This window comes from Zea mays, chromosome 6 (genome assembly GCF_902167145.1).
Source record: "Zea mays cultivar B73 chromosome 6, Zm-B73-REFERENCE-NAM-5.0, whole genome shotgun sequence".
NCBI classification, from domain to species: Eukaryota; Viridiplantae; Streptophyta; class Magnoliopsida; order Poales; family Poaceae; genus Zea; species Zea mays.
Genome location: NC_050101.1, coordinates 152,786,905 through 152,930,183, shown reverse-complemented (window position 1 = coordinate 152,930,183; position 143,279 = coordinate 152,786,905). Strand labels below are relative to the sequence as shown.

General features: G+C 44.8%; 5 protein-coding genes and 1 long non-coding RNA gene across 34 annotated transcripts; 3 read left to right on the top strand and 3 right to left on the bottom strand.

The window, feature by feature from the left end:
- The first annotated feature begins 26,477 nt into the window (after positions 1-26,477).
- On the top strand, positions 26,478-29,430 carry LOC100275873 (uncharacterized). The gene is made up of 3 exons (NM_001371521.1): positions 26,478-26,849; positions 28,827-29,039; positions 29,186-29,430. The coding sequence occupies exons 1-3, from the start codon at positions 26,631-26,633 to the stop codon at positions 29,309-29,311; spliced, it is 558 nt and encodes a 185-aa protein (NP_001358450.1). The 5' UTR covers positions 26,478-26,630; the 3' UTR covers positions 29,312-29,430.
- A 43,817-nt stretch (positions 29,431-73,247) lies between these two features.
- LOC103630286 (translation initiation factor IF-2, chloroplastic) lies at positions 73,248-79,719 on the bottom strand. 4 transcript variants are annotated; one of them, XM_008651346.3, is made up of 14 exons: positions 79,523-79,719; positions 77,596-79,034; positions 77,482-77,514; positions 77,271-77,384; positions 77,013-77,162; positions 76,825-76,923; positions 76,676-76,738; positions 76,441-76,596; positions 76,243-76,308; positions 74,847-75,083; positions 74,474-74,749; positions 74,037-74,225; positions 73,620-73,816; positions 73,248-73,555 (listed from the first exon to the last, which is right to left on the bottom strand). In XM_008651346.3, exons 2-13 carry the CDS (start codon positions 78,958-78,960, stop codon positions 73,655-73,657), a joined length of 2,910 nt encoding a protein of 969 aa, XP_008649568.1. In that variant the 5' UTR covers positions 78,961-79,034; positions 79,523-79,719; the 3' UTR covers positions 73,248-73,555; positions 73,620-73,654. The 4 variants fall into 4 exon arrangements, with proteins under 4 accessions (XP_008649568.1, XP_035816086.1, XP_035816085.1 ...); XM_035960193.1 differs by lacking the exon at positions 79,523-79,719 and adding an exon at positions 79,215-79,479; XM_035960192.1 differs by having other exon boundaries at positions 73,248-73,816; positions 79,564-79,700.
- Positions 78,929-95,826, top strand: LOC103630288 (uncharacterized). The gene is made up of 2 exons (XR_554969.2): positions 78,929-79,014; positions 95,787-95,826. It is a non-coding gene; the product is annotated as an uncharacterized lncRNA (long non-coding RNA).
- On the bottom strand, positions 81,270-103,635 carry LOC103630287 (ribonuclease P protein subunit p29). Of its 24 annotated transcripts, XR_002262892.2 has the most exons (12): positions 89,186-89,704; positions 88,457-88,691; positions 88,317-88,367; positions 88,173-88,235; positions 87,448-88,066; positions 86,738-87,319; positions 85,418-86,644; positions 85,199-85,317; positions 83,901-85,117; positions 82,366-82,424; positions 82,218-82,290; positions 81,293-81,689 (listed from the first exon to the last, which is right to left on the bottom strand). XR_002262892.2 is itself a non-coding variant. In XM_035960194.1 (10 exons), the coding sequence occupies exons 5-10, from the start codon at positions 101,810-101,812 to the stop codon at positions 81,554-81,556; spliced, it is 552 nt and encodes a 183-aa protein (XP_035816087.1). In that variant the 5' UTR covers positions 101,813-102,023; positions 102,130-102,192; positions 102,274-102,324; positions 102,411-102,647; positions 103,397-103,635; the 3' UTR covers positions 81,270-81,553. The 24 variants fall into 24 exon arrangements, 6 of the variants coding, with proteins under 6 accessions (XP_035816087.1, XP_023156148.1, XP_023156149.1 ...); XR_004850357.1 differs by having other exon boundaries at positions 85,412-86,644; positions 87,804-88,066; positions 88,457-89,704; XR_002262891.2 differs by having other exon boundaries at positions 88,317-88,417; positions 88,506-89,704.
- Positions 89,832-96,520, bottom strand: LOC100384303 (uncharacterized). 3 transcript variants are annotated; one of them, XM_020539121.3, is made up of 13 exons: positions 96,325-96,481; positions 94,368-95,814; positions 94,254-94,286; positions 94,043-94,156; positions 93,785-93,934; positions 93,597-93,695; positions 93,448-93,510; positions 93,213-93,368; positions 93,015-93,080; positions 91,619-91,855; positions 91,246-91,521; positions 90,818-91,006; positions 89,832-90,598 (listed from the first exon to the last, which is right to left on the bottom strand). In XM_020539121.3, exons 2-13 carry the CDS (start codon positions 95,730-95,732, stop codon positions 90,437-90,439), a joined length of 2,910 nt encoding a protein of 969 aa, XP_020394710.1. In that variant the 5' UTR covers positions 95,733-95,814; positions 96,325-96,481; the 3' UTR covers positions 89,832-90,436. The 3 variants fall into 3 exon arrangements, with proteins under 3 accessions (XP_020394710.1, XP_035815688.1, NP_001349275.1); NM_001362346.1 differs by having other exon boundaries at positions 90,002-90,598; positions 96,284-96,474; XM_035959795.1 differs by having other exon boundaries at positions 94,368-96,520.
- A 5-nt stretch (positions 103,636-103,640) lies between the features above and the next one.
- On the top strand, positions 103,641-134,109 carry LOC100382658 (uncharacterized). The gene is made up of 12 exons (NM_001175382.1): positions 103,641-103,772; positions 103,908-104,362; positions 105,296-105,371; positions 107,061-107,316; positions 107,400-107,513; positions 131,543-131,796; positions 131,881-131,960; positions 132,549-132,722; positions 132,826-133,021; positions 133,130-133,193; positions 133,271-133,387; positions 133,809-134,109. Exons 9-12 carry the CDS (start codon positions 133,015-133,017, stop codon positions 133,948-133,950), a joined length of 330 nt encoding a protein of 109 aa, NP_001168853.1. The 5' UTR covers positions 103,641-103,772; positions 103,908-104,362; positions 105,296-105,371; positions 107,061-107,316; positions 107,400-107,513; positions 131,543-131,796; positions 131,881-131,960; positions 132,549-132,722; positions 132,826-133,014; the 3' UTR covers positions 133,951-134,109.
- The last annotated feature ends 9,170 nt before the right edge of the window (positions 134,110-143,279 follow it).

Sequence of the window (143,279 nt, the reverse complement as noted above, 5' to 3'; positions counted from 1 at the left end):
CTTTTTGAGCATGTCTTGTGTGTACTTGGTTTGGCACAGAAAGGTTCCTTCCTTGAGTTGTTTAACTTGAAAACCCAGGAAGTACTTGAGCTCACCCATCATGGACATCTCAAACCTATTTGTCATAACCCTACTAAATTCCTCACAAAAAGTTTCATCAGTACTGCCAAATATAATGTCGTCGACATATATTTGACAAACAAATAATTGATTGTCAACTTTGCGAGTGAATAAAGTAGAGTCTACTTTTCCTATTTCAAAACCATTTTTTAAGCAAGAAATCTTTAAGGCAATCATACCAAGCTCTAGGGGCTTGTTTAAGCCCGTAGAGTGCCTTGTGAAGTAGGTAAACATGGTTTTGGCTTCTTTGGATCTTCAAAGCCCGGTGGTTGCTCCACATAGACCCTCTCTTGTAGTGGACCATTTAGAAATGCGCTCTTGACATCCATTTGATATAACTTGAAATCATGGTTAGTAGCATAGGCAATTAATATTCTAATTGACTCTAACCTTGCTACCGGCGCATATGTTTCACCAAAATCAAGTCCTTCCACTTGAGTGTAGCCTTGGGCAACCAACAGTGCTTTGTTTCTTGTAACCACGCCATGTTCATCTTGTTTGTTCCTAAAGACCCATTTTGTCCCAATCACATTTTGTTTGGGTCTTTGGACTAAGGACCAAACTTCATTCCGGGTGAAGTTGTTCAACTCCTCTTGCATGGCAATTATCCAATCCGGATCACCCAATGCTTCTTCAACCTTAAGTGGCTCAAGAGAGGAAACAAACGAGTAAAATTCACAAAAATTAGCTAAACGAGATCGAGTTGTTACCCCTCTCCTGATGCTACCCAGGATGTTGTCCACCAGATGGTCCCTTTGAATGGTATGATGGACTCTAGGATGAGGCACTGATGGTTGCCTTTGTATTTGCTCCTCCTCATCATTCACTTGATCAAGAGGCACTTCACCATTAACACTTTCGTGTTCATCTTCTACCACAGTTGGCATCCTTTGGGATTGATGATTTTCTTCAAGACTTGGATGACTTGAGGTTGATGGGTTTGCTTGGGTGGAGGATTTGTCACCCACCACCTTTGCACCCACATCAACAACCTCATTGGTCATCCACAAAGTTCCTTCCTCATCATCTTTTTCTTGAGGTCTCACTTCACCTATTGCAAGTTTCTTTATGACCTCACAAGGTAGGTCTTCATTTCTTGCAGTGCCATTAGAAACATGCCCTTGCGAGCCATTAGACTCATCAAATGTCACGTCTATCGCTATTTCAACAAGACCGGTGGTATTGTTGAAAACACGATATTCATGCGCATTTGATGCATAACCTAGCAAGAAACCCTCGTCCACTCTAGGAGCAAACTTTGAGCTCTTGACTTTCTTGTTAAGAATAAAGCACTTACAACCAAATACTCTAAAATAATCAACTTTAGGTTTGTTACCAGTGAGAAGCTCATAAGCAGTCTTCTTGTAGATCTTGTGGAGATAGAGACGGTTGATTGCATGACAGGCGGTGTTGACCGCCTCTGCCCAAAAGTTGTCAGGTGTCTTGTACTCATCCAACATAGTTCTAGCTGCTTCAATTAAAGTTCAGTTCTTTCTTTCCACAACACCATTTTGTTGTGGAGTGTAAGGAACCGAGAACTCATGTTTGATTCCTTCTTCGCCTAAGAATTCTTCGACACCTGTGTTCTTGAATTCCGTCCCATTATCACTTCTCACTTTCTTGATTTTGAGCTCAAACTCATTTTGAGCTCTTCTCATGAATTTCTTCAATATTTCTTGAGTTTCACCTTTATCACTCAAAAAGAAAACCCAGGTGAAGCGAGAAAAATCATCAACAATGACTAAACCATACATACTACCACCAATGCTGATGTAAGCCACAGGTCAGAAGAGGTCCATGTGAAGAAGCTCCAATGGCCTCTTTGTTGTGACCACATTCTTTGATTGATGTGGGACTCCATGTTGCTTTCCTGCTTGGCATGCGCCACAAACCCTATCTTTCTCAAATACAACATTTGTTAGTCCAATGATGTGATTATCCTTTTGAAGTTTGGCCAAATTCCTCATACTGACATGAGCTAGCCGGCGATGCCATAGCCAACCCTTGTTGGACTTTGCCACTAAACAAGTCTCAGGCGTCACTTTACTTGTTGTGAAATCAACAAGATAAAGCTTGCCCTTCAAACGACCCGTAAAGGCAACTGAGGAGTCCTCCCTTCTAAGGATCTTCACATCCACATCAGAAAATAAGCAATTATAACCCATTCCACAAAGTTGTGAAACGGACATCAAATTGTAGCTTAAAGAATCTACCAATAAAACATTTGAAAGTGATTGTTGGTCAGAGATAGGAATTTTACCAATACCAATCACTTTACTCTTGCCACTATCTCCAAACACAATTTCTTGTGCTTCTTGATTTAGTTGCAAGGAATGAAACATGTCTTCCTCCCCGGTCATGTGATTTGTACATCCACTGTCAAGCACCCAACTTGACCCACCAGAGGAGTAGACCTGTAAAACAAATTTAGGCTATGCTTTTAGGTACCCAAATTGAATTGGGTCCTACAATGTTAGTTATAGCCTTGGTACCCACACACTTCTTTTCATGACTTTTCTTTTAGTGCAGGCACCCACATATTTGACAACCAATTTTCATAAATCCCAAGTCAACATATAATCACAAAGATAAGAGTGAGAAATGGGAGCATTAAATTTTTGTCCACTTGAGGATCCCACTTCCTTCATCTTACTCTTTGTGGAACTCAAGTTTACCTTTACTTGAGGTGACTTGTCATTTGAGGAGTGAATCCTCCCCAAAGCATCATATAGGGTGGTTCCCTCTATGAACTTGGGGTATCTCCACCCCTTATGCACTGTGCTAGGGTTTTCCTTGGATGAGTTGAACCCAAGCCCCCTTCTTCCATTGTTGGGATTTAGGGACTTGTACTTGGGTTCAACTTTCTTTAACCCATCATTGCTAGAGCATCTTTTCAATATTCCTTTGACCTTCACCTGTGGGCTATTCTTCCTTGCATGGTTAGTTAGACAACAAGAATCATGATATTTGGCACAATGTTTGCAAAAAGTATTATTTGAGGAGCTAGACTTAGATTCAATCACTAAAGATGAGGCATTGATGTTCTTGCAATTTTCAAGTTGCACTTGAAGTTCTTGATTTTGAACATTCAAGCTTAACATGCTTGATTCAAGTGCATTCTTTTCATTTGCAAGATTAGCTATAGAGGTTTTCATATTAATTACTTCTTTTTCTTTATCCTCTATAGTTATCTTGACTAAATATACTTTCTTAGTCAAGACATCTAGCATTTCATCTTTATTGTGTAGCAATTCTTGAAGCTCTAGGTTTCTTTCCTTTTCAAGGATAAGCAAGTCTTCTTGAGCATCAAGAGTTGGTTTTCTTTTATCTAGCTTCTCCATTAATTTGGTGATAACATTGCATCCATTCAAGCCAAATTCTTTAATCATTTCTATTTTTCATGACAATTTGTTCATCATGATCATCATTTGGAAAATCATTACTAAATAAGGTTACCTTATCTCCTTTTGCCATGAGGCAAGTTGGAGTGTAGGAGTCGTCTTGTAGGTTGGTGAAGAGTTGCGAGCTTAAAGTAGATTGGATGGCAACGTTTGCCATCACTTCCTCTTCCTCGGAGCTAGAACTTTCTTCATTGGAGTTCCATTCTTCATGTTGGGGACTCGTTCTCAAATGCTATGAATTAAGAACAAGGCAACATAAAATGTTAAATGTTAATGCTCTTCGTCCGCTGAAGCATTATTCCTTTAAGGATTTAATGAACTTCGGACGAAGGTTAAGGATGATACAATTACGAAGGTTGAATCTTCGTAATTGAACTCTAATAGATTATGTGAAATAATACCAAATATGAAGCATCAAAGACAAATAAATTATAAATGAACAACATTACTTTCATATTATATTAACTTAATGCATTCAAATATTAGATACATTTATACCTCTGCCTTGGCAAAGATTAATTCCCGAGTGATGCGATTGCAATTACAGGAATGCGTGAACAGTAAAGGAATACTGTTCACTATTTATAGGCACAGGACACAGCCTGTGAGGAATTACAATCATGCCCCTCATAAAAGTTTACAACAACGACTCAAACACTTATGGACTAAAAGGTCATTCTACTTTTAAGTCGGTTTGTAATTCCGAAGCTTCATGAACAGCAACCTTCGGCATCACGTGCAGACAGCTTCAGCTGAAGCTGTTTCTTCCTGCAGGACCTTCGGCGACGAAGCATGGTCCCAACAGTAGCCCCTTCGCGGTGCTAGATCGTTTTTCGTAACGAGCTTGATCCGTGAAAAAAGTCTCTTAGGCTTCAGGAAGCCGAAGGTCCGAAAAACACCTTCCCTGAGCTCGTTGTCGAGAAACGATTCAGTTTCCGAACGCGTAGCGGTCCCACCCTGCAGGGTTACTATTTGGCCTCTGTGGTCCACCGCGCAGCGGGTGTAAGCAGCTGTTTGCCTGGTGTAAAAATCCTGACGATTCACCTTCTTACCTGCAACACTATATAAATAGACGGGTAGGTGTGAAGTTACCACAGCATTCATTGCTATTGCACTGTTTTGCTGCCAAAATTTTTAACCATAGCCGAAGCTTGACTCTCGCAATCAAACGAAGCTCCAGTTTAAAGCCTACTTCGTCAGAAGAAAAAGCTTCGGAAGAAAAAGTTTTTAGTTCCCAAGAAATTCAGAATTAAATGGCCAGGGTGCGCTCTACCGCTAGGGTTGAGCGTGAGGGAAGCGAAGCTGAAGGAACGGAGACTGTTCCTATCTCCGAAGCGATGCAACGATCTGGACTGGTGACCTCGGAAGCAATCCGTACTGCCGAGACAGAGCAGACTGTTGCCAAGACAGAACAAGTTGCTGCCGAAGCGGAAGAAGGAAATATTGAGGAAGCTGATCCCGATGATGATTACCATATTGCCGTGCCAAGCAAGCCCAGCCACTTGGACTTCGGAAAGTCGTCTGTCTCCAAGGCTGATCTCTCCAAGATGGTGAAGTCGGGTTATTTTAGTGAGAATGAGAAGAAGCTACTTCGCTTCGGGGGGGAAGAAACTACCCCGAAGCCAGAAAAGGATGAAATAGTCATTTTCAAGAGCTTCCTAAAGGCTAGGTTGAGATTCCCCTTAAATAGGATGATCTCTGATGTGCTGCAAAGATTTGGCATCTATTTTCACCAACTTACCCCCAACGCGATTGTGAGGCTCAGCGTCTATATCTGGGCTCTCCGAAGCCAGGCGGTGGAGCCATTTGCCGACAGCTTCTGTCGAGTTCATGAGCTGTATTACCAAACTAAGGCCAGAAAAGATGGATTGCATGAAAATTTTGGTTGCTATAATTTTGCTTATCGGAAAACCACGAAGTTTCCCGTGATCAGCTATCGAAGCAAATGGCCAGCAGGCTGGAAATCAGAGTGGTTTTATGTCAAAGTTGACGAAGACAAAGAGAAGCTAGTTCAGAGCCCTCTTGAGCTAACCTTCGGAGAAACAAGACCCCGATGCAGAATGGAAGTAGAAGGTCCAACTTGGGCTGCACTGGGCGAATTCAAAATTATTGCAGAACATATTGGCACTAGAGATTTAGTGCAGGAATTCCTGGCCTTTAGGGTTTTTCCAACTATGAAAGAGTGGACAATGCCGAAGCTTAAAGGGGAAAAGAAAAAGGGGAACTCGTCTGACTGCCCTACCATTATAAGTTCAAGAAATACTTTAAAGTACCCTGCCAAGAATGGCTTGATACAATTGAAATAATGAGTAATGAAATTCTTGGGAATTACTACAAAAAAGAGGACCAACTGATGACAGCGGCCTTCGGCACTCGGCCGAAACGAAGGCTGAACAGGGTACTTGATGCCATAGGATTTGAATACGCTGACTATGGTCGATTGGGCGGAGATGCTGGGGGCCCGAAGCGAAAAAGGATTGCCAGCGCTACTGACGAAGAGGTCGTCAAGGTAGCCAAAAAGAAAAAGAAAGATTCTGAAGATCTTAGCGCTGAAGAGTTAAATCCTGAGCCGAAGGTGGCCACTACAAAAAAGAGGAAAAATGCATCCCCAGAGCCGGAAACGCCGGTCCGAGAAGAAGATACTCCTGCTTCTCCTTCTGCTGTTGAAGTAGAGGAAATTATGAAGATAATGACTGAACCTTTGCCTTTCAGGCTAAGTCCGCTGGCACTGGAACTAACGAAGTTTTTTCAGAAGGACAAGGCTGCTCCGGCAGTAGAAAGTCCTGCGAAGCCGAAAAAGCGGAGAATTATTCAAGTAACAGATGTGATCCATCAGACGCCGCCACCGGCAACTGTGTCAAAAATTGTTTTTGCTGAAACTGCCGAAGCCGAAGCTACTGGAATGAAAACTACTGAAGCTGAAACCGGTGAAGCCGAAGCTACCGGGACCGAAGCCAGGGCCACCGAAGAGTTGAACCTGGGAACCACGCTAGAGGTTATTGACAATATACTCCTAAAAATGGCTGAAGAGGAAGCTACTGTGGCTGTAGTGGATACAGCAACTGAGAAGGGGAAAGAGCAAATTGATGAAATTTCAGAAGAAGAAGATTTTAACTTTCAAGATTTGCTCGGACAAGAATTAATAGACGCCGAAAAAGAGGAGTTGAAAAAATATGCCATATCTTGCGGATACAAATCAGGGGCTATGCTATTTGGTGGGGTCAACGAAGGGAAACTAAGATGCCTTCGGAACCGCACCGAGGCCAAAATTGTTAGGACCCTTTCCAAAAGCATTGGCTTGCCGAAGCTGGAAGCAGACTTGTGCCGCTATCAACGACAACACATCGCCGGAAGCTTGCTGTATGCTAACTTCAAGGTAACGAATATTTTTGTTATTTTATTACCATTATTATTATCTTTTAAGTCGTGTTCTAACGAAGATCATTTCGACAGAGCATATTATTAGGCAAGGTTTTAAAAATACAACAAGATCTGGAGGAGGAGAAAAACAAAGCCGTTATTCAAGATTTGGCTGAGAAAGTTGAAAATCACGAAGCCAATCTAAAAAAAGAAAAAATTCGCAATCCAAAACCTTGAAGTCATGGTCAAAGAGCATGAAGGTGCATTAGAAAAGAAGGATTTTGTTATTCAAACCATGGAGGGCTCTTTGGCTGAAGTCCAAACTGAAAATGACAAATTAAAAAATGAATTGCTCCGACAATCAGAAAAATTCGAGGAAGAAAAGAAATATTTTGAAGCAAGCCTGAAAGCTGAAGTGGATAAATACTCAAATTTGCAGAAATCCTTCAAAGAACTTCAGGAGAAATGCTTAAGCTTCGGCAGCCGATGTGTGCAGCGGCTGAAGGATGTATTTCACTCTGTCGGAGCTAGCTCTTCGAAATTTACACCTTTAGCTGAGAATCTGCCAAGAACATTAGAATATATTGAAGGCGAAGTTGACGCCCTTGACGAAGTCATTGGTGGGCACGCCGACTTCTGCGCCCTGGTAGCTTCTCGGGGCACAGCTACGACATTTTTGAAGGCTGGCTGCACACATGGGAACATTGTAAACAGACCAAACTTCAGCTTGTCAGCTTCAGATTTGATGGATATTCCAAGCTTAGCCAGAAGTATCAGAAATAGATTCATGACCCAGATCTGGGTAAGTGGCGGGCGGAAAATGGCAGGCGACGAAGCTCGAAGCCATCTTAAACCAGTAAGAAACTTATGTTTATTACTTTTACCTTCTCCTTTGAAATTTGTACCTTTCTTACTCTGGTATTTGGTATATACAGGATGACGAAGCTGAAGATTGACCATGCTGAAGCTTGGCAAAACTGAAGACGAAGCCTTAGCTAAAGCTTAAAGTTGTTTATAATGAGCTTTCCTTCAAAAATTCTTGGAGAAACTCTTGTAATATAGATATGGAATATCTTTATGTAAATTTGTACATACCTTGTAATATATCCTGTCTCCCTTATCCGTATTCAATCTTCTTTGCTGTGGACAAAACTTCTCTTTTGAGCCGAAGGCAAAAAACACCTTCCCTTCTTTTCGTACGCAACGAAGCATAGAAAACTTTTCCTTCGAATCTTTTCCTTATTTTCTGAGGCACATGTCTCTTTTTGTGTAGCATGATGATGATTCTATATATGTCTAAATGGATGTTTATGAATGCAAATGACATGATGATATATTATGTGCAAATGAATATTAGGACACATATTCAAAAAAACCATAAGCACGGCCCTTCGTCCCCTCAAAAATGATAAAAATCTTTTTGCCGTTTACTTTTCGGCTTCACCGTTTACTTTCCGGTGTATCAGCGTTGACTTTTCGCTGTAAGCCTCCCTTAGGAGCTTCTTCGCCTTTTACTTTCGGCGGAATCAGCGTTTATTTTTCGTTGTAAGCCTCCCTTAGGAGCTTCTTCGCCTTTTACTTTCGGCGGAATCAGCGTTTATTTTTCGTTGTAAGCTCTGCATTCCCTTAGGAACGACTTTTGAGCTTCTCCCTGTTCTCTTTTCTTTCTCTTTGCACTCGAAGGTGCTGAAAGTTCCCTTTGACCCGGGAACAGGATCTGGATGTCGCCTAGAGGGGGGGGTGAATAGGCGAATAAAACTTATTACTTTAGAACTTAAATTCTTACTCTACTCGAAGACTTAGTACGCAGTGGAGTGAGAAGACTCTTCGAGTAGGTTGTAGCGGAATCAGAGATCCTGTCTCAAAAATGTCCTGCACTTCAAATAAAGCTTATACCACAGATAAGTATTGAAGTGCAGATATAAAGACGAGTAAGACAGAGAGTCAGGATACAATACACAGACGCAAGGATTTATCCCGAGGTTCGGCCAAGCCTGAAATGCTTGCCTAGTCCTCGTTGGAGTTAGCCACACCTGGGCTTGGAGTCTATCTCAACTCCTTCCTCCGTTTGCTCAGATCTGTCAGTATGACAGATAGAGCCTTTCACTATTGAGTGGGGTTACAACAGAACCGTGGCTGCTTACAAACTTCTTGGCAGCACTCCGGCAGAGTAACGATACGCTCAAGACCTTGCTCTAGCTCTTAGCAGCACTACTCCTCTCTCTAAAGGCTTATAGCTGTGCCTTCTACACAAACTATAGAGTTACACACAAGAGGGAGAGCGAGAATTGATTCCAGTGAAGTCTACACTTGTTGGCTGCGCTTGTATATTGCTGGAGGCGCCTAGGGGTCCCTTTTATAGGCATAAGGGGCCTAGGAGCCGTTGGAAGCAATCCAGGAAGGCAAATCTTGCCTTCTGTCGGGTGGCGCACCGGACAGTCCGGTGCACACCGGACACTGTCCGGTGCCCGATTTCTTTCCTTCTATGGCGAAGCCGACCGTTGGCAGTCTTGGAGCCGTTGGCGCACCGGACATGTCCGGTGCACACCGGACAGTCCGGTGCCTCCATCTAGCCGTTGGCTCGGCCACGTGTCCCGCGCAGATCGCGCGGCCGACCGTTGGCCCGGCCGACCGTTGGCTCACCGGACAGTCCGGTGCACACCGGACAGTCCGGTGCACACCGGACAGTCCAGTGAATTTTAGCCGTATGTCGCCGGTGAATTCCCGAGAGCGACCAGATCGCTAAAGTTCAGCCTGGCGCACCGGACACTGTCCGGTGCACCACCGGACACTGTCCGGTGCACCACCGGACACTGTCCGGTGCACCACCGGACAGTCCGGTGTGCCAGACTGAGCTGCCTTGACTGTACATAGCCAAGCCCTTTGCACCTCTCTTCTTTTCTTCTTCTTTCTGTTTCTAACACTTAGACAAGTATATTAGTCCACAAAACCAATGTACTAAGTATAGAAACATACCTTCTCTTAAACATTAAATCTATAGCATTCCACATGCTTGAGCTTTGATGTTGGACTTATAAATCATCAAGTCGGCTTGTCTTGATCTAGATTGACATTACTTGGCTCCAACATCCTGTAAAGGTCACATAGAACATCTCCAAACATAGGAACAACCCAAACTAAAGATCAAGGTGAACTTAGCTCTTTTGGGCTGCTTCCAGTTCTGGTTTTGACACTTGTTCACCTTCTAGTGACCTTGATCTCCTCCTTAGAGCTTGATCTTGAGCCTTATGACTTACACCACATAACTGCGGCTGTTACCTCATTGGCTGTAAGTCACGTCCTTATGTAGTGATCCTTGATGTGCCATAGCTGTTCTCAACTCGATCACCCTTGACTTTGCAAGCCTTCTTCTTCACCCTTGGCTTTGGGTTCCTCAGCCTCCTTGACCTTCTCCCGTGCACTTGGTACCTCGAAGCTCTTCTTGCCTCCGTCCTTGACTTGATCAGTTGTCTCTGAGCTACGCACCCGAGTCTCACTTTATGCAATGTCCATCTTGCTTGTGATGTCCATTATGTATCCATAATCCAGTTCTTGGACCATCACACTTGTTCACTCGTGTTGAATCCTGTAGACTTTACCTTAAGTACCTGTTCAACACTTAGTACACTTGTTAGTCCTTTAATTGAGTTGTCATCCAAACACCAAAACTCACAAGAGAGCTTTCAATCTCCCCCTTTTTGGTGATTGATGGCAACACAATTAAAGCTTACATAAGAATAAGATTTGAAGCACAAAATTTTGAATTCTAAGTTTATAGAATGCTCCCCCTAAATATGTGCTTACTTCAAGAACCTAATTTTGGCCTCAGACGCCAAATTGCACATAATCAGAGTTAAACACCATTCAAAATAGTGGATATATCACAGGAATATCAACCTACCACTATTCATCATTAAGATACCAATTCAAACTAAGACACTAATTTAAGACAATCTTAAAGCACCATTTACCACATGACTATCTATTACACTGTAGAAGCCAAATAATTCATCGCAGCGGAAACACTAGTCCATATGAGCAACATTGCAAGAAACAGCAACATTGCAAGAAACATATGAACATCACACTTGGCAAAGCTCAAACTAACACATCACCCATTAGGATAATCTTTCCTCTCAGGTTGAGATAAGCTTTAATACACAAATTCTCCCCCTTTGACATCAAACACCAAAAACCATACTCAAGCAAGAACATATGATGATGTCAAGGGACAGCAGGGTGTTAAGGAGGTAAACGACTATCAAAACTCCCCCTTACTTATTGAGCATATGCACTATCAACATTAAGGAGAGATACATATATGCAAAAAGATTAATACTTCCTTTTGTACCTTTACCATGTTGTAGTGTACTTCTCATCTTGAAAGTATTTAATCTCTTGAGAGCTTTTCCACACTTGTGCCTGATTCATTTTCCTAACTTTTTCTTGTTGCTAAGACACCAAACTTAGAACAAGTTATAGTATTGGGCACAAGAAGAAACTTCTATTCTCATGATTATCAAAAGATATCAACTGAAGCGAATTATTACGGCTATCAATTGAAAGATACCAATTGCAAAGTTCATTTATTATCATGGCTCCATGATATTTAAGAATAAGCATCTATTATCACCAGATATTATAGAGCATGAGCAATCTAAAAATATGCACTTACTCGCAACTTGAGATACCAATTTCTTGACTTACAGAGGTACCCAAGTCCTGATTGCTCCATTTCTTGCTTATCTTCTCTTTTCCACCTAGAGACTATACAAGATTGCTCAAGAAACAGTTAGTCTCAAAAGACACAAGTTATGTGTGCTCCCCCTCAAGTTGTGCATCAAGTATTTGAATGACTTGCACTTTGCACATTCTAGCTTCCTTAGAACTAGAGGGGATCACAACATACCTTGGTCAAGGCATACTCTACCACTTTCATCACCCAAAGATGCCAATTTGAATATCAAATGAAACGCCACTTAACACCCATTGAAGGCTAAATGAAAGGTTGACTAAATACAGCAATGCACGCCTCAGTGGCACCTAAGCCAATTGAATACTCACGGAAGTCTAACATTTACTCAACCTGTACATGCTTCATATTTAACTATCATTGCATATACCAATTGAAGATCAACACAATCATGTATATAAAGCGAAATATCTAAGCATGTCATGATTAAGAAGGTTTCTTAGGTGCACAAAAGAAACAACATTTTAAAGGCATAAATTACCTAAACCAAGATATTACCAATTGAAAGACAAGAACATAGCTATGATCACAATGAATGTAATTTCAAGAATATTTAATGAAATTGCATAGCTTCATTTTCCATACCTTTGCCTTTATGAGAGCACTTGTTATCACCAATTCAGGACTCCTTTTGCTCACACACCTCATAGCTCAAAAGGGCACGACATGGATTTGAAATTCACACAGTACCAAACTAGGGTAATCATGTGAACATGGACTAAACAAAATGTCATATTTGCACATAGCATTACTTACAAAAAGTTACAGGTTTATCCATATACACCAAGAGAATTAATCGTTGTGGATATAACAAGAGCTGCCAATGAATGATTCAAAAGATATATCCTATAGAGCACCAGCCATGATTAAGCAAACATCATTATGATCCATTTAACACAGGCAATCATAAAGCATCACTACTCTAAGGACAGGTAGCACAACAAGCCAACTTAAGAGCAATACTCAATTGCAATTATGTACTTAAAATACGCAGGTACCGTCCTTTGGAGAGCAGGTTGTAGATTCTCATCAAGGTCCTTTATTTGATTCACCAATAATGATTAAGGACCTATACACCTTATTTCACTCGAGATGAACATGGGATTAGTGTTTCACAATAATTCAACCTTGGGTCAATAAACACCAAACAATTAATAGCTTAAGCATAGAGTTTTAGATAACCGTCTTAAGCTCTCCCATGGTCTCCAGTCCATCTCAAGGCACCTGCATGGTCTAGTTAGCACAGTTTGGTACCCATCTCGGGATGGGTCCATAATGATCATCTAAATGTGCCTTTGGTACCCAAATTGCCTTTGTGCTAGTTTTAGGTGATCTCGTTATAGATCTAGCACAAGTGTATGATTTGGGTCTCCTATGCGAAAAAGATTGACACAAATTCACTTGCTTAGGAATCTTACCTTTATAACATACCTTTGATATATGACCCTGCTCACCACACTTGTAGCAGAAGCGTCGCTCAACCTGACATGACACTTGCTGTTTGTCATTTTCCTTGGAGAGAGTCATCTTGGAGGATGCATATCCTTGATTCTTCATGACCGGACATGAAGTGATCGTGTGGTCCTTTTTGTTGCATCCAAAACAACTCCTTGTCCCTTCATTCTTGTCTTTGTACGGACAAGACGCGATGAGGTGGCCTAACTTCTTGCACTTGAAACACCTCCTTTTTCCTTTTCCCTTTTTGTACTTGAATGACATGGAGAGAAGGTCAGTGCAAACAACATGATTAATTGAATCTTTACCTTTTTCCTTTTTCATGTTGATTTCTTCATTTATAGCTTTGGGAACATTCTTCTTGTTGAGCTTAACACTTGCTGCAGTTTTTCCTTTCTCAAGCTTCTTCACCACGCGCCCGTGGATATCTTGAGAGAGTTGAGCAATGTGTCTTCTCCTTAGCTGTCTTTGCTTCTTGTTCCCACACAATTTTCTTTTTGATCCTACAACTTGTTTCTCAAACAAGGATTGGCCTTTCTTGGGGCGGTGGAGGTCAGCACATGATAATATTTTGACCAATTGATTACTAGTGCAAGAATGAGGTTCATATGAGTTTAAACTAGTAATTACTACCTCATGAGCAATATCGAGCATGATATGATCATCAACTAGTTTACTATGAGAGTATGACAACATATCATACTTTTCACTAAGAGCAAGCTTTTCTAAATTCATTGTTTCCACTTGACTTCTAAGCATAGAATTTTCAGTTTTAAGTTGAGCAACATTAGATAGAGCGTCATAATTATTACTTTGCTTAATTAGCATTGAATCATACCGTTGGACCAAGACATCATGAGAGCACCTCAGCTCCTCATGTTCTTTGGTCATCTTCTCCAGGCTGTTGTTTGTTTTGATGAGAGTCTCCTCCAGCCTGAGAAGCGTCTCGCCTTGTTCCTTGTTCCTTCTCAACAACTTAACCAAGAGAGCTTTGTCCGCTTTGTTGAGATGGTTGTAGAAACGGCAAATCTCCTCTTCTTCCACATCATCGGTCTCATTTTCCCTGTCATTAATGTCAGTGGAAGCAATATAGGAAAATGTACCTTGTGATGATGAAGATTCATCCTCGCTATCATCCTCATACTCCTCCTCATCATGGTTTTTGTCTCCACCGTCATTGTTAGCAATAAGACATTTATAACTAGTAGAAGACAAACCTGTCGACGAGGTGGATTCATCGTTGGGTGCCCATTGTTCTTGATCTTCTCCCTTTGAAAGATTAGTATCACAAGCAATATAGGGAGTAGAAGCAGTACAATTTGCCACACAATATTTTACTTTAATTCTATTCCATAAATCATGAGCATCAACAATTAAATCATTACCACTACTCATGATGGCAAAATAAGCACCTCTAGAAAGAGAATCAACTAAGATGCTGCAAGCACGGTGATTGAGAGAAAAACATCTTAGTTCATCATTAGAGGGATTTTTACTAATATCAGATGGAAAAATACTTCTCCTAAAGATCTGTCTCAAATCAGGATCAACACTCATGAAAGCATTATAAATAGAGACAGACCAAGATTTGTAATTAGAGCCATCGCCTAAAAGAAGTTCAACAGTTACCTCTTGTGACGACATCGTTATCTCCGGACGGCTAAGCCCACACTGGAGAGGCCTAGCTCCGATACCAATTGAAAGTTCCCTTTGACCCGGGAACAGGATCTGGATGTCGCCTAGAGGGGGGGGTGAATAGGCGAATAAAACTTATTACTTTAGAACTTAAATTCTTACTCTACTCGAAGACTTAGTACGCAGTGGAGTGAGAAGACTCTTCGAGTAGGTTGTAGCGGAATCAGAGATCCTGTCTCAAAAATGTCCTGCACTTCAAATAAAGCTTATACCACAGATAAGTATTGAAGTGCAGATATAAAGACGAGTAAGACAGAGAGTCAGGATACAATACACAGACGCAAGGATTTATCCCGAGGTTCGGCCAAGCCTGAAATGCTTGCCTAGTCCTCGTTGGAGTTAGCCACACCTGGGCTTGGAGTCTATCTCAACTCCTTCCTCCGTTTGCTCAGATCTGTCAGTATGACAGATAGAGCCTTTCACTATTGAGTGGGGTTACAACAGAACCGTGGCTGCTTACAAACTTCTTGGCAGCACTCCGGCAGAGTAACGATACGCTCAAGACCTTGCTCTAGCTCTTAGCAGCACTACTCCTCTCTCTAAAGGCTTATAGCTGTGCCTTCTACACAAACTATAGAGTTACACACAAGAGGGAGAGCGAGAATTGATTCCAGTGAAGTCTACACTTGTTGGCTGCGCTTGTATATTGCTGGAGGCGCCTAGGGGTCCCTTTTATAGGCATAAGGGGCCTAGGAGCCGTTGGAAGCAATCCAGGAAGGCAAATCTTGCCTTCTGTCGGGTGGCGCACCGGACAGTCCGGTGCACACCGGACACTGTCCGGTGCCCGATTTCTTTCCTTCTATGGCGAAGCCAACCGTTGGCAGTCTTGGAGCCGTTGGCGCACCGGACATGTCCGGTGCACACCGGACAGTCCGGTGCCTCCATCTAGCCGTTGGCTCGGCCACGTGTCCCGCGCAGATCGCGCGGCCGACCGTTGGCCCGGCCGACCGTTGGCTCACCGGACAGTCCGGTGCACACCGGACAGTCCAGTGAATTTTAGCCGTATGTCGCCGGTGAATTCCCGAGAGCGACCAGATCGCTAAAGTTCAGCCTGGCGCACCGGACACTGTCCGGTGCACCACCGGACACTGTCCGGTGCACCACCGGACAGTCCGGTGTGCCAGACTGAGCTGCCTTGACTGTACATAGCCAAGCCCTTTGCACCTCTCTTCTTTTCTTCTTCTTTCTGTTTCTAACACTTAGACAAGTATATTAGTCCACAAAACCAATGTACTAAGTATAGAAACATACCTTCTCTTAAACATTAAATCTATAGCATTCCACATGCTTGAGCTTTGATGTTGGACTTATAAATCATCAAGTCGGCTTGTCTTGATCTAGATTGACATTACTTGGCTCCAACATCCTGTAAAGGTCACATAGAACATCTCCAAACATAGGAACAACCCAAACTAAAGATCAAGGTGAACTTAGCTCTTTTGGGCTGCTTCCAGTTCTGGTTTTGACACTTGTTCACCTTCTAGTGACCTTGATCTCCTCCTTAGAGCTTGATCTTGAGCCTTATGACTTACACCACATAACTGCGGCTGTTACCTCATTGGCTGTAAGTCACGTCCTTATGTAGTGATCCTTGATGTGCCATAGCTGTTCTCAACTCGATCACCCTTGACTTTGCAAGCCTTCTTCTTCACCCTTGGCTTTGGGTTCCTCAGCCTCCTTGACCTTCTCCCGTGCACTTGGTACCTCGAAGCTCTTCTTGCCTCCGTCCTTGACTTGATCAGTTGTCTCTGAGCTACGCACCCGAGTCTCACTTTATGCAATGTCCATCTTGCTTGTGATGTCCATTATGTATCCATAATCCAGTTCTTGGACCATCACACTTGTTCACTCGTGTTGAATCCTGTAGACTTTACCTTAAGTACCTGTTCAACACTTAGTACACTTGTTAGTCCTTTAATTGAGTTGTCATCCAAACACCAAAACTCACAAGAGAGCTTTCAGGTGCGTTCTCAGCTTTTACATTTACATTTTTTGGGGGATATCACTCTTATAGAATTGAAATAAGGAAAAAAATTACATGTTGTGGCCCCATTTAAAACCTTTCTCCCCCTTTGGAAAGGAAAAGGGTGCCACAAAAAAGAATATAAAAAATTACATCGAACTAAACATAATATCGCCGAAGCTCATCCGCATTCCACGATCTAGGAATGTCATTGTCGTCCATATCCTTCAATCTGTAGGAACCAGGTCTTGACGAAGATATTACCAAAAAAGGGCCTTCCCACTTCAGCTGTAATTTGCCTACCGTTTCAGGGTTAGCTACTCTTCGAAGTACCAAGTGTCCTGGTTCAATATTCTTCAGCTTGACCTTTCTATCACGCCATTTTATTGTTTCAGCTTGATATTTACTGATGTTTTCCACAGCTTGAAGTCTGATCCCTTCAATATGGCATCTTTTTCTACAGAGCAATTAGCTTCGTTTTCGCCCTCTGCCGAAGCTACTGTCCTTATTGATCCTGTTTTGGCCTCTTCTGGGGTTATTGCTTCATCACCAAACAATAGTTTAAAGGGTGTAAAGCCTGTTGATCTTGACATGGTTGTGTTATGACTCCACACCACTTTAATTAACTCGTCTGGCCACTTTCCCCTGGGCTGATTGAAGATTGACTTCATTATTCCTGTCATTATGATCCCATTGGCTCTTTCGACAAGTCCATTTGACTCTAGGTGTCAGACTGATGCAAAATGGATCTTCGTGCCAATTTGATTACAAAATTCTCTGAAGGCTTCAGAATCAAACTGTGTCCCATTATCCACAGTGATAGCCTTCGGCACTCCGAAGCGACAAACAATGTTTTGCCAGAAAAACTTTGGAATAGTAAATGGAGTTATTGTGGCTAAGGGCTTCGCCTCAATCCATTTGGAAAAATATTCCACTGCCACCACCACATATCTTAAGTTCCCCTGTGCTGGTGGTAATGGACCTAGCAAATCCAGACCCCATCTTTGCAACGGCCAAGTGGGTTGTATTAATTGAGTTAAAGACGAAGGTTGTTTTTGATCTCTTGCACATTTCTGACAACCTTCGCACTTTTGAACTAAATCCGCTGCATCCGAAGCTGCCTTTGGCCAGTAAAATCCTTGGCGAAAAACTTTCCCAAGCAAGGGCCTAGATCCAATGTGAGATCCACACAGACCTGCATGTATGTCCTTCATTAATTCTATACCTTCGGATCTGGATAAGCACTTGAGTAATGGGGAATAGACCCCGCGCTTGTATAACTCCCCTTCTATCATGACATATGGTCGAGCTCTTGCTTCTATTCTCCTGTTATAAGCTTCGTCGTCTGAAAGAAAATTACCCTGAAGGAAAGAGATGATCTTAGTTCTCCAATCTTCACTATAAACAGGGGATATATTAAGGATTGCTCTTTCAAGAAGCTCGACCGAAGGTGCTTTTATTGTTTCAAAAAATACTTCCGAAGGTATAGGTAGCCCCTGGGCTGCTGACTTAGCCAATAGATCGGCGTATTCATTTTCTCCACGAGGAATATTTTTGACAGAGAAACCTTCGAAGGAAGCCTCAATCCTTCGGACTGTATCTAGATACTTTTCAAGCTTCGGGTCTCTTGCTTTGTAACTTTTGTCAATGTGACCAGAAATAACTTGGGAATCAGTTTTAAGGATGGCTCTTCTGATTCCCATTGCCTTTAATTTCCGAAGACCCAAAAGCAGAGCTTCATACTCGGCAATGTTATTTGTGCAACTAAAATCAAGTTTTGCCGCATAACAAGTTTTAACTTTGGAAGGTGAAACCAACACAGCAGCCGCTCCCGCTCTGAAGGTTCTCCAAGACCCATCGCAAAACACTGTCCATGCTTCGGCGTCTTTATTTGTTTCCTCCTCCTGAGCCCCTGGCGTCCAGTCAGCAATGAAGTCTGCTAACGCCTGAGACTGAATCGAAGATCTATGAACATATTCAATGCAAAATTCATTGAGCTCTGCAGCCCATTTTCCAATCCTTCCAGTAGCTTCTCGGTTCCTTATAATATCCTTCAGAGGTTGTGAAGAAGGAACAACTATGTTGTAAGCTTGAAAATAGTGTCGAAGCTTCCTGGAGGCCATCAAGACAGCATACAGTACCTTCTCCAACTCTGTATAATTTTTCTTTGATAAACTAAGAACCTCGGATACAAAATATATTGGGGCCTGCCTCTTAACTTGGCCTTCAAGCTTCTCCTGAACAAGTGCTGCACTTACCGCTGAGTGCGAAGCTGCCACATATAATAACAAAGGAGCCCCTAGCGTAGGTGGAGTTAGTGTTGTTAGATCTATCAAATACTGTTTCAGCTCTTCAAAGGCCTTCTGCTGGATTGGTCCCCATTGAAAGACTTCGGCTGACTTCAGCACTTCGAAGAATGGTAAGTTTCTCTCTGCTGATCTGGATATAAACCTATTGAGAGATGCCAGCCTTCCTGTTAATCTTTGAGCCCCCTTTTTTGTACTTGGTGGCTCCATTCGAAGTATAGCTTCGATTTTACTTGGGTTGGCCTCAATTCCCTTTGTTGAAACTAGGCAACCAAGAAATTTCCCCTTCTTTACTCCGAAGACACATTTTTCTGGATTCAGCTTTAGACCAGCCTGTCTAAAATTAGCGAAGGTCTCCTGTAAATCAGCAATGTGGTTATCCTGCTTCGTGCTCTTTACAATGATATCATCAACATAAGTTAGTACATTTCTGCCTATCTGAGAATGGAGAACATTCGCTGTCATTCTACTGAAACTTCCTCCAGCATTCTTAAGCCCTTCAGGCATCCGAAGGTAACACTATGTCCCACTAGGGGTTATGAAACTGGTTTTTGGTGCATCCTCCTTCTTCATCCAGATTTGATGATAGCCTGAATAGCAATCCAGCAAACTCATAAGTTCTGATGAAGCTGCTGCATCGACTAAAGAATCTATCCTTGGCAATGGAAACTCATCCTTCGGACAGGCCTTATTAAGATCAGTAAAATCGATGCACATTCTCCATTTACCATTAGCCTTCTTCACCATAACAGTGTTAGCCAACCATTCTAGGTACTTTACCTCTCTAATAACTCCGGCACTGAGGAGTCGTTTCACTTCATTCCGAGCACCTTCGGCCTTGTCATCAGACATCTTCCGAAGCCTCTGTTTCCTGGGTCTAAAGGATGGATCAACATTGAGCGAATGCTCAATAACATCCCTGTTAACTCCGCAAAGATCATTAGCTGACCAAGCAAAAACATCTTTATTGTTGAACAAAAACCTTATCAAGGTTTTCTCCTGCTCTTCGGACAATTGAGATCCCAATAACACCTTCTGCTCTGCTATATCCTCACATAAGAGCATGGGTTTCGGCTGGTCAGCCGAAGCAGCTTTTTCCCTTCTGAACTTGTATTGCTCACAAGCTTCAGTTCCATCTATATTATGGATTGCTTTTGAGTCTGTCCAATTTCCTTCGGCCCTTCTGGCAGCTTCTTGACTTCCATGAATAGCAATGGGCCCTTGGTTCGAAGGTATCTTCATGCAAAGATAAGCTGGATGCAGAATTGCTTCGAAGGCATTAAGAGTACCACGACCAATGATTGCATTGTAAGGGTACTCCATGTCAACAATATCAAACATAACTTGCTCAGTTCTTGTGTTGTTGATGAATCCGAAAGCCACTGACATTGAGATTTTGTCGAGTGCTACAATCTGCCTTCCTCCGAAGCCGTAGAGGGGATGTGTAGCATCAAGAATTTATCTTCGGGCTCTTGCATCTGTCTGAAGGCCTTAGCAAATATGATATCAGCTGCACTGCCTGTATCAACCAAAACATTGTGGACCAGAAATCCTTTGATAACACAAGAGATAACCATAGCATCGGTGTGTGGGTAATCCTTGAGTTGAAGGTCCTCTTGGGAGAAGGTAATGGGAATGTGAGACCATCTTGACTTGATGAAGGGTCCTTGCACCCCGACATGTTGTACCCTTCTATGTGCTTCCTTCTTCTGTTTCTTGTTGGCTGGTTCTGAACATGAACCGCCCGTTATTGGGAGTACCAGCTTCAGAACCGAAGCAGCTCCAACTTGAATATTGAACGAAGCCATCAGCTCAGAAAAGTGGAAGTGAGTTCACCGGAGGTGGGCGCCAATGTTGGGGACTCGTTCTCAAATGCTATGAATTAAGAACAAGGCAACATAAAATGTTAAATGTTAATGCTCTTCGTCCGCTGAAGCATTATTCCTTTAAGGATTTAATGAACTTCGGACGAAGGTTAAGGATGATACAATTACGAAGGTTGAATCTTCGTAATTGAACTCTAATAGATTATGTGAAATAATACCAAATATGAAGCATCAAAGACAAATAAATTATAAATGAACAACATTACTTTCATATTATATTAACTTAATGCATTCAAATATTAGATACATTTATACCTCTGCCTTGGCAAAGATTAATTCCCGAGTGATGCGATTGCAATTACAGGAATGCGTGAACAGTAAAGGAATACTGTTCACTATTTATAGGCACAGGACACAGCCTGTGAGGAATTACAATCATGCCCCTCATAAAAGTTTACAACAACGACTCAAACACTTATGGACTAAAAGGTCATTCTACTTTTAAGTCGGTTTGTAATTCCGAAGCTTCATGAACAGCAACCTTCGGCATCACGTGCAGACAGCTTCAGCCGAAGCTGTTTCTTCCTGCAGGACCTTCGGCGACGAAGCATGGTCCCAACACTTCACCAATATGGGCTTGACCATATTTCTTCTTCTTGAAGTATCCCTTGGTCTTGCCTCCCTTTTTGAACTTGTCCTTCTTGTATTCCTTCTTGGCTTCTTGTTCCTTCTTGTTAGGACAATCCGCTATGAAATGATCGGTTTGGCCACATTCATAGCATGCCCTCTTCTTTCCTTTCCTTTGGAACTTGTCATTTTTCCTTACAAATTTCTTGAATGTTTTGATGAACATAGTTGTGTCTTCATCACTTGAGCTATCTTCATCACTTGATGTTTCTTTGCTTTGTGGTCTTTGTTCTTCTTGGGGGTGTCTTGTTCATTAGTGATCAAGGCATGAGAGTCTCTTGTCTTGATAGGGGCTTCTTCGACACGTGTTGTTGAATCTTTGCAAATAATTGATGAGGCGTCATATCCTCATAGTCATCACGATCCCTTATCATCCTTGCTAGACTCTTATCCTTTTCTTTATATGCTCTCATGAATAATCTTGTGACCTTGGAGTCACTCCAATCTTCACTTCCAAACACTCTTATTTTGTTTACTAACACCATCAACCGATCAAAGAGTGATTGAAGCGACTCACCCTTAGTTCAATCATATCTAGCAAGCTCACTCTCCAAAGCTTCAACTCTATGTCTCTTAGCTTTGGGATCTCCTTCATGTGACATTTTAAGAATATTCCAAATGTCACGGGCATCTTCTCTTCCTTGAACTTTCCAGTATTCTTCCGGACAAAGACTTCCTTTAATTATGCTCACTGCTTGAGCATTGCGATGAACCTCTTGCATCATTTCCGGAGTCATCTCTTCTCCTTGGGCGGGCTTATACATACCTACATTAACAATCTCCCAAAGACTAGGATGCACACCGATTAAATGCGACTTCATCTTGTCGGCCCACTCGTCATAGTTCAACTCACTAAGAGTTGGTAACTTTCCAAGTGGGGCGGAAGAGAAGTTGGGAATACAATTTCTAGAGTAATCGAATTGAACTTTACTAAATTCGTTACCTTTGCTTTTGGTAGATGATCCTTCAGTGTTGAGACTTACCTTGCTCAACACCTTCGACACCAAAAGATCCACTAGATCGTCATTGTAATCAAATTTTCCCTTACCTTTATCTTCTTCGGCCTTTCTTCTTGATTCTTCTTCTTCGGCCTTTTTCTTAGCATCTTCCTCTTTTATTTTGAGGAACATCTTCTCGGCAATCTTCATGGCGAGGTCGAGGACCTTGGGGTCCACTTCCTCACTGGAAGATGTGATGGGGATTTCCTCGAGGAGAGGATCCACATGGTCCCGTTGAGTAGACATGATCGTTTCCTCACGCGGTTAAGCGTAAAACGAGGTACAAAGCTTTGATACCAATTGAAAGTAGCCTAGAGCGGGGTGAATAGGCTATACCTGAATTTTTTCACTAAAAACTTCGAGATAGATTAAATTAAAGTTGCACTGGTGCAAACTGGTTCAGTCGATTTTGATCACAACTGAACAAGTTTGAACCTGCTCAACTTAGATTAGATAATCTGTTAAACAAATATGAAGTAGTGAAGAATTTTGCTAACGACTTGCCCTACACAAAATCTACTCGAATAGATAATATGAACCAACCAACGAATTTAAAGCGCTTAACAAGAACACACAAGAACACGCAATATAACCCGAGGTTCGGCAACCACCACAAAGGTGTCCTACTCCTCGTTGAGGAGCCCACAAAGGGCCGGGTCTTTTCCAACCCTAATCCTCCACAAGCCGACCACAAAGGTCAAGGCAATCTCTTCTCAAATAAGCTCAAAGAGCGGGTGATACAAACTTCTTGGGGTCGTCCACAAATTTGGAGACTCCCAAGCAACCTCTAACCGTCAAGGAACATGAGGTTCCAAGAGTAACAAATCCGCACAAGGTTAAGTTTGCAACGAGCTCAAGAACAAAGAGAATAGGAGAATCGAGATGAAATTAACAGCGTGTTAGATCGAGTTCACCTCACACCAAGGGTCCTTCAAATGATTGAAGGAGAAGCGATTGCGGGTGTGAGAGGTGAAATGAATGCACTTGTTGAGAGTTTGGTCAGCCAGGATTTCGTGGGAGAGGCAGAAGTAAATAAGAGAGAGAGTGTGGGGGTATATAAAGGATCCCCCAAAAGCTGGCAGCCGTTGGGAGAAAAGGGGTAAAAACCGGTTGAACCGGTTTTCAGACCGGTTGAACCGGTTTCCACCAGGAAGAACCCGGTTCACTAACCTACTCAGCCGGAGACTCGACCGGTTGAGTAGGGAAAAAATCCGGTTGAACCAGTTTTCCCAAAGGATCTGCAACGACTTTTCTGACAGCTCTGACTGTCAGACAGGTCAGAGCAGGGATGGCAGAGGAGCAGTCCCAAAACCGGTTGAACCGGTTTCAGGACCGGTTGAACCGGTTTCCAGGGCTGAAAACCAAGTTTTGAGTATTTTGAAGAGAACAAAAGTGGAGTTTTTGTGGGAAGTAAAATTGGTTTTTCTCAAGGGCATTCATGATCTGGAAAAATGTTCTCGAAGATGATTTTAAAGGATTTTGAACTTAGCTCATTGCATAACTTAACCATTGTGGATCCCTCTTAATTGCACGACGATTCCTATAACTCAAGAATTATAAATTGAGCACTGCCGATGTTTCTAAGCACTTGGAGCACGCCATTTGATGTAGAATTTTAAATCCGCTGTGCTTTCTATTTTTATGCTCGTAAGATCTGTGCTTCTCCTGCCTGTAGAATTACTGTGTACATGCTAGGAGCAAACTTGTTAGAATCTCTGTTTGTTTTGCCATTTAATCACCAAAACCCTCAATTAGGGTTGATTGCACTTGCACTCTTCATCAAGCTTATGTGGCTCAAGAGTGAGATCCCTTATATCTCGTCATCAATATCATCCATTGAAAATCTCTGCAACATGTAATTGTGTCTTAATAGACAAGGACTGAAAGAAGGACCTTTAACTCAAAAAAGATAGATAATTAGTAAATAAATATGATAATAGCTCTTAAAAGTGACCTTTAATCAACAATGACAGACCATGAGAAAGTACAAAAATAAAGGTTGGAACTAAAACATCAAATTTTTAAACAAGTAGAATATTGAGTGCAGTCCAACCAGTGTATAGCGTATATTTGCATATAGCCTACATAATCTCAATGAGGAGATAAGCCTTGATGTTGTAGAGCGGGGTACCTTATCAATGACGAGATAAGCCTTGATGTTGTCGAGCGAGGTATCTGGGCTCTACATATGCTCAAATATGTACCATCTCTTATGTTTCAAAACACCTCTCTTCGGTTTCAGAACACCACATTAAGTATTACCAAGTACATTTTCATTACTTATGTTTCATAACACCTCTCTCCTGTTTTAGAACACCTTAAAAGTATGTGAATAGCATTAGTATAAATAAAGACATAACACTGGCTAATAAAAACACCTAGCACCAACAGGACTAACTAGTATTTGTAACATTCAATTGCACTATGCATGTAACTATAGCTTTAGTTTAGTTGTGTGCATTTTAATGTATACTCATTGCATATAATTTTTTTGTACAATTCATTGGTTACTAACAATATATTTTTCATTTTATCTTTTTGGACGTATGCATCCATCACATAGGATATAAACATGGGAAAATAATAAGAAATCATAAACAAGACATTGATATTGACCACCCTACGAAAAGGAAAAGAAGTGAGCAAGTCATATAAAGTAGTAACTTTTTTGGAGAAGAGAGCAAAATAAGATGTGGTGAAATGATTAAAAAGAGGAAGATGTCTAATAATTGTGAAGCCTCCAACAAAAAGATATGCATACAAAGATTTTTTTAACCTCCATAATGGAATGGTTGATTTCCCATCAGAGTATACCTAGCAACTAAAAGAATCATACACAAACAAATCATAGATTGGTAAACTATAATACAAATGTAGACACTGCGATGCAATTAAGCCAAAAGGCCAAGAAAAAATATGGAGATCAAGCTCATAACTAGCGTACGGTCTCTTTTAGAGAGAGTGTCAATGGCGCGCCATGCTTTCTAATCCAATCCGACTGTCTAACCGCCCGCCTAGGATGGATGGCCTACTGGGCCGACGCCCCTCCTCCTGGCCACCAACCCGCTCGCCCAGTCGTCCACTGAAATGGACCATGTCCTGCCTTCTCCGCGTACTGGGCCGCATGCACATGGAGCCACCCTAGGCCTGCGTGAGCTAGGCCGGCTCCAGCCCACGCCGCCTGCGCTGACAGCCGCCCGGCAATGGGCCGCCCACGTCAACCTAGCAAAATTTTCCATTTTTACACTTGAAAATATTTGAAATTTCAAAATGACACCTAAAAACTGAAATATTACAAAAGTTTCATGAGGAACATGCAGCTCGGTGGAGGGACCGGTACATTTATTACTTACCATCACTAAATCGCTACATGATTTAGAATTTACCATGGTTACTAGTGGATTTTATATCCACCATTAATTCATGGTATATCCTGAATACATGTTTAATTTTATATCTCAAATTTTATTTTTTTTATCTCTTAATATGTGATAAATTTAAAAATAATAATTTATACAGTAGTAGAGTAGGCAACGAAGTACATGTATAATTTTTTATTTTTTTTGTGAATTTTATTATTTGGTTTGCACGGAGTTTAGATAGAAACTTTTTACACACATGATACATTGCCAACATGTAAACACGTCCATATGATCAAAAACTTAAGATGGACGGAGTGACGTAATGTGTCAAATAAAGAGTCAGCTCCAATTTTTTCACTGGCTCTTATAATAACACACGAAAAAAAACACTTTCTCGACGGGCCACAGAAGCCGATGCTGGATGCAGGTTCGTAATCGTACGCATCCTGTTTCCGCCGTCGACGAAGAAGAATCAACGGTCCCTATCCGCGTGAGCTGGTCGGCTCCGCCAAGGAAAAAAACCAAACGCAACCACGCAATCGCCGGCCTCCACCGCAGGGCCTAATCATTCAACATAAAACCCTTCCTTCGTCTTCGATTCAGCGATTTCCGATCTTTCCGTCCTCGGTCTTCTTGATTTTTCCTTCCTACCTCCACCTGCTAGCGCCGTCCGCCGTTCCTCAGGAAAATCCTCTCACCTGAGTATGGAGCAGCACCCCACTTGCGCCCAGCCACCGGCGCCGGCGCCCCTGGCTGGGCCCGTCGTCCCGGTGGACTTCAAGGTCGTCAAGAAGGGACCCGAGATGGCGATGCACGACGCGATCGGCCGCCTCGCCTTCCGCGTCGCGGGCAGCGCCGGCGGGGCCACGGCGCTCCAGGATGACGCTGGAGGTGTCCTGGTCACCGTCAGGAGCAGCGGCCAGGTGATTATCGGCTACTTGGCTCCTGCTTCAGTACTAGGTTTGGTCCATGCCTCCATGGTTATGGATAGACTATAGAGGATAACTAATTGGGTTTCTTGGATGAAGCTAATCAAATGGCTCGTCCGGAAGTCAAATTTTGGCTACTCAACAGCTAAATAATTCTTCAACTATTCGATTCTCCAAATTGGCTTTCTCACTAGCCACACTTGGCTAGCCATACTGACTAGCCAAACTAGATAGATAGTCGATTGGATGTTAGCATGGTTATTAAAACGACGATAAAACGACGTTTAAACTATAAAATGATGATAGAACAGCGAAATGCTGAAACGTTTTACACTTCCTCGTAAAACGTGGTTTAACGACGTTTAAACGTCATGTTTTGACGTTTAAACGCGATATATAGTTAAACGCCACGTTTCGAGCGTTTAAGTTGAGGATGACCCTCTTTTCACATGGAAGCATGTTGATCATGCCATCGGTGCATCTACACAACCTCAAGGCCGCTACTTTCCTAGGAGAGCTCATGGTACTCAAGTGCCAATTCTTGAGGATGATGAAGATGGTCTTGATGTGGGTGATGAGAATGAAGACGATGACAATTTTGTGCTTGACGACCTTGACATGGATGATGAAAAATAAACAAACAACAATGGTGGCCATGGTGATGAGCAAGACAAGGATGATGTTGGTTTAGATGATTTGGATGATGGTTATTGAGTGCTTGTGGTTGTGGACATTGCATTCTACTTTAGTTGCTTTTGTGCTATGTTTGTGATTGTGGACTATTAGACATCTCATTCCACTTTGTTTGCGGTTATCGACTTGCTATTAGTTGAACTTATGTTATTGTGGTAATGTGGTTGTGGACATGTCATTTTGCACAATATTATTATGTGAACTTATGTTGGTTGTTTGGTATTTGACTTTATATATTGAAATTTCCCTATGTTGTTTAAAACTACGTTTTCCGTTTAAAAGTTAAAACTCCACCCATGAGCGTTTCAACGTTTCGTCGTTTTAATAACCATGGATGTTGGAGTGAGATGCTACATATAGAGTATAATCTCTATGAGATGGTAAATAAAGAGTCAAATAGAGAGCTAAAAATAAAGAGCGCCTTGGAGATGCTCTATGAAAGCTGGGGTAAGGATTTCATGGAGATTTATTAGGAATTGCAAGATTGTAACGTGTCTGAGGAAATTGTGACAGCAGTATTCAGCACTGAAAAATATTGCTGTGGTTTTAAAATTGCTCTACCTATAGTTTTGTCCTAAATTGGACTGCAAAATGTTACTCATGTTGGAGACTTTTGTATCAACAGGGTGACATTAGTGTAGTGTTTGCAACAAATGAGTGGTATCGTGACAAAATTTGAAAATCTAGCTTGTATAATTGGACAGAGTGCCCTACTGAATATGAGGCGAAGAAGTTGCAACTGCTGAACATATCATGAATTCAGCAATTCGGATGTAGCTTTAGTAGTTAGTAATCATCTAACAGCCACAAATCACAACCTAAGATGTCTACTTAGTGTTTTTAAAACTGCGATGTTAAATCGGGGTACAAACCACATCTGAGTAGCTAGTGCAGGATTGGAGGACACAGAAAAATAAAACGCCCTTGGTACATCAAGGGATCCCCAACACATATGGGTTATACAGAGAGTTTTTATTATGTGATGCATGGAATATTTCTTAATTCATTTATTAAGAGGGTGTTAATTTTTTGATCAAATAGATCACCTTTTACTTTCGTGATCCAAGGGCAAGATTTTAACTTTGTTTCCTCATGATAACACTTGTAACGATAGTACGAAGACATCATAACATATTTTTGAAGAAAATCTAATGGTGTTATTGTCATGTGGTTAGTTCATACGTGTTTCGCTATGAATGCTCAAATTTTCGGGAACTTGAATACATGGATCCATGGACACTGATATAGTGCTGTGTATCATATTTTTCTTTTCTTCAGGGTGAGTGGCAAGCATTCAGTGGGAATAGTTTGGAGGAGAGACACATCATTTTCACTGCAAAAGCTATACCTGCTTCTTCAAGTCGAGAGGAGGTACATGTGTTCATCTCACCAAGAAGCACTGTTGAAGATTCAAAACCAAGCTACAGACTCGTAGGAAGTGCATTCCAAAGAGCGTGCACAGTAATAAAGGGGGACTCCATCGTTGCTCAGGTAATATGGAGCAACTGTGTTAGCAAGTTTCATTGCAGTAACTTCAGTGATTTTTGTTAAAAGTATTGTTTTATACATCATTTTTTAATAAGATTGTTTTTTTCTATCAGTTTATGACAGCAATTGTGAATTGTCTCTTTGTGCAGACAAATCTCTTGTACAAACTCAAGCAGAATATCTATTCACGGCGTAAATTCAGAGTGACTATTTACCCTGCAAATGATAACATCCTTGTCATGGCAATGGTTGCTACATTCTTTATCAAAAAATGACAGATGATATGGATGCCTGCTTTGGTTTCGAAACTTTGGTGGCTAACTCTGCTAATAAATCATGTGCACTGTTCTCGTTATGGATGGTTTCTTTCATTTTAAACTTTTTATATCACTCACCAGTTGCTCTTCAGGCGCGATAGTAAAGAGAGGAAAGGAAGAGGAAAATCAAAGTTAATATGAGAAGAAACAGTAAAAAAAGATTTAAAATGATATGATACTCCCAAAGAGTTAGCCTTAAATAGGAGTTTGTAAAAAAATAGCTATATATGTGTCTGAACCACGACTCTGGGTTCTGTTGGGTTTTTAGTTTTAGCCTAACCCAGATTAAAAGGTTTTATTGTTGTCGTTATTGTTGTGTCAGTGTCACCCGTTGCTCTTACTGAACCCAATGCTTTTGTAAGGAGTCTTATGTCCGTCCGCATCGTTTTACTATTCTGTTCAGCTAGCTCCATTCATATGGGCAAGTGACAACCACCCGGCACCATTTTATTTCACGCGACTAACAACAACTGATTTCATACTAAACTTAGAGTGTGTTTGGTTTATCGTTCTGAACCAGATTCGTTGCAAAAATCTAGAATCTCGGACAAACGGATACAAGAACAGAATAGATTTTTGAAAATTTACAGATTTTTTTTTTGTTTAATTCAGAATCACCTACCTCCAGATTTTTTTAGATTCCTATCATCCATATCATCACGCTACCATGTTCTTACAGAATCTATAGTTCATAGTTATTTCAACCAAACATATTTTAGTTTTTCCATAATCGTTAACTCGCAAACAACTTTCTAGAATCAGTCAAACAGACCCTTAGCTTTACCTTCGGACAAGGATCTTAGTCTCTGTTATATGAGCACTTATGTCTCAGAAATACCCCCAGCGTGTTGTGTATTCCATGTTGAAGATGTGTGTCTGATAATGTGCGGCAATGTCACCATTTGACCGCTGCCAGTTCAATGGGCGTGTTCGGCAGGCTGCAAGCCGACACTGTTGCAGCTGTTTGGACTGCTGCAGCTGCAATCCATAGAGAGAAAAATACTGTAGAAGCCGCAGCCGCAGCCGGATTGCAGCCGCAGCAAGCCGCAGCGAACAAGCCGATAACTGTTGAAGGTTCGTTAAAGAGCAAGAAGATATCATGTACTGCACTCTTCATTTGTATAGGATTTTTTTTTCATCGACAGAAATGTTGTTTTCAGACTATGGTGTGAAGACAAATAAATGTGTTCTGCCTCTTGACATTTATGTGGTATACATGGGTGTGTTGAATAATTAGACAAATTTCAGATTAAATTCCTAATATAAATCATGACCAAATCAGCAGAACTGAATTAAAAAGTCAAATCAGATGATGCAGGTTCGACGACGTCGAAGCAGCGAAATCAGCAGGGTCGACGAGGTCAGAAGATCACGAGCAGTCGCGTGCGGACGCTTCCCAAAAACCTTATTCACCCTCTCCCAGTGCAAGATCTCGAGGGCGAAGGGTTCCGGAGACCTGCTCTCCTGATCGCAAATGCACGTCTGCGGTCGGGATGAAGAGAATTGAAAGCGGCTCAGCTGTGAAGAGAGGCGAAAGCGGAAAACTGGGATGATTTGGATGCTGGCTGCCAGACGCCTTTTATAGGGCCGAGTCCGCGACCAGATAGCTACCTTCGATCTTATCCGCCCGTGAAAATTTCGCGTTCAGTTTAGATTTTATAGCGATCGGTTAGGATTCTAAACTTAACAGCCAAGCAACCAGATTTCGACAGACCATTCACGCGCATGTCGTGCGCCCGCGCCCTTCTCCCCGGCCAGGCGAGGCGCGCGCGTGGCTCTCCACACTCTCTCCTCTCATTCATGACTTTGTGAGTGAGTGTGGTTTCCATATTTAAATTAGCTCTACTCCACTAGAACTAGCAATATGATGCTATTGGTTCCACCATTCCCTAGTCATACACTTATATGGGCTTTTGATATTTTCTTGGGATTTATTTGAATTTCTCAATTGGGTCTAGCCCATAAATCCTAACAGGGTGTTCATTTATGTGCTTTTCTTGCTGTAGTTGGTCACTTGTCTTTCTGGACAGTGATGTGCATTGGCAGGGTATGCGCAATCATTTATTCATTTGAAAGAAGGCACAAAACACCGAAACATTGATGAATTCAGGGTTGTCGCTGCCCTGTTGACGTGCCTTAAAAGGATTGTGATACGCATTATCCGGTTTGATAGCGAATGTGTCCTCTGACTCCTATGAAAATGACTAGTGACTGTTGGTTACCATCTTGAGATCTTGTATATTTTTTTTTCAGCAGACGCAAAAGGTAAGGAGATATCCTTCAGTGCTTTTACTGAACTGTAACTAGTGTTCTGTAACTAGATGTTGCTGTCAGCTTCACTGGATGGGTATGGAATGGGATGTGAGCACAGCCCGCAAAGTCATCGCACGACAGAGAAGCCGTGGAAACAGGCACCCAAGCAATCATGGCCTCCATCCAACGAGGCAAACCATTCTGTTTCTCGGCCTGAAGAAGGACGTGCAATTTCAACACATGGTTCAGCTTGCTCTCGGACATGTTATAATGATCTCAGCTTAGTTGAACAACTGATCGAGTTATTAGCGGCTTAATGGCGCAGAAACAGTCTATACCTGAAAAACATAGGGACTGCTTGCTTCCTTTAGTCTAGGGTGAGTGAGTAGAGACTAAAGTAGTTTAGTCCCTATTTTAATCTCATTGTTTGATAATTTAGGGACTAAATAAAATTAAAATATATGGACTGATATTTATGGATAGGCTAGAGCGTTCGGTTCCTCGGTTTTCTATAAAATTCGGTTCCAAAAAATTGAGAACCGAAACATACAAGCATATAAACAGAACCGAGAATTTCAGTTTTCGATTATTTTGGTTCGGTTTCCTGTTCTAACCGACAGTTTTCGATTATTTTGGTTCGGTTTCCTGTTCTAACCGAATTAACCGATGTCTACTAAATGCAGCAAACAACACAATTTCAGAAAAATTCAGCAACATATACCCTCTTTCAAGCATAATCCACAAGTTCACAAGTACTCCAAATAAGTGCATAATAAAATATCCAAGCAGGCTCAAGTGTTTAACACTTTCACATCACAAATGACATAAATAAACAAAAATAAAGGAATCATTTATTGAATCACCTTGCTCCGTTTACGCCAACTCTTGTGCATTCTCTGCAATATTTGTGGGTGTAGCCCTCCTAAGCCAAGCTTGTGTACATACAAGAGCTTCTATCGATTTTTCGGTTTTCTAGAACCCGGAACCGAACTAATTAACAGGTAATTCGGTTTCAGTTCTTTCGGTTTCAGTTTATTTTGCCCATGCCTATCTATGGGAGCATATCCTGTGCACATGAGCCTTCGATGTACATAGGTTGCATATGAATTAGAACAACAATTTTGTTACTAATCTAGATCTCTAATTTTACCTCTTAAACAAAACCTATACGGATAAATGTGGAAGCAATATAAATGTGGAAGCTTAAATGAGAGGGATGTAAAATCCCATTTACATGCCATGATTTTTACCAAGGTATGAAAAAGCATGCAAGCTTCTTACTAATCATCGATGGAGCCCTACACAAAGGGTATCCCAAAGCAAGGGCTAACCTCTCGGTCAGTTAACTCCATAGATAGCTACGAGCCTTCTCTACGCGTAAGTGGTACTCCGCTTATGGCCTCTATATGATGCTTCCTGCCATCTTCGCTATCGAGCTTCCAGCTGAAATGTCACGAGCCTCGTCCCCTTTTGGCGCATGATGGGGGCCACACCGCAAACATAGTTGGTGTGATCTCACAAGACTCTCGTCCCCACTCAGTACAATTACAATGGTGCGTAAAAGCGTTGATGTAATTGAGACTTGGAATCAGCAACCCAATTCCCTAGAATTGGATAGAAACTCACTCTCCCAATACAGAGTGCCAACCCTTTGAATTGTGTGGATTTAGACCGCACAAGTGTAAACTCCAATTCAATGGCATCCAAACAATAGACTTGGAATTACATCTCATTTCAATACTACGACTGATTTAGTATTGAATCAATTTCAATTCCATGCCCTCCAATAACAACATCCAATCGCCGCATTAATGTATTTGGAGGCTTAACAACGATGTACCATTCATAGGGCATTCTTGTACAAACACGCCTATATGATTTTACCATTGGTAGCAGTCTATAAGTTATGTGAATTCTCTAAGATGGTCATGAAAGAGACATAGGAGTATGACTTGTAAGCTCCACCAGAGGAGGTATCCTAAAGGGTGCCAAGTAGCAGTCATATTCTTATGTGAAACTAGTTTGCGCAAAACTGTCAGTTCAAGACATAGTCTATTGAGTAGTTGTGAGCTAATGTAAATCTTGAGTCTAGATGGATGTTCAACCTGACAGTTCCCATCACAAAACTGGTATATAAATAGTATTTAAGCGTATTTAGAGAGCTAGTTGAAAGGGAAATAGGGTCAAACCTTTTCCTAAATGATTTTGGTGGTTGAATTGCCCAACACAAATAATTGGACTAACTAGTTTGCTCTAGATTATAAGTTTTACAGGTGCATAAGTTCATCTACAACTATTCTAAGTCGACTATCCGGAATACCGTCTAGGCCTTTGCGGCGGACCGTCCGCGACACTAGGGTGTGCCTCGGACAGAACCAATGCAAAAACCCAAGTGTACACTACAGACCGTCCGGAGGAAAAGCAAGCACCGTTCGAGACCACGCGCGGACCGTCCGGCCTCAGGCGCGGACCGTCCGGTAGGTGAGGAACCGAAAAACCCGAAGGTGACGGGTTCGGTAAAATGAATTATGGCGTCCTCGCGGACCGTCCGGGGTGCTCGACCGGACCGTCCGTGACTGCCTTTATCTGACATCTGACGACGCATTTAATGCATTATAGCCATTACTGTTGACCGTTGCGATTTCAGTCGTTGATGTACAGGGGCGAACCATCCGAACCAGGGGCACGGACCGTCCGCGGTTGGCAGAAATGGAGCAACGGCTAGGAAGTGGTTGGTGGCTATAAATACAACCCCAACCACCTCCATTCACTTCACCCAAGCATTCCAATCCTCTGCATTCAATACAAGAGCTAGCAATCCATTCCAAGACACAATCAAAGCTTCAATCTCTCCAAGTTCCACAATTTATACAAGTGATCATTAGTGATTAGTGACTTGAGAGAGAGAGAGTGATCCGTGTGATATTTGTCGCTCTTGTTGCTTGGCTTTCGCAATCGTGCTTTCTTCCTTCCTATTCTTATTCTCAAGTGTCTTGTAATCAAAGCAAGAGACACCAAGTTGTGGTGGTCCTTGTGAGGGGTCTAAGTGACCCGTTTGATTAAGGAGAAAGCTCACTCAGTCTAGGTGACCGTTTGAGAGAGGGAAAGGGTTGAAAGAGACCCGGTCTTTGTGACCACCACAACGGGGAGTAGGTTTGCAAGAACCGAACCTCGGTAAAACAAATCATCGTGTCACACTCTTCATTTGCTTGTGATTTGTTTTCGCCCTCTCTTTCGGAATCGCTTTTATTTCTAACGCTAACCCCGGCTTGTAGTTGTGCTTAAAGTTTATAAATTTCAGATTTGCCTATTCACCCCCCTCTAGGCGACTTTCAATTGGTATCGGAGCCCGGTACTTCATTAAGAGCCTAACCGCTCGAAGTGATGTCGGGAGCTCACGCCAAGAAGAAGATGGTGACCGGCGAGAAGCCCGCCACAAGCCACGGGAAGGCTCCATCGGGAGAGTCCGGCAACAAGAGGGAGGAATCACCTCCCCGCGTCAAGTCGCACCGGAGTGGTGACAGGAAAAACAAAATGAAGAAGGTGGTCTACTACGAGACCGACTCTTCGTCGCCTTCCACCTCCAGCTCCGACGCGCCGTCCGTCAATTCTAAGCGCCATGAGCGCAAGAAGTTTAGTAAGATCCCCTTACGCTATCCTCGCATTTCCAAACGCACCCCTTTACTTTCCGTCCCACTAAGCAAACCACCGATTTTTTACGGTGAAGATTATTGTATGTGGAGTGATAAAATGAGGCATCATCTAACCTCACTCCACGCTAGTATTTGGGACATTGTTGAGTTTGGTGCACAGGAACCATCCGTGGGGGATGAAGGCTATGACTCAGACGAGGTAGCCCAAATCCGACACTTCAACTCCCAAGCCACTACTATACTTCTCGCCTCTCTAAGTCGAGAGGAGTATAATAAGGTGCAAGGGTTGAAGAGTGCCAAAGAGATTTGGGACGTTCTAAAGACCGCGCACGAAGGAGATGAGGTGACCAAGATCACCAAGTGGGAAATGATCGAGGGGGAGCTCGGTCGCTTCATGCTTCATCAAGGGGAGGAGCCACAAGCAATGTACAACCGGCTCAAGACCTTGGTGAACCAAGTGTGCAACCTCGGGAGCACCAAATGGGATGACCATGAAATGGTCAAGGTTATTCTAAGATCACTTGTATTTCTTAATCCTACTCAAGTTCAATTAATTTGTGGTGATCCTAGATATAAACTAATGTCTCCCGAGGAAGTAATAGGAAAATTTGTGAGCTTTGAATTGATGATCAAAGGCTCCAAGAAAATCATCGAGCAAGGTGCCTCCTCCACACTCGAGGTGTAACCTATCGCCTTCAAAGCGACGGAGGAGAAGAAGGAAGAGTCTACATCAAGTAGGCTTCCCATCAACGCCTCCAAGCTCGACAATGAGGAGATGGCTTTAATCATCAAGAGCTTTCGCCAAATCCTCAAGCAAAGGAGGGGGAGGACTACAAGCCCCGCTCCAAGAAAGTTTGCTACAAATGTGGTAAGCCCGGTCATTTCATTGCTAAATGTCCATTATCAAGTGATAGTGACAGGGGAGGCGACAAGAAGGGGAGAAGGAGGGAGAAGAAGAAGTATTACAAGAAGAAGGGCGGTGATGCCCATGTTTGCCGGGAGTGGGACTCCGACGAGAGCTCCACCGACTCCTCCGATGAGGACGCCGCAAACATTGCCGTCAACAAAGGTCTTCTATTCCCCAACGTCGGCCACAAGTGCCTTATGGCAAAAGACGGCAAGAAGAAGAAGGTAAAATCTAGATCCTCCACTAAGTATGCAACTTCTAGTGATGAGGATAATTCTAGTGATGATGAGGATAACTTGCTCACTCTTTTTTTCCAACCTAAACATGCAACAAAAAGAAAAATTGAACGAATTAATTAGTGCTATTCATGAGAAGGATGAACTCTTGGATAGCCAAGAGGACTTCCTTATTAAGGAAAACAAAAAGCATGTTAAGGTTAAAAATGTTATGCTCTAGAGGTAGAAAAATGTGAAAAACTAACCAGTAAGCTAAGCACTTGCCATGACAATATTTCCAATCTTAGATGTGAAAATGATAAATTGATTGCTAAGGTTGAGAAATCAAATGTTAGTGATGATTCTCTTGTCAATCTTAGAAATTATAATGCTAATTTGATTGCTAAGATTGACAAATTGAATGCATCTCTCTCTAGCCTTAAAATTGAGAATGAAAAATTAATTGCTAAGGCTAAAGATTTAAATGTTTGCAATGTTTCTATTTCCAATCTTAGAGATGAGAATGCTATTTTACATGCTAAGATTGTTGAATTAAATACTTGCAAACCCTCTACATCTACCGTTGAGCATGTTACTATTTGCACTAGATGTAGAGATGTTAATATTGATGTTATTCATGATCACATTGATATGATTAAACAACAAAATGATCATATAGCAAAATTAGATGCTAAAATTGCCGAGCATGAATTAGAGAATGAAAAATTTAAATTTGCTCGTAGTATGCTTTATAGTGGGAGACACCCTGGCATTAAGAATGGCATTGGCTTCCAATAGGGAGGCAATGTCAAACTCAATGCCCCTAAAAAATTGTCTAACTTTGTGAAGGGCAAGGCTCCCATGGTTTAGGATAACGAGGGTTACATTTTATACCCTGTTGGTTATCCCGAACACAAAATTAGGAGAATTCATTCTAGGAAGTCTCACTCTGGCTCTCATCATGCTTTTATGTATAAGAGTGAGACATCTAGTTCTAGGCAATCCACTCATGCTAAATTTCCTAAAAAGAAATCTCCTATTGCATCAAATGAGCCTAACATTTCATTTAAGACTTTTGATGCATCATATGTTTTAACTAATAAATCAGGTGTTAGGGACTTGTTCTCAAATGCTATGAGTTAAAAACAAGGCAACACAAAATGTTAAATGTTAATTTCCTTCGTACTTCAAAGCGTTATTTCCCTTAGGATACAACGATCTTCGGACGAAGGTTATGAAGGACGTACCTTCATCATCACGGTATACATTAATGAAAGACGAAGCATATGAAACATGAAAGATAACATGAATAATCATATAACATCATTAATATAACTTTATTATATTATCATGGAAAGATAGAAATAATATTGAATTACAAATGTACCTTTGGCTTGACAGAAGACAAAAGTACAAGCGTGACGCATGAGCAAGTACAAGTCAGCGTGAATAGTACGAGGGTACTGTTCATCTATTTATAGGCACAGGACACAGCCTGTGAGAAATTACATTCATGCCCTTTACATTTATTATTAACTTATGTACAATTCTATGAGGACTAGATAGCCTTTTCCCCTTTAAGTCGGTTCCTTTTTTCGCCATCTAGCCGAAGCTTTCTTGCGCATAGCTTCGGGATTGACTCGACCTTCGTCAGGATCGACCTTCGTCCCGATCATGCTTTCCGTATTATATATGCTTTTGACCCGAGTCTGAAGGTACCTGTTTACATATCACACTTGGAAAATATTGTTAAATCACATTTTTGAGGACCTTCGGAGGACGAAGGCCCCCAACAGTAGCCCCTCGCAATATTAATTTGTTAGAATAACGAATTCAGATTGCGACATGGACGAAGGCCCTAAGCCGAAGGTCCGAAAAAACACCTTCCCTTTGCTAGAATAGCAATAGTCAATGACAGACGTGGCCCTCCAACTTGGAGTGCGCTGGGCGTATAAATAGGATCTTACACCGACTGCATTTGATACACTGCTTGTGTCATTTGCCTTATTTTCTCAATTTGTTAACTTGCTGCTTACTAGCGCTTGATAGCTCTCAAGCTTTTAACTTCGGTTTGAAGGACACGTTTTCATCATTTCCGAAGAGAAGATGTCTCAAGACATTAAGACAGTTGCTGAGATGAAGCTAACCGAGGAGGAGAAGCTTCTTGAGGAGAAGACTGCTGGATTTGTTGAGTCAATAGCGAAAACAAATACAGATAAAATTACTAAAGAAATTTTGGAGGGCTTGTCTGAAGATACTGATGATAGTGACAGCTATGATGTGGAGAGTGGAGGCGAAGACTCTGAAGATCGGCCCTGGCGACCAAGTCATGCAGTCTTCGGGAAATCAACTATCAAACAGAGTCATCTTGATAATACGAGAGGGAGGTATTTTCGAGATATGTCTATTGTGAGGGCTGACGTAGACAGGGTTGTTCCTGCTCCTGAAGAAAACGAAGTTGTGATCTTCCGAAGCTTCTCCAAAGCTGGGCTTCGGTTCCCGTTAAGCAGGTTTGTGGTTAAAGTTTTGAAGACATACCAGATTTTCCTTCACCAGATCACTCCTGAAGTAGTTATTAGAATGGGAATTTTTGTTTGGGCTGTGAGAAGTCAAGGTCTAGAGCCAAGTGCTAGATGCTTTTGCAGTATGCATGAACTTTCGTATGAGACGAAGCCCTAGGGTAAAGAACAATATCATAACAATTTTGGTTGCTACATCTTCGTTGCTTGCTCTGGCGCAAGCTACCCAGTGCCAACGTTTCGAAAGAGATGGCCCGGGGCCTGGATGGAGGAGTGGTTTTATGTAAAAAATGATCTGAAGGAAAGAGAAGACATTAAAGAGATCATTATGCGCCCCATCTGGTCCTGCTTCGGCCTTCGAAAGCCGAAGGTAGAAATTGATGAAGCGGTCGAAGCATGCTGAAGGGCCTTCAACACAGTTTGCTATTTTATTGGAACAAGAGACTTAGTTCAGGAACATGTAGCCTACAGGATATGGACACTGATAGATAGCTGGGAAATGCCGAAAGAAACCATCACTAACCCTAGCGAAGGCGGCCTGGTTCGACTGAAATACACCTTCAGATTTGGAGACCAGTTTGTCGAAAGATATGATGACTGGCTGAAGTGCGTTGAAAATACTAACGATGAATTACTTGGAGCATATTCCAAGTCCAAAGATAATGCACTATCTGCGGCCTTCGGGAGCCGAAAGAAGAAAAGATTAAACAGGGTTTTTGATGCTATTGGATTTGTGTACCCTGACTACCGCTACCCGCCACGGGGGCAGAAGAGAAAAGGCGCGACCTCTGGAAAGGTTGCCGCTTCGGCTGCTCCGAGCGAGCCTGCGCCGAAGAGTAAAAAATTGAAAGTCCTCACCCACCGGCCCCGCTATATTGAACCGGCCACAGTGCCCGAGTTTAGCGGGGAAACTTCTTCAGCTATTGAAGCAAAAAAGACCTGCTCCTCCTACGCAGAAGATTGAAGAGCCGACTGCAATGCCGAAGGCACCTTCGGCCAAGTTAGCTGAGCCGAAGACTGATAAAATTGAGGAGCCAAGAATCGAGAAAACATTAGAGGTTTTAAGCCCTTCGGCAGAAGTGGCGGTGCCGAAGGCACAAAAAGGTCTTACAACGACTCCCAAAAGGAAAAGGATGGCAAGTGTACTAGATGTACTAGAGTCAGTAAAAGCTTCAAGTTCTATTCCTTCAGGGAAAATTGCCGAGGTTGAAACAAAACTGGCCGAAGTTGAGGCTGCAGTGGGCCAGACTAGTGCCGAAGCCGGGCCTTCAGAGCCTGTTGATAAACAACCTTCAGAAATGGAGAAAAAGGCAGCAGAGGAAGATGCTACAGAGCAGAGTTTGCCTGAGAAAACTATCACTTCTACTCCCGAAGTTTTAAAGGAAAATATTGAATATATCATCCGTCATGCTTTGGAAAAAAAACTCTCTAAAGAAGAAGAACGAGAGGCTCAACACTATGCCCAGAAACTAAAATATCCAAAAGGGGCATTAGTGTTCAACAGCAGCGGAGAAGAGGATTTCTTGTACAGTCTCCCAGACAGCAAGGAGATATCTGTCTGCCGGGAGATGAGCAGAAGCTTCGGATTCCCAACATTAGAAGATGGGCTTTCAGTGCTGTCGAAGGATGAATTGGCCGATAGTTTAGCATATAATAGTATAAAGGTGTGAAAATCAATTTTTTGTACTTAAAAACGATTTTTTTTCATTTGTTTATGCTTAATATTATGCTTCTTCTGCAGGGCTTGATCCTTAGCAATGCCCTCAGGGCACAGAAAAATATCGAAGACGAAGGATGCACAATAGCCCTGAACAACCTTCGTTCAGAAGTAATTGAACTTAGAAACAAAGGCCTTTAAAAAGATAAAATATTAATTTCATTGGTGAGCAAAATAAAAGAAGACGAGGCTAGCTCCAAAGCCCAAGCTGAGGCCCATAAAAGTGAAATTGAAGACCTTCGGAAATAGTTAGCCGAGGCCAAATTAAAATGCGCAGTTGCCGAAGCTGATCGAGATGCCAGTGAGTACTGGAAAAATTATTTTGAAAAGACAGATGCAGAACTCCACGCATCAAAAGAAAAATGTTTTGAGAAATCTGTGGAATGCGTTAAAAAGATAAAAACTAGCTTCGCCAACGTGGGCGCGTACTCGAGTGAAGACAACTTCATAAGGGGCGATCCTGAGGGCGTAATCGAGTGGATCAGTGGTGAGGTCGAAGCCTTTGAAGATATTTTGAGTGATCGCGGGGACATCTGTGCCTTCTCTAGCGCGAGAGGAGTTGCAGCTATTTTGGAGAAGGCAGGGTGCGAACATGTTAAAACTTTGGCCCAGGCCGAAGCTGCCTTCTCTATCAACGATACGAAGGACCCCTCGGTCGAAGCAAGCTTAATAGGCATAATTTTTTTTACTGATATCTGGGAAAATGGTGGCCGAGGGATGGCCCATGAAATAATGAAAAAGAGCGAAAAATACATCCATGACACTCGAGAAGAAGCGAAAGCAGCTGAAAAAGCTGTGGAACTTGAAAGACGAATAGGTATTACTCAACGTCTTTTAACTTTATTGCTGTTTATTTTTGTGACTTCGAACTAATTCATGTCTTCTACCGCAGCTGAACTATCTCCTCCCCCAGAGCCATTCGACCCAATGGCCGACCCAGAGACAAAGAAAACAATAGAGATTATTAATATAGCCGAAGCTATTGTAGACGAAGTCGTTACCAAACTGCTGACTGAAGCTGCAGATAAAGTTTTGAAGGAGGAAGAGTAGCTATTGTAAAACATTTCTATAATATTAATGTAACTGTCGGGGACCATAATTAGGGGTACCCTCAAGGCTCCTAATTCTCAGCTGGTAACCCCCATCAGCATAAAGTTGCAAAGGCCTGATGGGTGCGATTAAGTCAGGGATCGGTCCATACGAGGGACCCGATCACGCCTCGCCCGAGCCTAGCCTCGGACAAGGGCAGCCGACCCCGGAGGATCTCCGTCTCGCCCGAGGCTCCCCTCCAACGGCGAATGTGTTCCCGGCTCGCCCGAGGCCCTGTCTTCGCTAAGAAGCAACTCTGACCAAATCGCCGCACCGACCGACCAAGTCGCAGGAGCATTTAATGCAAAGGTGGCCTGACACCTTTATCCTGACGCGCGCCCCCCAGAGCCGAAGTGACCGCCGTCACTTCGCCGCTCCACTAACCAGCCTGACAGAAAGACAGCGCCACCTGCGCCGCTCCGACTGCGGTGCCACTCAACAGAGTGAGGCTGACAGGCAGTCAGGCCCGGTCGAAGGCACCATAGGAAGCTCCGCTCCGCCCGACCCAGGGCTCGGACACGGGCTAAGTCCCGGAAGATGGCGAACTCCGCTCCGCCCGACCCAGGGCTCGGACTCGGGCTAAGTCCCGGAAGACGGCGAACTCCGCTCCGCCCGACCCAGGGCTCGGACTCGGGCTAAGTCCCGGAAGACGGCGAACTCCGCTCTGCCCGACCCAGGGCTCGGACTCGGGCTAAGTCCCGGAAGACGGCGAACTCCGCTCCACCCGACCCAGGGCTCGGACTCGGGCTAAGTCCCGGAAGACGGCGAACTCCGCTCCGCCCGACCCAGGGCTCGGACTTGGGCTCGGCCCCAGAAGACGACGAACTCCGCTTCGCCCGACCCCAGGGCTCGAACTCCGCCCCGGCATCAGCCGGCGATCTCCGCCTCGCCCGACCCGGGGGCTCGGACTCAACCTCGGCCACGGAAGACAGACTCGACCTCGGCTTCGGAGGAGCTTCCACATCGCCCAACCTAGGGCGCAGACCTGCCACATCAACAGGAGGCACCATCATCACCCTACCCCGAGCTGACTCGGGCCGCAGGGAACAAGACCGGCGTCCCATCTGGCTCGCTCCGCCAGATAGGCAATGATGGCGCCCTGCATACTCTGTGACGACGGCGGCTCTCAGCCCCCTTACGGAAGCAAGAGGACGTCAGCAAGGACTCAACCGCTCCGACAGCTATCCCTCCGCTAGGCTCCATCGCTCCTCCGACGGCCACGACATCACACCAGCTGGGTGCCAAAATCTCTCCGGCTGCCACAATGGCATGTACTTAGGGCGCTAGCTCTCCTCCGCTAGACACGTAGCACTCTGCTACACCCCCCATTGTACACCTGGATCCTCTCCTTACGCCTATAAAAGGAAGGACCAGGGCCCTCTTAGAGAGGGTTGGCCGCGCGGGGACGAGGACGAGGTACGCGCTCGCTTGGGGCCGCTCGCTCCCTCTCCCGCGTGGACGCTTGTAACCCCCTACTGCAAGCGCACCCGACCTGGGCGCGGGACGAACACGAAGGCCGCGGGATTCCCACCTCTCTCACGCCGGTCTCCGGCCGCCTCGCTCTCCCCCCTTCGCGCTCGGCCTCGCGCTCGACCCATCTAGGCTGGGGCACGCGGCGACATTCACTCGTCGGCCTAGGGACCCCCCGGTCTCGAAACGCCGACAGTAACATTTGCTAAACTATACTTGTAATATTTGGTGCTTGAATGTAATATATAAATTGTTTGTAATTCAGTTCTTTGCGATGCATGAAACTTTATGTACATACCGTTTTTGAGCCTTCGTAAAAAAAACACCTTCCCTTCTTTTCATGCTTCGTAAAGAAGAGCTTTTATGCTTCGTAAAAATCATCCATACTTTGTAAAACATCAATTCTTCATAAACAATAAATCCTTTTCTCCACATCAGAACTGATGAAGCTATGATTGTTAGCTTACTTTGTGCCTTGGCATTTTTTGTAAAGCATTGCCCGAAGGTCGGCCTCGTTTTCAATTGATGTCATTGATGTGATATGATGTATGATGTGATGCTATGTGATATGATGCGATAATATGGTGCAAAGAATGATGCTAATGTATCGTGCAAATGAACGCCCAAACACACACATCCGAAGCTTCATCCACAACCTTCATTCCCTAAGGAATGACTGAAATCTCTTTGCGTTTATTTTTCGGCTGTATCGTTTATTTTTCGGTGTAAGTTCTGCATTCCCTAAGGAACGTCTTTTGAACTTCTTAGCCTTCTATTTCGGTGGTATTCGCGTTGACTTTTTGTGCTTCACCTTATATTTCGGCGGTATCAGCGTTGACTTTTCGCTGTAAGCTCTGCATTCCCTTGGGAACGACTTTTGAGCAGAAAACTTACGCTGCGCTCCCTAAGGAACGACTTTTTGTAGCTTCGGCAAACTTACTCTGCATTCCTTAGGAACGACTTTTTGTAGCTTCGGTGATCCTTGCAATGTGATTTTTAGTCCCGCATTCCCTTAGGAACGACTTTTGAGCTTCGGCAATTTTTCAAACTTCGTGAGTCTGTGGAGAAGATATATTTCACTATGGCAAGAACAAAGCTATTACAAGAAATTGAAAATAGTAAGAAAACTAGGTTTACAATAATTGTTCCTTATTAAAAAAGAAAATGACAATGAATGTAAAAACTGTTTCAGTGGTAGGATATCTCTCAATAGATATGTTTCGATTCTGGCATAGTACTGTTGACTGTGCGAGCTTCGGACTCCTCCCTGAAATCTCGCTGCTGATGGGTCTGTTGGCTCCCTTCTGGCTGCTAGCCTCGTGAATATGTAAGTTGTAGTGGTGGCGGAGGTGGATGCTGTGGCCAAGATGCCTGTGGCTGGCTAGCCGAAGCAACAGAAGCTGCAGGATGGTTACCCACATACTCTGGTATGTAGGGTGAGTGATACGAAGCAGTGTGCATGACCTGCTTCGGCTAGTTCTGCTGAGCTGCGGCTTCTGGTATTTCCTTTTGTTTCTGAATGGTGACATGACACATCCTTGTAGTATGGCCCTTGTCCTCACCATAGAATAAGCAATAAATTTTTCTAGGCTGATCCCCAAACCTTCCTCCGAAGCCCCTGGCCCCTCTGCCTCTTGGAGCTGGCGGCCGGAAAGAGCTTTGTTGCTGTCCCGAAGCTTGCTAGGAATACTATGGCCTCTGTTGTTGACTTCCTCTGTCATCACTCTGAGTAGAGTTGTGAATTGACCTGACGTGCCTCGGGTGGATTCTTCCTCCGAAGCCCCTGGTCATTTCAGAGAACCTGTATGCTTCCTCCCTTCTTTGGCGGAAGTCATTGTCAGCTCGGATGTACTCATCCATCTTCTGGAGCAGCTTCTCCAGAGTCTGTGGGGGCTTTCTAGCAAAATACTAGGCAGTTGGTCCTAGACGAAGCCCCTTGATCATGGCCTCAATGACAATTTCATTGGGCACTTTAGGCGCTTGTGCTCTAAGACGCAAGAATCTTCGGACATATGCCTGGAGGTACTCCTCATGATCTTGCGTACATTGAAACAAGGCTTGAGCTGTGACTGGCTTCGTCTGGAAGCCTTGAAAACTTGTTACAAGCATATCCTTGAGCTTCTGCCATGAAGTAATAGTCCCTGGCCGAAGAGATGAATACCATGTTTGGGCCACATTCCGAACTGCCATGACAGCTGCATTGCCTCCATATGAAGATATAGTTGCTTCATAACTCATCAAAAACTGCTTCGGGTCTGAATGCCCATCATACATGGGAAGCTGAGGTGGTTTGTATGATGGGGGCCATGGGATAGCCTGCAGTTCTACTGCCAAGGGAGAAGCATCATCAAAAGTAAAGGTACCATGATTAAAATCATCATACCATCCATCATCGTTGAACAAGCCTTCTTGATGAAGCTCCCTATGTTGGGGCCTTCGTTCTTGTTCATCTTGAGCAAGATGGCGTACTTCTTCAGCGGCTTCGTCGATCTGCCTTTGAAGATCAGCTAGTCGGGCCATCTTCTCCTTCTTCCTTTGTACTTGCTGATGGATTATCTCCATGTTTCTGATTTCTTGGTCCAACTCCTCCTCCTGGAGTGTTGGACTAGTGGCCTTCCTCTTCTGGCTTCGGGCCTCTCGAAGAGAAAGGATTTCCTGATTTGGGTCCAGTGGCTGTAGTGCAGCAGCCCCTAGCGCTGAAGCTTTCTTTGGCGGCATGACGAAGGTCAGTGCTTGCCGAAGGTGGTCGAAAAAGGGTTCACCGGAGGTGGGCGCCAATGTTGGGGACTTGTTCTCAAATGCTATGAGTTAAGAACAAGGCAACACAAAATGTTAAATGTTAATGCCCTTCGTTCTTCGAAGCGTTATTTCCCTTAGGATACAACGATCTTCGGACGAAGGTCATGAAGGACGTACCTTCATCATCACAGTATACATTAATGAAAGACGAAGCATATGAAACATGAAAGATAACATGAATAATCGTATAACATCATTAATATAACTTTATTATATTACCATGTAAAGATAGAAATAATATTGAATTACAAATGTACCTTTGGCTTGACAGAAGACAAAAGTACAAGTGTGACGCATGAGCAAGTACAAGTCAGCGTGAACAGTACAGGGGGTATTGTTCATCTATTTATAGGCACAGGACACAGCCTGTGAGAAATTACATTCATGCCCTTTACATTTATTATTAACTTATGTACAATTCTATGAGGACTAGATAGCCTTTTCCCCTTTAAGTCGGTTCCTTTTTCCGCCATCTAGCCGAAGCTTTCTTGCGCATAGCTTCAGGATTGACTCGACCTTCGTCAAGATCGACCTTCGTCCCGATCATGCTTTCCGTATTATATATGCTTTTGACCCGAGTCCGAAGGTACATGTTTACATATCACACTTGGAAAATATTGTTAAATCACATTTTTTAGGACCTTCAGAGGACGAAGGCCCCCAACACCAGGCAAAGCGGTTGCCAAATATGTTGGGGCCAAACACAAGGGCTCAAAGACTTGTGTTTGGGTACCCAAGGTGCTTGTTTCTAATGTGAAAGGACCCAAGACCGTTTGGGTACCTAAGAACAAGACCTAAACTTGTTTTGTAGGTTTATGCATCCGGGGGCTCAAGTTGGATAATTGATAGCGGATGCACAAACCACATGACTCGGGAGAAAAGGATGTTCTCCTCATATGAGAAAAACCATGATCCCCAAAGAGCTATCACATTCGGGGATGGAAATCAAGGTTTGGTCAAAGGACTTGGTAAAATTGCTATAACCCCTGACCATTCTATTTCCAATGTTTTTCTTGTAGATTCTTTAGATTACAATTTGCTTTCAGTTTCTCAATTATGCAAAATGGGTTACAACTGTCTTTTTACGAATATAGGTGTTACTGTCTTTAGAAGAAGTGATGATTCAGTAGCATTTAAGGGAGTGTTAGAGGGTTAGCTATATTTGCTTAATTGCTAAGACTAACATGGGTTGGCTCTGGCATCGCCGACTAGCCCACGTTGGGATGAAGAATCTTCACAAGCTTCTAAAGGGAGAACATATTTTGGGACTAACAAATGTTCATTTTGAGAAAGACAGGATTTGTAGCGCATGTCAAGCAGGGAAACAAGTTGGTGTTCATCATCCACACAAGAACATCATGACGACTGACAGGCCGCTCGAGCTGCTCCACATGGACCTATTCGGCCCGATAGCTTACATAAGCATCGGCGGGAGTAAGTACTGTCTAGTTATTGTGGATGATTATTCTCGCTTCACTTGGGTGTTCTTTTTGCAGGATAAATCACAAACCCAAGAGACCTTAAAGGGATTCTTGAGACGAGATCAAAATGAGTTTGGCTTAAGGATCAAAAGATTAGAAGCGACAACGGGACGGGGTTCAAGAACTTACAAATAGAAGGCTTTCTTGAGGATGAGGGCATCAAGCATGAGTTCTCTTCTCCCTACACGCCACAACAAAATGGTGTAGTGGAGAGGAAGAATAGAACTCTACTTGACATGGCAAGAACCATGCTTGATGAGTACAAGACTTCGGATCGGTTTTGGGTGGAAGCAATCAACACTGCTTGCTACGCCATCAACCGTCTCTACCTTCACCGAATCCTCAAGAAGACATCGTATGAACTCCTCACCGGTAAAAAGCCCAATGTTTCATATTTTAGAGTCTTTGGTAGCAAATGCTTTATTCTTGTTAAAAGAGGTAGAAAATCAAAATTTGCTCTTAAGGCTATAGAAGGCTTTTTACTAGGATATGATTCAAACACAAGGGCATATAGAGTCTTTAACAAGTCCACTGGACTAGTTGAAATTTCTTATGACATTGTGTTTGATGAGACTAACGGCTCTCAAGTATAGCAAGTTGATCTTGATGAGCTAGATGATGAAGAGGCTCCATGCGTCGCGCTAAGGAACATGTCCATTGGGGATGTGTGTCCTAAGGAATCCGAAGAGCCTCCACAAGCACAAGATCAACCATCATCTTCAAATCAAGCATCTCCACCAACCCAAGATGAGGATCAAGCTCAAGATGATGAAAATGAGGATCAAGAAGATGAGCCACCTCAAGAGGAGGACAATGATCAAGGGGGAGATGCCCATGATCAAGACAAGGAAGATGATGAGGGTCCAAGGCCGCCTCACCCAAGAGTCCACCAAGCAATACAACGAGATCACCCCGTGAACACCATCCTTGGCGATATTCAAAAGGGGGTAACCACTCGATCTCGTGTTGCTCATTTTTGTGAACATTACTCCTTTCTGTCTTCTATTGAGCCATACAGGGTGGAAGACACATTAAGGGATTCAGATTGGGTGTTGGCGATGCAAGAGGAACTCAACAACTTCACGAGGAAGGATGTATGGCATCTTGTTCCACGTCCTAACCAAAATGTTGTAGGAACCAAGTGGGTCTTCCACAACAAGCAAGATGAGCATGGTGTGGTGACAAGGAACAAAGCCCGACTTGTAGCGAAGGGATATTCACAAGTCGAAGGTTTGGATTTCGGTGAAACCTATGCAGTCGTAGCTAGGCTTGAGTCAATTCGCATATTACTTGCCTATGCTACTTACCATGGCTTTAAGCTCTATCAAATGGACGTGAAAAAAGTGCCTTCCTCAATGGACCAATCAAGGAGGAGGTCTATGTTGAGCAACCTCCCGGCTTTGAAGATAGTGAGTACCCTAACCATGTCTATAAACTCTCTAAGGCGTTTTATGGGCTCAAGCAAGCCTCAAGAGCATGGTATGAATGCCTAAGAGATTTTCTTATCGCTAATGGCTTCAAAGTCGGAAAAGCCGATCCTACTCTCTTTACTAAGACTATTGAAAATGATTTGTTTGTATGCCAAATTTATGTTGATGATATCATATTTGGGTCTACTAACAAATCTACATGTGAAGAGTTTAGTAGGATAATGGTTCAAAAATTCGAGATGTCTATGATGGGGGAGTTAAAGTATTTTCTAGGATTTCAAGTCAAGCAACTCCAAGAGGGCACCTTCATCAGCTAAACGAAGTACATTCAATACATACTCACCAAGTTTGGGATGAAGGATGCCAAGCCCATCAAGACACCTATGGGAACCAATGGGCATCTCGACCTCGACACGGGAGGTAAATCCATAGATCAAAAGGTATACCGGTCGATGATAGGTTCTTTACTCTATTTATGTGCTTCTCGACCGGATATTATGCTTTCTGTATGCATGTGTGCAAGATTCCAAGCCGATCCTAAGGAAATTCACCTTAGGGCCGTAAAACGAATCTTGAGATATTTAGTTTATACTCCTAAGTTTGGCCTTTGGTACCCCAGGGGATCCACATTTGATTTAATTGGATATTCAGATACTGATTGGGCAGGGTGTAAAATTGATAGAAAGAGCACATCAGGGACTTGTCAGTTCTTGGGAAGATCACTGGTGTCTTGGTCTTCAAAGAAACAAAATTCCGTAGCTCTTTCTACCGCCGAAGCCGAGTACATTGCCGCAGTCCATTGTTGCGCACAATTGCTTTGGATGAGGCAAACCCTTAGGGACTATGGTTACAAATTAACCAAAGTTCCTCTCCTATGTGATAATGAGAGTGCAATCCGCATGGCGGATAATCCCATTGAGCACAGCCGCACTAAGCACATAGCCATTCGGTATCACTTTTTGAGAGATCATCAACAAAGGGGGGATATCGAGATTGCATATGTTAGCACCAAAGAACAATTGGCCGATATCTTTACAAAGCCATTAGATGAGAAAACATTTACCAAACTTAGGCATGAGCTAAACATTCTTGATTCTAGGAACTTTGATTGATTCCTTGCACACATAGCTCATTTATATACTTTTGATAATATCTCTTTCATGTGCTATGACTAATGTGGTTCTCAAGTGTATTTCATGCTAAGTCATAGATTGAAAGGGAAATGGAGTTCCTCGGTGAAGACAAGGCTTCCACTCCACTCCATCGAAATACTCATCCTTCGCCGTCGCTCCACACCCCTCTCCAATTTGGTATAATCTTCACTCCTATATTATTTACCAAAGGGGGAGAAAGTTTGTTGAAAGGGCTTATATTTCACTCACAAGTATCCGTTTTTGGCGATTCATGCCAAAGGGGGAGAAAGTATTAGCCCAAAGCAAAAGGACCGCACCACCACCAATTTCAAAAATGTAGTCTTTCAAATTTGTATTAAAAGAAGGTTTTTCAATTTGTATCTTATTTTTGATAGAATCTTCAAATTGGTATGACCCCTTTCAAAATTAGTATCCAAAACCCTCTTGAACACTAAGAGGAGAATTTCATTGAGGGGGAGTTTCGTTTAGTTCAAGGAAAAGTATTTGAAATAGGGGGAGAAAATTTCAAATCTTGAAAATGCTTCTCGAAATCTTATTCATTTACCTTTGACTATTTGCAAAAAGACTTTGAAAAGAATTTCCAAAAGATTTTGCAAAAACAAAACAAGTGGTGCAAGCGTGGTCCAAAATGTTAAAAGAAAGAAAGCAACCTTTGCACTTACCTCATGCAAACAAGTACAATTATGCACTTATATATTTGTTTTGGTTTGTGTTGGTATCAATCACCAAAAAGGGGGATATTGAAAGGGAAATAGGGTCAAACCTTTTCCTAAATGATTTTGGTGGTTGAATTGCCCAACACAAATAATTGGACTAACTAGTTTGCTCTAGATTATATGTTTTACAGGTGCATAAGTTCATCTACAACTATTCTAAGTCGACTGTCCGGAATACCGTAGATTATTCTAGACAGGAGAAGCTTTTTGGAAAAACAGACTAAGCGCGGACTATCCGAGCCTTTGCGGCGGACCGTCCTCGACACTAGGGTGTGCCTCGAACAGAACCAATGCAAAAACCCAAGTGTACACTACGGTCCGTCCGAAGGAAAAGCAAGCACCGTCCGAGACCACGCACGGACCGTCCGGCCTTAGGCACGGACCATCCGGTAGGTGAGGAACCGAAAAACCCGAAGGTGACGGGTTCGGTAAAATGAATTATGGCGTCCTCGCGGACCGTCCGGGGTGCTCGACTGGACCGTCCGCGACTGCCTTTATCTAACATCTGACGACACATTTAATGCATTATAGCCGTTGATATAGCCGTTGCTGCTGACCGTTGCGATTTCAGCCGTTGATGTACAGGGGCGGACCGTCCGGACCAGGGGCACGGACCGTCCGCGGTCGGCAGAAATGGAGCAACAGCTAGGAAGTGGTTGGTGGCTATAAATACAACCCCAACCACCTCCATTCACTTCACCCAAGCATTCCAATCCTCTATATTCAATACAAGAGCTAGCAATCCATTCCAAGACACAATCAAAGCTTCAATCTCTCCAAGTTCCACAATTTAGACAAGTGATCATTAGTGATTAGTGACTTGAGAGAGAGAGTGATTCGTGTGATATTTGTCGCTCTTGTTGCTTGGCTTTCGCAATCGTGCTTTCTTCCTTCCCATTCTTATTCTCAAGTGTCTTGTAATCAAAGCAAGAGACACCAAGTTGTGGTGGTCCTTGTGAGGGGTCTAAGTGACCCGTTTGATTAAGGAGAAAGCTCACTCGATCTAGGTGACCGTTTGAGAGAGGGAAAGGGTTGAAAGAGACCCGGTCTTTGTGACCACCTAAACAGGGAGTAGGTTTGCAAGAACCGAACCTCGGTAAAACAAATCATCGTGTCACACTCTTCATTTGCCTGTGATTTATTTTCGCCCTCTCTTTCGGACTCACTTTTATTTCTAACGCTAACCCCGGCTTATAGTTGTGCTTAAAGTTTATAAATTTTAGATTTGCCTATTCACCCCCCCTCTAGGCGACTTTCACTAGTCATGGTGTGCCTTTGAGATCTAGTGGGAGATCGTCCGAGTTTATTGTCCAGTTTCCTTAATAATAATTTTCTAAATTCCTTAACAATAATTTCCAGAATAAATCTCAAAGGCCTACTCATATTTCCAACTTTTGTATTACTTTGTGTGGCAAGTTCGAAACTGAATCCATCACATATGGAGATTGTTACCAAGTCTCCTGTTCTTTTATGTATGGTAATCCTGATTCTACACCCTATATAATAGAGAGGGTGTTCTCTCTAAAAGGCATGAGAAATAACTAATCTACCTATGAGTTCTTGTTTTAGACAAGAGAGTACTTGACGATGCACGGTCTCAGACTCCTCCATCTTCGACGTCGGCGTGACGACAATAACGGGAAGAGTAGTGTCTCTAAACCTTGCTCCGCTAAAGAAGCCGCATGGATCAGAACGAATCTGAATCAGTTTTTTAGACCGCGATTATGCGACCGTTTGCCCGAGTTAAATACCATCAGACTCCCATAACACCGTGAACTCAATCTCCAACCAAACCGGAGCAACCATCGGTGTGAGTGATGATGAATCCATTCAAGATGGATTAAATCTACTATGCGATCATGCTTGCATTTTCTTTGTGATCTATTTTTTTGTACGTAGTGATTGTTTTAGAAATTAATTTAATCTTAAAAATGAATAACTTTTTAACAGATCCCTATCTAGATATGTATATTTGGGTTGGAGGCAGCTGAACAAGGAGTGGACAATGACATATATGTGTCCAAGACAGAAACCACCGGACGTGATCCCTGGATCCAAATTCCTGGTGGCACGGTTCCGCCGCTCCTAGGATCCGGCCGCATCGACGCATGGCAGCATGCGCACCTGTTCCTTCAATGGCGCATAACTTCTCTAAAATGTTACCTATAACTTAATCTCTTCTCTAAAATAGTATTAAATACCTTTTTACTCTCCTTTCTTATTTTCCTAGCAGTGAAATATCGAAATGTTCCTAGAGATTTTGTTTGTAGATCATAATGCTCTCACATTGCTATATGTGAACGAACATTCCAGCGATTTTATTTTACGGTCGGAAATATTGCTGCCAAGATGCCGAGTATAAAATTTATTCTCAAGAAGTTGAGATTACAATATTGAAGTAAGTTGAAGTAGCTAGTTCGTGCAGAAAGCAAGTTTAGATCAACAAAAGATATCAGGAAGCAGATTGGTTCCTGTCCCTTTCAGATTTGAACAGTGAGCTGTATGGAACTTCATATTTGAACAGTGAGCTGCATGGTTCCAGGTTCATGGTTGTGCAAATTTTTATTGCAGCTTGATGGTGAACGTGAACAGAAACGACATGTCAGAGTTCGGCCGTGCACAACGTTTAGGCTCCTACGTACATGGTGACAAAATAAATTGAAGAATATCATTCACGGCTCAAAAAATTAATATGAAGAAAAAAGAAAAATGAGTAAAAAAGGCACTTAATTCTATTTTAGAGAAGAGATTAACTTATAAGTACTATTTTAGAGAAGTTAAATTTGTAGATACTATAAGAGAGAAACCTGTTTAAATGAGTGTTATAATAGCAAAAGACTCCTTTCGATGATGTCAAGACTGTCCAGTCCAGTCTATCATTGTCGTTGGAGAATACATCGTTTTTTCTACTTATTGCATTCTGTATATCGCATCAGTCAGTGTGAAATAAAGCAGGACAGTGTGTCTCTTCAATTGATCCATGTGTTATGTAGGACAAGAATCCATGCGTTCAAAACATGTCCAAGAGTTGACCAAATTAAATATTTTTGTCAGCCAACGACACTCACACAAAACTGATATTGAATAACAGTGATGTGCTTACATTGGTCTTGGCCTTGATGCTGCAATAGGAGGTAAAAAACGGTGTTTCTTCATCCTACATATCTATAACAATAATTTATTGACTGTGCAAGTGTATTAATCAAAGACCTGTGCAAGTGTATTTCTTCATCCGACAAAACTGATATTGAACAACAGTGATGTGCTTACATTGGTCTTTGTTTTGATGCTTCTACATAACTATCTAGACTGCCACTCTCCCCCGTATTTTGTCATTGAACTTTGATGGTGTAACTATTTCTAGTTGTAGAACTTATCCAGTCCATATCTTCATCACGTTAACAAGTCAAACAGTGTTTTTGTCTGGATGCATCCTTTTTGCTGACTATCATTACTTAAAAGAAGAGCCATTTATAACACAATTGAATCCTTCTTCATTCATTGTTTATGTCTTTTGTACTATCACTTCATCATGAAAGAGTAAAGTTGTGTACTTTTGAGGAGTGGTTCGCTGTGCCAAAGTGCCAAACCCATGATTGTAGAAATATCTCGAAAGTTACTGTTGGGGACTTGTTCTCAAATGCTTCGTCTTGGCAGAAAGCAATAATTCCAGCGTAATGTGCCAGCAGCTACAGGATTGCGTGAATAGTATAGGGGGTACTATTCATCTATTTATAGGCACAGTGCGTAGCCTGTGTAAAATTACATTTATGCCCCTTACAATCGACTACAATAATGACACAAAACATCGCGTGTCTTTTAAGTCATTTCATATTTAAGTCGGTTCACCCCTTCGTCTTGAGATCTGTTACTGTGTCGAAGCTTTATAGGTGATGGCTTCGGCGCTGCTTCTGATAAGATCTGCCGAAGGTGTTCTCTTTCTTTAGGATCTTCGGCTACGAAGCATACCCTCAGCAGTAGCCCCTTCGCGGTGCTAGATCGTTTTTCGTAACGAGCTTGATCCGTGAAAAAGTCTTCTAGGCTTCGGGATGCCGAAGATCCGAAAAACACCTTCCCTGAGCTCGTTGGCGAGAAACGATTAAAATAATCCACGCTCGAGGTGGCTCCATCTTGCAGCAGTTACGCGCGCCCTGGCGATTCACCCTCTCGGACCCTGTGGCCCACCGTTCAGCGAGTGCGGGTAACTGTTTGTTCGGTGCGGGAGACCTTGACGATTCACCTTCCCACCTGCGGCACTATATAGACAGACAGGTAGGTGTGAAGTTACCACAGCATTCATTGCTATTGCACTGTTTTGCTGCCAAAAATTTAACCATAGCCGAAGCTTGATCATCGTGCTCAAACGAAGCACCTCTTTTGATTCTGCTTCGTCACAAGAGGAAGAGCTTCGGAAAAATAAAAAAAGTCAACAACAAAAATTTCAAGAAATTCATAATCAAATGGCAAGAGTTCGTTCTACTGCTATAGTTGGTAGTGAGGGAGATGAAACTGAAGCTACTGAGACTGTTCCGATTTCAGAAGCGATGAAGCGGTATGGGCTGGTAACATTGGAGGAAGCACCTGTCGCCGAAACAGAGCAAGCTGACGTTGAGGAGACTGAGTCTGAAGATGATTATAGCGCAGCGCCAAGTAAACCCAACCATCTGAATTTCGGGAAATCCACTATCTCCGAAGATGATCTGCCTAAGATGATGAAATTGGGTTATTTCAATGAAGCGAAAAAAGAGCTGGTTCGTTTCGGTGGGGAAGAGACTACTCTGAAGCCAGGAAAGGATGAAGTAGTGGTCTTCAAAAGTTTTTTCAAGGCTGGTTTGAGATTTCCTTTGAACAAGATGGTCGCTGATGTGCTGAATAAGTTTGAGATTTACCTTCATCAGCTAACTCCTAACGCTATCGTTAGGCTTAGCATTTATATCTGGGCTCTCCGAAGCCAAGGAGTGGAGCCATTCGGTGTAGGCTTCTGCCGGATACACGAGCTGCATTATCAGACGAAGGCTAGAGGAGATGGGCTACATGAAAATTTTGGCTGCTACAACTTTGCCTATCGCAAGAATACAAAATTTCCAGTAATTAGCTACCGAAGCAAGTGGCCAGCTGGCTAGAAATCTGAGTGGTTCTATGTCAAAGTTGACGAAGAGAAAGAGAAACTAGTCCAGAGTCCGTTAGAATTGACCTTCGGAGAGACTAGGCCCCAGTGCAATATGACACCTGGGAGTCCGAGTCAAATTGCCTTGGCTGAATTTCGAGTTATTGCAGATCATATTGGCACTAGGGACCTAGTGCAAGAATTTTTGGCCTTCAGAGTGTTCCCAACTTTGAAGGAGTGGGAAATGCCGAAGTTGAAGGAGGAAAAGAAGAAAGGGGAATTTGTTCGGTTGCCTTACTATTACAAATTCAAGAAACATTTCAAAGTGCCTTGCCAAGAGTGGCTGGATACAATTGAAGTAATGTGCAATGAAATACTGGGAAATTATTCTAAAAAAGAAGACCAATTGATGACTGCGGCCTTCGGCACTCGTCCGAAGCGGAGGTTAAATCGAGTAATGGATGCTCTGGATTTTGAGTACCCTGACTACGAGCGGCTAGACAAGGATGTCGAAGGCCAAAAGAGGAAAATAGTGGTTGGTGCTCTGAATAAAGACGATGAAGAACAACCAAAGAAGAAAAAGATGGAGCCTGAGCCAAAAACAGGTGCTTCAAAGAAGAGAAAAGCTTCGACTCCGAAGCAAAAAGCAATTGACGAAGAAGAAGAAACTGCTGCATCACCCTCTACCACCGATGTGGAGAAAATTTTAAAGGTAATGACTGAATCGTTGCCTGTCAAGCTGAGTCCATTAGGGCCATATCTGACGAAGCTTTTTCAGAAGGACAAGGAGCCCGCGAAAACGAAGAAGGCGGCTAGGCCAAAGAAGCAAAGAATCATTACAGTGAAAGAAGCCATCGTGAAAGGGAAATGTTCCCTTGGGCCATTTCTAAGTATTTTGGTGATTTAGTGTCCAACACAAGTGCCTAAGTGTAAAAAGGTGGACAATGTACAAATCAAGGATAAAGGTATGTTTCTCAGACTTAGTACATTGTTTTATGGACTAATGTATTGTGTCTAAGTGCTGGAAACAGGAAAAATCCAATTGAAAATGTCTTGGCTCGAGCAGCCAAGAATCTGCTGAGTCTGGGTGCACCGGACAGTGTCCGGTGGTGCACCGGACAGTGTCCGGTGCGCCAGACTGGCTCGAGCGAAGTGGCCGCTCTCGGGAATTCACCGGCGATGTACAGCTATAATTCACCGGACTGTCCGGTGAGCCAACGGTCGGCAGGGCCAACGGTCGGCCGCGCAATCTGCGCGGGACACGTGGCCGAGCCAACGGCTAGAAGGGGGCACCGGACTGTCCGGTGTGCACCGAACATGTCCGGTGCGCCAACGGCTCTCCGGCTGCCAACGGTCGACTGCGTCATTTTTGGAAAGAAATTGGGCACCGGACAGTGTCCGGTGTGCACCGGACTGTCCGGTGCGCCAGTCGACAGAAGGCAAGATCAGCCTTCCTAGATTGCTCTCAACGGCTCCTAGCTGCCTTGGGGCTATAAAAGGGACCCCTAGGCGCATGGAGGAGTACACCAAGCATTCCTACAGCATTCCTAAGCACCAAGACCTCGATTTCGCGCATTCGTTTCTTTGTGATAGCATATAGAGCTCTAGTGGAGTTGTGAACTCATTGAGTTGTGTTGCGAGCTCTTGTTGCGACTTGTGTGCGTGTTGACACTCTGATTCTTGGGTCTTGTGTGCGTTGCTAATCCCTCCCTTGCTCTGTACTTCTTTGTGAACTTCAAGTTGTAAGGGCGAGAGGCTCCAAGTTGTGGAGATTCCTCGCAAACGGGATTGAGCAAAAGCAAGCAAAACATTGTGGTATTCAAGTGGGTCTTTGGACCGCTTGAGAGGGGTTGATTCCAACCCTCATCCATTGGGACGCCACAACGTGGAGTAGGAAAGCGTTGGTCTTGGCCGAACCACGGGATAACCACCGTGCCATCTCTGTGATTGATCTTGTTGGTTATTGTGTTTTGTTGAAGATTCCTCTCTAGCCACTTGGCGGTCATTGTGCTAACACTTAACCAAGTTTTTGTGGCCTAAGTTTTAAGTGTTACAGGATCACCTATTCACCCCCCTCTAGGTGCTCCCAATTGGTATCAGAGTCGTTCTCTTCACAAAGGGACTAACCGCCCGAAGAGATGGATCCTAAGGGGAAGGGAATCGTGATCAACGACAAAGAGAAGGAATCCTTCGTCAACGAGCCAAAGGATGACAAGCCCACAGACTCCGGCTCGGGCCATAGACGGAGAGATGGGAAGAAGAAGAAGACAAGGCACATCAAGGAAATTGTCTACTACGACGACAGCGATGAGTCTACTTCTTCCCAAAAGGACGACGACCACAACGACTACGAGAGAAGAAAACCGGTCAATTCGAACTTTTCTTTTGATTACTCTCGTATTCCTCAAAGTACAAATGCTCATTTATTATCTATTCCACTTGGTAAACCTCCTCATTTTGATGGAGAGGACTACGGATTTTGGAGTCACAAAATGCGTAGTCACTTGTTCTCTCTCCATCCTAGTATATGGGAGATTGTAGAGAGTGGAATGCACTTTGATAGTTCGGATAGTCCAATGTTCATTAATGAGCAAATTCATAAGAATGCACAAGCTACTACTGTTCTTCTAGCTTCATTGTGCAGGGATGAATACCACAAAGTGAGCGGCTTGGATAACGCCAAGCAGATCTGGGATACCCTCAAGATTTCACATGAGGGGAACGACGTCACCTTACTCACTAAGATGGAGTTGGTGGAGGGCGAGCTTGGACGATTCGCGATGATAAGGGGCAAGGAGCCGACACCAACATACAACCGGCTCAAGACCCTTATCAACAAAATAAGGAGCTACGGAAGCACGCGATGGACGGACCACGACGTCGTCCGACTGATGCTAAGGTCCTTTACCGTTCTTGATCCTCATTTGGTGAATAATATTCGTGAGAATCCCAGGTACACCAAAATGTCGCCCGAAGAAGTCCTTGGAAAATTCGTAAGCGGGCGAATGATGATCAAGGAGGCGAGGTACGTGGACGACGCATTGAATGGTCCAATCAACGAGCCTCAACCCCTTGCTCTCAAGGCAACAAGAAGCAAGGAGGCGCTACCTAGCAAGGTGGCACAAATTGAGGCGGCCGGACTTAATGATGAAGAGATGGCCCTCATCATCAAGAGATTCAAGACGGCGCTAAAGGGTCGCAAGGGGCAACCAAGCAAGACCAAGACAAAGGGGAAGCGCTCATGCTTCAAATGTGGTAAGCTTGGTCATTTTATTGCTAACTGTCCCGACAATGATAGTGATCAGGATCAAGGGATCAAGAGGGAGAAAAAGAACTATAAGAAGGCAAAGGGCGAGGCACATCTTGGCAAGGAGTGGGATTTGGATTGCTCTTCGTCCGACTCCGACAATGAAGGACTCGCCGCCACCGCCTTCAACAAGTCATCCCTCTTCCCCAACGAGCGTCACACATGCCTTATGGCAAGGGAGAAGAAGGTATGTACTCGAAACTCTACTTATGCTTCTTCAAGTGAGGACGAATCTAGTGATAAGGATGAAATAGATTACTCTAGCTTGTTCAAGGGATTGGATAGAAATAAAATTGATAAAATCAATGAATTGATTGATGCCTTGAATGAAAAGGATAGGCTTTTAGAAAAGCAAGAGGATTTGTTATATGATGAACATGATAAATTTGTAGAGGCACAAAAATCCTATGCTTTAGAAGTTAAAAGAAATGAAATGCTTTCTTATGAACTATCTACTTGTCATGAAACCATTTCTACTTTAAAAGGTGTTAACAATGATTTAAATGCTAAATTAGAAGTAGCAAATAAATCTAATTCTTGTGTAGAACATGTTATAATTTGTACTAGGTGTAAGGATTTTGATATTGATGCTTGTAGTAAACACCTAGTTGCAATTTCTAGATTAAATGATGAAGTAGCTAGTCTTAATGACCAACTTAAGACTAGCAAAAGTGATTTCGATAAGCTAAAATTTGCAAGGGATGCCTATACGATTGGTAGACACCCCTCAATTAAGGATGGACTTGGCTTTAAGAGGGAAGCCAAGGACTTAACAAGCCATAAGGCTCCCATCTCCACCAAGGAGAAAGGGAAGGCCCCTATGGCTAGTAGTGCTAAAAAGAACCATGCTTTTATGTATCATGACAAGAGACAATATAGAAATGCTTATAGAAGTTATAATGCATATGATGCTTTTGATTCTCATGCCATGTTTGCTTCTAGTTCTTCCTATGTGCATGATAGAAATGTTGGTAGGAAAAATGTTGTTCACAATATGCCTAGGAAAAATATTCATCATGTGTCTAGAAAGAATGTTGTTCATGTTCCTAGAAAAGTTATGAATGGTCCCTCTACAATTTATCATGCTTTAAATGCTTCCTTTGCTATTTGTAGAAAGGATAGGAAGATAGTTGCTAGGAAATTAGGGGCAAAATGCAAGGGTGATAAAACTTGCATTTGGGTCCCTAAGGAAATTGTGACTAACCTTGTAGGACCCAACAAGAGTTGGGTACCTAAGACCCAAGCCTAAATTTGCCTTGCAGGTTTATGCATCCGGGGGCTCAAGCTGGATTATCGACAGCGGATGCACAAACCATATGACGGGGGAGAAGAAGATGTTCACCTCCTACGTCAAAAACGAGGATTCCCATGATTCAATTATATTCGGTGATGGGAACCAAGGCAAGGTAAAAGGGTTAGGTAAAATTGCTATTTCATCTGAGCACTCTATTTCTAATGTGTTTTTAGTCGAGTCGCTTGGATATAATTTGTTATCTGTTAGTCAATTATGCAAAATGGGATATAATTGTCTATTTACAAATTTAGATGTGTCTGTCTTTAGAAGATGTGATGGTTCACTAGCTTTTAAGGGTGTACTAGACGGCAAACTTTATTTGGTTGATTTTGCAAAAGAAGAGGTCGGTCTAGATGCATGCTTAATTGCTAAGACTAGCATGGGCTGGCTGTGGCATCGCCGCTTAGCACATGTGGGGATGAAGAACCTTCACAAGCTTCTAAAGGGAGAATATGTGATAGGTTTGACTAACGTGCAATTCGAAAAAGATAGACCTTGTGCAGCTTGTCAAGCAGGTAAACAAGTGGGAGGAGCACATCACAGTAAGAATGTGATGACCACTTCAAGACCTCTGGAGCTACTGCATATGGACCTCTTCGGACCCGTCGCCTATCTGAGCATAGGAGGAAGTAAGTATGGTCTAGTTATTGTTGATGACTTTTCCCGCTTCACTTGGGTGTTCTTTTTGCAGGATAAGTCTGAAACCCAAGGGACCCTCAAGCGCTTCCTAAGGAGAGCTCAAAATGAGTTTGAGCTCAAAGTGAAAAAGATAAGAAGCGACAACGGGTCCGAATTCAAGAATCTCCAAGTGGAGGAGTTCCTTGAGGAGGAGGGGATCAAGCACGAGTTCTCCGCTCCCTACACACCTCAGCAAAATGGTGTGGTAGAGAGGAAGAACAGGACACTCATTGATATGGCGAGGACTATGCTTGGAGAGTTCAAGACCCCCGAGCGTTTTTGGTCGGAAGCCGTGAACACGGCTTGCCACGCCATCAACAGGGTCTACCTTCACCGCCTCCTCAAGACGACTTCATATGAGCTGCTAACCGGTAACAAACCCAATGTGTCTTATTTTCGTGTATTTGGGAGCAAGTGTTATATTCTTGTGAAGAAAGGTAGATCTTCTAAATTTGCTCCCAAAGTTGTAGAAGGGTTTTTATTAGGTTATGATTCAAATACAAAGGCGTATAGGGTCTTCAACAAATCATCGGGTTTGGTTGAAGTCTCTAGCGACGTTGTATTTGATGAGACTAATGGCTCTCCAAGAGAGCAAGTTGTTGATCTTGATGATGTAGATGAAGAAGACGTTCCAACGGCCACGATACGCACCATGGCGATTGGAGATGTACGGCCTCAGGAACAATTGGAGCAAGATCAACCGTCTTCCTCAACTATGGTGCATCCCCCAACCCAAGATGACGAACAGGTACCTCAAGTGGAGGCGCATGATCAAGGGGGAGCACAGGATGATCAAGTTGAAGAGGAAGAAGCACCTCAGGCACCTCCAACCCAAGTTCGAGCGACGATTCAAAGGGATCATCCCATCGACCAAATATTGGGTGATATTAGCAAGGGAGTAACTACTCGATCGAGATTAGTTAATTTTTGTGAGCATTACTCCTTTGTCTCTTCTATTGAGCCTTTTAGGGTAGAAGAGGCCTTGCTAGATCCGGACTGGGTGTTGGCCATGCAGGAGGAACTCAACAATTTCAAGCGCAATGAAGTTTGGACACTAGTGCCTCGTCCCAAGCAAAATGTTGTGGGAACCAAATGGGTGTTTCGCAACAAACAGGACGAGCACGGGGTGGTGACGAGGAACAAGGCTCGACTTGTGGCAAAAGGTTATGCCCAAGTCGCAGGTTTGGACTTTGAGGAGACGTTCGCTCCTGTGGCTAGGCTAGAATCAATTCGTATCTTGCTAGCATATGCCGCTCACCATTCTTTCAGGTTGTACCAAATGGATGTGAAGAGCGCTTTCCTCAACGGGCCGATCAAGGAGGAGGTGTACGTGGAGCAACCCCCTGGCTTCGAGGATGAACGGTACCCCGACCACGTGTGTAAGCTCTCTAAGGCGCTCTATGGACTTAAGCAAGCCCCAAGAGCATGGTATGAATGCCTTAGAGACTTTTTAATTGCTAATGCTTTCAAGGTTGGGAAAGCCGATCCAACTCTTTTTACTAAGACTTGCGATGGTGATCTTTTTGTGTGCCAAATTTATGTCGATGACATAATATTTGGTTCTACTAATCAAAAGTCTTGTGAAGAGTTTAGCAGGGTTATGACGCAGAAATTCGAGATGTCGATGATGGGCGAGTTGAACTACTTCCTTGGGTTCCAAGTGAAGCAACTCAAGGACGGCACTTTCATCTCCCAAACGAAGTACACGCAAGACTTGCTAAAGCGGTTTGGGATGAAGGACGCCAAGCCCGCAAAGACGCCGATGGGAACTGACGGACACACCGACCTCAACAAAGGAGGTAAGTTCGTTGATCAAAAAGCATACCGGTCCATGATAGGTTCTTTGCTTTATTTATGTGCTAGTAGACCGGATATTATGCTTAGCGTATGCATGTGTGCTAGATTTCAATCCGATCCTAAGGAGTGTCACTTAGTGGCTGTGAAGCGAATTCTTCGATATTTAGTCGCTACGCCTTGCTTCGAGATCTGGTATCCGAAGGGGTCTAACTTTGACTTGATTGGGTACTCAGATTCCGACTATGCTGGATGTAAGGTCGATAGGAAGAGTACATCGGGGACGTGCCAATTCTTAGGAAGGTCCCTGGTGTCATGGAACTCTAAGAAACAAACTTCCGTTGCCCTATCCACCGCTGAGGCCGAGTATGTTGCCACAGGACAGTGTTGCGCGCAACTACTTTGGATGAGGCAAACCCTCCAGGACTTTGGCTACAATCTGAGCAAAGTCCCACTCCTATGTGATAATGAGAGTGCTATCCGAATAGCGGAAAATCCTGTTGAGCACAGCCGCACAAAGCACATTGACATCCGGCATCACTTTTTGAGAGACCACCAGCAAAAGGGAGATATCGAAGTGTTTCATGTTAGCACCGAAAACCAGCTAGCCGATATCTTTACCAAGCCTCTAGATGAGAAGACCTTTTGCAGGCTGCGTAGTGAGCTAAATGTCTTAGATTCGCGGAACTTGGATTGAATTATAGCATACATGTGTTTATGCCTTTGATCATGTTCATTCTGCATTTTGTTGCTTATTGTGGTGCTCAAGTTGTACAAACACTCCCTGGACCTCACAAGTCCTTTTTGCAAGTGATGCACATATTTAGGGGGAGCTGTGCTACAACTTGACCCTTTGAGACTGACCATATGCTTGAGTTTGCTTGTTTTAGTCTCAAAGGAGGTTTGAAAGGGAAAAGGTGGACTTGGACCATGAAAGACTTCCACTGCACTCTGATGAGAGGGTAACTTATTCCAAGTTCATCTCATATACTCTTATTGCCTTTGTATTCTTATTGGAAGATTTTGGTGAGGCAATGGGGTTAAAGGGCCAAGATTGATCCCGTTTTGGTGCTTGATGTCAAAGGGGGAGAAAATAAAGGCCAAAGCGATAAATGGATCAGCTACCACTTGAGAGATTTTGAAATTAGTAGAATAGAGCTTTTGGTTTGTCAAAACTCTTTTATTGTCTCTCTTGTCAAAAGTTGGCTTCTTGTGGGGGAGAAGTATTGATTATGGGAAAAAGGGGAGTTTTTGAAATCTTGAATCAATTTCTCTTGGAATGACTCTCTTTATGTCTTAACATGTGTGTTTGACTTAGAGATAGAAATTTGAGTTTGATTTGCAAAAACAAACCAAGTGGTGGCAAAGAGTGATTCATATATGTCAAATTCGAATCAAAACAATTTGAGTTCTTATTTGAATTGATTTTGTACTTGTTCTACTTGCTTTATGTTGTGTTGGCATAAATCACCAAAAAGGGGGAGATTGAAAGGGAAATGTGCCCTTGGGCCATTTCTAAGTATTTTGGTGATTTAGTGTCCAACACAAGTGCCTAAGTGTAAAAAGGTGGACAATGTACAAATCAAGGATAAAGGTATGTTTCTCAGACTTAGTACATTGTTTTATGGACTAATGTATTGTGTCTAAGTGCTGGAAACAGGAAAAATCCAATTGAAAATGTCTTGGCTCGAGCAGCCAAGAATCTGCTGAGTCTGGGAGCACCGGACTGTCCGGTGGTGCACCGGACAGTGTCCGGTGCGCCAGACTGGCTCGAGCGAAGTGGCCGCTCTCGGGAATTCACCGGCGACGTACGGCTATAATTCACCGGACTGTCCGGTGTGCACCGGACTGTCCGGTGAGCCAACGGTCGGCAGGGCCAACGGTCGGCCGCGCAATCTGCGCGGGACACGTGGCCGAGCCAACGGCTAGAAGGGGGCACCGGACTGTCCGGTGTGCACCGGACATGTCCGGTGCGCCAACGGCTCTCCGGCTGCCAACGGTCGACTGCGTCATTTTTGGAAAGAAATCGGGCACCGGACAGTGTCCGGTGTGCACCGGACAGTGTCCGGTGCGCCAGTCGACAGAAGGCAAGATCAGCCTTCCTAGATTGCTCTCAACGGCTCCTAGCTGCCTTGGGGCTATAAAAGGGACCCCTAGGCGCATGGAACAGTACACCAAGCATTCCTACAACATTCCTAAGCATCAAGACCTCGATTTCGCGCATTCGTTTCTTTGTGATAGCATATAGAGCTCTAGTGGAGTTGTGAACTCATTGAGTTGTGTTGCGAGCTCTTGTTGCGACTTGTGTGCGTGTTGACACTCTGATTCTTGGGTCTTGTGTGCGTTGCTAATCCCTCCCTTGCTCTGTGCTTCTTTGTGAACTTCAAGTTGTAAGGGCGAGAGGCTCCAAGTTGTGGAGATTCCTCGCAAACGGGATTGAGAAAAAGCAAGCAAAACACCGTGGTATTCAAGTGGGTCTTTGGACCGCTTGAGAGGGGTTGATTGCAACCCTCGTCCGTTGGGACGCCACAATGTGGAGTAGGCAAGCGTTGGTCTTGGCCGAACCACGGGATAACCACCGTGCCATCTCTGTGATTGATCTTGTTGGTTATTGTGTTTTGTTGAAGATTCCTCTCTAGCCACTTGGCGGTCATTGTGCTAACACTTAACCAAGTTTTTGTGGCCTAAGTTTTAAGTGTTACAGGATCACCTATTCACCCCCCCTCTAGGTGCTCTCACATCGAAGGGACACCACCACAAGCTTCAGCTCCGAAGGCCCCAGCTGTTGAGGGCACAACAACTACTGAAGCTACAAACGCCGAAGCTGCCGGAGCCGAAGATATTAATTTAGAAAGCACGGTTGCTGATATAGATAAGATACTATTAAACATGGCCGCGGAAGAAGCTGCCGCAGAAGAGGCTGCCGCAGCCACCGAAGAGATTACGGCCTCAGAGCCCGAGAGAGAGAAAGAAATAACCGAAGACCCTTCGGAAGATGAAACTTTTATCTTTCAAAACTTAATTGGTCAAGAACTGACAAAAGCTGAAAAAGAAGAGCTAAAAGAATATGCAATATCTTGCGGATATCGGCCTGGAGCACTTCTCTTCGGTGGCATTGATGACGAAAGGTTAGGTTGCGTGTGGGACCAAACTGGTGCAAAGGTTATCGGTACTCTATCAAAGAGTATCGGTTTCCCGAAGCTCGAAACAGATATCAGCCGCTACCGACGACAACACATCGTCGGTAGTTTGTTTTATTCCAATTTCAAGGTAAACAACTTTTCTCTGTCTTTTATTGTTTTTAGTAACGAAGATATTTTCTAACGAAGGTTGTTTGTGTACAGAGTATGCTGCTGAGCAAAGCTTTGAAAATGCAGCAGGACTTGGAAGATAAAAAACACGAGGTTATAATTGAAAATTTAGAGAGCAAAATAAAAGAGCAATCAGCTACTATTGAAAAGAAAGGCTTCGAACTTCAGAGAACGGAAAGCTTGCTGGCAGCAGCTGAAGCTAAAATAACAGAATTAAATACGAAGCTTCTCTCTCAATCAGAAAACTTCGAAGAAGAAAAGGAGAAGCTTAATGCAAGATTTGAGGCCGAAGTCCAAAAAAAGTTCAGATTTGAAAAAATCATTGACAAGCCTTCAGGATAAATGTCTGGAATTCAGCAATCGATGCGTTCAACGGTTGAAGCAGGTGTTCTATTTTGTTGGAGCCAGCAGTGAGAAATTTACTCCTTCGGCGGAAGACCTGCCAGGTGCCTTCGAGCATATCGAAGGTGAAATTGATGACCTTGACGAAGTTATAGCTAGACATGGTGACTTATGTGCCCTGATAGCTTCTCGGGGCACAGCTGTTGCCTTTCTGAAGTCTGGCTGCGAACATGGAAAGATTATCAATAGACCCAATTTCAACTTATCACCAGCAGATTTGGATAACAATCCCAACCTAGCCCGAAGCATAGCCAATAGATTTATAAAATTGGTATGGACAAAAGGTGGACGAAGCAAAGCTGGTGATGAAGCTCGAAGTCACCTTAAGCCGGTAACAAAATCATACCTTGTACTTACCTCTTCCTTCGAAATTGAATTTTGCTTACAGTACTTTAATATGTACAGGATGATGAAGCCGAGGCCGAAGCTGTGGAGTAAAAAGACGAAGCTCCATGGACACAGACGAAGCTTGAGTAGTCTGTAGAAAAAACTCTAAAAACTCTTGTAATAATTTGTGTAAATAATGATGTAATTAAATTTTATTTCGTGGACCTTGTCCATACCTTGTAATATATTCTTACCTTTCCATCAATGTGTAAAGTGCTTTGATGTGAACGAAATTAGCATTTTTGAGCCGAAGGCGAAAAACACCTTCCCTTCTTTTCGTACACAGCGAAGCATAAAATTGCTTCTTTTTCTTTTTTCCAAAGCCTTCTCTTTAGAACCGAAGTAACTGTTTATGCTATGATGATGATCCTATGTATGTCTAAATGAATGTTTATGAATGCAAATGTATGATGTAATGTACCGTGCAAATGAAAGTCCAAACCCACACATACGAAGCCATAACCAAAGCCTTCGTTTTCTTAGGAACAACCAAAGTCTCTTTGCCGTTTATTTTTCGGCTTCACCGCTTATTTTTTGGTATATCAGCGCTGACTTTTCGCTGTAAGTTCTGCATTCCCTTAGGAACGTCTTTTGAACTTCTTCGCCTTCTATTTCGGCGGTATCGCGTTGACTTTTCGCGCTTCGCCTTATATTTCGGCGGAATCAGCGTTGACTCTTCGCTGTAAGCTCTGCATTCCCTTAGGAACGACTTTTGAGCAGAAAACTTACGTTGCGCTCCCTTAGGAATGGCTTTTTGTAGCTTCGTCGTGCTCTGCATCCCCTTAGGGACGTCTTTCGAGCTTCTCCCTGTTTTTTCTTTTCTCTTTGCACTCGATGGTGCATGCTCAGTTTTTACATTTACATCTTTGGGGGATATTGCTCTTGTAGAGCTGAAATAAGAAAAAGAAGAATTACACGCTACGGCCCCATTAAAAACCTTTCTCCCCCTTTGGAAAGGAAAAGGGTGCCATAGGGAAAAAATAGAAAAAACAAAAAAGGTTACATCAAGCTACCCATAATATCGCCGAAGCTCATCCGCATTCCAAGATCTAGGAATGTCGTTGCCGTTCATATCCTTCAATCTGTAAGAACTGGGTCTTGACGAAGATAATACCAGAAAAGGTCCTTCCCACTTTAACTGTAGCTTGCCTATTGTATCTGGGTTGGCAACTCTCCGAAGTACCAAGTGCCCTGGCTTGATATTTTTTAACCGAACTTTTCTGTCACGCCATTTTATTGTTTCGGCTTGATATTTATTGATATTCTCCACAGCCTGAAGCCTGATGCCTTCTATAGCATCTTTTGCCACAGAATAATCAGCTTCGTCCTCCGCCGAAGCCACTGTTCTTATTGATCCCGCTTTAGCTTCTTCTGGGGTTATTGCTTCGTCACCAAACAGCAATTTGAATGGTGTAAAGCCTGTTGACCTTGACATTGTTGTGTTGTGGCTCCACACCACTTTGATTAATTCATCTGGCCACTTTCCCCTGGGTTGATTGAATATTAACTTCATTATTCCTGTCATTATAATGCCATTAGCTCTTTCGACAAGTCCATTTGACTCCGGATGCCTAACCGATGCAAAATGAATCTTCGTGCCAATTTGTTCACAAAACTCTTTGAAAGCTTCGGCATCAAATTGTGTTTCGTTGTCCACAGTAATAGCCTTCGGCACTCCGAAGCGACAGACAATATTTTGCCAGAAATTTTTTTGAACAGTGACCGAAGTTATTGTGGCTAAAGGTTTCGCCTCAATCCACTTAGAAAAATATTCTACTGCTACCACAACATATTTTAGATTTCCTTGTGTTGGTGGAAGTGGGCCTAGCAAATCAAGGTCCCACCTTTGCAACGGCCAAGTGAGCTGTATTAACTGAGTCAAAGATGAAGGCTGTTTTTGATCTCTTGCACATTTTTGACAGCCTTCGCATTTTTGGAGTAATTCTGCTGCATCCGAAGCTGCCTTCGGCCAATAAAATCCTTGACGAAAAACTTTTCCTAGCAAAGGCCTAGATCCGATGTGAGAACAACACAGACCTGCGTGTATTTCCTTCATCAATTCTATACCTTCAGCTCTGGATAAACATTTGAGCAATGGAGAACAAACTCCATGTTTGTATAACTCCCCTTCTATTATCACATATGGTCGGGCTCTTGCCTCTATTCTCTTATTATAAGCTTTATCATCTGAAAGGAAATTGCCCTGGAGAAAAGACATGATCTCGGTTCTCCAATCTTCACTATAAACAGGAGATATATTGAGCACTGCTCTTTCAAGAAGTTCCACCGAAGGTGCTTTTATTGTTTCAAAGAATACTTCCGAAGGTAAAGGCAGCCCCTGTGCCGCTGACTTGGCTAGCAGATCAGCGTGCTCATTTTCTCCTCGTGGGATATTCTTGACAGAAAATCCTTCGAAGGAAGCTTCAAGCCTTCGAACTGTATCCAAATATTTCTCAAGCTTCGGATCTCTTGCTTTACAACTCTTGTCAACATGACCAGAAATAACTTGGGAATCAGTTTTGAGAATCGCCCTTCTTATCCCCATTGCCTTCAACTTCTGAAGCCCCAAAAGCAAAGCTTCGTATTCAGCAATATTATTTGTGGAACTGAAATCAAGTTTCACTGCATAGCATGTTCTAACTCTGGAAGGTGCAATTAAAACAGCAGCCGCACCTGCCCCGAAGGTTCCCCAGGAACCGTCGCAGAACACTGTCCAAGCTTCGGCATCTTTACTTGCTTCTTCCTCCTGAGCCCCTGGCGTCCAGTCAGCGATGAAGTCTGCTAACGCCTGGGACTGAATCGAAGATCTATGCACATAATCAATGCTGAATTCGTTGAGTTCTGCAGCCCACTTTCCAATCCTTCCAGTAGCTTCTCTGTTCCTCATAATATCCTTCAAAGGCTGTGATGAAGGAACAATTATATGGTATGCTTGAAAGTAGTGTCGAAGCTTCCTAGAGGCCATTAAGACAGCATATAGCACCTTCTCCAATTCTGTATAGTTTTTCTTTGACAAACTGAGAACTTCGGAGACAAAGTACACTGGGGCTTGCTTTTTAGTTTGTCCTTCAAGCTTCTCCTGGACAAGCGCCACACTCACTGCAGAGTGCGAAGCTGCCACATAGAGCAGCAGAGGAGCCCCTGGCGCTGGTGGAGTTAGCGTCGTTAGAACTGATTCCCATTGAAAGACTTCGGCCGACTTCAGCACTTCAAAGAATGGTAAATTTCTCTCTGCTGATCTGGATATAAATCGATTCAAAGATGCCAATCTTCCTGTCAGCCGTTGAGCCCCCTTCTTTGTACTTGGCGGCTCCATCCGAAGAATGGCTTCAATTTTGTTTGGATTAGCCTTGATTCCTTTTGTTGAAACTAGACAACCAAGGAATTTGCCCTTCTTTACTCCGAAGACACATTTTTCTGGTTTCAACTTCAGGCCAGCTTGCCTAAAGTTAGCAAATGTTTCCTGTAGATCAGCAATATGATTTTCTTGCTTCGTGCTTTTTACTATGATATCATCAACATATGTTAGCACATTTCTGCCTATCTGAGAATGAAGGACTTTCGATGTCATCCTGCTGAAGCTTCCTCCAGCATTCTTGAGCCCCTCAGGCATCCAAAGGTAACAATATGTACCACTGGGGGTGATGAAGCTGGTTTTTGGCTCATCTTCCTTCTTCATCCAGATTTGATGATAGCCTGAATAACAATCTAATAGACTCATGAGCTCTGACGAAGCTGCTGCATCTACTAGAGAATCTATCCTTGGTAATGGAAATTCATCCTTCGGACAAGCCTTGTTGAGATCAGTAAAATCAATGCACATTCTCCATTTACCATTGGCCTTCTTCACCATAACAGTGTTAGCTAGCCATTCTGGATATTTTACTTCTCTGATGACTCCAGCGCTAAGAAGTCTTTTCACTTCATTCCGAGCACCTTCGGCTTTGTCATCAGACATTTTTCGAAGCCTCTGCTTTCTGGGTCTAAAGGATGGATCAACATTGAGCGAGTGTTCAATAACATCCCTGTTGACACCACAGAGATCATTAGCTGACCATGCGAAGACATCTTTGTTGTTGATCAGGAACCTTATCAGGGTTTTCTCCTGCTACTCAGATAATTGAGATCCTAGCAGCACCTTCTGCTCTGCTATATCTTCACATAAAAGCATGGGCTTCGGCTGATCAGCCGAAGCAGCCTTCTCCCTTCTGTACTTGTATTGCTCACAAGCTTCGGCCCCATCTATGTTATGGATTGCTTTTGAATCTGTCCAGTTTCCTTCGGCCTTTCTGGCAGCTTCCTGACTTCCATGAATAGCAATAGGCCCTTGATCCGAATGTATCTTCATGCAAAGATATGCTGGGTGAAGAATTGCTTCAAAAGCATTGAGTGTCCCACGACCAATGATTGCATTGTAGGGGTACTCCATGTCGTCAATATCGAGCACAACTTCCTCAGTCCTTGTATTGTTCACAAATCCGAAGGTCACTAGCATTGTGATCTTGTCGAGCGCTACAATCTGCCTTCCTCCGAAGCCACAAAGAGGGTGTGTAGCATCATGAATCTTATCCTCTGGCTCTTGCATCTGTCTGAAGGCCTTAGCAAATATAATATCCGCTGCACTGCATGTATCAACCAGAACATTGTGGACCAGAAATCCTTTGATGACACAAGAAATAACCATAGCATCATTGTGAGGGTAATCCTTGAGCTGAAGGTCCTCTTGGGAGAAGGTAGTTGGGATGTGGGACCATCTTGACTTGATGAAAGGTCCTTGCACCCCGACATGCTGTACTCTTCTCTGTGCCTCCTTCTTTTGCTTCTTGTTGGCCGGCTCTGAGCATGAACCGCCTGTTATCGGGAGTACCAGCTTCGGGGCCGAAGCAGCTCCAGCTTGATTGTTGAACGAAGCCATCAGCTCAGAAAAGTGGAAGTGAGTTCATCGGAGGTGGGCGCCAATGTTAGGGACTTGTTCTCAAATGCTTCGTCTTGGCAGAAAGCAATAATTCTAGCGTAACAGGATTGCGTGAACAGTATAGGGGTACTGTTCATCTATTTATAGGCACAGGGCGCAGCCTGTGTAAAATTACATTTATGCCCCTTACAATCGACTACAATAATGACACAAAACATCGCGGGTCTTTTAAGTCATTTCATCTTTAAGTCGGTTTACCCCTTCGTCTTGAGATCTGTCACTGTGCCGAAGCTTTATAGGTGATGGCTTCGGCGCTGCTTCTGATAAGATCTGCCGAAGGTGTTCTCTTTCTTTAGGATCTTCGGCTACGAAGCATACCCCCAACAGTTACTTTATGGCTTGACCCATGCAATTGTGGTTGTACTTTCGAGTGTGTCAGTTTTTCATGTGGAAATTTCGAATGATATATATAATTGCTTTATTGATTCACTTATTAGTCTTATTGTTGATTCACTCGTTATGAGCATGCTCAGATACCTTTCTTTCTCTAAATTGATCTATTTTGCAAGGCTCGCGAGCTCGAACGAACCGACTCAGCTCGGTTCGCTGTAAAAACGAGCTCAAAGAACGGGCTCGGCTCCACTCGTTCGAGGCTCGCGAGCCGCTCCGAGCCGAGACTCTCCGAGCTCGAGCCAGCTCATGAGACTCGAGCTTATTTTCAATTTAATACATATGTTTGAGGCATCGTTAAAGATGACCTAACTATTAACTAATTTACTAAAAAATAGTTAATAGTTGAACTACTATCTAGATTGTTTAGATGTCTGCAGCTAATTTTAGCTACGGTTAACTTTAGTGCATTAAAACACCTTCGACTGACGTGATGTATTCTATAACAAAAGGCAGCGACTAATATGCAAGCAGACATTAGATGCAAGCGTGTAAGCATGTCTATTGGTTCGTTAGAGATCTAACCGTATGACATATTTAACATTTAAATTCTCACACGGGCCACAACCACCTCATATAGCTGCTAATCACACTTTTTCAAATCTCCCTCACACTCCTCTGCGTCCCTTGATCAACATCGTCCCTTGATCAACATCATGTGGTTCAAATTAATTAAAAGATGACCTAACTATTAAAAAAGGAACGTATCTGGTGCAAACCAAACCTTTGCAACCGTGCAAACTTCTAATCTAAACCTGCTGCGTGTGAAACCCCAACTAGCTGCCTTGCCACTCCCGGCGATTCAAAAGCGGCTTTCGGCAAATACAGTTTGGCTTGGCCGGCCCATACGCTTGACCGACAAAATTCAATATCAATAATTAATGTATATACGATGAATATATGGTTTGATATGCTATATACAGTATCTTCCATCTCACTACAGACAGCCGATCCACACATGCATCTTCCACAGCCACACACAATATATTAGCGCCACTGCACTGCACAAGTGCACAGTCTGCACCAGCCGGCAGCCACCGCCCAGGCGCCCACCGGCCACCACTCCACGTCTCCACTCTCCAGCAGCTCACCATTCAGCTTCAGCCACCACCGAAGGAATCAGGGAAACGGTCCACCGGTCCAGCTCACAACAGCTTCAGCACAATAGCTTCAGCTCACCATTCAGCTTCAAAGTATATATAAATTAACATTTCATACCATTAATAAAAAAGAGTATCAGCGTGTTGCCAATTCTACAGCTGGACCCCTGCATCCTTGAGTGCGGCAGTCACGGTAGCAGAGGCCTCCTCGAGGGTTCTTGCCTTATTCACGGTATTGAATGCCTCTATGATGTCACCTTCCTCCCATTCATCGAAGTCATCTACCCCAATACCACACTCTAGCCCAGCACCAACCTAGTGGAAAGGAAAAAACCCAGTTCACATTGTTAGCACTGATTGGATGCATGAACATAACAAAGTATTGCTGAATCACTAAGGTAACTGTAGTTTTCCCTGTTCAGAAAGTAATTTTGTTTGTCCAATACAAAGACGAAATGGGCATCTTCCATTAACTAATTAACCAGTAAGTGAACTGCAGTGCAAAGATCAGAAGACTCGAGTGTCAATTCTATACCTCCTTCACAGTTTCTTTCACCCTTCTCAAGGAATCAAGCGAACCCACATATACTTCTTTCCCTTTACGAAGAACCCGCACATTACAATCTTGAACAACTTTTCCTGTTGTAATCATGCATCCGGCCACCTTTCCACTGCCACTACTAAAGACAGCTCGAACTTTTGCCGAACCAATTGGTACTTCCTCCTGGAGAAGAAACATGTGTTCAGGATAAACAAAAAAAAAACAGGTCACTAAACTTACTGTCTTTACAAAACAGAAAAAAAAACCCAGTTTAGAATCCTAATGGATAAATTAGTGAATATTCATTTAATTAAAGGATGAAAGATCTGTCAACTTTGGAAAGATGTTGAACTACAATTAATGATGACATCCCATTGACTTTATGGACTTCTCTCAGTCAACTGATCTAAAATCCCAAAAGTGTATGTTACCTCAGCGGGTTCGAGAAGACCTTCCATGGCCTTCCGTAAATCATCAATCAAATCATAGATCACTTTGTACATCCGAATTTCAACACCTTTCTTCTTAGCATAGTTTTTAACTGATCCTGGTGCTCTGACATTAAAGCCAAATATAATTCCTTCCGAAGCAACAGCCAGATCAACATCACTAACACTCACATCTCCTGGACCTTGAAGGAGGAATCTCAGAGAGACATTTTCTTGTGGAAGAGTTTGGATGGCTTGCCTAATAGCCTCGATTGAACCCTATTGATCAATTGTTAGTCTTTTCAGAAAGAAAGGACCATTATTATTATAAACAAAAGAACAAAATGCCCATGTTGTTTACATATATCCCCACTACCTGAAAATCAACTTTAAGGATAACATTTAGCTCATGTGTATCAATTCCAACTTGCTTCGCAGATGAAACCGATGCTGCAATAGCTGAGAGTGTGACTTTTCCTTCCCCAGCTTTTGCAGATATCCTTTCTATGCGCAGTGCTTCAGCACGCCCATTCGCCCTTTCACGTGCAACATCAAGGTTGTCAACAACCTCAAATTCATCACCGGCAAGGGGAACGTTATTGAGGCCAATAACCTGTAAAGAATTTTTCTTAAAAAGTTAGGATGCTTATATCACTGCTGTTCCATGAGCGTTCAACCACTGGTTAAAACAAAAGGAATCATCCTTCGGAGGTATAATGCAAGCTTGAAAACATAGCTATTTTCATTTTGTTGCACTGCTTAGGAAAATCCATGCTGACACAGTGAATTTCTAAAGTCCAGCCTTATCCAACAAATGTGTACCAAGGTTTAATTCATAACTAATCTCGCATATAGTCCTCATCATGGTGATATATGTTAGTTATCAAGATCCAGTTTTATTGTACCGGAACAACAAAGCCTTTTAACCCCAAGAAAGTTAGGGTATGTTAGAGTTGAAACCAAACAAAAACCACAAGTCAAAGTTCAGGCACATGAATAGTTGTTTTTCATGCACTCCTATTCGAGGCTAAATCCTTGGGTATATTCCATCCATTCAAATCTCCTTTTATTGTCTCTTACCATGTTAACTTTAGCCTTCATTTGTCTCTCTTTCCATTGTTATCTTGCATTAGGAGCCCAATGCGAACTAATGGCTCTGGAGATCCAGCCCCCACTCTCAATTTTGTTGTTCCAACAATCTTATATTTTTAAAGAAAAAACTCAGTTGGTAGGAAAAGACCGTCCCCACTCCCCATGGTATTATATTAAGAAGCTCAACCAGAGCCCGACTGAGAAAGGTCACAAAAGCTGGCCCTGTGCAGCATGGAGATCCGCCCCCTATAAGCCAGATCTTTACCCGTGCTTTGAGTCTCCTAGCCCCTACATGGGAATCCGCCCGCCATAGGTCAAGTCTGTCTCATGTGCACACAACCAGGGGAACTAGCGAATGATATTTTTTAACCTCAGCCTAAAATTTGCTCCCACTAGGAGTCAAACCCAGGACCTGATGAGTGCTACTAGAGCCATCTAACCAACTCAGCTAAAGGCATGTTCACAACATTCTTATAATCTAATAAAGGAGAAATTATCGGTGCACTCATAGTACAACTTTATATGACTCATTCACGAGAGCTAATGTATATTTTGCAGCAAAAACAAAGAAATGCAATTCAAGTAAAAATCATTTGACATAAACATAAATGTGATAGAATAAGGAAAAAGTAGGAAGGAATCACAGAAGAGAAAATTGAATAAAATAGGGAAGGAAAAACCTGCACTGCATTGGATGGTCCTGCTTTGTCAACGAGCTTCCCACAGTCATCATACAATGCACGGATCTGTCACAACATAGATGTGATGTTATATACCAATCAATCTACAAATTTATATGCTAGACTATGTTTTTCTATTGCTACATTGTACTCCTGACATATTGACAAATGCAATAAATAGGAATATAGGAGACCAACCTTTCCATAAGCTTCACCACACACAATAATATCAGCTTTGTTTAGGGTTCCATTCTGAACAACTAAGGTAGCAAGAGGCCCTTTGGCCTTGTCAAGGCATGCTTCAATAACAGTGCCCTTCGCATTCCTATGTGGATTTGCCTTTAATTCTTGCAACTTCAAATTTGCAAGAAAAGAAAAGGTCAAAAAAGAATTTAATAGATTGCTGGAAAACATTGTGCAAACAGAAACGTACCTCTGCAACAAGCATGACAGTTTCCAGAAGTTCATCAACATTATCCCCAGTAAGAGCACTTATCTGGTAGAGATCAAATAAAATGGTTCAAATAGGTAATAAGATGCTATACTATTGAGCTACTGTTTTAAATTGGCACAATCAGCAACCTCGACCATTGGGGTATCACCACCCCACATTTCTGGCATTATCCCAATTTGGGAAAGTTCTTGCATAACTCGTTCTGCATTAGCTCCCTCCTTGTCTATCTGCTTCCATGTGAGTTGAATGAATTCTACGAAGGGAGCTTCTAACAATTTACACCAATGGAAGACAAGGAAATGATTTGAAAATAGACCTTGTTTATTGCTATTATAATTGGCACCCCTGCTGCCCTTGCATGTGCAATTGCCTCACTTGTTTGTGGCCGAACACCATCATCCGCAGCAACAACAACAATACAGATATCGGTTACTCTAGCTCCTCGAGCTCTCATTGCACCAAACGCCTGAGATCTCAAAGAATTAAGAATAGTAATGGCATATGCTTAAGTGTACATAAAATAAAACGGGTGAACTGTGGACTACATAACAACAGAAGTTATATATATATACACCTCATGTCCTGGAGTATCCAGAAAAACACAGGCTTGATGGTTTCCATCTACTGGTAAAAGAACCTGATATGCTCCAATCCCTTGTGTTATACCACCAGCTTCAGATGCCACCAACTGTAAGGAATTTGGGTTAGATCAATAATTGTTGCGAAAAGGAACTTTATTCAATAAAAAAACTTCATACATCAAAGAGAAGTTATTATAAGTTTACCTTGCTCTTGCGTATATAATCCAACAGAGTTGTCTGCAAACAAAAATAGCAGTGTCATACAACCAATACTTTAGAAAAGTTGTGAGTTCCAAGAGTTAGCATCAGTCTTAGTACCTTCCCATGATCAACATGGCCCATGATAGTCACAATGGGAGGCCTCACTTCCAATTTATCCAAATCTTCATCATCAAGGAACTCCTTCTTCTTAGCCATTTCCTCCACTTTCACAGGACCACTTTCTAGTACTTCAACATCATATTCCATGCAAACCATCTTAACCAAATCTTTATCTAGAGTCTGAACATTGTCAAGCATAACTCCTCTCACCGATAAGAATCGTAAAATTTCTGATTCACCAATTGCCAACTCATATGCCAAGTCCTCAATCAGCATACCTTCTTCACCAACTTCAAGGATCTCAACTCTGACTGGCTCTTCAGCTTGCATAGCCTCTAGCCTTGCAGCGCGGCGTTTTGCCTTGCTCCACCTCCTACCCTTGCGCACTGGAACACCAGAAATTGGCACGTCAGTAGTATCCTCATCAACTAATCCATCATCATTGGACATACGTCGTCTGGAACCAGCTTGTGTGTCTGGTTTTTTACGACGATCAACTCTGACTTTTGCTGGTGGGCCTCGTACTGGTTTTAGAGGGTCTAACAATTCCTCAGGTACAATCGGATCAACTGCTGCCCTCTTGGAAGCAAATTTATCAATAAGGATGGGTCCTTTTTTCTCATTTGATGTATCAGACTTGATAGGCCGACGAGGAGGCTGTGCTACAGAAGGTTTAGATAGTAGCAGAGGGGAAGGCTTAGATGCAGATGACACTGAAGGTTTAGCCACAGGTATAGACTGACTCCTTGTTTCAGTTCTTGGTTGCTCTCTAATGACCTTACGTACAGTTGGCACAGGGTTCCCCTTCCGCCATACACTCTTTAGTGTTTTTGTCTTCCTTGAATTACCACCTTCCTCCACTGCTGTCGGTCCTGGACCATTACTCATGGAAACATTACTCTGCCTTGAACCAAGGTTGCCACCATCTGCATTACCAAAGCTGGAGGCCTCAAGCTTCTCTGCTTTCTCCAATACAGCGTCCAGTGACTCTCTGACCTTCTCTCTGTCGTCTAAAGTTGCCCCTGCTGGCTTCTGATCCGGCAGTGATGCTGTTTTCATGCTCTCCGGGGGTCCATTTGACCGGACTGGCTTCTGTGGCGGCTTCAGAAGCAGATCATTGTCATCATCAGCTTTCACACTGACACTCCCTCTTGACGAGAACTGAACAACCTTCTCCTCAATCAGATTAGTGACGACCATACACCTGCAAAGCCTCCCAGGCTCATACTGCCATCGCCTTATGCCATCGAACCCCGTGAATCTGATCCTTGTGACCAACTGCGCCCTCCTTGCAGCTGCAGCCGGGAGCGGGCCAGACCTCCCATTGCTTCCGAGGTTGGTGACGGAAGCAGGAGATGCCATGGCAAGATACTCTTAGCAATACTGCCTTGCACTCATAAATGTTGACAGCACAAGGTGTTTGATAGCAGCGCTACCTGTTCGATAATCAAATACAAAATCAAATTGTGTAACAGAGTTCAAGCTCAGTTAGCAGCCCCAAATAGAATGTGTGGCTAGGTCGACAAGGGAAAAATGTGAGAAATAAAAAAAATAAAGAGGTCGGTTGGGCGGTGCAGGTGGTGGGGGCAGCGGACGGAGAAGAGAAAGCGGCGGACGGAGAAGAGAAGGCGGCGTTGAGAGGCGGGAGCCGGCGGGAGGCGACGGAGTTCGAGCCGGAGACGGAGAACACGCTGGGATTAGCGGCGGCTGCAGTCGCTGACGGCGGCGGCAGCGGGGGAGTGTGGTGGAGGGAAGAAGATAAGATATAAAGAGAGAGGAGGCGGAGTAAGCAGGCGTGGGCGTTTCCGCTTGCACGGGTACGGACGGCCTCACGCTCTAGTTGAGTTCGGGGTGCAGGGTGCTCGTTCCGCACACCGGCACACGAGGAACGGAAAGGGAAAGGGCGGCATATCTAGTGGATGACCTCGTCCAGCGCGGTTGCCGCCGGCGAAGCGCAGATGAAACCTCGTCCAGCGCGGTTGCCGCCGGCGAGGAACCAGGACGTGAACCACTACGGATTGGGGAAGTGTCTTTTTTCGGAAAACTATCGGGATCGTGGGGGCAGCGGGCAGCCGCAGCAAGCTCGAATGGGTGGTGATAAGGTTGGCACGCCGGAGAGAGAGAGCCACTCGGCATATCCGCCGTGGTCGCTTTTTGGCCTGGATTTTTTTTTTCTTTGTTTAGAATAAGTAAATTCATAATAATATTGGATTAGATTGTGTGCGCGTAGTACTCTTTGAGGGCTAAGGGCTTGGCTATATGGGACACAACACAACTCACAACTCTTGTTCCTAAATGTAGTAAAGATCATTTTGTAGGGTATAGAAGATTAGTTTGTAGGGTATAGAAGAGTGACTTCAAATAGAGCCCTAAACACATAAATAAATTAAAATATAGGGTCTGAAAAAATACAGCTCTAACCGGAATCTCATTTTAATAAATTTCGTCCAAACGTTTTGAGGCCCAACTTGAAGGGTAGCATATTTGTGGCTCAAAGACTCGTGGCCTTATATTGTTCGTGCTCGACCCAACCTCCACGGATATTTTAGTCTTCTTATTCGTTGCCGCCACACGACCACCCTGTTCCCATCTCATGCCTGCTCTGTTCCCATCTCGGCGTCTTTGAAGGCCTCCGCCCCTATCCATCATCCTGCCTCTCCTGGTTCGTCTCCCTGGTCCCTTTTTCCTGATCTTCTTCATGTCTGAGATGGATCGAAGGCTGTCATTCCCATGGTCACACCCATTAGCGAGGCCTTGACCATTCTCCTTGAGCATAGCTCTAGATGCAGTCAAAGGTGTGTCATCGGCCACACGTGCAGCGTCTTGTGATGTTCCATCGGCGCCTCGTCGTTGTGCGTCGACCAGCACAACTGAATCGTGTTCTGCATCTCAGTCGTCACCCTAAGTGTCATCACCTATCATGGATGACTACTAGTATATTACTTAGCGCTCGTCTTAGGCGAGCGCATGCAGCGGCACACATTTTGAGATGTTTTTAGTTTGTTTTCCGTTATATCTTTATTAAAGAATTCAATTATCAAACCGATTTCACGTTTGTGTTCCTATACTTATGAACAAAATTAGACCATACATACTATATAATATTTAAAATTTATTTATGTATTTTTCTCTAGTATATATTCTGTTTGTGCACCAATACAAACAACCAAACAAAAACCTATATATGGACCTAATCTGTGTACAAGGAATCTGACTTCTCACGTACGGGCCAGGTTATCACCGTGAAGGAATCGTGCAGCAACCAATCACACGAACTGCGATCTCACAGGGTGCTGCGTGCTCACTTCTGATTTTTTTAAACTAAACTACAAAGGCAAGAGGAGACTACAACGGCTAATCCTGAGTTTATTGCCGATCTCGAGGGGTACTCAATTCTGATTTCTGAACTAACTACAAAGGCCAGAGACAAGGATTAATTTTGGGTTGGCATGTACATTGAGACATTTGATGAAAAGATGAGTAAGTTTGAGTTCTCCGGTGTAAAATTAACTTGACCAATTTAAGATTTTACCTAACCGATTATTTTATGGCAAGAAATAATTTGATCCATACAGCTACGCTACATCACTCCGGTATTCTCGGTTCAGTCGTGACCTGTGACAACAGGAGCCGATACCGATAATACACCCGGATGTATTATCGAGCAATCATTGGCGGCAGAAACAATGCGTAATAAATATTTGCCACAGGTTTGTGTGACTAGATGAAACAAACGTAAATGGCCTTGCTACGCCTATACTAATCAATAATCAGTCACCGGAGTACATGGCTCATGATCACACACCCCTCCACAACTCGAGCTGCCAGTAAGTCGCTAAGAAATGTCAACGCCTCTAGAGCGATAAAACTACCATGCTACAGTGGCAGGACCTAAACAAAAGCAAGTATTCCGTGGAGCAAAAGATTTGTGAGAGAACAGCTGGCACATTGGAAACTATCTGATTAGCGATTGCGCACGTTGTTGACGCTGATCCTCCTTCAACTTCTCCCTGGGCGAGAGCTTGTCGCCGATCAGTGTGAACTTCCAGCGGTCTGCTTGAAGTACGAAAACTGAACCAGCTTTTGGTAAACTGCAGGTTCCAAAGTAGTAAGTTGTTCAAAAAGTCTACAGTTAGTGTATCTGAATTTCACAAGCACAACAGATACCAACAACAGCAAGCCTTCGACAATAACATTTGATGTGTTTGTATGGAGATGAAAAATCATGGCTGTGTGAACCTCTGACCATAAAATTTTCAGATCATGCGTCGTAAAAGGTGTTTCAGTCAGAACAAAGGCTATGAATCACAAGCAATTATTTCACAACTCAACTTGTATCCTATGGAGGTAGAGCTATAGAAGAATGATTAATTGTATACATGCCACTCAATTTTTGCAAAAATAGATAGCTAGTTCATTTGGATGCCACCCCATGACATTCAAAAGAACTAGCTGTCTAATTTCACCCAGAAGAATGGTCTAACAGCATTTACAGTGCATGGAACCTAGCAATAGAACAAGGCTGATTAATCACTTTAAGAGCCATTTTGCTACACAAAATAAAATACAGCTAATGCAAGTGATTCACAATACAACACGAAAAAGTGAAGGATACATACCCCGGAAGCGGTTGTCCTCGGATATAATTCCAAACGTCTCTGCAGTATCCCGAATCATGATTCCGTTTACACTCTGGATACCTCAAAGACATATAAGCATGATTGGATTAAAAGAAAGTTGAATAAAGTAAGCCAGCATATGGATCACCTATTAGAAGGGCCCCATGAAGATCTGCTGAAAGAAGGTTCTCAGTAAATTTCTTTTTCCTGTGGTGAAGACAGGACATGTAATTAGCTCATATAGGGTACATATTACAGGAACATGCACAATAATAGGGTTTACATTAAAGTTTTCCAAAAGCTCGAGTTGGTCCACTACTCTGAATGCGCTTGCTTCACACTCAGGATAATTATTGCCTTTCTTGTTTGTTCAAATCTTCAAATTCGTTGATATTTCATAAAATATAATGCTTATATGGTAACAAATGATTTAGTGCTTTTAGTTTAGTTCATAATTCATATGGTCAATAAATTTCAGTTCAAGAAAACTAGAGTCTTTGAGTGGTCTCGACGTAGCTTATACAAGAAAGCTCATTTTATTGTACTGTATAAAGTCTGGAAATCCGTGTAGCCCTTAACTATTTGCTACATTAGACATAGTGGGCTTAAAATCCATCACGTTATACTATCAACCTATCGCTATAGCATTCTCAATAGAACCAGTTCAATATATGTTTGGTTGTGTGCTTGTGTGGGTTGTACACTAAATACTTCTCATTAATGCAATGATCCGTAGCTCTCCTGCCTTTGTATTAAACGACAACAAAGTTCAAGTGGAGACAGTAGCGTAGCCAAAAGCTTTCAGGAGTTTGGGCGACCACATTATGCAAAAAAATTAGCTAGCAAATTATAGTATTTTTGTTTGATATAAAGAAATATTTCCTTTGAACTTCGCCAATGAGCCCAGTCGGCTGCCCAGAGGGGTGGACAGTGACTCCGCCGCTGACTCAAGAGTCAAAATTTTGAGACCAAAAGCAGAACTGTCAGGGCCCAAGAGGGCCCACTACAGTAACGGCGGCACTGTAGCACACCCCTCAGGTTGTTTAGATAAATGGCAACGACTGGTATGCAAGCAGTCCTTCTGTGCAAGCGTGCAAGCAAACCATCTGATCCATTAGATTACGATCCAACTATAGATACAATCATGGTTTGTTAGGGTTTTTTATAAAGATTATTGAGATGGTGGTGGAAGGGTTTAAGTGTTAAATATGACTTACGGTTGGATCACGATCTAACAGATTAGATGGTTTGCTTGCACGCTTGCACAGAAGGATTGCTTGCATAGCAGTCGTTGCCTAAATAAAGATAGACTAGTTTGGAATAAGATTAGAATTAGAGACAAGATTAGATCTAGTGCTTAGGGGTCAAGTAACCCTCATTATATAAGAAGAGTGATTGTATCAATTGAAGGTAAACAAGAGATTAGAAGAAAATCCCTTCTCTCTTGCCGGTCGTGGGCAAATCCCTACGGCCAACCTCCCCAGCGCCCCTAACCATAGCTGTCGCCCTCTAACCCTCACAGCCATCTGCCGCTCAAAACAAGAACACTCAAAGACTAACTGTCTTTTATTTTGTTGAGTTTCAGTATAACACATGGATTTATTTCCGCTAAAAAGATGTAGAAAATAAAAAGGAAGATAAGAGGTCCAAAATAACAGACAAAAGGATATTGTGGAGTCGTACGGGCTCATATCCATAAGCTCTTTGATATAGTCCTTCCACATCTCATGCATTAGCTTATAGAGGTCGTACCTACAAGATCAAGAACATCAGGTGCTATGTGGAAATTTGAGCAAGGACATAAACTGTAGCTTCGTGTAGACAGAAACAAAAAAAAAGTCATGTTTTTTGGTGGTGAGGTATCAATCTATGGGCAACGAGAACCAAGGTTCAGCTAGGCGCTAGGCGGAATCTAGGCGGTGACCCATTGCCTAGCGCCTAGTCGGGAGTACTCGGTCTTAGGCGTTTCTAGGCGCTTTTCTAGGCGTTTTAGCAATATAGCCATAAATTATATATATTATGTATATAACTATATATACGTATATAACTACTATATATGACTATATGAGTCACAGTAAGTATAAAAAGAAGGCCAGTAGACATATCTGATTCCTAGCTTAGCTTACTCTTGCATGTTCCTAGCTCCTGCAAGGCTGCAACACATTTTGACAGCTAGTAGTTAGTAAATTAGTCAATAGACAGCTAGCTGTTCATAAAAAAAATAGAAAACACTAAATTGTGACTTATCTGGATGATTTCAGCAGCCTCCCATTCATGAGCAGTTGAGCACACTGCACACCATATCAGCAGCTGGTAATTACAACACAAGTGGATAGGACAGTAATACAAGTGCAGAACACAATTTATAAATAAAGGACAACACAAGCACATAGTTCTTAGTTCAGGTCTCACACAAAAGAAGACACACAGACACAAAGTGACACAGCTGCAGTTCATAAGACCAGGGCATCACAAAAGGCTTCACTACTAGATGGAGATGGTCCAGATCATATTTCATCTTCACTGTAGCACAAATCTTCATCTTCATACTCTTCTTCTTCAGACTCAAACTCTTCTCCTTCATAGAGCTCTCTCACTCTTGCACTTCTACGAGGCTCAAGCTGTTCTTCTGCTCCAATTGCCTCTCCAATAATAGACCAAGGTATCCCTGTACCTTCCATCTCATCTTCCTCCTCATCTCTAAAGACAACTTGTGCACAATCATCTCCACCCTCTTGGAGAAAACCTTGAGCTTCAGTTGTATCACTAGACAAGAGAACATCAGTGATTTTCTTTGACTTAATCTTTTCTCTGTTATTCATCAGCCTGTTATTGAACTGAATATAGACCAACTTGTTGAGGCGGGTTGTAGTCAGCCTATTTCTCTTCTTAGTGTGTATCTATAAATTAGAAACAAAAGCATTTTCAGTTCTGAAATTTAATCATAGTACTACTGAAATGATTAATAGATAGGTACTAACCCCTTCAAACCCACTCCAATTTCTTTCACAACCAGAAGAGCTTGATGTCAAAGATAATATCCTTGTAGCCATCTTTTGTAAAGCTGGTGTTTCAGTTCCATATAACCGCCACCATGATGCTGAAATAAATTAGAAACACCTCTATTAGTTTAAAAAACAGCAAACAACCATGGTAGAAAACAGCAAACAATCATATAATAAGTAGTTAAGTACCTCTACCTGGATTGTAATCATAGTTTTGAAAAGTTCTTGCAAGCTTCTTGCTAAATGGTCCTTCTCTATTCTGAAATTTTTTCAATTCAAAGTTGGCAGCCTGTTCTTGTTGGTCCTCATCATGATAATAAAATTGCTCGACACAAGATATGAAGGCTTCATTCATTTTGGGCTCATCAAATATTGATGGGTTAGCATAGCTATAGTGTGGATTCAGCAAAAAAGCTGTCAAATGCAATGGAGAATCAAGTCTTCCATTCATCTTCTTCTCAATTACAGCCATAACATCTTTGAATCGAGACTCAACATTGCCAAAGGCCTCTTTGATCTCTCTTTTTGCCTTTAGTAGCTCTCCATAAAGGAAACCCATGGATGGCTTCACATCCCCATCAACCAAACGGAGGACTTTGACCAATGGCTCAAAAACAGCCAACATTAGCTTCACATCCTTCCAAAAGGCTGGACTCAATATAGTAGCTGTGGCCTCTTTTCCTTTCTTTGATTCCACATCCTTTAATGAGTCCCACCTGCTATGAACTACCATCTTCCTTAACTGGTCCTTCTTCTCTTGCATACTGTTCAAAGTGAGAAAGTATGAAGCAAACCTAGTCACTCCTGGCCTCACTAGCTCTTTCCCCTCTGTGAAGTATCTCAAGCACTCCAATGTTCTTGTGTGGCCATACACAAATATGGTAAATGACTTTGCTTGGTCAATCACTTTCCTGAACCGAGGCAATTTGCCAATTCCTTGGAGCATCAAGTTGATTGTGTGAGCTACACAAGAGGTCCAAAATATTTGTGGTCTCTTCTCAAGCAATAGCTTCTTTGCTCCCATGTTGTTAGAGGCATTGTCAGTGACTACTTGCACCACATTTTCTTCACCAATGTCTTCAATTGCTTTGTCCACTAATTCAAAAATGACTTCGCTTGTGTGTGACACATCTGACATCTCTTTTGAGCTGATGAAGGAGGTTCCATCAGCACAATTAGTGCATATATTCATTATGCTTCTCCTCTTCCTATCTGACCAAGCATCGGTCATAATAGAGCACCCATTTTTCATCTTCTCGGCTTCACGTTCCTGCAGCAAACACTTGGTTCTTTCATATTCTTCTTCCAGCAAACTACCTCAAAAGGCATCTTGAGTTGGAGGTGTAAGTCCTGGTCCAAATTGTCCAATTGCTTCACACATTTGCTTGAACTCATCATTGTCACATGCATTGAAAGGTATTCCTGCCAATGATTAAAAAATGAAGTCTAATTTTAAAATGTGTTCAGTTCATGAATTTTAAAATGTGAAAACAACATCGTATACTAGCAATTTACCATGATTATAGGCCCATCTTGCAATAAACTTGTGCACCTCATGCTCTCTTTCTTTCCATAGTTCCTTGTTCAGCTGCTGTTGTTTGAATGAACCAGCCTTGGTAGGATCAATAGCACGTGTCCATTTGTCAATTGGCCCTAATTTGTGAGGCTGTGAGCTTCCAACACAAGTGACTTCTTCTGACTCCTCTCCAACCCTAGATACATTCACTTCCTCTCTAAGTTCTAGCTCACGAACAGTCTTCTCCTCCCTCTTCCTTTTTGCAGCCTCTATTGCTTTCTTGCACTTCTCTTTAGCCTCTAGAGCCTGCGGTGTTGCAGACGTGCATTTCTTCACATTCTTTCCAACATGGGCAAGATGCTCCTTCAACCTATAAATCCCTCCCCTCATCTCCTTGTCACAGAACTTACACTTCACCTTGTCTTTGTTGTTAGCATCAACAAGAACACCATATTCCCATCCAACATCATCTGAATTTCTTTTTAGGAGATTCGCTCTAGCTGCTTCAGTTTCAGAAGGTGCAGCTGCAGTTTCTGATGACATCCTTAAACCTTAATCCTTTGATTTCTTTCACTTGTACACTGCACAGGGGAGGAAAGCAGTTTCAGCAGGGGAGGAAAGCAGGGGAGGAAAGCAGGAAAGCAGGGGAGGAAAGCAGGGGAGGGGGATGAGCAGGGAGGGGAGCAGCCGACGGGGGAGGAGAACTCACCGGCGGGGGAGCAGGGAGGAGAGCAGCCGGCGGGGGAGCAGCAGGAGGGGATGAGCGGCGGCGGGGGAGCAATTTCCGTGACCGTGTGGGAGGGAGACCGAGCGGCTGCACAGCGCGCGCTAATACTCCCCCGCGCTAAAACTCCCGCGCGCGCGCGCGCGCTAAAAATTGCCGCGCGCTCGCCTGCGCGCCGCCAACTCGCCGCCTAGGCGCGGCTGAGCGCCGCCTAGTCACCGCGGCCGCCTAGACGCCGCACAGGACCCTAGGCTACGCGGCAGCCTATCGACTAGCGCCTAGGCGCGCCTAATCGCCGCCTAGTCGGCGCCTAGCCGAACACTGACCAGAACAAAACTTACTTGTGGAATGTACCATCTAAATCAAATGAACCACATTTCTTATGTTGTTTCAGAGACATGTGCCTTTTTGATCGCTTTGAATGAATTAGCAAAGATCTTGCTTGGTCATCCACTAATCTAGAACCCCTTTGACCATAATTATCCAAAAGGATCCCTTTTTCCAGTTTCAACCTTTTGGCTCCCTTTGTAATTTTCTCAGCATCTCCACCTTTCTGAATTATGTCATATATAACATTGTGAACAACCTCTGTGCCATCCAAATCCTAAACCAAAGTTCATGATAGTGAATATTAGAGGGTCTAAAATAACATATGACAATAAATTTTATATCAAGAACCCATATGAAAGGAATATTTACTGAGACAACACCTTTGGACAAAGTGTCATGAAAAGCACAAGAAAGTTCAGCATACACAGGATTGATTTCTTCACCTACAAAATTCAAAGTATTTGTTGAACAGGTACACAGCCATACACTTGATACATGTAAGCACAGAGAGAGAGGCAGGGTACCTGAGGACGTGGAAGGCTTTTGTTGACAATTAGAACTAGAAAATGCTACATCTGAAAAGCAGCAGCAGCATGATAGAAAATGCTGATAAACAAAACCTTGCCTGGTTGCATAAAAAAGAATAAAATGAAGAAAACAAAACCTTTTATGAGAAGGCTGGACATATGTTCGTCGAGGAGTGATTACTAGACCTTTGCTTCCCCTTGGTGCATCAAATTTAGGCTTAGGGGTATTAAAATTGCTCTTCTTCTGACTCTTAACCTGTTCATCTTGCAATTTCTTAGCTTTTGCAGCAGTATATTGTTGCTGAAGGGCTTCCAAGGTGCGTTTCTTCTGATCGGAGATAGCCGACATCGATCCTTTAGGAAGCTAGTATACTGAAACAACAAAAGGCTAATACCTTAACATGGCAACATCCCAAAATATTTGAAGCTGCACGAGCGCAACAACTGTCTATAACTGCCACTGGATAATGAAAAAGCCTACTCCTTCCAATCACAAATGTAAAAGACAATCTAGCTTTGTCCTAAGTTATTTTTTTCAGCTTGGACCACCAACATGTAAAAAAAACTCCTACAGATTAGTAATATAAGATGGTTGTTTATAGAATCATGATCAAATACACTTGAGAACATGGATTCATGAAGCTGCACGGAGCGCCATGGAGAAACCGAGCTTCAGCCACCACCGAATGGGGACCCGGATTGATACTCGGCAAATCTGAAAGCAAACCCACCAGACTAGAGCGCCAATCCGACAGACAACATATTGAATTTGAAGATCGCTGAATGAGAAGATAAAGGGGGGAAACAGCACAAAAAGAAGAAGACCGACGTCCACGCCAGCAGAGGAAAGAGAAGAATCCAAACACCTGATATATGAATCCCACTTCAGTCCAATCACAAAAGGGGAGAGGGGAGAGGGGGAGGAGCCGTCAGTTTTGGCGACGGCGGGTGTTCGGCGCGGAAGGTATGGGAGGCCAACGGGCGGGGTTTGAGGGTTCAGGTTCGCAGGTTCCCGTCTGCTAGAGATTTGGTATTATAACACTCGTTTAAACAGGTTTCTCTTTAGGGCTGATTTGGTGACAAGTGGATCACGGAAGATTGGAGAGAATTGAGGAGAAAATAAACTAATTTTCCCCTCAATCTTCTCCAATCTCCCGTGATCACTTCTCACCAAATCAACCCTTATAGTATCTACAAATTTAACTTCTCTAAAATAGTACTTATAAGTTAACCTCTTCTCTAAAATAGAATTAAGTGCCTTTTTTACTCATTTTTCATTTTTCTTCATATTAATTTCCAGCCGTGAATGATATGCTTCAATTTATTTTGTCACCATGTAGGAGCCTAAACGTTGTGCACGACCGAACTCTGACATGTCGTTTCTGTTCACGTTCACCATCAAGCTGCAATAAAAATTTGCACAACCATGAACCTGGAACCATACAGCTCACTGTTCAAATATGAAGTTCCATACAGCTCACTGTTCAAATCTGAAAGGGACGGGAACCAATATGCTTACTGATATCTTTTATTGATCTAAACTTGCTTTCTGCATGAACCAGCTGCTTCAACTTACTTCAGTACTGCAATCTGAACTTCTTAAGAATAAAGTTTATACTCAGCATCTTGGCAGCGATATTTCCGAACGTAAAATAAAACCACCGGGATGTTCGGTCACATATAGCAATGTGGGAGCATTATGATCTATAAACAAAATCTCTAGGAACATTTCGATATTTCACTTCTGGGAAAATAAGAAAGGAGAGTAAAAAGATACTTAATACTATTTTAGAGAAGAGATTAAGTTATAGGTACCATTTTAGAGAAGTTAAATTTATAGATACTAGAAGAGAGAAGCTTGTTTAAATGAATATTATAATAGCAAAAGACTCCATCAACTTTCAGCAGCAGATGCAGCTCTGGCAGGCGTGAGATGGTCGAGCTCAGACACTGGTGGTGTAGAATTGATCTTCATATGTCGAGTTTGTACAACAACATTCTTGTTATTCTTCAGGAACTTCGACCAGCGCCCTCCAGATTCGTTGCCAGAAAATTGTTGGCCACAGGCTGCTGCAACTGTTAAACCACTTATATTTCTTACCAGCGTGTTGCCAATTCTACAGCTGGACCCCTGCATCCTTGAGTGCGACAGTCAAGGTAACAGAGGCCTCCTCGAGGGTTCTTGTCTTATTCACGGTACTGAATGCCTCTATGATGTCACCTTCCTCCCATTCATCGAAGTCATCTACCCCAATACCACACTCTAGCCCAGCACCAACCTAGTGGAAAGGAAAAATCCAGTTCACATTGTTAGCACTGATTGGATGCATGAACATAACAAAGTATTGTTGAATCACTAAGGTAACTGTAGTTTTTCCTGTTCAGAAAGTAATTTTGTTTGTCCAATACAAAGACGAAATGGGCATCATCCATTAACTAATTAACCAGTAAGTGAACTGCAGTGCAAAGATCAGAAGACTCGAGTGTCAATTCTATACCTCCTTCACAGTTTCTTTCACCCTTCTCAAGGAATCAAGCGAACACACATATACTTCTTTCCCTTTACGAAGAACCCGCACATTACAATCTTGAACAACTTTTCTTGTTGTAATCATGCATCCGGCCACCTTTCCACTGCCACTACTAAAGACAGCTCGAACTTTTGCCGAACCAATTGGTACTTCCTCCTGGAGAAGAAACGTGTGTTCAGGATAAAAAAACATGTCACTAAACTTACTGTCTTTACAAAACAGAAAAAATCCCAGTTTAGAATCCTAATGGATAAATTAGTGAATATTCATTTAATTAAAGGATGAAAGATCTGTCAACTTTGGAAAGATGTTGAACTACAATTAATGATGACATCCCATTGACTTTATGGACTTCTCTCAGTCAACTGATCTAAAATCCCAAAAGTGTATGTTACCTCAGCAGGTTCGAGAAGACCTTCCATGGCCTTCCGTAAATCATCAATCAAATCATATATCACTTTGTACATCCGAATTTCAACACCTTTCTTCTTAGCATAGTTTTTAACTGATCCTGGTGCTCTGACATTAAAGCCAAATATAATTCCTTCCAAAGCAACAGCCAGATCAACATCATTAACACTCACATCTCCTGGACCTTGAAGGAGGAATCTCAGAGAGACATTTTCTTGTGGAAGAGTTTGGATGGCTTGCCTAATAGCCTCGATTGAACCCTATTGATCAATTGTTAGTCTTTTCAGAAAGAAAGGACCATTATTATTATAAACAAAAGAACAAAATGCCCATGTTGTTTACATATATCCCCACTACCTGAAAATCAACTTTAAGGATAACATTTAGCTCATGTGTATCAATTCCAACTTGCTTCGCAGATGAAACCGATGCTGCAATAGCTGAGAGTGTGACTTTTCCTTCCCCAGCTTTTGCAGATATCCTTTCTATGCGCAGTGCTTCAGCACGCCCATTCGCCCTTTCACGTGCAACATCAAGGTTGTCAACAACCTCAAATTCATCACCGGCAAGGGGAACGTTATTGAGGCCAATAACCTGTAAAGAATTTTTCTTAAAAAGTTAGGATGCTTATATCACTGCTGTTCCATGAGCGTTCAACCACTGGTTAAAACAAAAGGAATCATCCTTCGGAGGTATAATGCAAGCTTGAAAACATAGCTATTTTCATTTTGTTGCACTGCTTAGAAAAATCCATGCTGACACAGTGAATTTCTAAAGTCCAGCCTTATCCAACAAATGTGTACCAAGGTTTAATTCATAACTAATCTCGCATATAGTCCTCATCATGGTGATATATGTTAGTTATCAAGATCCAGTTTTATTGTACCGGAACAACAAAGCCTTTTAACCCCAAGAAAGTTAGGGTATGTTAGAGTTGAAACCAAACAAAAACCACAAGTCAAAGTTCAGGCACATGAATAGTTGTTTTTCATGCACTCCTATTCGAGGCTAAATCCTTGGGTATATTCCATCCATTCAAATCTCCTTTTATTGTCTCTTACCATGTTAACTTTAGCCTTCATTTGTCTCTCTTTCCATTGTTATCTTGCATTAGGAGACCAATGCGAACTAATGGCTCTGGAGATCCAGCCCCCACTCTCAATTTTGTTGTTCCAACAATCTTATATTTTTAAAGAAAAAACTCAGTCGGTAGGAAAAGACCGTCCCCACTCCCCATGGTATTATATTAAGAAGCTCAACCAGAGCCCGACTGAGAAAGGTCACAAAAGCTGGCCCTGTGCAGCATGGAGATCCGCCCCCTATAAGCCAGATCTTTACCCGTGCTTTGAGTCTCCTAGCCCCTACATGGGAATCCGCCCGCCATAGGTCAAGTCTGTCTCATGTGCACACAACCAGGGGAACTAGCGAATGATATTTTTTAACCTCAGCCTAAAATTTGCTCCCACTAGGAGTCAAACCCAGGACCTGATGAGTGCTACTAGAGCCATCTAACCAACTCAGCTAAAGGCATGTTCACAACATTCTTATAATCTAATAAAGGAGAAATTATCGGTGCACTCATAGTACAACTTTATATGACTCATTCACGAGAGCTAATGTATATTTTGCAGCAAAAACAAAGAAATGCAATTCAAGTAAAAATCATTTGACATAAACATAAATGTGATAGAATAAGGAAAAAGTAGGAAGGAATCACAGAAGAGAAAATTGAATAAAATAGGGAAGGAAAAACCTGCACTGCATTGGATGGTCCTGCTTTGTCAACGAGCTTCCCACAGTCATCATACAATGCACGGATCTGTCACAACATAGATGTGATGTTATATACCAATCAATCTACAAATTTATATGCTAGACTATGTTTTTCTATTGCTACATTGTACTCCTGACATATTGACAAATGCAATAAATAGGAATATAGGAGACCAACCTTTCCATAAGCTTCACCACACACAATAATATCAGCTTTGTTTAGGGTTCCATTCTGAACAACTAAGGTAGCAAGAGGCCCTTTGGCCTTGTCAAGGCATGCTTCAATAACAGTGCCCTTCGCATTCCTATGTGGATTTGCCTTTAATTCTTGCAACTTCAAATTTGCAAGAAAAGAAAAGGTCAAAAAAGAATTTAATAGATTGCTGGAAAACATTGTGCAAACAGAAACGTACCTCTGCAACAAGCATGACAGTTTCCAGAAGTTCATCAACATTATCCCCAGTAAGAGCACTTATCTGGTAGAGATCAAATAAAATGGTTCAAATAGGTAATAAGATGCTATACTATTGAGCTACTGTTTTAAATTGGCACAATCAGCAACCTCGATCATTGGGGTATCACCACCCCACATTTCTGGCATTATCCCAATTTGGGAAAGTTCTTGCATAACTCGTTCTGCATTAGCTCCCTCCTTGTCTATCTGCTTCCATGTGAGTTGAATGAATTCTACGAAGGGAGCTTCTAACAATTTACACCAATGGAAGACAAGGAAATGATTTGAAAATAGACCTTGTTTATTGCTATTATAATTGGCACCCCTGCTGCCCTTGCATGTGCAATTGCCTCACTTGTTTGTGGCCGAACACCATCATCCGCAGCAACAACAACAATACAGATATCGGTTACTCTAGCTCCTCGAGCTCTCATTGCACCAAACGCCTGAGATCTCAAAGAATTAAGAATAGTAATGGCATATGCTTAAGTGTACATAAGATAAAACGGGTGAACTGTGGACTACATAACAACAGAAGTTATATATATATACACCTCATGTCCTGGAGTATCCAGAAAAACACAGGCTTGATGGTTTCCATCTACTGGTAAAAGAACCTGATATGCTCCAATCCCTTGTGTTATACCACCAGCTTCAGATGCCACCAACTGTAAGGAATTTGGGTTAGATCAATAATTGTTGCGAAAAGGAACTTTATTCAATAAAAAAACTTCATACATCAAAGAGAAGTTATTATAAGTTTACCTTGCTCTTGCGTATATAATCCAACAGAGTTGTCTGCAAACAAAAATAGCAGTGTCATACAACCAATACTTTAGAAAAGTTGTGAGTTCCAAGAGTTAGCATCAGTCTTAGTACCTTCCCATGATCAACATGGCCCATGATAGTCACAATGGGAGGCCTCACTTCCAATTTATCCAAATCTTCATCATCAAGGAACTCCTTCTTCTTAGCCATTTCCTCCACTTTCACAGGACCACTTTCTAGTACTTCAACATCATATTCCATGCAAACCATCTTAACCAAATCTTTATCTAGAGTCTGAACATTGTCAAGCATAACTCCTCTCACCGATAAGAATCGTAAAATTTCTGATTCACCAATTGCCAACTCATATGCCAAGTCCTCAATCAGCATACCTTCTTCACCAACTTCAAGGATCTCAACTCTGACTGGCTCTTCAGCTTGCATAGCCTCTAGCCTTGCAGCGCGGCGTTTTGCCTTGCTCCACCTCCTACCCTTGCGCACTGGAACACCAGAAATTGGCACGTCAGTAGTATCCTCATCAACTAATCCATCATCATTGGACATACGTCGTCTGGAACCAGCTTGTGTGTCTGGTTTTTTACGACGATCAACTCTGACTTTTGCTGGTGGGCCTCGTACTGGTTTTAGAGGGTCTAACAATTCCTCAGGTACAATCGGATCAACTGCTGCCCTCTTGGAAGCAAATTTATCAATAAGGATGGGTCCTTTTTTCTCATTTGATGTATCAGACTTGATAGGCCGACGAGGAGGCTGTGCTACAGAAGGTTTAGATAGTAGCAGAGGGGAAGGCTTAGATGCAGATGACACTGAAGGTTTAGCCACAGGTATAGACTGACTCCTTGTTTCAGTTCTTGGTTGCTCTCTAATGACCTTACGTACAGTTGGCACAGGGTTCCCCTTCCGCCATACACTCTTTAGTGTTTTTGTCTTCCTTGAATTACCACCTTCCTCCACTGCTGTCGGTCCTGGACCATTACTCATGGAAACATTACTCTGCCTTGAACCAAGGTTGCCACCATCTGCATTACCAAAGCTGGAGGCCTCAAGCTTCTCTGCTTTCTCCAATACAGCGTCCAGTGACTCTCTGACCTTCTCTCTGTCGTCTAAAGTTGCCCCTGCTGGCTTCTGATCCGGCAGTGATGCTGTTTTCATGCTCTCCGGGGGTCCATTTGACCGGACTGGCTTCTGTGGCGGCTTCAGAAGCAGATCATTGTCATCATCAGCTTTCACACTGACACTCCCTCTTGACGAGAACTGAACAACCTTCTCCTCAATCAGATTAGTGACGACCATACACCTGCAAAGCCTCCCAGGCTCATACTGCCATCGCCTTATGCCATCGAACCCCGTGAATCTGATCCTTGTGACCAACTGCGCCCTCCTTGCAGCTGCAGCCGGGAGCGGGCCAGACCTCCCATTGCTTCCGAGGTTGGTGACGGAAGCAGGAGATGCCATGGCAAGATACTCTTAGCAATACTGCCTTGCACTCATAAATGTTGACAGCACAAGGTGTTTGATACTTTGATAGCAGCGCTACCTGTTCGATAATCAAATACAAAATCAAATTGTGTAACAGAGTTCAAGCTCAGTTAGCAGCCCCAAATAGAATGTGTGGCTAGGTCGACAAGGGAAAAATGTGAGAAATAAAAAAAAAATAAAGAGGTCGGTTGGGCGGTGCAGGTGGTGGGGGCAGCGGACGGAGAAGAGAAAGCGGCGTTGAGACGCGGGAGCCGGCGGGGGGAGACGGAGTTCGAGCCGGAGACGGAGAACACGCTGGGATTAGCGGCGGCTGCAGTCGCTGACGGCGGCGGCAGCGGGGGAGTGTGGTGGAGGGAAGAAGATAAGATATAAAGAGAGAGGAGGCGGAGTAAGCAGGCGTGGGCGTTTCCGCTTGCACGGGTACGGACGGCCTCACGCTCTAGTTGAGTTCGGGGTGCAGGGTGCTCGTTCCGCACACCGGCACACGAGGAACGGAAAGGGAAAGGGCGGCATATCTAGTGGATGACCTCGTCCAGCGCGGTTGCCGCCGGCGAAGCGCAGATGAAACCTCGTCCAGCGCGGTTGCCGCCGGCGAGGAACCAGGACGTGAACCACTACGGATTGGGGAAGTGTCTTTTTTCGGAAAACTATCGGGATCGTGGGGGCAGCGGGCAGCCGCAGCAAGCTCGAATGGGTGGTGATAAGGTTGGCACGCCGGAGAGAGAGAGCCACTCGGCATATCCGCCGTGGTCGCTTTTTGGCCTGGATTTTTTTTCTTTGTTTAGAATAAGTAAATTCATAATAATATTGGATTAGATTGTGTGCGCGTAGTATTCTTTGAGGGCTAAGGGCTTGCCTATATGAGACACAACACAACTCACAACTCTTGTTCCTAAATGTAGTAAGGATCATTTTGTAGGGTATAGAAGATTAGTTTGTAGGGTATAGAAGAGTGACTTCAAATAGAGCCCTAAACACATAAATAAATTAAAATATAGGGTCTGAAAAAAATACAGCTCTAACCGGAATCTCATTTTAATAAATTTCGTCTAAACGTTTTGAGGCCCAACTTGAAGGGTAGCATATTTGTGGCTCAAAGACTCGTGGCCTTATATTGTCCGTGCTCGATCCAACCTCCACGGATATTTTAGTCTTCTTATTCGTTGCCGCCACACGACCACCCTGTTCCCATCTCAAGCATGCTCTGTTCCCATCTCGGCGTCGTTGAAGGCCTCCGCCCCTATCCATCATCCTGCCTCTCCTGGTTCGTCTCCCTGGTCCCCTTTTCCTGATCTTCTTCATGTCTGAGATGGATCGAAGGCCGTCATTCCCATGGTCACACCCATTAGCGAGGCCTCGACCATTCTCCTTGAGCATAGCTCTAGATGCAGTCAAAGGTGTGTCATCGGCCACACGTGTAGCGTCTTGTGATGTTCCATCGGCGCCTCGTCGTTGTGCGTCGACCAGCACAACTGAACCGTGTTCTGCATCTCAGTCGTCACCCTAAGTGTCATCATCTATCATGGATGACTACTAGTATATTACTTAGCGCTCGTCTTAGGCGAGCGCATGCAGCGGCACACATTTTGAGATGTTTTTAGTTTGTTTTCCGTTATATCTTTATTAAAGAATTCAATTATCAAACCGATTTCACGTTTGTGTTCCTATACTTATGAACAAAATTAGACCATACATACTATATAATATTTAAAATTTATTTATGCATTTTTCTCTAGTACATATTCTGTTTGTGCACCAATACAAACAATCAAACAAAAACCTATATATGGACCTAATCTGTGTACAAGGAATCTGACTTCTCACGTACGGGCCAGGTTATCACCGTGAAGGAATCGTGCAGCAACCAATCACACGAACTGCGATCTCACAGGGTGCTGCGTGCTCACTTCTGATTTTTTTAAACTAAGGGGGTGTTTGGTTTCTAGGGACTAATGTTTAGTCCCTAGATTTTATTCTATTTTAGTTTCAAAATTGCCAAATATAGAAACTAAAACTTTATTTTAGTTTCTATATTTAGCAATTTATACACTAAAATGGAATAAAATCTAGGGACTAAACATTAGTCCCTAGAAACCAAACACCCCCTAAACTACAAAGGCAAGAGGAGACTACAACGGCTAATCCTGAGTTTATTGCCGATCTCGAGGGGTACTCAATTCTGATTTCTGAACTAACTACAAAGGCCAGAGACAAGGATTAATTTTGGGTTGGCATGTACATTGAGACATTTGATGAAAAGATGAATAAGTTTGAGTTCTCCGGTGTAAAATTAACTTGACCAATTTAAGAGTTTACCTAACCGATTATTTTATGGCAAGAAATAATTTGATCCATACAGCTACGCTACATCACTCCGGTATTCTCGGTTCAGTCGTGACCTGTAACAACAGGAGCCGACACCGATAATGCACCCAGGATGTATTATCGAGCAATCATTGGCGACAGAAACAAGGCGTAATAAATATTTGCCACAGGTTTGTGTGACTAGATGAAACAAACGTAAATGGACTTGCTTCGCCTATACTAATCAATAATCAGTCACCGGAGTACATGGCTCATGATCACACACCCCTCCACAACTCGAGCTGCCAGTAAGTCGCTAAGGCTATCCGCAAGCGTTACCTCTAAATTTTTCTGCTTATATAACTTTTTTGGGTCATATCATCAACATTTCACCCCCTATGTTTTTATCTCCCGCAGCGGTTCCCCCTAAATACTCCCCTTATACCCCACTACAACTATAAAATATTATTTTCTATATCTAATACCAATTTTTTATCTACTAACAATTACTCGTGGCCCCACAACACAGTGTTGTAGGGGATGAACAGTGATCCCCTAGATTGAGAGGGAGAGAGAAGGGGACCGCGCGCTAGGAGGTGCTGCAGAGAGCAGCGCTGCGGCCGTAGAGTGCCCCCTGCAGGCGCCATGCAAGGGGAGGAGGCTGCCCAAGGGGCAGCGTTGTAGGCAGCCTAAGAAATGTCAACGCCTCTAGAGCGATAAGGCTGTCTCCATTATCGTCCTCTATATTCGTTCTTTACAATTTTCTTTAAAAGATTACATCATCTATATATCTTTTTTCTCCAACAGCATACTTTAAATCACGTCCCCTATACGTAAATACTTATATTAGAGACAATTTTAATTTTTTTATTTTTTATATACATATTTGTCATACTCTCAAATGTATTGTATATATTTTAGTTTTGCTAAACCGGTTATTTAAAGTATTCAAATGGATAGAGGACCGTTTAGAGAAACTCTATATATAGAGAATCCAGTAGCGTCCTCTAAATTTAGAGGATAATTTAGAGTACGCTGTTGAAGAGCATATAGGACCGTTTGATCCTCTATATTTAAGATAGAGGAGGCTTTAGAGACTATTGCGGGAGCCAGCCTAAAACTACCATGCTACAGTGGCAGGACCTAAACAAAAGCAAGTATTCCGTGGAGCAAAAATTTTGTGAGAGAACAGCTGGCACATTGGAAACTATCTGATTAGCGATTGCGCACGTTGTTGACGCTGATCCTCCTTCAACTTCTCCCTGGGCGAGAGCTTGTCGCCGATCAGTGTGAACTTCCAGCGGTCTGCTTGAAGTACGAAAACTGAACCAGCTTTTGATAAACTGCAGGTTCCAAAGTAGTAAGTTGTTCAAAAAGTCTACAGTTAGTGTATCTGAATTTCACAAGCACAACAGATACCAACAACAGCAAGCCTTTGACAATAACATTTGATGTGTTTGTATGGAGATGAAAAATCATGGCTGTGTGAACCTCTGACCATAAAATTTTCAGATCATGCGTCGTAAAAGGTGTTTCAGTCAGAACAAAGGCTATGAATCACAAGCAATTATTTCACAACTCAACTTGTATCCTATGGAGGTAGAGCTATAGAAGAATGATTAATTGTATACATGCCACTCAATTTTAGCAAACATAGATAGCTAGTTCATTTGGATGCCACCCCATGACATTCAAAAGAACTAGCTGTCTAATTTCACCCAGAAGTATGGTCTAACAGCATTTACAGTGCATGGAATCTAGCAATAGAACAAGGCTGATTAATCACTTTAAGAGTCATTTTGCTACACAAAATAAAATACAGCTAATGCAAGTGATTCACAATACAGCACCAAAAAGAGGATACATACCCCGGAAGCGGTTGTCCTCGGATATAATTCCAAACGTCTCTGCAGTATCTCGAATCATGATTCCGTTTACACTTTTATATGAAGCAGCTTTGTGTTCTGCCACTGGATACCTCAAAGACATATAAGCATGATTGGATTAAAGAAAGTTGAATAAAGTAAGCCAGCATATATGGATCACCTATTAGAAGGGCCCCATGAAGATCTGCTGAAAGAAGGTTCTCAGTAAATTTATTTTTCCTGTGGTGAAGACAGGACATGTAATTAGCTCAAGGGTACATATTACAGGAACAGGCACAATAATAGGGTTTACATTAAAGTTTTCCAAAAGCTCGAGTTGGTCCACTACTCTGAATGCGCTTGCTTCACACTCAGGTTAATTATTGTCTTTCTTGTTTGTTCAAATCTTCAAATTCGTTGATATTTCATAAAATATAATGCTTATATGGTAACAAATGATTTAGTGTTTTTAGTTTAGTTCATAATTCATATGGTCAATAAATTTCAGTTCAAGAAAACTAGAGTCTTTGAGTGGTCTCGACGTAGCTTATACAAGAAAGCTCATTTTATTGTATTGTATAAAGTCTGGAAATCCGTGCCCTTAACTATTTGCTACATTAGACATAGTGGGTTTAAAATCCATCACGTTATACTATCAACCTATCACTATAGCATTCTCAATAGAACCAGTTCAATATATGTTTGGTTGTGTGCTTGTGTGGGTTGTACACTAAATACTTCTCATTAATGCAATGATCTGTAGCTCTCCTGCCTTTGTATTAAACGACAAAAAAGTTCAAGTGGAGACAGTAGCGTAGCCAAAAGCTTTCAGGTGTCTGGACAACCACATTATGCAAAAAATTTAGCTAGCAAATTATAGTATTTTTGTTTGATATAAAGAAATATTTCTTTTGAACTTCGCCAATGAGCCCAGCCGGCGGCCCAGAGGGGTGGACAGCGACTCCGCCGCTGACTCAAGAGTCAAAATTTTGAGACCAAAAGCAGCAGAACTGTCAGGGCCCAAGAGGGCCCACTACAGTAACGGCGCACTGTAGCACACCCCTCAAGGTTGTTTAGATAAAGATAGATTAGTTTGGAATAAGATTAGATCTAGTGCTTAGGGGTCAAGTAACCCTCACTATATAAGAAGAGTGATTGTATCAATTGAAGGTAAACAAGAGATTAGAAGAAAAATCCCTTCTCTCTTGCCGGTCGTGGGCAAATCCCTGCGGCCGACCTCCCCAGCGCCCCTAACCATAGCTGTCGCCCTCTAACCCTAGCCATCGTCCTCTAACCCTCGCAGCCATCTGCCGCTCATAACAAGAACACTCAAAGACTGTCTTTTATTTTGTTGAGTTTCAGTATAACACATGGATTTATTTCCGCTAAAAATATGTAGAAAATAAAAAAGGAAGATAAGAGGTCCAAAATAACAGACAAAAGGATACTGTGGAGTCGTATGGGCTCATATCCATAAGCTCTTTGATATAGTCCTTCCACATCTCATGCATTAGCTTATAGAGGTAGTACCTACAAGATCAAGAACATCAGGTGCTATGTGGAGATTTGAGCAAGGACATAAACTATAGCTTCGTGTAGACTAAAGAAACCAAAAAAAGTCATGTTTTTTGGTGGTGAGGTATCAATCTATGGGCAACCAGAACAAAACTTACTTGTGGAATGTACCATCTAAATCAAATGAACCACATTTCTTATGTTGTTTCAGAGACATGTGCCTTTTTATCACTTTGAATGAATTAGCAAAGATCTTGCTTGGTCATCCACTAATCTAGAACCCCTTTGAACATAATTATCCAAAGGAACAATTGGATCTATACCATTAAAAGATCCAAACTTTAGATATATACCATGGACCCCACATGTCATTGACTCATGTGGACCCACATGTAAGTGAGATAGTAATGGTATGGATCCAAAGTGGTGATCTTTTAATGGTATGGATCCAAATTTCCCTCATCCAAAAGGATCCCTTTTCCAGTTTCAACTTTTTGGCTCCCTTTGTAATTTTCCCAGCATCTCCACCTTTCTGAATTATGTCATATATAACATTGTGAACAACCTCTGTGCCATCCAAATCCTAAACCAAAGTTCATGATAGTGAATATTAGAGGGTGTAAAATAACATATGACAATAAATTTTATATCAAGAACCCACATGAAAGGAATATTTACTGAGACAACACCTTTGGACAAAGTGTCATGAAAAGCACAAGAAAGTTCAGCATACACAGGATTGATTTCTTCACCTACAAAATTCAAAGTATTTGTTGAACAGGTACACAGCCATACACTTGATACATGTAAGCACAGAGAGAGAGGCAGGGTACCTGAGGACGTGGAAGGCTTTTGTTGACAATTAGAACTAGAAAATGCTACATCTGAAAAGCAGCAGCAGCATGATAAAAATGCTGATAAACAAAACCTTGCCTGGTTGCATAAAAAGGAATAATGAAGAAAACAAAACCTTTATGAGGAGAAGGCTGGGCATATGTTCGTCGAGGAGTGATTACTAGACCTTTGCTTCCCCTTGGTGCATCAAATTTAGGCTTAGGGGTATTAAAATTGCTCTTCTTCTGACTCTTAACCTGTTCATCTTGCAATTTCTTAGCTTTTGCAGCAGTATACTGTTGCTGAAGGGCTTCCAAGGTGCGTTTCTTCTGATTGGAGATAGCCGACATCGATCCTTTAGGAAGCTAGTATACTGAAACAACAAAAGGCTAATACCTTAACATGGCAACATCCCAAAATATTTGAAGCTGCACGAGCGCAACAACTGTCTATAACTGCCACTGGATAATGAAAAAGCCTACTCCTTCCAATCACAAATGTAAAAGACAATCTAGCTTTGTCCTAAATTATTTTTTTCAGCTTGGACCACCAACATGTAAAAAAACTCCTACAGATTAGTAATATAAGATGGTTGTTTATAGAATCATGATCAAATACACTTGAGAACATGGATTCATGAAGCTGCACGGAGCGACATGGAGAAATCAAGCTTCAGCCACCACCGAATGGAGACCCGGATTGATACTCGGCAAATCTGAAAGCAAACCCACCAGACTAGAGCGCCAATCCGACGGACAACATATTGAATTTGAAGATCGCTGAATGAGAAGATAAAGGGGGGAAACAGCACAAAAAGAAGAAACCGACGTCCTCACCAGCAGAGGAAAGAGAAGAATCCAAACACCTGATATATGAATCCCACTTCAGTCCAATCACAAAAGGGGAGAGGGGAGAGGGGGAGGAGCCGTCAGTTTTGGTGACGGCGGGTGTTCGGCGCGAAAGGTATGGGAGGCCAAGGGGCGGGGTTTGAGGGTTCAGGTTCCCAGGTTCCCGTCTGCTAGAGATTTGGTTCGGTTGGGCTGGATCGAACTGTGTGAGGAAGGCCAAGGCAGGATATGCCATGGCAAGATACTCTTAGCAATACTGCCTTGCACGCATTACCTTTTATTAAAACCCGGTAGAGTCTGAGCTCCTCCCCGCACTTTACGGGCCGTTCGCCACAGCTGGAACGACGTGTGGCATGAGTACGGCGCTAGACTAGAACCTAGCTCTCGGAACCGAGTTTTTTATGCAATCGAGTTGTGAGTTCTCTCGTTCCTCTCCTTTCCTACCGCACCCGTCTCCTGGCGCACCTCGCCCTTGCCCCACCCCGGATCTCAGCCTCCAGTCCTCGCTGCTGCTGCTCCAGCGCCACGAATTGCTCGCCTCGTCTCCCTCTCCCTTCGACCCCGCCTCGTCGTGGTCGTGGTGACCAAGGAACCCAAGCTCGGTGGTGGCGGATCGGGGGCCGGCGACGGCGACGACCCGAGGGAAGAAGGTCAGGAAGGGGAATGGTCAAAGGGACAGGGATGCAGAGAATATGGGCTAGGGACTGTCTATGTCTTGTCGCACTCATCGGAGGTGCCCTCATTCCTCTCATCTCTCAGTCTCAGTCGCCACCCCTTCCTCGCAGCTCACGCCGCTGCACCTGGCCGCGAGCCCGCGACACTAGCGGAGGACAAGCGCGACATCCTACGGTAGGCCATCACAGGGGCGTTGGGGGACGACGGAGTGGCTCGGGACTTGTTCGAGCACGCGTTGAGCAACGCGCCGGAGAAGCTTCCATTGCAGTCCTCGCCGTCAAAATCCGTCCGGGTGTCCACGACACTGGTCGAGGTCCTGCGCCGCGCGCAGTCCACGCAGAAAAAGCGCACGAACGCTGCTCGATCTGCTCCAGGACTCACAGATCTCCGTGGAGTAGCTCCACATCCCCACTCGCTAGATAAGATCTTCCCTCGCTTGTTTCTTCCGCTGCTGGTCCGCTGTTTGCTCACTGTTCTGATGTTTTTTCAGGTCCACATGCCGAAAGCAATGGCGACGCTGAGGAGATAGCTGCTCGTGAAGCCTGCCCGAGCCTCCTCGTGCCAGGTGACAGAATTTGTGCAAATATTTTATTTAGATCAACATTTCTGCTTGATTTTGTGTGTTTGCATGATACATTGATGTTTTGATGCGCTTCGATTCACATGTCATATTGGGTGCAATGTAAGTCGTACTACTTGTTATACATATGCTGCCTGCTGGCCATATACCGTTGTTCATGCAGAATTTCACAATGAAATTAATGAAGCATATCTGTCACATTGGGTGGTCATTTGTTGGGTTCAGTTAGTACGCACTTTTCGTCCATGTGCGATAATTCTACAGATCTTAGATGCTTGGTATTAGAATTGCAGTTGTGGGACATTCTAGCATTGCATTGTCCAGATAAATGTTTAACTTTGCTACCATGTTACTGGATTTTCAATGAAACAAATTAGAAACTGGAGTTTGATTGATGGATAGAATCTAGAAATTTTAGTGACCCACCGCATAAATGTTTGTTTCAATAGGCACTGATTTTTTTTTTTGCTTCGCTACACCTCTTTTGCAATAGTAGCTAAACTTAAACATAGTTGCCAGGAATCAAGTACTCTTGTACCAAAAGTTTAAGTGAACTAAATCTGGCTGATACTAATTGAAAAGACTAGATTGCATAATAAACTATTTCAGAACGTGGATATCTTTTTAGCCTAAAATATGTTTTGATCTACTTGATCCATCCATGCAACAATTGGACACCTATCTCATCTCTTACTAAGTTTGGATCACAAAATGATACCAAAAATAGCAATTTAGTACATATATACTTATATAGAAAATAAGTTTAAAGGGAACCAACCAAAACCTAGCCTGCCATCTACTGCATATAAAGTAATATGGAATTAATTGGTTGAGTATAAGAGGTATGGATTCTTTTATACTATATATGCATGGCTGAATGACTCACACATGGGTGCTCTTCATCTTTGACTTTATCAGATCTGGCCAAACTTGAATCAGTTGTTTACTGATTTCTCCCGAGCATATGTGTGCTGCTGGCAACTTACCACATGGGGTATTCTTCATCTTACTAGATCAAGTCTCACCTAAATTGAATTGAAACTGAATATTTTTAACAAATTGAGCAGCGACTTACAGCTCCAGGTTTATAATAACTGTAGCTAACATATATTTTCAATTTGCTTCTACTGGCAGTGGCGGTGTTGTATGTTTCTTTTCTTATAAGGTGGTCCAAAGCAAAATCTGAGTCGAAATAGTCATGATTCGACAACTATAGAAACAACTTCATATATATTTGTTGGATGTTGCCATATTAGCTGTAAAATTGGCCATGATTCTTGGTATATTTTCATATGACACAGTGTTTCGTATCTGCCTCCAAACTACCCAACCTAATGCAGATGATAAATATGTAGCTATTGATAAATATATGGTAACTCCCTCAAATCTCCAATATGTAGATATTTCTCATTTTATTGGCCATGCTTACTGATTAATACACTTTGCTATTTATCATCCTCCAGGTTCTCATTACTTGTATTATTTGTCAAGTGTTCCTAGAAAACTCTCAGAGGTCAGAGTTGTTCTTTGATTTGACAAGTAAAATTATGGATCCTTTCTTTACCATCTATTACTTAATAAAAAAGATTTTGTTATAATTCCAATTTGATGTGTCTCATCATAGCCATGGTTAATTTAAAGTCTTAAAAGACGCAAGGATTTGAGGCCACCCCGCGCTTCACGGGGCTTTAGACCACCGCGGGGCTCGACGCGTGTCCAGATGAGCGCTACCTTGTGCACTATTTCGTTTTGCTGTGGACGCAAGTGGAAGGCAGTGCTCTGAGCCGCCCATCACTCGGTCTATCGCCGCAGAGAGTGTGACCCCACGAAAAGACAGAACCCATGCCTCCTGACCTATCTCCTCCTCGGCTCATCCTCCGACAATATTTTCCACTCGTTCGGCCTCGTCGTAGGCCACCGCACGGCCGCCGTGCCCCTTCGCCTCTGCCTCACGTGCCACCTCCTCCAGACCACCCTGCTCTGCCTAGATGCCGCGCTACTGCTCCCGCCTACTCCGCCACCGCCACGGCCCCCGAGCCCAAGGACAACGCGTCGTCCAGGTTCCTGGGCGTGGAGGCGAAGACACTCCTCTACACCAGGCTCACTGACGTCCTCTCCAAGGAAGCGCTCTTCTACATCGTCATCTTCCTGTTCATTGCCTTCTTCGGTGCCTTTGCCTATGTGCTCTACCCCATGTGCGACGCCATCCACCCTATCACGCTCGATGACCACCTCCTCGCCTCGCTCGGGCCCAACTTCCTTGGATTTGTTGCCATCCTCCGTGTCTGGAGCTTCTACCTCTTCTACGTTATGGCTGAGCTCCGGGGAGCATCGTCATATTCATCCTCTTCTGGGGGTTTGCCCATTAGGTGTGGTTCGCCCAATTCAATTTTTGTGCTCTGTCTATCACAACTAATACTTTAATAATGGTTCACCTACCAATTCTCAACTAAAATGCTAACGATTCATGGCTAGACATTTTAAAGTTGCAAGTAGTCATTGATGTTTTCTTCATTGTGGACTCTAAATATCCCCTTTCCAAAAAAACTTTGGAATGGCTGGTGCAGTATGGTTTGCTATGTGCGCAGAAATTAATAGACTTTCATTCCAAGATCAAGGGCAGTAGATAGTTGTCCCATGTGCTGTTTGTTTATAAATCTTTAGGTGCTTTTAATCATTGCAGATTATTACAGTTGAAGAGGCCAAAGAGTTCTACCCACTCTTTGGGCTAGGTGCCAATGTGGCACTCATCTTTTCTGGACACACATTGAAGTATTTCTCAAATATGAGGAAGATTAGGTCCTAGAGTGGATGGTTGGCCAAATTCGTTGAAGGACATGACGAGCATATTGGTTGTACCGGGTCTTGTCATCACTGGTGTCTATTGGGGAGTGAACAGATTTGTTATTGATACCTCATCAATGTAGCGGAAAAAGAAGGTTGGTCCTGGCAGATTTTCTACTATTCTTATGCCTGCCTTTATGGATCTCTCCTTAACTATTTTGTGAACACAACCTTTCAGGTCAAACCAAAGCTCATCATGGGTGAGAGCTTGAAGGTTCTATTGTCATCTTGGTATGTGAGGGATTTTGCAACATTGGTCGTTGATTATGGAATAAGCATTAACCTTATCGAGGTGGATCCTTTGATTCTATTGAAAATGCAATGCTCAACATTTTTATTGTTGTTAACTTTTCTAATTAAACAGAATGCAGAGTTTTTAACAACAAAATTGTTGCTTGATCCTACATCTAATTTTGCATGTGCCTACATTTGCTTACATCCCATTATGATCTTTGAGTTTCTTTAGATTTCTAGGTTGATGAAAGTATTTACTAATTCAACTGAACACAAACATGAGAACGAACCATTACGCTATATAAGCGGAGTATATATCCCTCCACCAAACTTAGTAGTGGAGTATATCACTTGAAAAGCTTCACTACTTTAGGGTGCGTTTGGTTGCAATGATGTGACAGGACAAAAAGGGATGATCCTCAGATAAGGTTGTTTAGTTCATGGTCAGGGGTTGGGACAAGACTATCTCAATATTGTCTCTCGAAATTAGAGGGACGAGAGGGGACACCAGGAAACGTCTCTGTCCTGGCTTATCCCTAGGTGTTACTATCTTTAGAAGAAGTGATGATTCAGTAGCATTTAAGGGAGTGTTAGAGGGTCAGCTATACTTAGTTGACTTTAATAGAGCTGAACTCGACACTTGCTTAATTGCTAAGACTAACATGGGTTGGCTCTGGCATCGCCGGCTAGCCCACGTTGGGATGAAGAATCTTCACAAGCTTCTAAAGGGAGAGCACATTTTGGGACTAACAAATGTTCATTTTGAGAAAGACAGGATTTATAGCGCATGTCAAGCAGGAAAGCAAGTTGGTGTTCATCATCCACACAAGAACATCATGACAACTGACAAGCCGCTTGAGCTACTCCACATGGACCTATTCGGCCCGATAGCTTACATAAGCATCGGCGGGAGTAAGTACTGTCTAGTTATTGTGGATGATTATTCTTGCTTCACTTAGGTGTTCTTTTTGTAGGATAAATCCCAAACCCAAGAGACTTTAAAGGGATTCTTGAGATGGGCTCAAAATGAGTTCGGATTGAGAATCAAAAAGATTAGAAGTGACAATGGGACGGAGTTCAAGAACTCTCAAATTGAAGGCTTTCTTGAGGATGAGGGCATCAAGCATGAGTTTTCTTCTTCCTACACGCCACAACAAAATGGTGTAGTGGAGAGGAATAATAGAACTCTACTTGACATGGCGAGGACCATGCTTGATGAGTACAAGACTTCGGATCGGTTTTGGGCGGAAGCAATCAACATCGCTTGCTACGCCATCAACCGTCTCTACCTTCACCGAATCCTCAAGAAGACATCATATAAACTCCTAACCGGTAAAAAGCCCAAAGTTTCATAATTTAGAGTCTTTGGTAGCAAATGCTTTATTCTTTTCAAAAGAGGTATAAAATCTAAATTTGCTCCTAAGGCTATAGAAGGTTTTTTTACTTGGTTATGACTCAAACACAAGGGCATATAGAGTCTTTAACAAGTCCACTGGGCTAGTTGAAGTCTCTTGTGACATTGTGTTTGATGAGACTAATGGCTCTCAAGTGGAGCAAGTTGATCTTGATGAGCTAGATGATGAAGAGGCTCCGTGCGTCACGCTAAGGAACATGTCCATTGGGGATGTGTGTCCTAAGGAATCCGAAGAGCCTCCACAAGCACAAGATCAACCATCTTCCTCCATGCAAGCATCTCCACCAACTCAAGATGAGGATCAAGCTCAAGATGATGAAAATAAAGATCAAGAGGAGCCACCTCAAGAGGAGGACAATGATCAAGGGGGAGATGCCAATAATCAAGACAAGGAAGATGATAAGGGTCCAAGACCGCCACACCCAAGAGTCCACCAAGCAATACAACGAGATCACCCCGTGAACATCATCATCGGCGATATTCATAAGGGGCTAACCACTCGATCTCGTGTTGCTCATTTTTGTGAACACTACTCCTTTGTGTCTTCTATTGAGCCATACAGGGTGGAAGACACATTAAGGGATTCGGATTGGGTGTTGGCAATGCAAGAGGAACTCAACAACTTCACGAGGAATGAGGTATGGCATCTTGTTCCACGTCCTAACCAAAATGTTGTAGGAACCAAGTGGGTCGTCCACAATAAGCAAGATGAGCATGGTGTGGAGACAAGGAACAAAGCCCGACTTGTGGCCAAGGGTTATTCACAAATCGAAGGTTTGGATTTCGGTGAAACCTATGCACCCGTAGCTAGGCTTGAGTCAATTCATATATTACTTGCCTATGCTACTTACCATGGCTTTAAGCTCTATCAAATGGACGTGAAAAGTGCCTTCCTCAATGGACCAATCAAGGAGGAGGTCTATGTTGAGCAACCTCCCGGCTTTGAAGATAGTGAGTATCCTAACCATGTTTACAAACTCTCTAAGGCGCTTTATGGGCTCAAGCAAGCCCCAAGAGCATGGTATGAATGCCTAAGAGATTTTCTTATCACTAATGGCTTCAAAGTCGGAAAAGCCGATCCTACTCTCTTTACTAAAACTATTGCAAATGATTTGTTTGTATGCCAAATTTATGTTGATGATATCATATTTGGGTCTACTAACAAATCTACTTGTGAAGAGTTTAGTAGGATAATGGTACAAAAATTCGAGATGTCTATGATGGGGGAGTTGAAGTACTTTCTAGGATTTCAAGTCAAGCAACTTCAAGAGGGCACCTTCATCAGCCAAACGAAGTACATTCAAGACATACTCACCAAGTTTGGAATGAAGGATGCCAAGCCCATCAAGACACCCATGGGAACCAATGGGCATCTCGACCTCGACACGGGAGGTAAATCCGTAGATCAAATGGTATGCCGGTCGATGATAGGATCTTTACTCTATTTATGTGCATCTCGACCGGATATTATGCTTTCCATATGCATGTGTGCAAGATTCCAAGTCGATCCTAAGGAAGTTCACCTTAGGGTCGTGAAACGAATCTTGAGATATTTAGTTCATACACCTAAGTTTGGCCTTTGGTATCCCAAGGGATCCACTTTTGATTTAATAGGATATTCTGATGCTGATTGGGCAGGGTGTAAAATTGATAGAAAGAGCACATCAGGGACTTGTCAGTTCTTGGGAAGATCCCTGGTGTCTTGGGCTTCAAAGAAACAAAATTTTGTCGCTCTTTCTATCGCCGAAGCCGAGTACATTGCCGCAGGCCATTGTTGCGCGCAATTGCTTTGGATGAGGCAAACCCTTAGGGACTATGGTTACAAATTAACCAAAGTTCCTCTCCTATGTGATAATGAGAGTGCAATCCGCATGGCGGATAATCCCATTGAGCACAACCGCACTAAGCACATAGCCATTCAGTATCACTTTTTGAGGGATCACCAACAACGGGGGGGATATCGAGATTGCTTATGTCAGCACCAAAGAACAATTAGCCGATATCTTTACCAAGCCATTAGATGAGAAAACCTTTACACAACTTAGGCATGAGCTAAACATTCTTGATTCTAGGAATTTTGATTGATACCTTGCACACATAGCTCATTTGCATACCTTTGATCATATCCTTTTCATGTGCTATGACTAATGTGGTTTTTCAAGTGTATTTCATGCTAAGTCATAGATTGAAAGGGAAATGGAGTTCTTCGGTGAAGACAAGGCTTCCACTCCACTCCATCATATTTGTCGGAGGGTAAATCTCTCCGGCCGGGTGGCGGATTGCACCCGCCCTAATTCCTAAAATGAGGAGGGGCCTAAGCGTCTTGCTTGTTACGAGGTTGGTGGATGAACACACGAGAGCACACGAGGGATTAGAGTGGTTTGGGCCGCCGGGGCGTAACACCCTACTCCATTGTGTAATGTATTGTGAGTCTGAGCCTCGATATCCACGTAACGTCGCTTGCCTCCCCTTTTATAGTTGAAGGGGGCATGCACAAAGGCACTGAGCCCCGACATGTGGGACCAGGGTCATAATGAATATAGCGCTCGGGACTACAAATATTTGCTGCTGGGGCAATCTCCTTGTGTCCTGTCACCCGAGATCTGTGTATCTTTGGCGTGCAGGGGAAGCTTCTTGCAGAAGGGATAATGAGCACGATGCGCCGCATGGCACGGGCGCACTGTTAGATGATAGATTGGACAGGCGCGTCGTCTGACGCCGTCTGCCAGCGGAGTGGACTGGATGCATTAAATGCTGAGGGGGCACATCGTCCGTCGGCCTGGTGGCAGGTGGCGCGTCCTCTCCGCAATAAATGCGGAGACCGCGTGACTTCAGTGGCCTAACGTCAGACTCCGTCGATCGGCTTATGTCATGAGCCACAAGCCACGCGGCAGCAGCGGGTCTCTGTCCGAGCGGGGAGCGTGGTGCAAGCCCCGGACACGTGCCAGCACCGGACCCCTTCCAGGGCGGGGCCCGGGTATTCCCTGCCCTAGAATCCTGGGACCCGGTGGTGATCCGTCCGGACCCCACACGGAAGGGTCTGGGATCTTTCTCGGAGGTCCGCCCGTTATGCACGGGGTCCGGTGCTTTCCATGTGGTAGGCCCGGACCTACTGCGTGTATCCGAAGCACGCTTTTCCCTTGGCCGCGTGGCGACCCCAAGGCGGCTGATGTTGCACGACGGTGAGCCGCTTGCCGCGCAACTAGAGGCTTTACCGCCGACGCGACGTCTATACCTTGTAACCAGGGGTACCCCTGTTTCAAGGTACCGATAGTGGCCCCCGGGCCTACCTCAGGGGAGGGCGCGAGCCTGCAGGTGGGGCCATAACCTGAATCCTGCGTAAGCTCTGCGTGACCAGGGACCGGGGCATCTTTTTGGCGCGCGCCGCACTAACCTAGCGCGCGCATGCTGTCAATTTGCTACTGGTCATACCAACTGTCGTGCTCGTCTTCACGGCGGACTGGTGCGTGGCCCCCACGCATGGCGGTTTGGTCGTACTCCGCGTGCGTGGGGCACCCTATTGGCCCCGTCTATGTTAAGAATATCTTCCGGCAGCGGCCTCGAGGCGATGTGGGAGCGTGCGCGGCAGTTTGTTCCTCCTGCGCCTGGAGACCAGTGCCCCAGCCACGTGACTTGCGGGTCCGGGTCCCTCTCTCAGCGACTGAGTTGTTCGGGCGCTAGGTATGCGCCAGGAGGATTTTTCCAGGGTGCGCGGGGAGCCATCTCTTGAAGAAGGGGTTTTCCGCGCGCAGTGGTTTTGCTTTCGCATTTTCCCCAACTGCTCCGCCCTTTCGCCTCCGAGCCTTCCACGCCTCTCCGTGTTCGCGCTTCTCAGTTTTCCGCCGCCGTGGTTGCCATGGCCATGCTGGTTCACCCCGATCATTACCGGACCGAGGAGGTGCTCGATTCGGTGCGCCGCATGCTCGGATGGGGCTCGCCTGCGTTCGCCGGGAGGATCCGGGCCGACACTACTCCCCTTGGTGATCTCGCCGCCGGGGAGTTTGTGCTCTTCGTCTCCTACCTCTTCTGCGGGTTGGCGCTGCCGATTTTGCCGTTCTTCCTACTGCTGCTGGAGGAGTTCGGACTCCAACTCTAGCACCTCACATCCCACTCCATCCTCTAGGTGGCCATCTTTGTCCATTTTTGTGAGATGTCCGTGGGGGTGGCAGCTTGCACTTCCCTTTTTCGCCAGTTTTTTGTACTGGTGAGGTCTGGGAAGGGCAAAGACCACCTTGGGGCCTACTACTTCCAGACAAGGTCAGATCCAACAGTGACCTACATTGCCTCCCTCGACGGTGCGAGGTGGGAGAACTGGCGGCACGACTAGGTGATTGCCACTGCTGAGGTCAGCGACCGCCTTGCCCTTTCGAGTGACGGGCCCAGACTCGGCCAGAAGCAGTGGAGGGAAAAACCATGCCTTGTGCCGGAGTTCGAGCCCGTCCTGGACAGGATTAAGGAACTGGCGGTTGGTGGCCTGACCTCAATGCACGTACTCGGCGATTTCCTGAAGCGTCGGGTCATGCCACTGCAGGGAGGCCGCGTCTGTGTTGCTGGTTTACTGGCCCCAGCGACATTGGCAGGATCCAGCGTGAGCCTGAGACTGACCTGACCTGGGAGCAGTTGGAAATTTTTGTGAGGGGGATCACTGGTGAGGCTTTTATCCCCAAATCCTTGATGCCTCCCCAGGGCATTTCGCCGCTCTGCGACAATCCAAGGTTGCGGTCAGTGGTGCTGGCCTGGCTGCCAACCCTTGATGAGAGTGGGGTGGCGATCCACTAGACCGGCGGCCGGGACCCCCACCGGGGGATCCATATTCCTGGTGCACCAGTCGGAGGCCCCCAGCCTGCTGATGTGGCCCCTAGAGTCCCCCCTGTGGGCCCCAGTTCCTCTGACAAGGGCAAGGGGCCTGCATGCAGCTCCTCCACTCTGGACACCACCGGGAGGTCGGAGGGAGTAAGGCGACACCGACTGCGTCGCGCCGATGGGTCCTTTGTCTCGGACCTTCCCCTCGATTCGGACTCCCCCCAGAAGCGTCAGAAGACAGCTGGTGGGGCTAAGGAGGCCGATCCTTGGGTCCAGGACGGGCAGAGGGGCGTGAGCCCTCCGCCGCCACCTCCTTCAGGTTCGACACCACCACCACCACCGCCTATGTCAGACCGGCCGCCGTCACCGTGGGGGCAGCGGCAGCAGCAGGGACGGCAGCAGCAGCAGCAACGATAACGGGCGCCCCGCTTCCAAGGCCACTGGAAGGTTCACGGTCCCAAGTAAGCTTAGGCTCTTCCAAATGCCAAATTTCGAGCGTAGCTTTTACGTCGACAGGTCTTGACCCATCCTTTCCCTGTAAGGGCCCCTTCTTCAGCTTCTGTGGACGCTCGTCCCCCTTCGGCTGCCGTGCCCGCCGGTGGGCCTGGTTCCCAGCAGCATACATCTGCTAGGGACATCGCCGGTGATACGTCAGCGGCTACCGCAGCTTCATCAGCGTAAGTGCCAAGCCCAGCATTGGCAGTGGCCGAAGAGGTTCCCGCTGCGTTTGCCTCCACCATGCAGGGTGATGCTGGCGCTGAGGTGGCGCCGTCGGACCCCTAGGATCCGCCTGTTACTGTCGAGGCGACGCTTTCGGGTCCCCAAGTTCCAGCTGGGGGTCTGGAGGTGGCAACGTTGCCAACGACTGCTACAGACTCAGAGGCGGTGATACCGTCGAATGCACCGTCGGTGGTAGGTGTGGGAGGCGCGTCCAGATCTATCCCACCGCCAAGTCCGGAGGCTCCGGAGGTTATCCTCAAGCGACCGCTCTGATCTGGCGTCGAACTTGAAGCAACGTTGACTCCCCTCCCTCAGGTGCTGTCCCACGCTCACCAGGCTCTCCGGGAAACCGAGGTGGCTATCCGACGGGAGTGGGAGGCGCTCGAGACCGAGCACCAGTGCCTTGGCGACTGGTGCACCCAACTGGAGGAGCGCACCAAGGCGGTGTCCTGCCAATTCGCCTTAGAGCGGGCCGAATTTGAGCAGGAGCGCGAGGACTTCAAGGAGGACATCCGGAAGGTGTCTGACCGAGAGGGAGAGGTCACCCAAAAGGAGAAAAGTTTGGCCAGGAAGGAGGTACGCTTAAACCAAAGGGAGGAGGCCGTCACAGCGCTCCATGATAAGCTGAAAGCTTATAATACGGTGCTGGAGAAACAGCGGGACAAGCAGGTTGCGGCTGAGGTGAAGCTGCAGCAGGAACTCACCGACAAGGCCCGCGACATTGCTCGCGCCGAGGAAAGCCTCAAGGCGAGGGAAGCTTCCCTGGCGAAACGGGTAACCGATCTCACCTAGCAGTAGGAGGACCTCGCCTTTAGGGAGGAGATGTGGGCAAGGCGGAACAAGCTGCTGGATGAGCTTGAGCTCGAAGCGGAGGAGAGAAGGGAGCGTTTGGAGGGAAAAGTGCAAGCACTGGAGGAGCGGGTCCGTCAGTTCCAGGCAGCGCAAGCTGCCCAGGCGACGCAGACAGGCTCGGGCCCCCAGGCGGTGGAGGTGATGAGGAAGACACTCGACGACCTTCGGGCTGAGCAACGCGTCAGGGCCCAGCGCATCGCCGCCTGGGCTGGTGAGGCAAGCACGACATTGGTGCCGTTGGGGGTGAGCCCCATACCGGCGCTGGTGCGGCCGGCGTCCATCTCCGTCGCGCTCCCGGTACTGGATTCCGCTGCTGAGCGTCTTCGACGTCTGGATCGGATTCTTGGCGCCCGCTTGGAGGCCGAGGGCAGCAGACTTTGCCGGTCGGCGATAGAATACGTCTTGACATGCTTCTAGAGCCACGACCCGGCTGCCTCCTTGGGGCCAGTCATCGCGGGTCCGTGGTCGATACTGAAGATGCTGCCCGGGAGGGCGTGCAGGATGTTGTGGACGCGGTAGTTGGGCGCTTCCAGTGGGATCCTACTGACGATGAGTAGCCAGGCCTGCATGGAGAAAAACGATGGTTCCGCTGGAGAGCGGGTTGTAATATATCTTTGATTTTGTAAGATACTCTTTAGGTACTACTTATCGAGTGATATTACAACTTATCTGCACGCCACTTTTCCTTGCTGTGTGCATTGTTACCAACTACTTCACTGGTACTCGCCCCCCTGGGATATGGCCTCGACGCGTCGGGGCTGGATGCCAGGATTCATAAGGAGGAACTGGTGTCGTGACCCCCAAGGGGTACCCCCAACTAGGACCAGACCCGCACACAGTCTTGGCTAGGTATGTTTAGTAGCGCACCCATAGGGTCCGCTAGCTGGTATTTCTTATCCTTTGATTCACGCAACAAGACCGGCCGCAGGGCGGTGGGGCGTGTAGGCTTACGGTACTTGACCATACCAAGCGACTTCATGGCCCCAAACCACCCCGCCGTCTCGTTGCCAGGTCTGGTTACTCAATTCGGATGTCGCTATACCAGCCAAGGAAGGAAACTGCATGGGCGGTGAGATAGTAATAATGGTCGCAAACTTTAGGAATAAAATCGACATAAAAACAGTTCTGTGGGTCGAACCCCTTCCTTATAACTGGATATACATGAGTGTAGGCCAATAGACCGGGCTTATTGAGGGCGGACCTCTCTGGGCTGACGCATATAAATGCGCTTCTTGGTTATAGGGAAAGAGATCGAACCCCCAATTCTATTTTTATGGGAAAAACTTACGGAGATGCTCTATGTTCCAAGGATTGGGAAGAGGTACTCCGTTAGCTGTGGCGAGGCGGACACATCTGGGGCGGCATATATTTGTCACTTTGAAGGGTCCTTCCCAGCTGGGAGAGAGCTTATGGAGCCCTTCTCGGTTCAGGATTCGCCTTAGGACCAGGTCCCCGACCTCAAGCTTCCTACTATGCACGAACCGTTGGTGGTAACTTCTGAGCGCCTAGTTGTATCGTGCATTTCGGATTGCTGCTTGCCACCTGTGCTCGTCGATGAAGTCCACATCTTCACGCTGCTGCTGTTCTTGCACAGACTCATCAAAAGACTGGACCCGCGGGGAGCCCATAATGATTTCCAGGGGAAGGCAAGCTTCAGCCTCATACACTAGGAAGAATGGGGTCTCCCCGGTGGCTTGGCTGGGCGTGGTCCGGTTCCCCCACAACACGGATGGGAGCTCACCGACCCAATTTGCGCCATGCTTCTTTAAGCAGTCATAGGTGTGTGTCTTGAGCCCCCTGAGAATCTCTGCATTTGCCCTCTCTGCCTGTCCGTTACTCCTAGGGTGAGCCACGGATGCAAAGCAGAGCTGGGTGCTGATGTCCTCGCAATATTCCTGAAAGATCCGACTTGTAAACTGGGTCTCGTTGTCTGTAATGATACGAGTTGGGACCCCAAATATACAGGCGATCGATTTGAGGAAGGCGACAACAGCGCCCTGGGTGATGATGACCACAGGGGTGGCCTCTAACCACTTGGTGAACTTGTCGATGGCGACAAATAGGTACCGGTAGCCGCCGCCGGCCCTGGGAAACGGTCCCAGGATATCCACCCCCCATACGGCAAATGGCTAGGAGGGCGGAATCATTTGCAGGGCCTGAGCTGGTGTGTGTATCTGCTTTGCATGGTACTGGCACGCTTCGCAGGACTTTACTAGCTCAGCCGCATCTTGGAGGGTGGTTGGCCAGTAAAACCATGTCGGAAGGCCTTACCGACCAGCGTGCGGGATGAAGAATGACTTCCACACTCCCCTCCATGGATCTCCGTGAGTAACTCACGACCCTCTTCCTGGGTGATGCACCACATAAGGATACCATTGGCGCCACGGCGGTAGAGATCCCCTTCTACCGTCGTGTAGCGTTTAGCCAACCGTACTATGCGCTCTGCGGAGACATGGTCTTCAGGAAGGATATTCTCCTTCAGGTAGTCCCGGATATCGGAGATCCATGCATCGGGACCACTCTGAGTTGCCGGTTGTGGTGCTGGGGGGTCGGTGAAGCCCCCTAGTGCACACACAACCTTTGGTGGGTCCTAGGACGCCACCGGGACCGCCGGCTTCGAGGTGCCGGTCTCGCCCCCTCGCCCAGTTCGGCAGGCTGGGCGGTGGGTCTCAGCAACCGTCTTTCGAAGGCGCCCTCGAGCATGGGTGCTTGAGTTGATGCCCTCTGGGAGAGGTCATCTGCTGCTGAGTTGTCAGTCCGGGGAACGTGTTGTAGTTCCAGGGCTGCGAAGTCCTTCTTCAGCTTTTTTACATGAAGGAGGTAAGCTGCGAGTCTGGGCTCATTGCAGCTACACTCCCTGCGGGCCTACTTGATGATTAGCTGAGAGTCCCCCTTCACGAGGAGCTGGCGGACCCCTAGGGATAGGACCGCAGATAGGCCGAAGATCAGCGCCTCATACTCTACCATGTTGTTGGTGGCTTTGAACTCGAGGCATACCACATACTTCAGCTGGTCCTCGTCTGGGCCGACGAGGACCACTCCTGTGCCAGCACTCTGTTAGCGGGCGGACCCGTCGAAGAAGAGCGTCCAGTGGGGCTCGGTGAAGACCGGACCCCTTCGCTCCGCAGGTGTGGGGCCCGAGTCGGGGTCCGGGCCCCCAAGGGCACATGGGGGTGCAGTCCACTCCACGATGAAGTCGGCCAGGACCTGACTCTTGATAGCGTGGCGGAGCTAGAAATCTAGCTGGAACTCAGCGAGCTCTACTGTCCATTTGGCGATGTTGCCAGTGGCGTTTGAGTTGTGGAGGATGGCCCTCAATGGAAAGGAGGTCACCACCAGAACTCTGTGTGCCTGGAAATAGTGACGCAACTTTCTGGACGCAGCCAGGACAGCATAGAGGAGCTTGTGTGTCTCGAGGTACCTGGTCTTTGCTTCATGGAGGACCTCGCTCACGTAATAAATCGGCTTCTGGACAGTCCGGGCGCCCGATGCTGGTTCCAAGTTCTCAAGTCCCTGCTCTTCTGGTGTTGCCCTTTCGGCGACTAACACCATGCTCACTGCTTCCGCAGCCGCCGCAATGTACAGGTACAGCGGTCCCCCTGGCTCTGGAGCGACCAGGATCGGCAGGGAAGTTAGGTGTTGCTTCAATTCTTGGAAGGCTTGCTCCGCCTCTTTGGTCCAGGTAAAAGGGCCAGATTTTCGTAGAAGCTTGAAGAAAGGCAGTGCCCTCTCAGCCAACCTTGAAATGAAGTGGCTAAGGGCAGCCAGAGATCCCACAAGCTTCTAGATGTCCTTGACACGGGCGGAAGGCCTCATTATCTCGATAGCCTTGATATTTTCTGGGTTAGCTTCAACGCCCCGGTATGAAACCAGGAAACCTAGCAGCTTTCCTGCGGAGACGCCGAAGATGCATTTCTCCGGGTTCAGTTTGGTGCGGGTTGCCCGCAGCTTGTCGAAAACCAGGGTCAGATCCTCCACTACGGTCGACCCCCTTCTAGTCTTGACCACGATGTCATCAATGTAAACCTCCACCTTGTCCCAGATCAGATCCTCGAAGGTCTTACTCATCGCCCGAACAAATGTTGGTAGGGCTTTTTTCAGACCATAAGGCATCACAACATAACAGTACAACCCATCTATCGTTACAAAAGCGGTGTGCTTCCTGTCCTCCCTAGACATCCAAATTTGATGAAAACCGGAGTAAGCATCCAGGAAAGACAAAAGGTCGCACCCCGAGGTAGAGTCCACGATCTGATTTATACGTGGAAGTGGATATGGGTCCTTGGGGCATGCCTTATTCAGGCTGGTGTAGTCGATGTACATCCGGAGTTTCCCGTTCGCTTTTGGCACGATGACTGGGTTGGCCAGCCACACGGGGTGATGGACCTCTTCGATGAAGCCGGCGTGCAACAACTTCCAAACCTCCTCATGGATGAAGTCCTGCCACTCCACGGACTGCCTCTGAGGCTTCTGGCTTACCGGCTTGGCGTCCGGACAGATCTTCAGATGGTGCTCAATCACCTCCCTAGGGATCCCAGGCATCTGCGATGGCTCTCAAGCGAACACGTCGGTATTTGCCCGGAGGAAGGTGACGAGCGTGAGTTCCTATTTTTCTCCTAGATTTCTCGCGATGCGGGTGGTCCGGGATGGGTCTGCGCCGACCTGGATGGTCTTCGCGGGCCCGCCGTCTGCTTCGGTTGGCTGCACCTTCGGTGCTTTGGCACCAGAGGCTGAGGGCTTCTCCCTCCACCGCCCGGTCGAGCGGTCTCGGCCGCCAGGGCGTGTAGCTTCTCAACGGCCGCCAGCGCGGCGGTGCGGTCGCCCCGCACGCTGAGGACTCCCGTGGGGGATGGCATCTTGAGGACCAAGTACCCATAATGGGCAATGGCCATGAACCGGTACAAAGTCGGTCTCCCGATGATGGCGTTAAAGGGGAGGTTGACCTCCGCGACGTCGAACTGGACGTTCTCCGTGCGGAAGTTTTCCTCCGTCCCAAATGTAACTGGGAGCGCAATGCTCCCGAGGGGATACACGGGCTGCTGGCCTACTCCAGAAAATGGGCGAGAGGGCTCCAGCCGGGACCCCGGGATTTGCAGCTGCCTGAACGTCGCATGGCTGATGATGTTGAGGCCAGCCCCTCCATCGATCAGCACATGATGCAGTCGCATATTGGCGACAATGGGGGCGGTGATGAGCGGTACTACGCCGGCCCCCGCCATGTTGTCGAGGCAGTCGAGTGCCCCAAAAGAGATGGTGGTGCTCCTCCATCGTTGGTGCGGAGCAGCTTTGGGTACTCCTGGGACCGCTGACAGGACCTCCCGTCGCAGGGTCTTAACACTCCCGCGGGAGACGAGCTCCCTGCTTCCGCCGTACATGACATATAGCTTCTTGCGGTGGTCGTCGTCGTTGCCGGAGTCAGTTTCTTCGGCGAAAATGTCCTTAAGGTTTCTCTCGGGCGACTGGTAGCCGAGGTCCTGTCCCCCCACAGCCGCAGCCCTTTCGTCGGCCTCTTCCTTGTGAAGCCAGCGACGAGGCGGCGAGCCGTCCTTGGAGGACTGCCCGCGCCGCTTGCTGACGCACCTTGCGAGTTTGATAATCTCCCGGCAGTTTGCGGCACTGTGGCGGCTGTTGGGGTGCACTAGGCATGTGCTACATTTCCTTCTTGGGGCCGTGAGCGCTTGTTGCGCTTACCCTGGCCTCCAGCCGCGGTAGTGATGACTGGAGCAGCAATCTGTTGCTTCTCGCGGCCGCGACCCTTGTTCCTCTTTTTCTTTTTGCCATCGCCCTAGGCGTCAGCATCCGAACCGCCCGTCTAGGTGACCCCAGCTTGTGGCACTAAGTGCCAAGCATGGCCCTCAGCGGCCCTGGCACATTTATCAGCCAGGGCGGAGAGTGTGGTGACGTTGTCCACATCGCAGGTGGCCAGCTTCTCCAGCATTTTTTCGTCACGCACCCCCTAGCGGAAAGCTGTGATGATGGAAGCATCTGAGGTACGAGGGATTGTCCCACGTACCTTGGTGAAGCGGGAAATGAACGCCCGAAGGGTTTCCCTGGGTTCCTGCCTTACTGCATAGAGGTGCGCTTCTATACCATGCTGTTGGTAGGCGCTGGCGAAGTTCGCCATGAACCACGCGCAGAGCTCTTCCCAAGAGTATATGGACCCTGGGGCTTGGTTCATGAGCCAAGTCCGGGCTGGCCTAGTCAGAGCCACGTGGAAGTAGGTCGCCATTACGGCGGTGTCTCCACCTGCCGCCGTAATGGCGGTGACGTAGACATGCATGAATTCTAACGGGTTTGTTGTACCGTCGTACTTTTTCTGGCAGGTGTGGACGAAACTTGGTTGGCCACGCTACCGCGCGGAGGTGGTCCATTAGGGCGGCGCAGCCTACTCCAGCCAACAGGATGCTCGTCTGGAATCGGGCATCTCCCGGACCCTGCGGCGTGACCGCGGCGAAATCTTGCTCGAGGTTGTGACCCTCGAGGCTCCGGCGGCACTCACATGCCCTTCCTAAAGAGAGACGAGTATTCTTGCCCACCCGCCTGTGGTTGAGCTCGTCCCGTAGGTCTTCTGGTCTCTCCAGGGGGACTTGCGTATCTTCTGCCGCTCGTCTGCGATTGAGCTCTGCTCGCAGATCTTTGGTCGGCGCAGCCCTCACCGAGGGTGAGCGCACCGAGGGCGACGCCTCGTACTGGCGTCGGGACGATTGAGGCCTGGGCCTGACCGAGCCAATGTGTGCTATACTAAGGAGACGATCCACGTCATTGCGCCATTGTCCCATAGCCCCCGGCGAGGCTGTGGAGCTTGGTGGGTGACACAGCAACTCCCTAGCCGCGGAGAGCGCTCCGGCGGGAGCGACCCTCGATGGAGTCCAGGACGCGTGCGCCAGTGTGTGCTGCCGTGTGGGGCGCACAGCTGCGGCGCTGGGCAGTCGGAATTCTGCGACGTAGCGGATGCGGTCCCCTCCTCCAAGAGGAAATCTTCGGAGGTCTCATCTTGGTGTTCGACGATATGGACCATGGTGTCGATCGAGTAAAAATCTAAAAGCCTATACCCCTACCTGGCACACCAAATGTCGGAGGGTAAATCTCTCCGGCCGGGTGGCGGATTGCACCCACCCTAATTCCTAAAATGAGGAGGGGCCTAAGCGTCTTGCTTGTTACGAGGTTGGTGGATGAACACACGAGAGCACACAAGGGTTTAGAGTGGTTCGAGCCGCTGGGGCGTAACACCCTACTCCACTGTGTAATGTATTGTGAGTCTGAGCCTCGATCTCCACGTAAATCCGCATGCCTCCCCTTTTATAGTTGAAGGGGGCATGCACAAAGGCACTGAGCCCCGACATGTGGGCCCAGGGTCATAATGAATATAGCGCTCGGGACTACAAATATTTGCTGCTGGGGCAATCTCCTTGTGTCCTATCACCCGAGATCTGTGTATCTTCGGCGTGCAGGGGTCTACTTCTTGAGGAGCTCGGTCATTGGTCTTGCTATGCTGGAGAATCCTTTGATAAAACATCGGTAATACCCTGCCATTCCCAGAAAGCTTCGAACTTCACTAACGTTGGATGGTTGCTTCCATTTGGATACTGCTTCTACCTTGGACGGGTCCACTTCTATTCCTTATGCAGTCAAGATATGCCCAAGGAAGGCTATCTTTTCTAACCAGAATTCACATTTGCTGAGCTTAGCGTAGAGTTGATGTGCTCTGAGTCTTTCGAGGACAATCCGGAGGTGATGCTCATGATCTTTGCGACTCTTGGAGTAGATAAGGATGTCGTCAATGAAGACTATGACAAACTTATCCAGCTCTTCCATAAATACCTTATTCATGAGGTTCATGAAAAAGGCGGGTGCGTTGGTTAGTCCGAAGGGCATTATTGTAAACTCATACTGTCCGTACCGGGTGACAAATGTAGTCTTCTGAATATCTGCTTCCTTGATTCTCAGCTGGTGATATCCTAATCTTAGGTCTATCTTGGAGAAATACTTGGCCCCTTGAAGCTGGTCGAAGAGGTCGTCGATCTGAGGGAGTGGATACTTGTTTTTGATTATAACCTCATTCAAGGATCGATAATCAATACACATCCTCATACTCTCATCCTTTTTGGTGATGAAAAGAACTGGTGCTCCCCAAGGAGATGAGCTGAGACGAATGTACCCCTTTTGTTGGAGCTCTGTGATCTGGAGTTTCAGTTCTGCTAATTCGGTGGGAGCCATGCGGTATGGTCTCTTTGCGATGGGCGCAGTGCCAGGGATTAGATCTATGTAGAACTTCACTTCTCTTTCTGGCGGCATTCCTAGCAATTCTTCTGGGAATACATCCATGAATTCTTCCACTACAGATATGCTTTCTGTCGTTAGATTAAACACCTATGGATCCTTGGCGGGTGGCTGAGCCTAACAAGAAACTGACTTCCCTTGGTGGTCAGTGAGAAGGACAGTCTTGCTTGCGCAACTTATGATGCCCTTGTGTTTGGTTAACCAATCCATTCCTAAGATCACATCAATCCCTTGGGATGGCAAGACGGTTAAGTCTGCCAAGAACACTATCCCACTTAAAAGAATTCTGACTTGGGAGCATTTAAGCTGGCACCAAAGGTCTGACCCTGGGGTTCGAGTGACCATGGGAATTTCTAGGTGGGTAGAGGGAATGCCATGCTTTTCCACAAAACTAGTGGCTATAAATGAATGGGATGCTCCTAAATCAAAAAGTACAATAGCGGGAGTAAATTCAACAAGGAACTCACCGAGCACTACTCTCGGAGCTTGCTGAGCCTCTTGAGCATCGATGTTGTTTACTCGTGCCCTGCCATGATACTGGGCCTTGCTCTGCTGGCTGATGGAGGAGGGTGCCTTGGAGGCGAGCGCTAGGGTATTCTTGGGGCCATTCACCGAGTTGGAGTAAGTCGGTCCTGATGCCTTCAACTGGGGGCAGTTGTTCTTGAAGTGACTGGGGTCTCCGCATGCCAACATGCATTAGCTGGTGGTTCGTTGCTTGCGACTGAGGGGGCCTAAAAAGAGCTCTGACTCTGCTGACTGAAATGTGATAGAGTGGGTCCAGCTGCTCTATTGAAGCTTGGTCCCTTGGGTGGAAATCCAAAGGATCGAGTTCTCTGGTGCCAGTCTTGCTGCTGAGCTCGGAGAACTTGAAATTTCCTCTTGAGGTGACCTTTTTCTTCTTCCCTTGCCCTTTCCACTTGTATGGCTTTGTTTGAGAGGTGCGAGAAGCTGAGGAAATCTTGGCTGACGAGGATGGTCTTGAGTTCTGGTCTTAGCCCTTTCAGAAAGCAGGCCATCTTATTGGCTTCTGTGCTGACGTCGTCAGGCGAGTAGCGAGCCAATTCTGTGAATTTGTGCACGTACTCACTGACAGATCTTCCACCTTGAGTTAGTTCCCGAAATCCATCTTCCTTGAGCTGAACGATCCCTTGGGGCACATGATGCTCTCGGAAAGCAGTTTCAAATTCTGCCCATGTAGCATCTCTGACGGCCGTGCTGAAGGTATCCCACCAGGATAGGGCCATCCCGGGAAGTTGATGAGCAGCCAATTGAACACGTTGATTCTCAGGGCATCCGATGGCTTCTAACTTCCTTTTTATCGTGCACAGCCAGTCATCAGCATCGAGGGGATTGCTGGATCCAGTGAATGTGGGAGGCTTGAGCCTCAGAAAATCTCCCATCTTGTCCTATGGTCTTCCACCATTCGGGCGCTGATTCTCTAGACTTCTAGTGAGGACTTCAATGAGTCGGGTTTAGTTGGCCAGAACTTGGGCTAAATCTAATGGCAGCTCCGGAGGTGCGGGGAGGTGGGTCTCACTCCCTTCTCCATCGTCTTCTCCTTTAGCTCCTAGGGGAAACCCTGCTCCAATCCCGGAGGCGGTAGGCGTGGTTTTATCCGAAGCCATCTGCCAGGGGGAGAGAATTACTACTATGCATATGCCAATTTTTTCAACCAAGTTATTTTATTCATCACACAAGTTCATTACAAGCATACAGTTACCACAAGTCGCACTACACGTGAGCGCTTTCTAAGGTACTTCCAAACTCCCTTTCTAAAGTGTCCCCAAATTTCTTGAGAAGGTCGTCAAGGCTAGCTAAGGACATATCCTCGACGTCGGACAAATTCTCTATCCTGGATGGAGGTAGTGCTGGAGGGGCTTCCTTCTTCCGCTCAGTCTGACACCCTTGGCTCTTGGTCTTCTTTCGGATTTTCTTCATGGGGGCGAGCTTCTTTAGCTTCTTATCGTAATCCATCTTCAGGGTTCGGTAGACTTCACGAGTGTTGGCCTCTTCGCCTTCTGCTATTTCGAGACTCTCTTGGAGGGACGCCTTCTCCTTTTAAATTCCTTGACCTGTTGCTCTAAGCTTTCCACCTGGGAGTTTAGGTGGGTGTAGTGGGAGGAAAGGTCATCATAGTGGTTATCGAGAGTGTGGAGATATCCGGTCATGTAGACGATGGTGGGGTCATCCTCAGTAGGATCTCTTCCTGACAGGGCCTGAAGTCTTTTCCTTCAGGTAGGGGTATTTTTGTTGCTAGGTGGGAAGTAACGAAGGGGGTTTCAAAGACCTCTCTGCTGTAGTTTTGGCATAGCTGTCGGAGGGCTTTCCGGGCAACATTTTGGCAAGTGTCTGGGAAGCGGTGTCCGGTGAAGGTGACTTGGAAAGGAGGGTGGTTTGGGTAGCTTCGGCTTTCTCCCAGGTAGACTGCCATAGAGCACTTTTCAGTTCCGTTCTCGTGGTATTCTTTCCAGACGTACACCGGCTTCTTGCGGATCCCCATGTGAAGCGTGCAACTCCGCAAGAGATGAGGGAATCCTTCCACCTCTAGCAGTAGGATGTCCTAATGAACAAAGAGCCTTCCATCTGGTAGAAGAAAAGAATGGTGTGTTAATATCGGGGGAAAGGAGAGAAGATTTTCTTAGAGGTAAGAGGTATTTTCTTTTTAAGGCAAACTTTTAAGGTCGGGGCTGCGATCTACGACCAGTCCTATGGGCTCCGATACCACCTGAAGCGTCCTGGTCCTTTGGGACTCAAATGTGATACAATTACTAGTCCCAGGAGGCTAGTAACCACATTCCTTACTTCAAATAGTATAGAGTTCGAATAATAGTTATTATAATACCAGAGTACAAGCTCGAGAGAGCCAGACTTTCAAAGCGCAGAAGAAGATAAACTAGCCCAAGCCATAGACAGAACTGGGTGTAGACACAGCCCCCTCAATCAAACATAGCCGAAAAGACGTCTTCAGCTGCTGAAAAAGATAAATAAATCTGGATGAATACACTAGGTATTCCGCAAGCCCATCCCGCTCCCGTAAAGAGAAAGAGACCTATATAATACATGCTTTATATGGTGGAGTTGAAGTCACTCTTCTTTTTCTCAGAGATAGGCAATACTATGATGGTTTTTCCCAAAGAAGGAAATAGCACTTTTCACACTCAATCACCATTGAGCTTCCCGCTCCCGTGGCATCGTTTTCATTTCCAAAAAACACACCCACACACACACATTTCCCTGTTCCTGGAGGTTATAAAACACTAATTGTCATACCACACCAGACTCGTCCATTCTAGTGGACACGGAGTATTCGAATATGTTTGAACTCTGCGCAGAGGGGTACACTTTACCCACTAGTCTGGTTTCTGCGATCTCACCGTCATGAGATCTGAATGCCGAATCTCTTTCTTTCCTCGCACGTCCTCACCTTAACGGTTATACCAAAAGGAGTCAGGCCACCGCCATGTCCAAACCGAACAAAACATTCCCCCTCCTTATCCTCCCGGTGCTCCCCAGCCTTCATAACCCTGGGGTTTGGACCGTACGAGTTCAGATTGAGTGACTGCCCATACAGTCTTGAGTGGTTGTACTTATCATGAGTACAAGTAGTGAAGGATGACAAACCGGTCCTTATATGAGGGGACAATCCTTCTGCTCACACCTAAACCAGCTGAGCCATCACCTTAGGCCCTCCCCTAAACCAGGGAGTCCCTGATCATCCCACTCACAAGGTGATGAGGGTGAATACCCTTCATCATACACTTTTTGAAAACATCATTTAGTAAAAACATACCCTTTTCCCATCCCACATTTTGTACTCAAAAGATGTTTGTTAATGCGGGCTATCTCTCTGCTCACAATGCAAAAGATCAATCCCTTAATCCCGGCTTAGGTAGTGGTAGAAGGAATAGGTAATTTATGCATCAAGGGAAGAATGGACTTGCCTTCGTCGAAGCTCTCCTGGCACAAAAGATCTATCTCGGAGGGGTCAGGTTCCTGCCCTTCTTCCGGAGCTACAAATTCCGGAGGATCGGATCCCTCTTCTTCTAGCCAAAATAGATAATGAACAGTACATCAATCATGGTGACTTGGTGGGGTGTGCCAAATTTTAGACATTATTATTTTGTGCCCTAAAATTTATTTAGACTATTTTTGGTGCATAAAATATCAATATATATATATACATATATATATATATATGTATATAAATAGGAAAAGAAAAAGGGAAAAGAAAATGAAAAGATATTTCCTCAGCTAGCTGGCCGGGGGGATTTCGGCCCAGCCGAGCGCAGGCGCGCGCGGCCGCGTGGGCAGGCGGCCCACTTGGCCCGCCAGCGGGGAAGACGGCGCAGGGACGGCGCTGTGGGCACGGGCCCATGTGCCAGAGGGAGGGGGAGGCTGACGGCGCTAGGAGGGGGTGACGGGGGGGGGGGGGGCGAACCGGTCGGGCCCGACCGCCGGTGAGGTCCGCGGCGGTTCTCCGCCGTGGTCCCGGTTTTGTGACAATGGAGTGGTGGCAAGGCACGGGCGGGGGTAGGGGATCATGGTGGTAGGGCCAATTTGGCCGGAGGGCGCTTGGGATGGCCGGTCCACGACGAGGTGGCGGGCGCCCGCGACGAGGAAGATCGCCGGTGAGGCTGCCGGGCGCAATAGGAGAAGGGGGTGGGTGCGTTGTGCTCGCGAGGACATGGTGAAGCTCAAGAGCTACAATAATTGGACTCACCAGAGCGGAGGAAGGCGCGGCGACGCTGGCTCAATTGAGCTCGGGGGAGGGAAGAGGGAGTGGCCAAGGCCGGTGTGGAGGAGGGAGCTCGGGCGGTCCTTTTATAGGCGCCTGGGGCGGGGAAGGGGGCGAGAGGTGGCGAGCACCAGCGAGCTTGCCACGGCGGGGATGGTGGCGCACAGTGGTGGCGACGGGATGGCTCGGGCAGACGGGGCGACGGGATGGCTCGGGCAGACGCAAGGCGCCAAACCGAGCTAGTGAGCGCGATAATGGCGAGGCGACGGGGCGGGCAGTGGCCGGCGGCGATCGCGTCGCTAGCCCGGTCACGGGCGCGAGGAAAGTGCTGACAAGTGGGGCCCGCTTGCCAGAGAGAGAGCGAGGGTGAGAGCGGCTGATGGGTGGGGCCGGGCTGGCAGCGGGAGAGGGGGCGCGGCGCCAGCGCGGGCGGGCGCGCGGGAGAAACGGGTCGCGTGGGCCGGACGGGGACGAGGCGCTCGGGGGAGAGTTGGACCGGAAACGGCCCAACCGAGGGGGGTGAGGTTTTTCCTTTTTCTTTTTCTATTTCTTTTATCGCCTTTTCTTTTGAACAAATAATTAGCTAAATATCTTAGGTGCTAAAAAATATATATTCTATGTGAGGTGCTTCTAACAATCATAGTGTATGCATATGATGAGATGTCCTATGAGGTGGAGTCTATGGAGTGATTAAGGGGGGTTAGGAGATTAGGGTTCCAAACCTCGGGTTAAATTTTCGGATGTTACAACCAATAACCTGTAAAGAATTTTTCTTAAAAAGTTAGGATGCTTATATCACCGCTATTCCATGAGCGTTCAACCACTGGTTAAAACAAAAGGAATCATCCTTCGGAGGTATAATGCAAGCTTGAAAACATAGCTATTTTCATTTTGTTGCACTGCTTAGGAAAATCCATGCTGACACAGTGAATTTCTAAAGTCCAGCCTTATCCAACAAATGTGTACCGAGGTTTAATTCATAACTAATCTCGCATATAGTCCTCATCATGGTGATATATGTTAGTTATCAAGATCCAGTTTTATTGTACCGGAACAACAAAGCCTTTTAATCCCAAGAAAGTTAGGGTATGTTAGAGTTGAAACCAAACAAAAACCACAAGTCAAAGTTCAGGCACATGAATAGTTATTTTTCATGCACTCCTATTCGAGGCTAAATCCTTGGGTATATTCCATCCATTCAAATTTCCTTTTATTGTCTCTTACCAGGTTAACTTTAGCCTTCATTTGTCTCTCTTTCCATAGTTATCTTGCATTAGGAGCCCAATGCGAACTAATGGCTCTAGAGATCCAACCCCCACTCTCAATTTTGTTGTTCCAACAATCTTATATTTTTAAAGAAAAAACTCAGTCGGTAGGAAAAGACCGTCCCCACTCCCCATGGTATTATATTAAGAAGCTCAACCATAGCCCGACTGAGAAAGGTCACAAAAGCTGGCCCTGTGCAGCATGGAGATCCACCCCTATAAGCCAGATCTTTACTCGTGCTTTGAGTCTCCTAGCCCCTACATGGGAATCCGCCCGCCATAGGTCAAGTCTGTCTCGTGTGCACACAACCAGGGGAACTAGCGAATGATATTTTTAACCTCAGCCTAAAATTTGCTCCCACTAGAGTTTCCAGGGGAACAAGCATGACAGTTTCCAGAAGTTCATCAACATTATCCCCAGTAAGAGCACTTATCTAGTAGAGATCAAATAAAATGGTTCAACTCTCTACTACTCCTTAAGACATTACTGTAGGCGTCCACAAGAGTTCGTGCACGGTTCTGCCTGCCGAGGATCCCCACCCTCCTCCCCACGTCGATCCGCCCCACCCTCCTCCCCACCTTGGATGGAACCTTCCATCAACACACTCCTCTGCTCCATAAACAACGCCCATCTCCAATAGCGGAAGGTTGGTGAGGATCTGCGCCATCAACGCCCGTCTCCGATAGCGGAAGGTGGCTGATGATCCGCGCCAACCCATACGCGATATCAGCATCGCCGTCATGGAAGATTGCCTGCGCGCGCCATCGACAGCGTGGGCCCTCCTCCCCATGCCAATCCACCCCACCCTCCTCCCCACCATCGATGGAACCTTCCCTGAACGCCCTCCAACGGGCGGATGGCGGCGCAGAGACTACCAACAACGGACGGACGCCTCTGCCCCACCATCGCTGAAGCAACGCGGAACACTTCTCTGCCCCGGCTCTCCTCTTCCTAGATCCACTCTTCTCGCTCCCACCATCGACGATCCACTCTCCTCGCCCCCAACGCGCCGACCCCGCCTCGGCTCTCCATGGAAGGCTGTGGAAGGCGCGACCACTGCGAGGAGGGCCTGATGATGAGGGGCTCCAGCTGGCGCGCGGCGCGCGCCTGCGTGAGGATCTCCATGGCCCGCTCCGACAGCCACGGGAACGGCAGGACGTGGAAGCGGGTGGAGGGCGCGGCGTCGTCGGCGACGAGGATCTCCGGCGCGACGTGCGCCAGCCTCTGGTGGTAGTCAGAGTTTTTCTCCCTATCGACGTAGATCTTAGACCCGAACGCCTTGGACACCCCGACAACCGAGCCCCAGCTCTCCATGGAAGGCACGATCCACTATCCCACCACGTGGATCCACTCTCCTCGCTCCCGCAATCAACACGTCCTCGCCTTACCATGCCGATCCAGCCCCAGCTCTCCATGGAAGGCGCGACGACCGAGCCCCAACTCTCCATGGCCTCCCGCAATCAATAGTCTCTCGCCCCACCACGACAACCCTGCCCTGGCTCCCCATGGAAGGCCATGGAAGGTGTGACTGAGCCCCAGCTCAACAAGGAAGGCGCGATCCACTCTCCTCGCCCCACCATCGGCGTCCACTATCCATCGAAAAGTCCCGCCTTCCTAGTCCCCCTTCCCCACCTACGACGACCGCCGCGGACGTATCAAAAAAGATTCCTCCTCCCAGTGTCGCCTCCACGCGTGGAGGCGGCGATCCATTCCGCCCCCTAGGATTTTGCTCCTCCCGATCCGGACGTCATATCTCGCGTGGCGGCACGCGGATCTGGGGGTTTCTCTAGAGGCGGCGGTGGCGGCCGGAACAGGGGCAGATGGCGCTCTCGGGGATGCGAGGGCTCTTGGTCTTCATCAGCGACATACGCAACTGCCACAATAAGGAGCAGGAGCACCTCCGCGTCGAGAGTGGACACCACACTTCACCCATTCCTTCTCGGCGCTCGCCCAGGAAGACTATAGCCAGGTACGATGATACTATATATTATGTAGTGTTCCTTGCACAATCTAGCAGACCGGGACGCCAGTGGGGAGGCGACGGGTGTTCGTGTAGATAGAGACTGGCTGCATTCTCGGCATGTACCTGGACCGCGGGGACAACATGCACACCGTCAAGCGCTACTTGCAGCTCACGCTCAACGTGCCCAGCGGCGAGACCTTGCTCACCTTCGACGATCGCGTCCTAGACCAAAAATGCTTGGGTAAAGGAGTTTGGCTTGGAGGCTATGTGGAAGAGCCCAAATGGCACAATTAGGAACATTCTGAATGGTAAGATGCTGCTACAACCTATAAGTTTAACATTTCTTGGGTCATCTGGACTAACAGTTTCATTCTTGTGCTCACTTCCTATAGGCACTGTGTTCAGAGAACCAATCATCTGCAAAAATGTCCCATAGCTTGTTGTAGATATGGAAGGAAGACCACAATCATAGGTACTCATTTATGTATATTTAAAAAAATTCTTCTCTAATTTTTTTCTATGTAGTAAAATTTAGTGCACCCTAAAATATACTCCATAATTTGTGATTTATGAAACAATGGCTAAAAAGTTACAACCTTCGAAATATTTGTTTAAACAAACCAAAAACTCTAGAACCAGTATATTTAATTTAATTTGTTTTTCCTGATGCGAACATGAGCATATCTGATTTGTCCATCTCTATAAACAACAGGTCATACAAGGTTTTTAGGTTTAGTGGAGCTTGCATTGACTAACATTTTTTCTCAAGAGCCAACGCCGATATTATACTTCCTGCATTGATTTGTTGTGCTCATTTTCCCCTAGTCATGGGTTTACGTGCTTGGCCTTATCTAATTCACCCATAAGAAATATTATTATGCTACTACATGCAAACCTCAATTTCATTCCTTTTTTCTTAAACATCGGTCTCCTTCCAACACTAAAACATGAATATTCAACGCTTGCCCCATTAAATGTCCTACGATGCATTTTCTATATTTCCGCTAAGTGAATCCTGTAAATAATTGACCTCTTCCATTTGTCCTTTATTGTTACTCAGAGGGAAAAGAAGAGCAAGTTGAGCTGGAGGTGTTCAACTTCACTGGTGTAGGAGGAGTTGCCTTATCAATGTACAACACTGACGAGGTGCACTTGGTGCTTGCTACTATTCCATTAAGAAATGGCCATTGTATCTTCGCACCAAGAACATTATTTTGAAGAAATATTATGGCAAGTAAGGGTCTTGCTAAACTGTTATCTCATTATTTTTCAGGTCTTACTGATGGTGTCTTTTCTCTGGTTCAGCATGTTTATATGTGTACTTGATTTGTTTACAGGTTCAAGTATCTCCAGTTTCTTGTTTTACCATATCCAATCCAATTTGTGCATGGGCCTCCGACGATGCCACGGTGATCAAGGTAGACATCGTCAATAGCCATGACACGCTGCTCGCCGTCGTCCAGGTCATCGCCGACCTCAACCTAATAATCTGGAAGGCATACTTCTCCTCTGATGGCAGCTGATTCATGGACGGTCAGTCAGTACCCAAATCTTCCTTCTTTGCCATGTTACTATTGCCACTCCGGTGATGTCTGAATCTTTTTTTTGCATCTTTGTTCTTCTATCCTAATCTCCATTCAGTGTTCAATGTCACCGACCGTGAAGTAACAGGGTTCTCGACGCCCAATCATCCTACATCCAGAAGGTAATCGACGCGTTCCAAAAAGATCTGGGTGTCTGAATTATTTGAGTCTGACCAGGTTACTGTGTTGTTTCTCGTAGACGCTGTAGGTGGATGACTGGTACTATCTGGAGGCACGCAACACGGTGGGCATCGTGGCATTGGAGGACTACACCTCCATCGATCTCATGGGCACAGACCCGGGCCTGCTATTCGAGGTATGTGTGGTGCTCGCTACCATGGGCTCTGTGGTCCAGAGTGCGGAGTTGTGGATGCACAACATGCACGTGGCTGCCGTTGTTGAGATGATCTTGTTTTTTCTCTAATGAGACCCACCATTTTGGTTCATCTTTTGACCAACGCACCAAAGCAAAAGGCTTTCCATATTTTGCCTCATATAACTTTTGTGCTTCATCCATAATTGGTCATCTGAGTGTCCACTTTTATGTGGTTTTGTCATTAAATCAACACATTATACCTTTGAGGTTCCCAATTTAGTATTATTTGTTTTTCAATACATCTGTAATGAAATGTAAATAAACAAAGCAGAAAGTTACTCTTGGAGAAAAATCAACCTCATGTACTAAAAGGGATGACAAAATGATTTTGATGTCCTCTCTTATCCGTGGATACTTACAGGCTATCTGCCCAGTTAACAAGAAGATGGCTTTTGTCGGTTATGCCAGAGCATGAGCTTGTTCATGTTGGTCCAGATACCCGCTTGAACTACAAAGTTATCGAGCTACGAACACTCTCAAACCAAGCCATATTCCAGATCTAGTGTCAAGTTGAAAACGTAAGTGTGACATAATATTTTTATTGCCAATCTGTTATTGTTCATATATTTGATAAAAGATTGTTGTCCTACAACTCCATACTTAAATTGTAATACCCACTTTGTAAAAAAAACTAAAGGGAGAGATTATATTCCTTTATATGTATGTGTGTTATCCCTATTTATCATTTCATGTGGACACCTCACCTATACAAATAAATAATTAACAAAAGACACTCAAACAAATTATGCATCATGCTGGGTTTTACTTGATTGCGCATTTGTGGACAATAAAAATAAATGTGTCATTAATAAGATATTAATGGATACATAGAATTTAACTTCTACATTTGAAAACAAAACTCTAAAGTAAAGAAGAGGAATGGAAAATCTTAATTATAATGTGCAAGAAAAATTTTATATGTAGATATCTCTATCCTTACTAGGGTCTTGGAATTAAAACTTAAATTTAGGAATGAATTCCCAACCAAATTTGGGTTTGAACTTGAATTCCAAAAATGTGAGAAAAAGGAACCAGAAAAGAAAAAGAAAAATAAAATAGAAGTGAAAATGGCCGTGTGGGCCGAATTTGATGCGACCGGCCCATATACACAACATCCCCGCCCGGCCGTTCCGCAACTCGGCGCCGACATCATGGCCCCACCGGGCAGTGGCACCCTCGCGTCCAAGCGCCGCGTCGCGTGCACCAGTGTGGGTCGCAGACATGTGGACCCCCAACCACTGTGGATCTTCCCACGCGTGGGCGGATTCCGTCGCCGCTCTCTGTAACAAGCTCCGCCGTATGCGGCTAGGATTCCGTCGAGTCCGTTGCTAGCCCCTATAAAACCCAGCCGCTCCCGCCTCAGCTACCTCCCCATGGCAAAATCCCTCCGATGGCTGGACTCGTCCGTCGCGCCCCTATTCCTCAGCCCGGCTCTGCAGTCACTGCGCCGCCGCTAGGGATGGCACCACGACTGTTGTCGTCCTCGCTAGATCCCTTCAACACCTCGCGTCGCGCGCTGTTGATCCTCCACGGCCGCACCTGGGAGACCTCGGCTGCGGTCAATTGCTCGACTCATCCTCCGACGACGTCAACACCTAGTTACTACCTTGCCCGCGCTCTGTCTCGGATCCGGGAAGGTTCGCGGGCGCTCGTGGATCATCTGCGTGTCGTGGGGGGGGGGGGACACTGGCGCACTTGAGTACCCCGAATTGCTTGCCGGTCTTCACGGGATCTTCAGAAGCCGCCCCTCACCGCGGATAGCATCCTTGTGGCCGTCTCTGCTCTTGGTAAGTTACCCAACCTCCATTCGTGGTCCCAGAATCGCGTAGGACCGATTTAATTAAAGAATCGTGGGTAGGGACACTGGATTGGCCGAACTCCGGCCATCTCTCCGCCGCGGCTTGTGGGCAGAGAGTTGTATGGCACTAATCACGGTGAGGAAGCCTCCCTTGCATTCGCGCTATTCATATTCACGTGTTGCTCGTATGGACTGGACTTTGGAGCATCGGGCGCCTGGTATGGCTCACCGGCGAGGGGCACCACTGGGCGGAGCCGTGCCGCTGCGTTTAGCCGTCGGTAGGTAGAAGACGCGGGCGCGTCCGTCGATCTGGAAGTGGACGGTACTGGTTAGGGCGGGGAGGTCGCTGGGCGCTGCGCCGTTGATCAAACCGCGGACGTCTCGGATCGGGTCAGGCGTACCTGTTCGGCTAATGGCATCGTGACCGTTGGATCGGTTCCAGACGTCTAGGATTAGATCTGGGGGTAAGCGAATGAGAACCGTGGATGTTAGATCTGGCGGTCGAAAATAGTTATACGTTATTTGCTGCGTAGACATAATCTGGGCCGATGGGCAGAGATCGGACGGTCTGGATTCCCGGATACCCCTTCGCGTGGCAAACTTCATAAAGAGACCCTCTGTTTTCACATAATAAACCCGCCGTCCACGTTCACTGTGTTCTGAGTCTCGAGAAAACTTACGCGCTAGCCCCTGATTTTTTTGGAATTCGAGGCCCAGTCCAGAAGGGATTAAAAATAGAGAAATAATTATAGAAATTAGTTTTTAGTACAAAAACAATTCTAGAAACTTGAGAAATTCATATATAATTCATTTTAGCTCCAAATTGAGTCATTCCAGTTGCAATAATTTTGTATTAATATTGTCTACCAACTAGTAACACTGTTTAGCCATGAAACTTGAATTAAAATTATTCATTTGGATTAATCTATTCTAAGCACTAAATAATTTTCGAAATTCATAACTTGGTAACCGCAACTCCGAATTTAGTGGTTCTTGTTTCTACGATCTCGTAACGTCGCGTAGATCATTATTATGCAGTATATTCTTATGTTTGGTGTGATGTTAATTTTGTCTATATCATGTTTCTCTGTATTGCTACGACTAGCAGCGAGGTTACGTGTCATCTGAAAAGCAAGCTGGTAACTGGAATCTCAAGTGCCAGACAAGTTGTGCCCTTGATTCACTTTTGTTACCCAATAATGTTCTTTATAATTATTCACCATGCATAGACTTAATTTTGATGGGACCCCATAGGTCACCCTAGATTGTTTATCTCTTTACCTTGTTATCCCTGAATCACTTGGGTAGTTTTGCTATTGCTTTACATGGTTTTGGGATATTATTTTGTTATATCCATGTTCCAGTTATCTTGTTATTTTATTTCATGTCAAGATCATAAAATTTTAATTGGAACATGGAGCTTAACTTAAGAAACACGTGCCACCACAAGGGTTTAATGGGTCGCCCTTGGCCAACTAACTAGGAAAGCTAGTGGAAGACTACCTTACCCGTAAGGGGCAAGGGCAGTAGGGGATTGCATGCAAGGAGGTTCTCGGGTTGATTTTGCTGCGATGGCGGTCAGACGGGGGATTCTTGCAAGTGCTCTTCCCATAAACTGTAGCGGGTTTTCGGAAGCTAGTGGAACTTTGTAAAGGCCTCGTAGTGGATCCCTAGCCATTCACCTCGGTAGTGTCTAAGGGTCTAGCTAACCCTGGCAACATGGGATACACGACTTGTGGGTAAAGGGTACAACCTCTGCAGAGTGTAAAACTGGTATACTAGCCGAGCTCACGGTCATGAGCAGCTCAGGACTCTCTGATGATTAATTTATGGAACTAAATTCAATTTGTCATATGCATTGCATCGCAGGTGATGTTGTTACTTTTGTTCTACTACTTAATTGGGTTGGTATTTACTTATACTTAGTAACTGCTAATAAAATTTTGACCAACTTTAAAAGCAATGCTCAGCTCTAACCATCCTCTTTGGTAAGCCTTACACTTCACATGAGCTCCCACCTTTGAAGAGTTCATGCACATTATTCCCCACAACTTGTTGAGCGATGAACGTATGTGAGCTCACTCTTGCTGTCTCGCACCCCCCCACAGGTCAAGAACATGTACCACAGGATGAGGCGCATGAAGGATGCTGTGACGAGTTCGTGAGAGGTCTAGGTCGTCGTCTCCCAGTCAACTTTGGGTTGCTGGACCGTTATCTACTTATAATGTAATTATTTATTTATTTTGTACATAACTCCCATTATATAGTAAAGATGTGACATTCAATCCTGTGCCATGTTTCATCATATGTGTGAGACTTGGTCCCAGCATACCTGGTGATTATGTTCGCGCCCGGGTCTTGGTGCCCCGAAACCCGGGTGTGACAGAAGTGGTATCAGAGGAATGTTGACTGTAGGACGAAACCTAGATAGAACTGGACAACCATTGTCTACTTACCTTTGCTACTCTGAATCTTTTCTAAACTTTTCTTAATCTTTTCTCATCTATTTCCGCTTTACTCTGATTACTCTTATCTTTTTCCTTCTAAAGACAAACTTGGATTTCACACTTTGAAATCCTGTGCCTAAAGTGACTTTAGGAATAGGAGACCTACTCTTAGAAACAAAAATAAAACTATTTTTATAGGTATCTATACGCTTGAATGTTTGTTCTTATGATACCTGTCTGATTTGGATCTTTGATTGAGTGTGATAAGTTGTGGAGTAAAGTCCATAGTTATATCTACATATACGTATAACTATAAGTAAATAAAATTCATGAGATAACTAAACAACTTAGATTATCCTTTATTAAAGTGTACCTAGTTCATATAGATCCATCTTATCTTACAAGATTCCCCCTTATCTTAATAGATCCATCCTATCTCAATAGATTCTCTCTGATCCTTAAGGATTCTTTCTTATCTTAATAGACACATCTTATCTCGAAAAGGTTCTATCGTATCCTAATAGATCTAACTAATCTCAAAAGACTCTATCTTATTCTTAGAGAGTCATCTTGTCCTAATGAGCATACTTATCCCCAACCACTTTGCTTATCTCATAATAGTGTAATCAACATGATCTATTTCAAAATAAATTAAGTAGATCTTATCTATTCTAATCTGATTACACCAATTTAAATATGATCCCATCTAATCTGATTGGATCTAACTTAAGGGACAAACATGTTAGATAATAATGGGATCCTACTCTAATAAATATGTTTTAATCCAAGTTGGACTAAGATTCCAATTTAGACTAGACCACATACAACAACCTGGCCATATGCAACTACCCTAACCATTTGATAGTTGCATAACCCCTCTATTTTAACCTACCAGAGATTCTGACTTACCTTCGTCATATGATCTGTCAAATCTCAAAAGATTCTATCATATCCTAATAATATTTGACCTATCCTGGTAGATCTATCTAACCCAAACTAGTCTAATCTAGTCATATCTAATCTAATCTAGATTCTATCTAATCTAATATGATCCAATCTAAAGTGGGTTATTAACAGGTTAGTTAATTTGGTGATATAGGTTAGGCACTGTCTCTACAAATATATCTTAACCGAAATTAATGTCTTCCACCAATGAACAATGACCTAACCTACATCACGGGTTGCCTAGTCATCTATTCCAAATCACGGGTTGCCTAGTCATCTATTCCAAAAGCAAAGTAAAACTCGGTTCAAACCTACCTACCTCGAGTACCCCGACTATCCTAACTATATATCCTTAGCCATATGTCCTTAACTCGGATGACAACTCCAAGAATAAAGGCCAAAGAAGACCAACCACGTCAAAGGAGGATAAACATCAACTCAAGTCTTCAAAGATCAAGTTGGATCGCCAGAGGAACCAAGATCCAGAGTTCAGGATGAAGTCTCTCCTTATCATACCCTTGCCACAACCTCTACTGGCCATAACCGTACCTCATCTGACCCAATAAATGGCTAGACATACAATATTCATATTTTCTAAATCATCTACTAACTGTTAGGTAAAAACTTGAACAAAACTTTGATTCCCAAAACCAAATGAGAAACTAAAATTCTAGACCAAACCTATTGTATTCCATTTCTTACAATCTCGAGGACGAGATTATTTTTAAGGGGGGTAGGATTTGTAATACCCACTTTGTAAAAAAAACTAAAGGGAGAGATTATATTCCTTTATATGTATGTGTGTTATCCCTATTTATCATTTCATGTGGACACCTCACCTATACAAATAAATAATTAACAAAAGACACTCAAACAAATTATGCATCATGCTGGGTTTTACTTGATTGCGCATTTGTGGACAATAAAAATAAATGTGTCATTAATAAGATATTAATGGATACATAGAATTTAACTTCTACATTTGAAAACAAAACTCTAAAGTAAAGAAGAGGAAAGGAAAATCTTAATTATAATGTGCAAGAAAAATTTTATATGTAGATATCTCTATCCTTACTAGGGTCTTGGAATTAAAACTTAAATTTAGGAATGAATTCCCAACCAAATTTGGGTTTGAACTTGAATTCGAAAAATGTGAGAAAAAGGAACCAGAAAAGAAAAAGAAAAATAAAATAGAAGTGAAAATGGCCGTGTGGGCCGAATTCGATGCGGCCAGCCCATATACACAACATCCCCGCCCGGCCGTTCCGCAACTCAGCGCCGACATCATGGCCTCACCGGGCAGTGGCACCCTCGCGTCCTAGCGCCGCGTCGCGTGCACCAGTGTGGGTCGCAGACATGTGGACCCCCCAACCACTGTGGATCTTCCCACAGGTGGGCGGATTCCGTCGCCGCTCTCTGTAACAAGCTCTGCCGTATGCGGCTGGGATTCCGTCGAGTCCGTTGCTAGCCCCTATAAAACCCAGCCGCTCCTGCCTCAGCTACCTCCCCATGGCGAAATCCCTCCGATGGCTGGACTCGTCCGTCGCGCCCCTGTTCCTCAGCCCGGCTCTGCAGTCACTGCGTCGCCGCTGGGGATGGCACCACGACTGTTGTCGTCCTCGCTAGATCCCTTCACCACCTCGCGTCGCGCGCTGTTGATCCTCCACGGCCGCACCTAGGAGACCTCGGCTGCGGTCAATTGCTCGACTCATCCTCCGACGCCGTCAACACCTAGTTACTACCTTGCCCGCGCTCTGTCTCAGATCCGGGAAGGTTCACGGGCGCTCGTGGATCATCTGCGTGTCATGGGGGGGGGGACACTGGCGCACTTGAGTACCCTGAATTGCTTGCCGGTCTTCACGGGATCTTCAGAAGTCGCCCCTCACCGCGGATAGCATCCTTGTGGTCGTCTCTGCTCTTGGTAAGTTACCCAACCTCCCCTTCGTGGTCCCAGAATCGCGTAGGACCGATTTAATTAAAGAATCGTGGGTAGGGACGCTAGATTGGCCGAACTCCGGTCATCTCTCCGCCGCGGCTTGTGGGCAGAGAGTTGTATGGCACTAATCACGGTGAGGAAGCCTCCCTTGCATTCACGCTATTCATATTCACGTGTTGCTCGTATGGACTGGACTTTGGAGCATCGGGGCGTCTGGTATGGCTCACCGGCGAGGGGCACCACTGGGTGGAGCCGCGTCGCTGCGTTTAGCCGTCGGTAGGTAGAAGACGCGGGCGCGTCCGTTGATCTGGAAGTGGACGGTACTGGTTAGGGCGGGGAGGTCGCTGGGCGCTGCGCCGTTGATCAAACCGCGGACGTCTCGGATCGGGTCAGGCGTACCTGTTCGGCTAATGGCATCGTGACCGTTGGATCGGTTCCAGACGTCTAGGATTAGATCTGGGGGTAAGCGAATGAGAACCGTGGATGTTAGTTCTGGCGGTCGAAAATAGTTATACGTTATTTGCTGCGTAGACATAATCTGGGCCGATGGGCAGAGATCGGACGGTCTGGATTCCCGGATACCCCTTCGCGTGGCAAACTTCATAAAGAGACCCTCTGTTTTCACATAATAAACCCGCCATCCACGTTCACTGTGTTCTGAGTCTCGGGAAAACTTACGCGCTAGCCCCTGATTTTTTTGGAATTCGAGGCCCAGTCCAGAAGGGATTAAAAATAGAGAAATAATTATAGAAATTAGTTTTTAGTACAAAAACAATTCTAGAAACTTGAGAAATTCATATATAATTCATTTTAGCTCCAAATTGAGTCATTCCAGTTGCAATAATTTTGTATTAATATTGTCTACCAACTAGTAACACTGTTTAGCCATGAAACTTGAATTAAAATTATTCATTTGGATTAATCTATTCTAAGCACTAAATAATTTTCGAAATTCATAACTTGGTAACCGCAACTCCGAATTTAGTGGATCTTGTTTCTACGATCTCGTAACGTCGCGTAGATCATTATTATGCAGTATATTCTTATGTTTGGTGTGATGTTAATTTTGTCTATATCATGTTTCTCTGTATTGCTACGACTAGCAGCGAGGTTACGTGTGATCTGAAAAGCAAGCTGGTAACTGGAATCTCAAGTGCCAGGCAAGTTGTGCCCTTGATTCACTTTTGTTGCCCAATAATGTTCTTTATAATCATTCACCATGCATAGGCTTAATTTTGATGGGACCCGATAGGTCACCCTAGATTGTTTATCTCTTTACCTTGTTATCCCTGAATCACTTGGGTAGTTTTGCTATTGCTTTACATGGTTTTGGGATAATATTTTGTTATATCCATGTTCCAGTTATCTTGTTATTTTATTTCATGTCAAGATCATAAAATTTTAATTGGAACATGGAGCTTAACTTGAGAAACACGTGCCACCACAAGGGTTTAATGGGTCGCCCTTGGCCAACTAACTAGGAAAGCTAGTGGAAGACTACCTTACCCGTAAGGGGCAAGGGCAGTAGGGGATTGCATGCAAGGAGGTTCTCGGGTTGATTTTGCTGCGATGGCGGTCAGACGGGGGATTCTTGCAAGTGCTCTTCCCATAAACTGTAGCGGGTTTTCGGAAGCTAGTGGAACTTTGTAAAGGCCTCGTAGTGGATCCCTAGCCATTCACCTCGGTAGTGTCTAAGGGTCTAGCTAACCCTGGCAACATGGGATACACGACTTGTGGGTAAAGGGTACAACCTCTGCAGAGTGTAAAACTGGTATACTAGCCGAGCTCACGGTCATGAGCAGCTCAGGACTCTCTGATGATTAATTTATGGAACTAAATTCAATTTGTCATATGCATTGCATCGCAGGTGATGTTGTTACTTTTGTTCTACTACTTAATTGGGTTGGTATTTACTTATACTTAGTAACTGCTAATAAAATTTTGACCAACTTTAAAAGCAATGCTCAGCTCTAACCATCCTCTTTGGTAAGCCTTACACTTCACATGAGCTCCCACCTTTGAAGAGTTCATGCACATTATTCCCCACAACTTGTTGAGCGATGAACGTATGTGAGCTCACTCTTGCTGTCTCGCACCCCCCACAGGTCAAGAACAGGTACCACAGGATGAGGCGCATGAAGGATGCTGTGACGAGTTCGTGAGAGGTCTAGGTCGTCGTCTCCCAGTCAACTTTGGGTTGTTGGACCGTTATCTACTTATAATGTAATTATTTATTTATTTTGTACATAACTCCCATTATATAGTAAAGATGTGACATTCAATCCTGTGCCATGATTCATCATATGTGTGAGACTTGGTCCCAACACACCTGGTGATTATGTTCGCGCCCGGGTCTTGGTGCCCTGAAACCCGGGTGTGACATAAATCTAGCATAAGTTGTTGATGCAGCTCTGTCTAGTTCAAAAAACAGAGAATAAATTACATACTTTGTCTGTTCTGATGCCTGTTGTCTATTCTAATACCTTGTGTCTCCTCTGTTTATACCATTATGGGGACGTTGGAGGCTGGAGGTTAGAGTCATTGAGGGATGGTGAACCTCCATTCCTCAGCTCATCTCATTCTTTTTTTGCTACTTCATCATGAATTATGGTCATTCCTGCTGCTGATTTCTGAGCATGCCCTCCGTTTGTTTTTCCCTATTTATTTTGGTTTCTTTCTATTCTTCACTGGGAGAGACTTTTCGCC

Bases quoted from the DNA above. Each gene is read 5' to 3' on its own strand.
- LOC100275873 (NM_001371521.1), top strand. From the start codon at position 26,631: ATGGAGCAGCACCCCACTTGCGCCCAGCCACCGGCGCCGGCGCCCCTG. The intron at 26,850-28,826 runs GTGATTATCGGC...TCTTTTCTTCAG, and splicing joins CCGTCAGGAGCAGCGGCCAG to GGTGAGTGGCAAGCATTCAG. The intron at 29,040-29,185 runs GTAATATGGAGC...CTCTTTGTGCAG, and splicing joins GGGACTCCATCGTTGCTCAG to ACAAATCTCTTGTACAAACT.
- LOC103630287 (XM_008651348.3), bottom strand. From the start codon at position 88,214: ATGCTGAACTTTCTTGTGCTTTTCATGACACTTTGTCCAAAG. The intron at 82,291-82,365 runs GTGATCCATATG...TGAGGTATCCAG, and splicing joins TCATGGGGCCCTTCTAATAG to AGTGTAAACGGAATCATGAT. The intron at 81,690-82,217 runs GTATGTATCCTT...TGGAACCTGCAG, and splicing joins CGAGGACAACCGCTTCCGGG to TTTACCAAAAGCTGGTTCAG.
- LOC100384303 (XM_035959795.1), bottom strand. From the start codon at position 95,732: ATGGCATCTCCTGCTTCCGTCACCAACCTCGGAAGCAATGGGAGGTCT. The intron at 94,287-94,367 runs GTACTAAGACTG...TTTTGTTTGCAG, and splicing joins GCCATGTTGATCATGGGAAG to ACAACTCTGTTGGATTATAT. The intron at 93,696-93,784 runs GTCTATTTTCAA...ACATGGAAGCAG, and splicing joins TTATAATAGCAATAAACAAG to ATAGACAAGGAGGGAGCTAA.
- LOC103630286 (XM_008651346.3), bottom strand. From the start codon at position 78,960: ATGGCATCTCCTGCTTCCGTCACCAACCTCGGAAGCAATGGGAGGTCT. The intron at 77,515-77,595 runs GTACTAAGACTG...TTTTGTTTGCAG, and splicing joins GCCATGTTGATCATGGGAAG to ACAACTCTGTTGGATTATAT. The intron at 74,750-74,846 runs GTAGTGGGGATA...ATTGATCAATAG, and splicing joins TCCTTAAAGTTGATTTTCAG to GGTTCAATCGAGGCTATTAG.
- LOC100382658 (NM_001175382.1), top strand. The intron at 133,194-133,270 runs GTAATCGACGCG...TGTTTCTCGTAG, and splicing joins AATCATCCTACATCCAGAAG to ACGCTGTAGGTGGATGACTG. The intron at 133,388-133,808 runs GTATGTGTGGTG...GGATACTTACAG, and splicing joins ACCCGGGCCTGCTATTCGAG to GCTATCTGCCCAGTTAACAA.